We start from the raw sequence: 144179 nt of genomic DNA, 5'->3' as shown, positions 1-144179 counted from the left end.
CCACTAAATTCTTGTTCTTAATCCCCATCCTATCTAATTTTTCATAGTCAAACAAGAAAGTATTTTTGTATACTTGTTATGACAGAAATTTTCAAACACACAAAAGTAGTGAGAATGCCTTGTACCCAGCACTCAGCTTAAACAAGTATCAACATTCCTCTGTTCTAAACAAAGAAGTTTTTAATTTGCATTTTCCTTAAATTGCAATAAAAAAATATTTTGGTGTTCTTTTTGATCTTGTTTAAGTCATTGGCTAAATTTAGGTAATTTCCTTTGGTTCTCTTGCATAATCATAAAAACAAGACAGCAGGTCCTTACTTTTGTACAGTGCTTTTACTGTGATACTTTGTATGTTACTTTAACTTCATTATTTCATTGACTTTTTCAGGAACCTTTTGAGATAGGCAGTAAGATTGCTGTGATCCCCATTTCACAAAATGGTCAAATGAAGCCCGGGGAGCTTAAAGAACTCGCCCAAGTAAGTTCCTAGTAAGTGAAGGAGTCTATCAAAAAACACTTTGATTTTTAAAGTTTTCAGTGGATTTATCCTCTGTACAGCAATACAGAGCAGAAAAAATAGTGGGCTCTGGAACTCAATAGACTTCAGGACAAATTGTCATTCTTGTCACTTATAGAAGTTACTCTCTGCACCTTCAACGCCTCATCATTAAAATAGACAAATAATACCTAACACCACAAGTTTATGACAATGGTTACATTTTAAATAATTATAATATATTATGTAAAATATTAAGTATAAATACTCATTTATATAATGTGTGTAATCTAATATGTATGCATGTAATAATATACATGCCTGTATAAGTATGTGTGCATGTATGTGAGTTGTCAATACTATGACATTTGCATCGCAGGTGGTCATTGAACATCACTTCCCTTTTGCCCCTTCTAGATGATATCAATCTGAAGCAAATCTTCCCAAACCTTTTCAGCATTAAGATATTGACCAATGTCCCTGGATGCTGTTATTCTTCCCCAAATTGTTCACTTCTCTCAGGGCTCAGGTGCCCCATCACACTAAGGACATCCCAGTTTTATCATTTACATTCTTTGTCTCTTTGGAATATCTGACCAAAATCTCCATGATTTCATTTGAACTCTGTTTCCTCTTGAAGACCACATGAGAGATTATATCTACTTTTATGAAAAGAATCATTTGTCTATGATCACTAAAAAAGAGAACACACCGCAAAATTTGCCCCCCACCCCGCCCCGTAGGCCTTTTCTAAGTATACTAAACACACTCATGGCTTCATATTCTCCTTCCATGTTTATCAACAGAGTTTATTAAGAACATCATAGATTATTCATTTTTAGTCCAAGTCATTAGACTGTAACAGCAAAGGAATATTTTGCCTGTGGTGACTGGAAATGTCATCTCCTCCATGTTTCCGTCTTCATGTTCACATTTAAACTCTCCTGAATCTGTAAAACCATCAAGTGACTTTTAAAGAAGGAATTCAAGAAAAGCAGTTCTTTTTACTTGTTTCATTCCATAACAAAACTTCCCTACTTTGGACTGGGTGGCACAGCGCCCAGTGCAGGTTGGCACTCAATGCGTTGTTGTTGAAGCTCTAGATGAATGAATGACATCATCTGAGCGCGTAATGAAGTCTATGAATTATTACTCTTTCAAGAAAATTGTTGCGGTTCTTTTCCATACATATATGAAGTAATGTCAATTAGAGCTCATAGTTGTTTTCAAGTAGTAATCACTTGGAAACTTGTTTTAATGAACAGGGAGTAATAATATTTAATGAACATATTAATCATCTTATACAAATAGGGATTTTTAAGGACAAGAAAAACATACTATTTTAGTTTAAGTCTCTGTGCCTCTCTCATACGCTTTCTCTCTCTTTATACATAAAGACTATGAAGGTAAACATAAGCCTTTCTCCATATACATGCTTACATCTTCTGGGTTAAGGAATTAAATGAAGCTGTCTTGTGTCTAATTTACATGTTACGTTGAAGTTGGAACCCATTTCCATACTGAGACCAGAAGACCCAATGGCCACCAGCCTCCTCCACAGGTAGCACCAGCCCCTGGGCAGGGAGCGTCGCCTTGCAGCATGAGTACACGAACCCAAACGAAAAATGAAAATAAATGAAAATGAAAACAAAAAAAAAATGAATGAAGCGCTTCAGCTGCTTCTTTCCTAGCACAAGTACTGCTCCTAACACCTCTTCTTGGGAGTCTGTGGTCAGCCTCCTGTAGTTCACAGTGCCCCGTAGATCACCCCTCCAGCATTCTCCTGTCTGTCCTTTTTCCCCAAAGGAGGGCTGCAACCTGACGAAGCTCCCACTCGGGGCCCCTCCTCCGCTGACAGACTATCTTCGGGGAAGAAAGGAGTACGGCAAGACTTCAGTCAAGACAACCGTGGCCTCCGGGCACAAGAGTGAACTGTGGGGGCAGAGGACAAGAGGACCCCCTGGGGTGGTCTCCATAGCTGGAATGGTGAATTTGTAATCAAGAAACCAAAATTCTAGGTCCAGTTCTATCATTACCTGAAGTCTTCCTTCTCTGTATTTAAAAAAAAAAAAAAAAAAGATTTTTCAAACTCAAGGTTTTAAATGACCTCGAATATCATCCAGTCTGACTCAGAGGGAATCACTACTTCCTAGTGTAATTTGGGTTCCTCAGGAGAAAGGCTTTTGTTTTAATAGTCTGATGCAGACGGTTAAAGATGAAGTAAAGCAGGCCTGCCCTCGCTATTACTTCACTGTTGGCAGCTCCGAGCACCGCATCAGAGGGGCACGTCCTGACTTGACTTCTCTCCGAGAGACTGAGATTCCAGATGGGAAGGTTTCTCGCATGTCTGCACAGTCTCTATGTTAGAGCTCACTAATTAAATTCTGCTGCGTATAGCATATAAATAGGTACAGTTGATGGCTTTTAAAGCATAGCCCATGACACAGAAGTAGCACATGTTTATTTTAGAAAAATTAGGAAGTTCAAACAATGTTGGGTACAAGGAAATTTGTATAAGGAAGATATAAGTAACTCATAATCCAGGAAATTCTATGTATCTCCTTTGCCAGTAGATAATACTTACACAACATGAAATTATATTGCATTTATTATTCTGTGACCTTTTCTCAATAAAATATGATGAGCATCTTTCTACTTATCATCCTTTCAAACTAAAGGAAAGGAAATTTTGATCCAGGAATGTTAGTTAATATTTATTAAATACGCAATTTTTGTTTTTCTATGTCCTTTAGCTCAGTTAGTTTATCTAACTTTCACAACCCCATGAGGCAGGAACAACTATAACTCCTATTTTGTATATGAAGAAACCAAGGCACAAAAAGGTAGTGCAACTTACCCAGAGTCGTTCAGATGGAAAGTGTCACTGCCATGCGGTCTGGCAACAGAGCCACACTGGTAACCACTACACTCTAGGCTCAAAATGCACCCTGTTCCCTGAGTCCCAGTCTTTCCTCTCATGCAGTTTTAGAGAAAGGGGAAGAGAAACAAGGTGAGCCAGGGAAAGAGAGAGAGCAGGAGGGAGAGAGAGCAGAGATTCATGATGGAAAACAGAGAAAGGGTGTAAAGAGGCAAAGTAGAAAAAAATAAACATTGTGAAGAAGTGAAATACTAGATTGAGCTCCATGAAATTTCCATTTTTGTGAATCAAAAGAAGCTGAACATTGGCAAACTCATGGGGCCCAATTTATAAATTTCACCAACAGAGCCGTTCCTCACTGCTCAGTCAGTAATCATTCGGGAACAATATATATTCAAATCTAATCAACCTTGGGAACTGGGTTGAATTATTAAGCAGAAAATCAAAATAATGAGAGTTAAAATCCTCTCAGGGGCAAATCTATAGTCTTTATTTGATGACCAGGTGGATCAAATGTTGAATTGCATTTACATAAGGAGTGGGTATCAGGTACTTGGTATAGAATGTTCCTCTAATTTAGTCTAAGGTGGTGGTTCTTAAAGTGTAGTAGCATTAACATCACCTAAGAACCTCTTTGAAAAGCAGACTCTCAGATTCATCCCAGAATCAGAGTGCAGTGGGCTCAAGATCTCTATGTAACACGCCCTCCTGGAGATCGAGTGCATCCCAGTTTCAGAACCGCAACCAAAGTAAGACAAAAGATTGTACAGCTGTGAGAAATGAGCATTATAAATTAACCAAATGTCTCTCCTGGTTCTCCACAGTACTCAGGCATTTTATGTTCCTCTCCACCACCCGTATCTGTGTGTGGGCTGACAAGCGACCAAATAAATAGCATCCTGGGCTCTGGAGAAATGGGTGGGTTCATCCATGTGCAGGATATTTCCAACTAGAGCATACCCTGGAGCTCAGGTGAATTTATCTGGGGAAAAAAGGAAGTCATAGGAGCTGAGTGTCTTGGTAGGACTATCATAGAAATAGAATATATAACTCCTGAAAGTGCAGAGAGAGGGGATAGGTACATTAAAGAAAATTTACTTCACTAAAGGAAGTTAGGAATAAGGGAGGGAGGCAAAGAAAAAAGTATAATAAATAGAAAAACAATATGTCAGACATTAGTCTCAATAACTCTTAATCATAATAAAGATACATAGCTTATGCTAGAAAAATACTGATCAAAATAAAGATGTTATAATCATATAAATGTCAAATAAAATAGACTATAAAGGAAAAAAAATATTATGTAGGCACAAAAAAGGTTATCATATAACAAACCAAAAAGTGTAACAAACTAGAGACAACAAATATCAGCAACAGAGCCTCAAAAATATTAGGTTAGGCTATATGAAATTGTCAATACTTGATTAACCTACAAAAGCAGTAATGTCATGTAGGGCAAAAGTGAATAGAATTACGAAAACTTAAACTTCTTAAAGTGTTATTTTAACATTCATCTGTTACAAACTGATTGATCAAGTGATCAAATAATTAATAATTATGTTAGCTATTTGAATGTCATGAGTAAGACACTTTATAAAATCCACATATTTAGAATTTTTATCTCAACTCTTAGGTCATCTACATTCCTTTCAGGAAACATTTCAAAAATTGAACACATGCTAGGCCATGAAGGACATCTCAATAAATATCAAAGACTCAGTAAAACATAGACTACATTCTTTGACCACAATACAAGAAAATGAAAATGCAATTTAAATTCCCCCCAAAAGTAGCCCAAAATATTTTTGTATATTTGGAAACTAAAAATGGTTCTAAATTATTCATAAGTCAAAGAGAAAGTCATGATAGAAATTAGAAATAATGTCAAGCTGGTTTATCATAATCTGATTTTTCCCATACTATTCAGTCAGTGTGATTTAACACCTGGTAATGCCAATAAAACTGATATTGTGGACGTCAGGAACAAAAAAACAAAAACAAAAAAAAAGCGTGGTTTTTAGTAGTAAAAAGCTATAAAGTCTTAATTACTCATTTCATCTATTTGTCCATAGATTTTTATGTCTGGATTTTATTCAGTATTTTCTCCATTTTATTCCCCAGGGCTCATCTAAGAAATGCCCCTTTCTTCACCATTGAAAACCCACAGGCACGTCACCACCAGGGTTGAGTAACTTCTCACGTGGCCCCAAGGCTGTCATCATCTACCTGTACACTCTGGGCTGCTGAGGGAATGCCCCTGAGAACGTTTGGAGAGATGGCCGAATGTCATCTCAAAATATCAGCTGCTTTCATTTCCCACGGTAGTTCCCCCAATCTACAATAATACATCTAAGTTGACCCTGGTAGGCAGTCTTGTTGAACTAGGCATCTCCCTACTCATGGAGGGGGCAGGTCTGATCGTGTCTCTTTAGAGTTCCAAGGTAATGGAACAAGCAACTGTTTAGAACAGCATCTGTTTTCAAATGAGAGCAGCACACATTTGAGCAGGGGAGGGTGTTTTGCTTCACTGCTCACTTCCCAGTCCAAGTACAACACATCTTTAAAATGCCACGTGCATTAGACACACAGGGAAAAAACATGCAGAAGTAAGCAAAGTTAAAATCCCTTCTTCAAGACTTCAGTTAGAAAGACCTAGGAATTCCGTCTGCAACATTCTTCCAGGAGCATCGTCATGTCAACATCCCAAATGAGTCTGGGGCCTCAGATTAGAGTCTAGGATCCCAGACCAGGGATGAAGAGACAGGTCCGTGAATCTGGGGGTTTTGTGTAAGGGCAAAGGCCAAGTAGTGGGATTTCACAAAGAGTGGAATCCTGTCGACACTGTTGAATCTGAATGCCATCCAAGAATGTCCCATTTCGCTAATTGGAGGGTCTCCCAAGTAAGCAAAACCCTGATGCCGTGGGACGATGCCAGGCAATCAGCTCCTCTCTCCTTTCCTGTGTGTGAGCTGGGACAAGGTCTGAGTGTCAGCAGCATGGTGTTTCTTAGGCAGAGGGTTGGACCAATCTGTCAGCCAGTATTTTAATAACACAGATAGGAAACCATTAAAAAAAAAAGACACATCCTAGCCATAGGGTAGAGGGGATATGGATATTTTTTTCTTTCTGTATTTCTTTTCATGTTATTGTATTACAACTAATTTAATGCATAAAAGTAATAATTGTATTAGATGAAATTCATTCACCTAAGAACCTCTTTGAAAAGCTGATTGTCAGGTACATCCCAGAATCAGAGTGTGGTGGGCTCAAGATCCCTATGTAACACGCCCTCCTGGAGATCGAGTGCATCCCAGTTTGAGAACTAATTTGGCTAGTGGCTCAAAGGTAACTGCCAGTGGAAAGAGTCTGCCGTGTGGGGAAGCCAAGGAGAAAGCATCCAAATCTACACAGAACACTCAGAGGTGTGGAAAAAACAAAGCTTGTTTCTCACTGCTGTCTTATTCTGGAGCTTCCATTCCTCTGCTGGCAGAGAAGAATAAAAATTGCCAGTCAACGGTAATTTACTCTACTCCTGTTTGAAACAGTTCACTTTGAAATTAATTCAGCCTCATTTGGGTAAATAGCCACTCAACTCAAAGGCTGTTTCTTCCCTCTCCCAGGGAGTCACTTGTCCCCTCCTCCTTCCCAACATGCTATCTGGCTGCCTAGGGAGCTGGCATATCCTTGTGGTGGGGTCCTCGGAGTCCTTAGCAGCGGCAAACCGGTCTTGTCCTTAAATATCCTGGGCTGTGTTTACTTAGGTGTGGCTGACCTCATTGTCCTTTGTGAGAATCGTCATGCTGGCAATCTGCTGCTGGAACCTAAGGCCCCTGTGGTCCCTCAAATCATCAGGTCTCTATGCCTTTATGGCCTCCTGCTTTCTTCCTGACCACAGGCCTACGCCAGGACACTGCTGCTCTCCACACCTCGGCGTACCCTCACCAGGGCAGACGGGAACTCTGGGCCATGAGAGACCGTCTGCCCTGGCTGTTCCCCTACCTCCAAGCCATGGTCCATAGTGTGGAAGCGGAGGGTGAGCCAGGATGTGCTGACTCTCCCCAGACCTGCTGGGCTTTCTGTGGGGGTTTCTAATGCCTCAGCACCCAACTGCAATTTTGCTTAAACCTGGAGGGGTGGCAGAAGAGGAAGTCAGAGGGAAGAGGAGGTCACTTCTCAGCGACTGATCTGAGACACTCATGCTGGCTCCACCCCCGCAGAGGTACCATCTCATCTCCCATGGCAATGCTTTCTACTTCCTCGTCCTGTCTGGTAGAGATCTCCCATAAGTCCTTTCCTCTGCCTCCTCTATGGTTATTTTTAAAAATATTTTTAATTTATTGATTTTAGAGAGAGAGGAAGGGAAACAGAGACAGAGACAGAAAAAGAGACATCAATTTGTTGTTCCACTTATTCATGCATTCATTGGTTGATCTTTGCATGTGCCCTGACCAGGGATGGAACCCACAGCCTCAGCGTAACAGGACAACGCTCTAACCAACTGAGTCACCTGGCCAGGGCCACTGTACTATAGCTGTGATCCTTTGAGTCTGTTTCTTTATATGTTAAAGGAAACCTCTGGGAATTTAGAGAACTCTTCCTCTCTTCAAAAAGCCTGATTTGCATCTTGCTGTGGATTCAAAATGTCATCTTGAGACTGGGCCCTGGGACTAAGTCACAGCTGATAGAGGCTGTCTGGCATGGAAGGTACCCTGTGCTACAAGAGATACTGCATAGGGAAGGTCCCTCTTTCTTAATTTAATTGTTCAATTTAAAAAAAGGGTAAGTTACACACCAGGAGCTTCCAGTTTGCAACCTTTGCTAGACTATAACAGGGAAACCACACCCAACACACCTCCACCCATGAATGGGTGCTTCCTGTCAAACTAACAACCATTATATGTGCATGTTTAAAAATAATAATATGATGGGCTACTGTGGATACCAGCATGAATTAAGTATCATGCTAAAAACTTCATGTGTCATATCATTTAATCTCCACAACAACCCTGCAATTTACATATGTATCATCACCCACACTTTCAGATGAAATCACTGGGTTCAAAGACGTTAGTCCCAAGCCTGAAGTCACAAACAGAAAACAGCAGAGCTCAGGGCTCAACCCAGACCTCTCTCACCGCAAAACTTAAGCTTTTTCTATCAAAAGTAGGCAACTCTTCTTTGTACAACGCTGAGACTCTAGGCACATAAACAAGAAACCCACGGGACAATCTATCCTTCCAAGTCAGTTCCCAGTGATAACCTCAACATAATGCATTTTGCATTGCAGGCTGTTCACCAAGCTCCCAAATATTATGCTTCCTAAAAGCACCCTGGACACCTTCAGAACATCAAACAGAAAAAGAGATAAGCAAAGTGGAGAGTGGGACAGTGTGTGCTCGGAGAGGCAGGATGGTGGAAAAACCAACAGAGTCTGCTGAAAATTAATAGGGAGGGAGAGACTCAGCTGAGGAAATGCTTAGAGGTGTCTTGGTTCATTTTTTTCATATCTGATTTACAGAGAAATGTCATTTTAAGAGTGGCTTTTAAAAAATGGGTTCCACTTGCTAAAACTCAAAAGGAAAATATTAAATAAACAGATTGTATCATCCCCTGAGTATGCCTTGCAAGTCCCAAGTACTTCATTCTCTCTTTGCATCGTAATTCTTGTCCTCCTTTCCAGAAGTTTCTGCCATCCCTCTCAGCACAAGCAGTTCTCAGACTCTCTGCATCCATATCTCATGGAGCAATTTTATTCCAATGCAGAAATAAAGTCTGGTCAGAGGAGACATTGCAAAGGAGAAAATCCATGGTTACGTATTTCCATATGCTATGACATTCACCAGATTTATTGCCAACCCTTGAATCATTTCTTATTCCCAACTCGTCTCAACCTCCATCTCATGTTCTTCCAAATGTTTCTATCATGACTGCTAAAGTTAAAACGACGCATTGAAATGAGCCTTTCAAGAGGTGTATTGCCAAGAGACTTCTTGGTTTCTATATAGGGCTTAGTAGCAGGTGTCCCCAGTAAACAAGTCCAAAATGAACTCTCATACCCCATCCTCCCACACAATAGCTGTTCCTTCCCCAAGAGCCCCTGTCTCTGCAAGTAGCACTGTGATCCACCCTCTGGCTCATGTCAAAACACCAGCAGGTCTCTTGGGCCGCCTTTTCCCTTATCCCCTCTAGCCAATGCATCAGCAAGCCTTGTTGAGCCCACCGCCAGCTCCAGCGCCCCTCGTCCCCATCTTCCTCTCCGTCCCCAGTGATGTCATCCCAGGGCGAGCCGCCATCGCCTCTCACCTGGATGGATGCAGCCGCCCCCACCTGGCCTCCCTGCTGCCCCCTCCCCACTCTCTTACCTTTTCTCCATAGATTAGCCTGCCTAACCCTCATAAAATGCAAATCTATCTACGGCGTTTTCTCCTGGCTTTCCAGTGCTTCGAGAATAAAATCTAAAATCCTAAACATTTCTTATGAGGTCCTGCCTGACCTGACTCTGGCCTCTCTCCAGCCTCATCCCATGTCTCTCTTCTCTCTCTCTCTCTTCCTCCTCTCCCCCCACCCCTCCCCCTCACTACACTGGCTTTTTCTCTCTTTCCTCAAATACTACAAGCTCTTGACTGTCTCAAAGCCTTTACAATTGCTGTTTCTTCTGCTTGGAATACTCATCTCCCAGTTTCTATCGGAATGGCTTGTTCTAATCCTTCAGGTCTTAGCTCTTGATTCTTTTGCCCAAATAGCCTTTTCTGATCACCCAGTCCAAAAGGGGGCCTTCACAGTACTCGTTCTGTCTCCCTTGCTTATTCCCCTTCAAAAACTACAATTACTTCTCTCGTATATTTACTGACTGACTCTCTTGTGCCCACTCTGCCCCTCACCCCTGGCATAGAGTCTGAGACATGATGCAGCAGGTCGTGAGTGTTGAATGAGGAGAGCTCATACACACCGTGCTGGAGCTCCAATGAAGCCCACCTCAGAGTCAAAGTGAGGGGAGGAATGTCACCGCCTTGCTGTGAAAACAGACAGCCCATTAAACCCACAAAAATACGATTTCGGTTAAAATCGCAGGAGATATTTTCTAACTGATTATGCTGAGCTGGGGAGCAAAGATAATAAACACATTTAATTTGAAACAGGTGGAAATCTGGTCCGTTCCCCACTGGTTGGTGGACTGGGGCCCTTTAAAAAGCATTCTCGTCTCTTCAACATTATCTGAGTATAATTTTTATATACCAGAATGTGCTCTGGTGACGGTCATCCCCAGCCCCCCAGCAGTCACGTGATGGCCCTATTTATCTTGGCTGGGTAAGGCTCACAGGAGACCCGTGGGCCCGCACTCATCTGCATACCTGACTGGGTCTGGTAGACTGTAATGCTTAGCTACAAGTTTATAAACAAGCATCTCAAAGTAAGCAAAGCACTTTAAGATCCTTGAATAGGGCACTAGAGACATGTATCATAACATTTATTGAGTGTAGATTTCTTTAATGTGCCAAAATATGCCTCAGGGGTGTCAGTTCGAATGCGACAACTTGCTAGATAAGTTGGAGGTATCCGTGATCACACGCTGAGCAGATGTTCTAAGCTGAAGAGTTTTGTTTTTCTAAAAAAACAGCTTGGCGCACAAACTGCTTAAGATGGATCTTTTGAGAAGAGTAAGACAAACATGGAGGTGAACAGAGCCTTCAGAAACCCAGTTTAAACTCATAAGAGAAAAATGCACTATTTTTTTATTTGTATGCATGGAGAAAATCTCAGGTTTCTGTCCAACTTATCAGCGAGGATAGTTTCATCATTGTGCGATGCTGTTATTTCTAAATCCTTAACCGTTCCTTCCTAATTATCATCTCTAGGATGCTGGTTTCCAGAATAAGTTTCTTTGGTGCTCGGGGAAAAAAAATTAAACTAAATGGGTTTAATTTTACCACTTAGTGCTTCTGCAGATGGGCTGACTGCAAAAGGCCAAAGCAAAACCCTGCCCTGCCCTCTGAGTCTTTGCCGTAGGAGAAGAGACTCGACAAACCCCAGATGCAACCCTCATGGGCACAGAAGCACCCCCTTGACTATCCACTCCTGAGTCTGGTCATCACTGTGGATCTGGGGCTAATTAAACATGCCCCCCAACTCCAACTCTCCCTTCTACATGGTTAATGTTTTGAATGTACTGTCTCTTGTTCCCCACTACCTTCACCAAATACTTTGTCATCTGTCCTTCCATCCGTCCGCACACCCACCCATCTACCCATCCGCACATCTGTCCAGCCAGCCAGCCATCCAATATGGATTTAACCAGATATAGCCCTACCTGCTAGGCATATACCAGTAAACAAGACCGAGTCTGTGACCTCAGAGAACATAAAATCTAATAGTGGATACAGGCATGAAAATGGCCCCTTTTTTGGCACAATTGGTCATTACTGAAATGGAGATATTTTAAAGGTGATGGGGACCAGAGGGAGGGCAGTTCTACATCTAAGGGTGATATTTGGGGAATATCATGGACAAGCACCATAAAGTAACACACAGGAGATCGCTAGAAGGAGAGGGGGGCAGAGAAGGGAAAGTGCTATAGTCCAGGCAGAGGGGCAACCACAGCCAAGTCACGGAAGCCTGAGAGCCCGCAGCGTGTCCTGGGCACAGGGTGGTTCTGCTGGCGAAACAGCGCTGGGGAGGCATCGGGGAGAGGGCGGAGGAGTGAGCAGGGTCCAATTGGAAAGGACCTTGTGACTTGGATGTTTGAGAGTCATTGAAGAACTGTGTTTATACTCTCCCAAAATGTAAACAAATAATTGATATGAGGGGAAATGAGAAAAAAGAAACAGAAAATACAATTTAACATGCAGTATAGTAATCCTATTCCATAAAGATGAAATTCTAGCTTTTAGATGTTTCCCGACCTCTTGCCTTTCATCCCTGTAAGAATTGTTTCCTTTCTGTCTGCGCTCCAATGAGTGTGTGAGTGCAGGCACACACGTGCGTTTAATCTTTGGTGTCACCACTGGGCATATTTTGTGTGGAGCACCTGTTCTCCAATTGTCCTGTGCCTTGGGATATATTCCCATCCTTCTGTCAGTATGACTGTATAAAGACACGCAAAAATAAGTGGAAAGCATCCATTTATTTTCCTTCCAGACTAAACACATGCTCATGAAGCTGGGGTCCCACTTCAGTTCCTTCCTCTTCTGACCACTTGCTGGGTCACTTCTCCGGGGCTGTTGAGTCACTCAAAACATCACGCCTGACAGTGCATTTTTTAATTTTAATTTTATTGTTTTATGTCTAGAGCTCCCCATGAGAGGAAGGAGAACATGAAGCCTGAGAAGCTGCTGGAGGGCCAGGCCTGGCCTCGCAGTCAGGTGCTGTGGAATGGGGAAGGTGCCCAGATCATGGAGGACAAAACAAAGGAGACAGGAGGTGACAAGTCTACTGAAGAAGGCTCCCCTCTCAGCAAAACAGAACCGCAAAAAGATGCGACAGGTAGGGCCAGCCAGGCTTACGGACCCAGTCCCGTGCATCTAGGGGACCCTTCGGTTTTATGAGACGGGGCCCCAGAGCTGGAGCCTCCTGGGCCAAGGACAGATCTTGCATGACAGGAAACAGTGAAGGTTGTAAATGGCAGTTCTGCAGAGCTACTGCTGCTTATGACAACTTCTGGCTCAAAAACCCGAATTTCCATGCCTAGTCTTATCTGGGCCAAAGAGAACTAACTGCTTCCAGGGAAACCAAAGGCCGTGCATGTCAATGAACTCAATAGCCACATTCTGTGTCCTGGGTCCCAGAGGGCCAGCCTTGCCTTTTCCGCGAGAGAAACTGACTCTGGAAGGAACAGTGGAGAGCACCATCTCCAGGGGAAGGCTTGGTTCTGGGCAGGAGCCCACAACCCTTGGCCCCACTCATTGCCTCTACTTCTGCAGAGTTGGGCACGTCTACTTTGGGCTCAGTCTCTAAGCCCAGCAAAGCACACACCTGAGCCCCATGCATATCCCATTAAGGCAGGGAACAGCCACTAGCCAATGAGGTATCTCAAGTATGAGGAACAAATCATACCCTTGCCGGTGGCTCATAAAGCTCTAAATTACCTACCTTGAATTAAATGTATGGAGAAGCTTGTACTTTCTGTGCCCAGAAAGCTGAGGAAGGCATAGAGGCAAGACACCTTTGCATTTCCATCTGTTTCTCTAGCTAACGAAAGCAAACCTTTTGCAAATATATCTACATGATATTTCTGCTAAGTGTGTGTCATTGATAGAAGAGGTAAAAGCAAGAGGGTATTTCTTAGGTGAAAAGTTCTCTTTAAGCCTCATTTACAAACTGGCAGATGCAACCCTTTCTGGCCATTAACATAGAGCTATCACTTCAAGAGTGAAACAGAGTGACAAATTGCATTTGCAAAGGGGACACATCAACTCTCCTAATTACCTCTAGAGTCCTATTCACAGAATCAGAAAAGGTGTCTAATTACGTAGACTGTGCTCACTTTTTGATAATCAACCATTTCAATTTCCTAAAAGTCTTCTTGGTTTTAGTCACATTCAGACCAATGAAAGCTGTGACAATGTAAACCGGATAAGACAGAACTTGGAAAATGGGTCATTTGTAAAGCCTGGTCTTACTCCCCAGGACTAAAACTAGTAAGTTAAGGAGAATTGTAGGGTAAGAAAAGATGCAGCAAAGGTAGAAGAGAGAAGGGAGACCCCTTTATCTTAGAGAAACCAGTGCAAAGTCTTCATTTCAGGTGGAGCTCAGAACGAGCTATACGCTTCAAAGGCCCGTGGGAGAAACTTCTGGCCGCTCCAGCCTCCCAGCTCAGACACTTCTAAGGGTCTGCATGTGACCGACCAACTTTCGCAGACACCTCCACACAGCTATATTGATTCTTCCAGACTCTTCCAGCCTTCCCGATTTATATTCCCCTCAGTTCTGTTTGAGTCAAAGCCTCCTTGGCTTTGTTACCTTAGTTTCCTACAGTAACCATTTATACAAAGTCAGCTAAGTGACAAGAACTTCAGGAGTGCACAGGATACAAAAAAATGGAATCACTTGTTCACTCAATGAATTTGTTGCGCACTCACTCTGTGTCAGGCACTGTTCCAGATGCTGAAAATACCTCGGTCGATCAAATCGGTGAAGATGATCAAAGACACACAGTGAATGCATTTTAGGGGCCAGTTCCATTCTCCAACTTATCTCCAGTCTTAGAGAGCAATGTCGGGGAGTGTAAACTGGAACACCACTTCCAGCCACTTACGGTCCAGTCTTCTCAGTAAATCATCTCAGGATGTCAACACTGGCTTTCTGAGAAGGTAGGGTTTTGGATGTTTTGGGAACATTTATCCTGGGAGCCTGCAGTTCAGAATCTATAGTCTGCACCCATGTGAGCTCATCTGTTTCTTATTTTCCTCCCACTTGAAAGTGATTAGAATTTTCTTCCATTTGGGGGTTTCTATCCACTTCTGACCCTGAAAGGCTCAGGAAATTACAAAGCAAGTTTTCCAACAGCGTCAGACAGTCCTACACAGCTGCCAATTTGCTCTCGCTGCATCTTGTAAGTCTGGCGCATTACAAAGTCAAAGGCGGCCTGAGCTGGAGGGGCCCTGCTTACTTGCGGAATGCCCAGCTGTACAAGCACAGTTGGCCCTCATTGCCCAATGAGACAACCCCAAACCCACAGAGGCTGTGTCAAGCAAGAGATCCTGGCAGGAAAGATCCACGCACATAAGATATAGAGACTGGCATTGGAGTGTGTGTGTACGTGTGTGTGTGTGTGTGTGTGTGTGTGTGTGTGTGTGTGTGTGTATGAGGCGGAGAGAAGGAGGGGGGTAGGGGGATTAAAAAATGTTTGAAGAAAAATGGGCTTGCTTGGAAATGTGCGGTTTCCACAGCAATTTTGGGAATCTCAGCACAGGGAGTAGCAGGGGTGACTATATCTCCAGAACCCGCGGCCACTCCCCAATCAGAAAGCCATATGTTGCAGGAAATGTGAACCACAGCCTTTGCCTATAACTTGCTTCTGCTCGGGGTATCTGGGGAGACTTGGACAGTTGCACATCAAAGGGAGGGCCCACTCCAGTTGGTCAGGGGCAGGTGAGCGGCATGACTTCTCATGATCACCGCAACTAGATGGTTGAGCAGAGCATGGTTTGTTTGTTTGTTTGCGTGCTTGTTTTGAAAAGAACAAATGATTGAAAAAGGAAGGAGAGTAAATAGAGCAAAGGCTCAGGAAAGATGAAGTGTCCGCCCCTTAAAAAAGCTGTGTGGCTCTCTGTATCTCGTCCCAGGTCTTAGCCTTGTTTTTTCCCCTTTTGCAAAATGGAGCTCCTCCTACTCAGAGCATCAAAGAATCACAAAGTTGGGAGACCTCTTAGAAGCCTAAGAGCCTGACACTTAGCAGGTGCTAAATCCCTCTTTAATTCATCCATGAAGTCATTGAGAGAAGGAACCAACATGTGAATGTTTGCTAGGATCACCCTGCAAATGGAAGTTCAAAGGGAAGTGCAAATGGATACTTAAATATCACCCACAACTGGACGATCGACTGAGCTAGGCCACTCTGTATTTGATAGCTGTGGCTGTTAGCATTGTGCACAAACCCAAATACAAACCTGGCTCCCACCCAGAAGCTTCCATCATGAGTTCCAGCTCTTCCCTCTTCTACAGAGCAGCCAGGAAATAACTGCCACATCCCCCACAGGGATCGTTCTTCTTCCGTCTAATTATCCTCACCTCCTTTAGTCATGCTCCAAATAACAGACTTTTAGGGTTTTCAGTTTCTGAAACTGAACATTCTTATCATTTTTCTCTTTCTCTGAACAAGCTGCAGTTTGTCCAAGTGCCCTTGAGCTGAGTTCAGGGATTCAGCTCTGACTGGACTAGAAAAAAAAAGTAGGTCTGATGCCTTCTTGTGCCGCATCCTGTGTCTCCTGATGCAGAAGACGGCCTCTCTGGCATATACGCAGGCTCGTCTTACCCCAAACCTGTATGTATTTTTTTAGATCACAAACACACACTCAGGTAAGAGGTGCTCAAAGACAGAAAGCAACACCTTTTCAGGTCTTCTCTGCCTCAGACAAAATTAGACATATCAGGCCCAAAGGGTGATTTGCTCCTCTGGTTAAATTCGGTTTTGGCCACCTTACATCAAAGCCTATACCACCCTCCATACTTCCCACGAGTCAGTCCTGAAGGGAGGTATCCCTGTTCTTTCCCTCATACTGATTACAACTCTAGAAAGGGATTCTTAGATTATAGCAAAGATGTTGAGTTCTTCCTTGCACATGTTAACACTGGACAGTACCAAGTATTTTCAAATAGCTTATGATGTAGATTTTTACATTGGACAGAATTGCAGTGGACCTGAAGGGATAAAAAGAAAAAAATTCCACCAACAGAAAGAAAAGTATATTTCTCCCATATGACAAGATGTCCAGGGGAAGGCAGTGCAGAGCTGGTATTTGGTTCCATGATGGCATCAGAGACCCAAGCTGGTCATGTAGCTTTTTACTTCTCCTAATCCTCATGTTCACAAAATGGTTGCTCACCTCTGTGCATCACATCCACATCCCAGCTGCACCAGAAAGCAATCACTTTCCAAGACCCTCTTACCTACCAATGAACTTTCACACATACACATAATGGAAAAACTGAATTAAAAGGTATCTTACTACTAGAAGTAAAAGTTAGCTTTTCTATAAGGGAGGGCAACTCTAATAATCATAATGGTCTAAATTCTGAATCTGGTCAGAAAATAAGCCAATATCCTCTTAGTGGGAGCAAGGGAGATGGGTGTCACCATGTGACAAAAGCCATGTCTCTTTCTTTCTCAAGGTGGCTTTGATGTTCAGAAAATAGTCCTGCGTGGTCCAAGTTCTGATTAAAAAAGAGCCTCTTCAGCCCTTCTGGGCACAACTTACATACGTGTCAACTTGAGGGGACAGCTAGGAGTGTGGATCTAAAAACATACCCTTTCCACACCTCTGGCTCTGATCATCACTGCCAGATCTACATACATGGTGTGTAGAAACCATTTGTGAGGTATGCTGATACCTCCTGCCTCTAATCTACTTCATGGCACAAAGCAGGAGGCTTTGGAGCCAACCTTGGCTTTGTCCCAGCACTCAGCTCGCAGAGAACCCATGAGTGGGTGCAGATGAGCCTCCTTTTACGAACTGTGAGCAGCATCATGGTTAAACAGCATGGGATCAGAAATGTCAGCATTTGACCCACAGCTCCACCAGTTCCTAATATGGGTCCCTGGCCAAGTCCTTCAGCTTCTCTGCACTATGATTCCTCCACTAGTGTATTAGTTTGCTATTGCCATGTAACCAATTATCACAGATGTAGCAGCTTAAAATAACACCTGTGTGGAGGTTAGGTGTCTGGGCACAATTTAGCTGGCTCCTCTGCTCAGCATCTTATCTGAGGCTCAGGATTGTTGACTGAATCCTTTACTTGAAGTGTTAGAACTGACAGTGGCTTGCTTTTCAAAGGCCAGCAAGACTTGAGTGTAATCGCTCAACCTGCTTTTAAAGGGCTCATTTAATGAGGTCAGACCCATCTGAGATAAGCTTCCTTTTCATTGATTTAAAGCCAACTGATTAGAGACTGTAATTACATCTGCAAAATTCCTTTAACTTTGCCACTAAGTAACATAATCATGAGTGATATCCCATCATATTCATAGGCCCTGCCCACACTCAAGGGGAGGAGGTTATATAGGCAACACTTAATTAGGGCAGAATCTTGGGGCCATCTCAGAATTCTGGACCTACCTCAGATGGTTGTTTTGAAGACTAATTGAGATGGTAACAGTACGTATCCAGCAAGCAGCAGCTGCTGTAATTATTTTAGCATTTTTGAGCATCTGTTACATGGCAGGCCCCATAGTAGGAGCTGGGGATTTGATAGATAATAACACCAACATTGCTCTGAGAGAAATCCTGGCATTCCTCGAACACTAATAGTCCCCCACCCCCGCCCCATGCAAAACTGGCCAATAGCCATAAAGCTTTAATCCAACTAAATGGCTTTTGGATACAAAGACTCGGAGTTTTCTTGGCTTATGAAAAAGCAGCTGTCGAAAAGAAAAAGTGCTGACTTCCATCAAATACTGTAATCCACAGGATTATCATTGCAACCCTTATGAGCTGCCCGCTTTGATTGCTGAGTTGCAGTCAGAGAGGCAGCTATTGCTTCAGCACCAGTGCCCTCAGACTCCCTCTCGCCCAGGGCTTTGAGCCGTGCCTGCCCACATTTGAATCGCCCGGAGGGCCTGGGCGGGTCCCATTGGCCAAAACTTGGATACCTTTGGCCTGGGATGTGCCCTTGCCTTGGAATTTTTTAAAGCCCTTCACTTCAGGAGTCTTCCACACACCACCAGGGATGAGGGTCGCTGCTGGGGCCAAAGCGTGAGTGATCGGAAAGCTAAATTCCCCTTAAGCAGAAACTGCTGAAGACTTGACAAGCCAAAGAGACGTGAGCGGCGATAAAGCACGTTTCCACCGACTTTCAGCAAAGAAATTGAAATTCAACACAAGTCATACTTTTTCAAGGCACACTGCCGTTTTAGCAGACAGCTCACCTACTAGCTGGGATAGTGTTGAAAAAAGATTAAAATGCCCCCATAGCCCGGAACATTGCTGGTGCTCAGCGTTTAATGTTTACTCTGTCATCTGCATGTATTAAGCACCCACTAGATGCCAAGTTTCCTGACTGCTGCTGGGGTTTCAAAGATCAGTAGGACCTATACTGTGTCTTTGAGAGCTCGGCATGTAATTCCAAGATGCAAAGACGCCTTTTTTTTTTTTCTGTACCAAAGTAGTGCTTTCAGGAGAGAGGGCATGGAGCTTATTTTTAGGTTATAAATAATCATTTTTACAGCTTTCTCAGGCTTCGATGACTATAGGGATTCTCTCCAGGGTTTAATCACTTCCAGAGAACAGCCTCTTTTCAAGAAGGAAGAAGCCACTTCCTTCTCCCCCCACCATCATCCCCCTCAAAGAAAAACTATTCCTAAGGATAAGAGAGGAACGATTACCCAAATGTCATAATTATTTCACAAGGGAAAAGAGCAACAGGAAGCAGCAGCCTCATCTTCCTCGACCCTTTCTAACCCCCAGGTCCTTCTTCCCTACTGAGGGTACGCAGGCTCCGTGACGCAGGGGGACCACATCCTGAGCTGGGTGCGGGCTGGCCCCTCCACCTGCTGGCTGGTCCCTGCTGGAGGGTTGATTGCAAACGTAGCATTAGGCAGACGCTATTGACTGAGGAGGATTTGGCAAAGCCCAAGGAAGCGGGATGCCTCTTTGAAGATAACACGGCGCCAGTGGCAGCTGTTTGAGACAGACAGCCACGTGTGGTCTGGTGTTGGAACACGAAGGCTGGACTCAGCTCGCCTTGGGCCTGAAGGGGAGCTTCTCCCCCAGAATATCACAAGCTCCTCCATAGCCCTGAGATGCAACCCGCAGAATGGTTCAGCTAGAAGGAAACCCAAGTTTCCTGTCCAGACAAAATCCTCTCCAAAACCCTCGCCCCTTTTCACCTGCTTTATATGCATTTATTGAGAGCCCGCTGCGTTCAAGACATTGTGCGAGGCTGTGCTAATTCACCACCAACCCACTCCCACCAAGGAAAGTTTTAAAATATCAGAATTCCACTATGATCTCCAAATTTAAGTGTTTAGGCTGACCCCACAAAAAGTCATTCTGAGGGGTTTTTTAAAATATATATATACCTTCTCTGACATCTTAGGGAAACTGCTATATGAAGCTTACTTCATTCTTTGTTTTTAAATTTTATTAGAAGAGCAATGCTTCGCCTTGGGCTGCTAGGAGATTTTGGGGACCACATCAGCAAACACCACCCAGGTTCCCCACCCTGGCTCTCCACATCTGCTCCTCAAATCTGGGGAAAAGGAAATGATCTCCACCCAAGACCATGGCTGGAAGAGGAAGATGTTAAAGGAAACCTAGAGATGCAGTCTTGCCATTATTTACCCCCTTCAGTGCATATATGTGGGAGATAAAGAACTCTGACAATATTAGGGAGTTAGATAACACTGAATTGAGGCAGAATTGCATCACACCCCAGAAACTCAGTCAGCCTTAAAAGTGAATGATTAAGGGACAATGATGACTTCGTTTACTCTAGGAACTGGGTTTTTTCCCTTACCCTTCCTTCCTTCCTTCCTTCCTTCCTTCCTTCCTTCCTTCCTTCCTTCCTTCCTTCCTTCCCTTTTTCCCTTCTTCCTTCCTTCCCTTCTTTTCTTCTCTTTCTTGTTTAATAGAAAGGAGGCTTGCATCCCTAAGTTGGTTTTAAATGTGGTCACACATCCAGTCTAGAATATGAACTGGATGACTTCAATGTCTCTTGGAACCCTAGACTTTATAGTTGACTTAGGCCGGCCGGCCTGGGCTTGGTTTGTTTAAGGTTTGATCATGGTCCAGGTGTCCTGCTTGCACACGGATGTTGACATTGCTGAGAAAACTTCAGAACTCTCACTTCCATTTGGGAAACGAGTACATGTCTCCTTGCAACAAAAGGCATATTGGGGCATCACTCAGGCAGGATGTCAGCAAACTACAGCTCATGGGCCAAGTGTGTCCCGCAACCTGTTCTTGGATGGCTTGCAAACTAGGAATGGTTTTTTTCCATTTTTAAATAGCTGAAAAGGAAATCAAAAGAATAATATTTTGTGACACATGAAAATTATATGAAATTTTATGGTGACCATAAATAACTTTTTATTGGAATATAGCCACACCTACTCATTTACATGTTGTCTATGGCTACTTTTGTGATGCAGTTTTGTGTTATATAGTTATGACAGAGCCTGCATGGCCCATGAAACTTAAATATTTACTACCTGACTCTTTACAGAGAGAGTTTGCTGACCTCTGTACAAAAGTAAAAGAATAATTTTGCACAAACACAGGAAAATAAGATGGTCACATAATTCATTCTTTAGTTAATTTAATTAAATCACCATTTGGAGCCCCTAATGATCTTCTCTACTCAGTTAACCCCCTAGAGTAAAAATGAACTCAACTCATGTGCCCTTAACAAAACAACTTACTCATACTGCACCTGGCAAAGAGAATGGCTTACCATGTATATCACATTCCCAGCTTCCAGAAAGAGCAAATCAGAATATCCTATGGGTTCCATTCATGTCCTAACAAGAGCTTTCATGTTTGGCCCTGGGTTGAGGGTCTGCTTCTTTCTGCACAAGCCTCTTCCTTGTTATGCTGCGAGGTCAAACCTGGAGAAATCCACCCTGGCCTGGCCGGGAAGAAGCGAGCCCTGTGCGTGGGATTCTGCAATGTGACCTTTCTCTGCTGTCTCCTTGGAACAGATTGGAAGCTGCCGATCTCCCTGGGACCTGTTTATCCACCATCAGTCTCGAGTCTGAGCACCAAAGCTGTGGGACAAAGCTGGGAATTGTCTCTTCCCACCGCAAAGAGTTTCCGAGTACATGACGTAAGTCTTCCAAGGGTCCCTTTTTTCCCTTATCCTTTGTGACTGAGAAGTGAGACTGTGTCCCATTCAGGGGTCAGCTGAGCAAACAAGGTGCTGTGGCTGACAAAACTCAAGGAGCAGAAGTAAATGCTTTCTCTTTACCCTTGACCTCCTCCCGCCCTCATAGCCCCCTGCTTCCCGGTGAGACCGGTGCAGAGAGAGGGATTGTCCCAAACACAGGTCATACATGTGAGTGGTGACTCTCATCAGCCCTCCCCAAAAGAAAAAAATCCTCAAAATCGGACAGTTTTCTGATGTTCTGAATGGTCCTTTCCACCCCAGGTACCTCTGTTCCTCTTCAGTGGCTGTTTCATCTCCACTACGTGAGATGTGCATCTTCACCTGTACCTCACCCTCTGGTTAACAGGTTCATGCTATTTTGTGTGAAAGAGACATTTTTGGAATGTGTGTGGTAATTTAATCCTTTCTCCCTACTCTCTTAAAATCCAGAAGTGGTCTTCAAAACAATTGCTTGCTTGCGTGACAATCCTCTGTTGAGCACTTTGTACATAACATGACATCCGTCTAAGATGGGTAAAACACAGGCCTGTTTTCAAGGACCCTAGGGTGTAGTTGGGACATAATCGTGTAGAGAGACACTTGTAGTAAGTCAAGTGGGGGACACAGACCCTTGGAGTAAATGGTTTGGAAACCCAGAGGAGGAGGAGGAGCTAACTCTGGGGACCAGACAGGCCTCGGTCAGAGGTGACACTTGCTTGGAAGCCAAAATCAGAGTGCTGAAAGACAAGTAGGAAAGGCAGGAGGGGAGTAGAGGAGGGAGAGGGTCCAGGCAGAGAAGGGGGTGCGTGCAAACTTGGCTCCTCTAATAAAAATGTGATGGTGGTAGTGAAGCTTGTGATGATGACCTTCAAGACAGGTGGCATGACAAGCCAGGGAAAAATGTGACTAACGGCTCTTGAAGAGCCCAGGGATGGCAGACTCTCTCACCTTTCACTGCAGACCTAGCTCTGCTCCCAGTCAGCCCTGGCCCGATCCCGCATGATCAGGCTCTTCTCGCCCCAATGAAGCCCACTGGCAGCCCTCTCTCTGTCTTCAACGTGGACTCTGGGAGCCGCCTTCCCTGGAACAGAGTCTCTGCCCTGAAGCTACATATGTAAATTTAAACTAGATGCAAGAGAAGGTGACAGAGACCTCAAGAAAGTCCTCTCACCTTGCTGAGTCTCTCAGTTTTTCTATTTGGGATAGGGGGTGTTGACCTGTAAAATCCCTAGTGATCTCTGCTTTTGGTCAGCTCCTCTGTTCTCACCTGCCTCCAAAGCTGCTATCGCAGTGCCCTGTCTGGTATCCTTATGGTCAACACTGGAAGAAATAACACACATTCATTTCCTGCTGTGTGGGAGGCAGGAAATGGCTCAACTCCCTAACTGGGATGAGGTTCCTGCGGGGTGTCCAGCCGCCCACTCCTCAGCGCATTCCCACTTCCCAGGTGTCTCGGCCAGAAAGGCGGGCACGCTCGGCCATCAGCAGCTGGAATCCATCCACCACCACCACCTCGCCAAACACACCCCTGCCTCAGGGTGGGGGTGGGAGGGCATGTAAAAGAATCAATACTGAGAGAGAGGCAGCATTTGCTGAGCCTCGTCTGCATGCAAGGGGGAATCAAGCATGCCTGAGATGGGCCCTGTGGGCAAGAATCTAGGCCCGCCAACACTCTCCCTCTGGCCACGCCCGGGCCTCCCTCTGGGCGGAGCAAGAACAGGGAGCAGCTCTGGAGGACAAACTGAAGTACGGGCAGATGGCAGGGCTCTGTTGTCAGTGCCGAGAGGAGGCCAGAAGAGAGGAGGCAGGGGAGGGTGAGAAGCCCAGGAACTGGGAAAACCAGCTGAGAGCAAGCGTCTAAGCAGCTGCGGGTGCCCAGCAGGAGGTGCCTTCCACAGCGAGCAAGGAGAGGCCATGCAAGGGGGTTCTTGGCCTTGGGGAGCCCCCTAGACACCCCACGTCAGTGTCTCTCTGTAGTGAAACGCCAGCAGGGCTGATTTGCTCCTCAGTCTCTAACAGACTGAGATTAGAATCATAAGAGAGGTCCCTCTACCGCACAGTCACACGTCAGTCAGATCCTGCCTCCTGCCTTCTGGAAGGATGGCCTTCGACTGCCACCGTCTCGATGACATGCCAGTTTCTGGTAAATCGTGCCATTCCAAGGCTGGAAAGGCCCTTCATCGCTAACCCACTTAGAGGTGGTTGGTGTGACAAGGTCCTAGAGGGAGTGGTACAGTCTCGGCTAGAACTCAGTGCCCTAACCCTCAATCTCCAGTGCAGCCCCAGCAGCTCGTGGGGGGCATGGCCCTTTGCTCCGCCTCCCAGGGCCACAGGAAATGCAGAAAGCTACATGCAGTCCCATAATGAACGAGAGGCAGGGAGGTGAGCTGCCTGTTTTAAACAGTCCACCCTGTCTTGTGTGAGCCGGTGGGACCCCACAGGCACACATGGCCCATCTGCCCCAGCAGAGCCCTTTCTGGCACTTCCTGGACATGAAGGCGGAGAAGAGACTGGCCTGCCGGAAGGAACGTCGTAGTCGCTTTGGAAACATCAACATGCACAAATGCTATCAGCTCCGCCAGGTCTTCACGCCTTTCCAGGCCCTGGCCACCACGGTGAGCAAGCGTTTCTTCTGAAAAGGATTACAAAGGTCCTTGACTGAGATCCACGACAAGTCAGTTCTGGCCCCACAAATGCTGCCCAACCAACCACCTCAAAAGTCAGTGGTTTACAATCACCAGCATCCATGTTTCTCACTTGCTAGTCTGCAGGGAAATAGCCCCATTCCACTTTTGTTTACTGTAAGCTCCTAGGGGAGGAGGGAGAGGAGAATTGAGAACAATAATCTCATCAACCACAAGAGATTGCCTCTAGCCTGCCTGCAGGCTGGGGCCTGAGGGTTAGGGGAGGTCCACAGGCAGAGAGTCACGTCGTTGGTGGTCAGGAACGCCTGCTCCTGCTCCCACGGGGTGGAAAAGGTCTGGGGAAAGGAGGAGATTTTTGTCATAGATGGTTCTGGTTCTCATCCCTTCATTTCACCTGTTACCTTCTGGGCCCAAGTCAATTCAAGTGGAACTATTTCCAAATGTACTTCCTCAAAACTATTACTGTTACGTCTTTGTGATGTGTTCTAGCTATACAGTTTCATGATTCTAGAGTTTGGGTGAGCGTAGGAACCTCTAGGGAATCCTGATTCCAATGTAGAGTCCCAGTTCAGAGGGTCTTGGATGAGGCCTTGGAATTTTCTTTTTTAACCTCTTCCCTCTCCACCACCTTTATGCGTCATGGCTCAGCCTGTGCCTCCCCACCCTTGTTCACGTCATCAGCACCCATAAATCTGAAGGGGTCTAGTTGTTTGGGCCACGTGTAACCCATGCACAGTTCCAGGGTACGCAAGAGCCCAGGCCAGGACCTTTCGCTCACCTGTAGTTCTCCTCCTTTCCTGAACTTCAGAACCTCCGGGCTCATTGGCCATGGGAATGCCCAGGCTTTGCCCTCACGCCCAAGACACCAGAGGCTTTGGGGGCGGGTCCCAGGTGTCAGCAGGTTTTAAAACTCTCTTGATAAGATGATCAACCCACTGAGTTTTCCCAGGACTGACTTTCACACTTTCGCCCAAATTCTCCATCTTTCAGCACTAAAAGTCCTGAGTCCCAGGAAACTCCTCAGTTATGGTTTTAAAACTGAAAGCCTCGAGTCTTTGGAATTTGTGGAAACCAGATGGTTGGTCATTCTATGCACACATTATTGAATGCATAGCCAAGTTTAGAACGACTGTTCTCTGAACTTTCTGGAAACTAGCCCCAATCTATCCGTTCACTGGCCAACATATGCACAGCCCAGAACTGAGAACTCTAGAGGAATGGAAATCTCAGGAATGGAATGGAATCTCAATCCTAACCCCCAAGGAGCTTCTAGTCTTCTAGGGGAAACCAAGCCATGAGCCAAAAATCATGCTGCAAACACAAATGTAATGAAACATTAATAATAACAGCTCCATCAATTGATAGACCCAGAAGGAGCTGAGGGCTATCCAAATCTGAGCTGCTTTCTGCTAAATCCAACTCCCCAAGGTCTTGCGGGAGAACAAAGTCTGCAGATAGGAACACGCTCTGAACTGACAGAGCCACTTGGGAAGAGCAGATCTGCCATGTACTGGCAGCAATCGTACCATGTATTGAGTTCTTACTATGTGCCAAGCATAGTGGTAAAGTCTTCCCAATCCTGATCCTTACGACCTCCACCTGATTAACATCATTTTATCAGCAAGGAAGCAAAGGATGAGACATGTTAATTAACTTGCCCAAGATTTACCATTAGTCAGCAGTAGAGCCAGGGTGGGCCTGTTGTGCTGGAACAGGTGCTTCCGCCCCCCATGTGTCATTTCATTGCCTGTTTCTCTGCCTCATAGGAGATGCAAAGGCTGGTGTTTCCCCAGCTCCTGCCCATGAGTCTGCACATGAGCAAAACGGGTATTTTGTGGACCGACAAAAGCAATCTCCAAGATTCATCTTTATCTTCCACAGACCTGGGCTTGGGACAGGGCGACAACAATTGTGAGAAAGAGAAACCAGGAAGCCTTATTAAAACACCTTTGTTCCCTCCAATAGATAAAGCAAATAAATGTATTAACATGAAATAATAAAAATTATGAAACTATATTCTGATCCTTTGCTACAAGACTTTGCATTAAAACACTTAAATCCCATGAACTCAGGAATGCTGAAACGTTCTCAAACCTGACTTAACATTTGAATAAGTTGAAGAATTCCTCAATAAGTATGCTTTTCTCAAAAGTCTGAAAAATGGCAGGGCTGGTTGCAGTAGAGTAAATCAAGGACTCCACTTTTTTCCACTTTTCTGGTCCACCATCCCCAGAGTATTGGATGATAACCTTGGGATTAGCTCCTCATGGTCACAAAATGGTTGCCACTGCACCAAACACCACATCCTTAGGTGGGCACATAAAGCACTAGAAGGCTGAAGTTTCTACTCATGCAACACACATCCAGAAGGAGAATCTCTCCCAAGAACCACTCAGCAGATGTCCCAGCAATTCTCCGTGGCCAGGATGGTGTGCTTTAACCATGACATAACTCCAAGGGAAGCTGAGAAGGTAAGTATTGGGTATTTACTGGGAGGCAAGTTCTACCATCAGGAAAAGAAAGTAGGACAATGGCTGATGGAAAGTAATTAATATCTACCAGCAAAGGAATTCAAGAACTCATTCAGTTCCCTTCCTAGAAGGGCCTGTGGTAGCCGGCTGCCCGATACCGTCCCCGTCACTACCCTACCTGCCCGCAGGCTGATTTGCCTTCTGGATTAAGATGCCATCCTGCACATCTTGAGCATCACCTGGCAGTTTGTGTATGAGCTCCTGTCTCTCTTTCCTTTTATTCTAACCATGAGCCACTCCTTCCCACCTGCATCTACTCTCGGGTAGGCAGTTCACACAGAAGGGCAGGCTGCATAAGGGTGCCACCCCACCTGGACATGTTTTCTTTTAAACAAGGTGTAGCCTTCCACCCAGACCCAAACGGAGATAAAACTCCAGACAGTTACAGTGCAAGGCGGTGAAAGCTGGAGACACACAGAGATTTCTCACACTCAGGCCACATGCCCAGGCATCGCAAAAGAACTTAAGATGTAACTCACAATTGACAATAAATCTGATTTACATGTATTTTTGCAGAAATCAATACATTCACAAAGCAAGATCTGCACAGAGCTTTTCTTCTACCGTAGGACTTGAGCCAGGAAAGACTCACAGGTGAGAAATAATAGCAATTGCACCAGCCTGTATAGCCTGAGTAACTATTTTGTTCCAGGCACTGTGTTAAAAACTTTTGTGGATTCGCCTCATTTAATCTACACCATTGTTCCACTGCACTAATCCAGTGTGATTACAGATGAGGAAACTTGCATTTCAAGAGGTGACACCAGTGCTGTCCTGAACCTCCTGCAGGCATTTGACCGGATGCCCTCCGCAGCCCAGACAGGCTTTCCCAGGCTTGCCCTGCGCCCAGCAGCCTGACAGGCAGTATTTATGAGCATATTCCACCCTGTTCAGAATCATCACACACGTTCTTTTTTATTTTATTGCTGTTCAAGCACAGTTGTCTCCATTTTCCCACCACCACTTACCCCTGCCCCACCCACCCCTCCCTCCCTCCCTCAATCCTACCTGCCTTCGGCTTTGTCCACGGGTCCTTTATACGTGTTCCTTGACAACCCTTCCCCTTCTTTCCACCACGCACATTCTTACCCCATTCTGCCCCACAGTTTACTCATCCTTTGCCGTCTCCTCAGCTCTCTTGATAAAATCGCCCATCCGTGTATGACCAATGCTAATGGATTCATTTGTCACTGCTTGTACATGACATCTTTCCATTTTGGCTGCTGCCTTCTAGAGCAAATTTGTCAAAGTAAGAACATCGACCTCCTGGCGGCCAAGCGGGGCAGGTAGGTTCAATGGCAAGACCCCTGCAAGGGAGAGGCTGGAGCTTGGGGGGTGGGGGTGGGGGAGAGGTGGGCAAGGTCCCTGGGGGACGGGTTAGAAGCAATGCAGGGAGTGAGGGGGAGGCTCCTGGTACAATGAGAAGCTCGGAGCTGGTTCAAGTTCTGCCACTTATGACTGGGATCTCGGGGAAGGTGCTGGAGGATGTTGAGGCGTCTTCCTCCTGGTGAAAAGCTTCTGTGTGATTTTTCAGGCCTGACTCCATGCAATTCCAAGGCCCTGTCTGGCAAGCCTCATGGAAAAGCTGCCCTCCCCACATGGTGCCTGGTGACAACCACACTCTGCAGACTCTATGGGGAGTTCGGGTCATGGACTCTGGCCCCCTGGCCAGCCGTGATCATCACATATTTGTGTTCCCAGCTCAGGCACCTTCCTTTCTAGGTGTCCTGGTCTGAGGCCTTGGTAGATGGAGTTTATTAGGTGTTCCTGCCCACACCTCCTTGTAGGGTGGGAATGAGAGAGAACCATAAAGATGTTTATCCCCACCCTGACTCGGTACCTTACGTTTTCACTCCCAGCCTCTCTCCCTCTCACCTCCCCTTCAACTTCAAGGTCCATAGAACTGCCAGAGCTTTTGGCCAGGGGCTCCCCTCAACAGTGAGACCACATCTACGCTGATCCTCCTGACCCTCAGGGTTCCGCGGAGGAAAATGGAACTGCGGAGTCCTCATTCTCTCCAGGTTTAGGCTCATGCTTATACCACGGTAGTAAGAGGGTAAAGCCTGAATGCTTCCAGTTTGGGCTCATTGCTGGAATCGGCCACTCGGACACCTGACAGCTGCTCCCTCTCTCCAGCCCGCGGAGGTCCTGCCCCACGTGACCTTCGGTCCTTCCCGTGTGAGGAAGTGTCGTGGCGAGCCTCTCTCACAACCAGGTCGTGTCTGCAACATAATGAGTACACATGGTAGCTGTCGCTGTTTTTTCCTTACCTTTTCCCAAGACTTCAACAATGCTTTCAAGAAACTAAAAGGAGGGTCCAGGTGGCTGGAGTGGGAGACAGCGAAGGGGGAAGAGAGGTGCCAGAGGAGGGTAAAAGGCACCAGCCCCTGGCCCGGGGGTGGGGATGTCTCAGAAGCCATTGTAAAGACTTCAGATGTCACCCCAAGAGTATTGGGAACCCACTGAAGGATTTCAAGCCTGAGAGAGCCATGCCACTTTGTCTAGCAAAAGGATGACCCCAGTTGCCACATGGAAAGAGCAGCAGAGTGTCAGACAGGAGACCCTAGTCTGGGGACTAATGCTCTGGTCCAGGCAAGGGCTCTGATGCCCTGGCCCAAGGTGGGAGCAGAAGAGAGGGGACGGTGACAATGGGTCAGAGACACAGTTTGGGGTACACTGGCAACACTTATGTTTGAGGGGACATCACAGCTTTGGGAACAGAAGGTTTCCAATATAGTTTCTAGGTTCTGGCTTGAGCAACTGGGCAGAGATGGTGGTGTCGTTTGCTACGATACGATGATTTGACTGGTCTAGACTGGAGACGTGTATACTACCATCTCTATGCAAAACTGAGCCCCAATTTCCAAGGCACAGACCTAGCAACGAACTACTGGGACTGGGCTCATATAAAAACTGCAAGTAGCCTGTACTTTGATCATTTCGTTAATATCAGGTGTTTTCAAACAAGGCTTGTTCTTTATACAAGCACACCTGTGTCTCAGGTTACCCGTATTCTTAAGAAGCAAAACAAAACAAACAAACAAAACCTTCCATTTTTGTTTTGTTTCATTCCCATTTCCTGCTGACTAGAACTAAACGCTGCCACATGCTCAGAAAATGTCCAACGTTTGCATGTTTTGTTTTGTTTTTTAATGTAGTTTTATCTGGTCGAGGCACAGAGCCTTCAGCTAAGTAACCCTATAATCTGCACTTTGTGAATAACCATGTAATTGAGCAATTGCCGTAATCGCTGAGGGTTGCTGTGTGGACAGTGAGCTTTGGGGTTTTTTTCCAAATCTCTTTTCTGGAATGCCAGGAAGGGGAACACCCGAGCTGGGTCTCAGGCCCCAGCCTCCTTCCCCCAAGAGTAATGAAGGTGAGGACAAGGGCCTCCGTCAGCTGAGTGAATCCCGCACCTGGCTGGGAAGCATTTCCCAGAATGATCTTCTGTTTGCAGGGGGCGGGGGCAGGTGGTTTAGTTGAAAATCTTAGAACTAGCTCATTCTGCACAGAGCCAACTTGAGCCCTGAGCATGGTCTTGTTAGAACGGGGTGCCGTGCCAGCTGCTGTTCACAGAGCGTCTCTGCGCCTTGGCCCCCCTGCCAACAGCCCAACAGACTGATGCGTCAACACCACAGATGGGTATTACTGTCCGGCATCTTTCCGATGTGCAAGCAGGCTATTGGTTAACCTGTGGAAGGTCAGGCTGCTAGCGAATTGTGGTGGTAGAACCTGAAACCCTAGCCCATCGAATGCTCAAGAAGGCAAAGCTCCCCGTTTTACCCTAAAGTTGGTGATCTCAGAGTCAAGTGCAGAGATGTTCTATAGCCCTGAAACAACACCATTTGTAACTGCACCCCTCTCCCCCTGAGCTCTAGACTCGCCTGGGGGAGTCTCTTAGATCAACGTGTTCCAACCTACAACATCACATTTCCTCTGATGTCTTTACTCCCCCACCATACACATTCCCCATCTCATTTATTAAAGCTGCCATTTCCAAGCTGTTGGAACTGGAAATCTTGGGATCAATCTTCCTATCTCCCTCGCCCCTCCCTCCTGTGTGTGTGAGTGTGCATGTTTGTGTGTGTCTGTGTGGCCCACCTGTTGCTCCTACCCTCTAAGCATCTTTCATATTAATTACATCTCTCCTCTCCATCCCTCCTCCACTATCTTAGCTTCAGCCTTCACCATCTCTTTCCTGCATTTACAATAGCCCCATAACCGTTCTTCTTGTCAGAAAGGTCTTTCTGAAGCACAAACATGACTATGTCTCTCCACGCTTTGAATGGCTCCCTGTTGCCCTTATAAAACAAGAGCCTGAATCCTTAGCTTGCTTCATCTCTAACAGCCTCATCTCCTGATTCCCCCAGGCACCGTCTTCAAATTCCACACCTTCATACCCATGGCCTTGCACTCACACCAACTTTTCTTCACCATTGACTGTCCTGGATTCTTACACTCTTACCTTTGCCCATAATATTCCCTCTGCCATGACTGTCCTTCCTCTCCTTATCTCCTGGGAATCCCTGAATACCCCTGGAAATCAACTGGAAAGGCACCTTCTCTGTGAAACCACCCCCCAACTCACAGGCAGAATTAGTACCTTCTATTTTGCTCCACTGTTATGTTTATCACAATGAATTGTGGTTGTCTGTTGTCTGTCCTGAGGGCTCTGCTTTCCTAAAGAGCAGTAATTATATATTATTCACCACTGTATTCCCCCAAGCCCAGTTCAATGTCTGGTACTTAATGGCTACTCATTAAATGTCTGGCAAAGAAGTGGATGAACTGAAAAAAAGGAAAACATGGCGGCCAACCTTTAGAAAATCAAGGATGGTTTTGCACTAATGTGACAGTTGTTACTAAAGATGCTAAAGAAAGTACAAGGTGACTCCGAGGTGAGTGTGCCTGTGACCGAAGACAAGCAGGATGTTTGAAAGCTCCAAGCAAGAACTGAAAAGGGGTGCCGACAGACTCCCCTGCAGTTGGCAGGCACTTTCCTTGGGCAGCACGGTGCGTTCTGTGTAATTGAGGCAGTCCTGCCCATATTGAAAGTCACAGCCTGAAAGCGCCACGTTACAGCAGGCTTGGGGGACACGGAGGAGGGCTTTGCCTGGGGGCCTTCCCCTGCCGGGTGGGGCCAATCGTTTCCCAGGTCTCATTCTATTTTAACAGGAATGCACTGCACACTTACTGTGTGCCCGGCTTTTTGCTCTATGCTCTCATGCCATTTTAAGTATTAGATGTTCTCTCTCTGCTCAGGAGGCTGCAGTCTCACTGGAAAAGCTAATATGGAATTATTAGAAGTCACAGGACCACCTAAGATCAATGTTAGATTGCATGAAATTAGCTTGGAGTAAAGAGGCACCTAGAGGATGGATGGATGGATGGATGGATGAACTGGTATGGATGGATATGGATGAACAGAGAGACAACTAAATATTCTCTGAACTTGTAATAGCTTTAAACTAATGAGATACATGAAAAAATTATAATGTTTCAAGGTGCCAATCTTTAAATACCTCAAGTAGCACAATGATTTAACCCAACTTAAAAACACTCAATATTAGTTGAAGGAATGATATTGGTGAGTGAGAGGTGAGAATTTCTGGAAGGTTGCAGGTACTGGTATTGTTGGTCCCCAAATGACACCTTCTTTGCCTGCATAACTGCTACTCCTGACAGGAAGAACCAGCAACTCCTCACCACCTAGGAATGAAAATGAGAGGCAAACAGGAAACCACATTTATTTTTTACCACAAGTCAGCCAAACTCCCACACCTATGCTGTGCATTTCCTCTGTTGGGGGTTATAAAGTACAGCAGTAAAATGATGCTTCCCTCCCCTCTTTCCCTCAAGGAGCCATCTCATTGTCACCCTGTTGGGTACAGAGTGTATGAAAGGTGGCAAGAGCACAGCTAAGGGACAGGTGCAGGAGAAAATGCTCCATCCTCCACCCAGGATTCCTCAAGAGGGTTGTTTTGAAACTCTCCGTAGCAGGAAGCCATGTAGCTATTTAGCGATGACCTGCCGGTAGGGATGAGGTTGCATTGGATGAAAAGCCCTAACCGAACATGACTGAGTCACAGGGCAGACCACACCGCTGCTGAAAACTGTTCTGTAATGAAATGACTTGGAAGGAAACAATAGAGCCCTTGACACCGTGGGATGTTCAGATATTTCCAAACCTTGCTCACCAGGCTCGTAACATGCGCCTTCCAAAGATTGTTTTGCCCATGGATCCTTTAGTGAGTTTTCTTCCCCCCTCGGGGTCTCCTCGAGAGAAGTGGAAAGGGGAGTACCCGTTCTAATTCAGGCTGTTTTTTAAACATCATTTAAATTACTATTATCATGCCCAGGCTTCCCTGACGATGCACACTGGTAGGCCACAAAGCCTCTGAGGTGCAGACCCTTAATAAGGATCTTGGTGCAAGAGATGTAATTTGACCAGCCTGGCATTCACCGACTCAGCGGGGCCTTGTCCCCACTTGCTCTGCTCTTCTCTCGCCCCCTTAGGAAGCGCTCTGCTGGGTTCTTTTCAGTTTTCTCATGGCCTGACTGCTTGAATCTGCCTGTCTGTTCTTCACAGAACAATACCATCATCATCAAACACTAACAGGCAGATTGGAGAAATATCCTTATTCATATTCACCCGGGTAAATTATTGTCATAAGGTTGTCCAATTGAGAACAAAGTTTCTTTAAAATGTAGTTGCTCTCCATCTCACACCCATTAGGAGGGCTACTATTTGGAAAACATAAAAATAAAAGCAGAAAACAACAAATGTTGGCAAGAATGCAGAGAAACTACAACCTTTGTGAGAATGTAAGATGGTGCAGCCACTGTAGGAAATGGTATGGCAGTTCCTCAAAAAAATAAAAATAGAATTACTGTATGATTGAGCAATTCCACTTGTGGGTATGTATCCAAAAGAATGGAAAGCAGTGTCTGAAAGAGATACTTAGATGTGCTCGTAGCAGCATTATTAGCAATAATGAAAATGGAGAAGCAACCTAAGTTCATAACAGCAGTGACCTACCAATTAGTAAGATGAATAAACTGGTAGATGAATAAACGAGAAAAGGTAGTGTACAAACACCATGAAATATTATTCAGACTTAGAAAGGAAGGAGTTCTAACATATGCTTTAACCTGGATGAACCTTGAGGAAATTACGCTAAGCAAAATAAGCTAATTATAAAAGAACAAATACGATACAATTCCACTTATATGAGGTCCCTAGAACAGTAAAACTCAGAAAGACAAAAAGTAAATGGAGGTTGCCAGGGGCCGGGTGGAGGGAATGGGGAGTTAGTGTTTAATGGACACAGAGTTTCAGCTTTACAAGGCGAAGAGAGTTCTTGAGGCAGATGCTGGTGATGGTAACACAACAACGTAAATGTATGTAATGCTACCAAACTGCATGCTTAAAAATGGTTCCTATGGTAAATTTTATGTTATGTGTATTTTACCACAATAAAAAAATTTTAATGTGGTTGTCCTGAGTTTGTGCACATAACTAAGAAACTGGACTATTCTGGCCTTTTCCTGAGTACAAAGGAGCTGAAAACTCTTCTAGAAGTTTCAGAAAAGCAAATTGCCATTGTTTGCAGTGTAAGAAGGATCTTGACTTGAAATTATGCTGTGCTTCCCTGAGTATACAGGTATGAGCGGGGCCTTCTGGGCAGATTTATTTAATCACCTCAGGTTGATCATATAAAAAAGCCTCAATTATTGGGAGGCAACAGGCTATTTTTGTCATCGCATGGGGATCTGCCACTCAGAAAGAGTCCCAGAATGAAAGGGGCTTTAAGTAAAATGATGGAAATACTAGGAGACTGGGGGAGCCAAGATGGCTTTGGCCTGGAACCAAGGTGTGTCCCCTTAGGCAAGTCACTTCCCCCCTCCAGGGCCTCAATTTATTTTATTTATTATTTATTTATTTATTTATTTATTACCAAGTGAGAAGGCTGCTTGCAATGAATCTCCTTTGGGGTCCCCTCTGGGTCTGGAATTCATTAAAGGGTAGCCTGGGATCTCCAGACTCTGGAAGTACCTGCGTGGCTTGGAAGGTGCTTGGACTCCCAGAGCCAGTGCGCCTCGTGTGAAGACGTCGACCGGCCATGGCCGCTGGAACAGGGGAGGGCCAACCGTGCCTCGTGCATCGCATAGTCAGTCCATCAGCCACCTGCTTTGTCTCCAGCCTGGGTCCGCTCTCGAGTCTCCCTTCTCTGGGCTTTTTGCTAAGGTGGAGACTTTAGCCTCTGGAAAGTGATCAGTCACGCCCTTCAGGAAGGTTTGCCAGCTGGTGTTTGTTTGTTTGTTTTATTTTGTTCTGTTTCAGTTTATCAAACTTATTTACACCACCCCATCTCCTTCTGTTCTGGGCTGGCCAGTCTCTCTTTATTTCTCACCACCCCTCCCTGCCAACGTTGCCAACACTTTTACTCAGAAGTGTGTCACAGATCAATATGTTGAAAAGGTTGAATTACAAATAGTGCAGTTTGGCCCTGGTCAGTGTGGCTTATTTGGTTGGGAGTCGTCCTGCAAAGCAAAAGGTCACAGGTTTGATTTCCAGTCCGGGCACATGCCTGGGTTGTGAGTTCGGTCTCTGGTGGGGGCACGTACGAGAGGCATCCAATCGATGTTTCTCACTCACATCAATGTTTCCCTCCTTCTCTTTCTCCCTCCCTTCCCCTCTCTCTAAAAATAAATAAATATTTTTTTTAAAAAAAAGAAAAAAGAAATAGAGCAGTTTGCCTTGGAGTGAAGGGAAGTCGATGTGAAATTGGTTTAGTAACATTTAAAATTGAAAGTGGGGAAGGATGAGGGGAGGGTGTGTCCTCCCTTCAGTTGTCCACCTCCCACTCTTACCACGACTCCCTCCAGAGGCGAACATACAGAGATGAGTATTTGGTTAGTCAAGACAATGTTCACCCCCAAACAAAATCTCCCCTCATGGGTGCTTTGCTGGCTGCCTTTCGGTCCCCTGGGTGCTGACCTTGTGTCTCAAACTAAAGGAAATGCTGAAGGACAGACAATGACAGGCAGGACTTGAACCTTAACTACTGTTTCCTTAGGCCGGATGGATCTGTCCTTAATTCCACTGTCTTACTAATTGGTAGGTCACTGCTGTTATGAACTCGCTGGCCTTTGGGCCTGGTCTGGTCTTGATTTTAGAGAAGGAAATAAGGCACAAATCCTTATGGGCAAAGATAATTGCAATGAGACATGTTTTTCCTAACCAAAGTCTTTCCCTCCTGGCCACTGGATTCAAGGGGACTGCCCTGGCCTATCTCTGCGTGGTTGTCTCCCCAGAGTGGGCATCTGGGTCCTTGCCCTCTTGGAACCTAATGTTTGAATTTCTCTTCTTCTGCTTTCTCTTAGGCATTTCCTGAGGCTTAAAAGAAGTTTTCCTTCAGAATAACAAATTGAAGTTATCCAGATAAAGGACTTTGTACTTGTGCATCTGAAGTCTAATTTTTCAATGTATAAACTGATGAGTGAACTGGTCTATTATTTCTACATGTACTTATATTGTGAGCTGGCCTAAGGGTCATGCACACCTTGTGAGTTTTTTTTTGTAGATAATGGTAGCTGCTAAAAAAAGTTTAGAAGGGGGAAGTTTTAGCCATTCTCTCCTAACCTTTCTGGCTGATTATAAGGAAAGAAAATCTCAAACCAAATTCTTCCTCTTACATGAACATTTGTTCAACAAACATTTATTGAGAAGCAGACACCAAAAGTTTATGCAATTGGTTCTGTAGGTTCAAAGGAAGTCCCAGTTCTCTGTCTTTTGGGAGCTATGAACACCACCTTTATTGGAAAGGCTTAGTCAATACAAACACAGCAACATTCCAGAAGCAGGATTCGGTTACTCTCAGTTTGATTCTGGCAACCAGATATGTCAGAGGCTGAACACAAGATTATTCACTCTAAGAGTACGGGCTACACCCTGTGAGCTTTTCATAACCTGGTCATAAAGGTAAGAGGTGTCTCCAAAACACGTTAGCCAAACACAAAACCTAAATACCTTCCTTTCTCCAATGAGAGCTCATGTCTAATAGTCATCATGCTAGACAGAAAGCTGTTACCTTCACTAATAAAAGTAATTTTAATATCCCTGTTATCTCACCATTTCTGTTGTTTTCAGCCACCCAGCCTATAGGAATTCATTGCGGAGGCCCTGGCAAACTAATACAACGTGGAAGAAGAGACATTCAGTTGTTTGCTCCATGGATCTTGTGCTCCAAAGACTGATCTGGACCAATGCAGGGACTGCAAGTTAACAACAGATAGATGGAAACCAAGGGGCTAGGAAGAGGCTGCCTAGGAAAGAGTTGCAGAGTGAGAAAAGAGCACAGGACAGAGCGATAGGGAAGACCAGTCTTCCTGGTCAGAGGAAGAGTGGCCTGCACAGGACAAGGAGCTTGGCAAGTAAAGAAAGAGGAACAAATGTTCTTACACTCATTAGACTAACTCCAGGAGGGAATCTCCTGTGGGAAATTTGCCAGGGGGTAGTGAGAAATTTGATGAGGATGAATATAGAAACCTGATGAAATCACAGTAGGATTGAGATGGGAAAGCTCAAGAAAATGGAGGGAAAGTGTAAGATCAGGGCTTGGGTGTGATGTGGGGAGAACCACAGAAATAACTGAGGATTCAGGATGCACAGGTGTGTGGCAGCAGGTACAGTGGACGTGACACACTGAGAAGTGGAGCACAGGGTTGACAATCAGACATCATGATGTCATTCTCTGAGGATGTATGGAATCCTACCAAGCGTAGAACCACAGTATATGGTCATGAAGAGCAAATCAGAGCAAGTCCAGGGCATCCAGAATAGTCATTTTTTTCCCAATGCAGAATTTAAACTTTAGGGGGTGAATGATGCCCCATAATTATAACTATTTAGGGGTTTGCCTGGAGAGGCCCCTAACTCAGGCCCTCTCTTGTTTTCAAAATGAAATTCCTTGAAATTGATGGAATTTAATTCACGGGAGTTATTTGTAGTAACAAACCCACACAGATCTGGGAGTTTTGCTTTATTCCATTACAGCCTATAAAATGCTAATAAACACAGATCATACAGCCTCCTAGCTACTTGAGAAAGAGATAGAAAAATTCTGCTGCAAACAATCCTTACTGAATTTTGATGATGAACCTAAAACTTTCCCTCTGGTACCCAAAAGTAATTATGCTCCATTGGGGCAAAGAATGCTTTGTTTTCTAATTATAGAACAGATGTTTTACAGAAGCAATTACCCCAATGCCACACATAAAAAATAATTTTAAAAAATATTCTTTGATCTAGGAAACAGCTGTATGACTCTGCCAGCAGCAAACCCTTATTAGAAGAAAAAAAATGAGTCACCATTATATGGACCAAATGTATTCTGGAGACACTTTCCCTGATTTCCCAGAATTCTGAGATCCCAGGACTCAAGAACAAACACCTGCCATTCTTGTTCTCTGGAAGCAGGTAAGGGGGTGGGGGGAGGGTAGCACACTTTACCTTGACAGCAGGGTAATTTCATGAGCACACCTCTGCTGCATCTCAGGACCTGGACACATCTCCCGTAACATCTGCCCTGTAGAGGTATTGGTGACTTCCAACAGGATGGTCGATCAATCATCTACTTAATACTCAGCTTTAATGAGCACCTACAATCTCAGGTGTAGCATCACTGCATTGCTCAAAAACCTTTCAGGCATTCTCTTATTGCCTCCTAAACTAAGCATCGGTGCTTTGCCTGGGAATTTGAGACCCTCCACGGATGCTAAAATCCTGCCCAGCCTCAGTCTCCTCTCCACTGTGCTAGACCACTCACCGTTGCACCTGCCCACTCAGTCTTCCTGCCCCTCGTTCTCCCCAGCTCAGGTGGACCTTCCCAGCCAGAGGTGGTCCCATGTTATGCAAGGAATGTGTTTCTTCAATACCTACATCTTAACACCAATTAACCTGTGGCAACATGTAGAAAGTTTGGCAGATATGTTCTCCAAACACAGAAAGCTACAAGCAATTTTGTTCTTACAGATGTGTAGCCATCAGTTTTCTTTATTTTCCCCATTATTGAGTCCAGTTACAGAGTTGTTTGTGAACTGAAGCTGTACCACTGCAAAGTGCTGTGCTCTGTTGTGTTTTTTTTCCTCAACATGAGCTCTCCTGTTTTGCAGAGAGCTGTCTTCTAGGTTATGTTTCCTGCATATTACAATGTGTAGAATATTTTACCACAACTGACTTCATTCCAGTGATTGATTTTTTAAGGCACAGTTTTTTCTTTGCACTGGGCTTAGCACCAGCAAAAAATAAACATTTAGATAGCATTGTTATATAACATATAAACATTCAAAATTATCAATAATTGTAAAAGTTAAAATAATAGCATAATAATGAACATAATCAGTCATAGAATTTTCAACATCCACAACCAACAGATTGGTTTTTGGAATAATAACAACATGGAATAGTGAGTATTTTGCTTTACAGCAATGACATTTACTAATAATTTAAATGCTGTTTACTATCCACTCAGCCCATCAGCTTACAAATTAATTATACAAGGAACTGCATTTTAAATTTGGGAAATAAGAATAATTCCAAATTTGGGGCAGTTAATGAGACTTTATTAATATCTCTATATGTCCTGTTTTCCAATTTTAGATAGGATTCCATGCTTTCGAGGAAATAAATGGGGTTTTGTGACAAAGAGAAACCAGTAGGTGGGAGAGGGTTGTATGAGCCAGTCACCCAGAGAAACTGGACCAATAACAGATATACATTAGGAGGTTCATCGCAAGGAATCAGCTGACATGCTTGTGGGGCCTGGCTAGCCAAGTCCCAGATTCAAAGGGCAGCCAGAGAGCAAGGGCTTGGTTGGGGCATGGACCAAGGCTGCTATCCACAAATCAGATTTCTTTTCAGTCCTCACCACCCGAGGGTATATTTACCGATTGGAGAGAGAGAGAAACATTCATCAGTTCCTTCTCATATGTGCCATGACTGAGGACCAACCCACAGCCTAGGTATGTGCCCTGACCAGGATCGAGCCCACAACGTTTCAGAGTTCCGGACAATGCTGGGCCACCTGGCCAGGGCCAGGATTTCTTTTCATGGAAGCCTCAGTTCTGCTCTTAAACCCATTCAATGGTTGAATCGGGCATTATTTATTGTATTATTTAGGATACACTCCCTGTCTTTAAATTGACTGAGTGTTAATCATATTTACAAAATTCGTCCACAGCAACCACCCAAGTTAGTGTTTGGTTGTAGTAGAGACTGAAGCCTTGCTAATGGGACATGTCACATTCTGGATGGGGTAGTCTAAAGAGTTTGAACAAAAACGAGGCAGAGATGCCAAGGAGAAAGAAAAACAAGTACATAGTCCCTACTATTGGAAAGGTCGTGGCCTGCTTAAATTACTACAGGGAGGCCAGTGGGCCTGGACTAAGCTAGGAGGAAAAAAAAGGCAAAATTCAACGGGCGATACCTAACTATGTGGGCCTTTTGAGTCATAGAAAAATATGGGGATTGTATTCTATCTCAAATAGGTAGTCATTAAAGTTTTAAGCAGCAGAACAACATAAAGCTACATACTTTTGGAAGAGATCATCATTTTCTGAGCAGGGAGACCCATTTGAAGGGGATCCAGGTGAAAGTGGATTGTGCTATGACAGATGCGGGGGCTGGAGACGTAGGAAAATGCGGAGCTCTGGGAAACATTCTGGAGGTGCGCCAAGACAGGCATCGCTACCTAACTGCAGGCAGACCTCGGAGATACTGCAGGTTGGGTTCCAGACCACCACACTAAAGTGAGTACCTCCGTGAAGCAAATACTGCCATAAAGCAAGTCACGCAAATGTTTTGGTTTTCAGGGCATATGCTTCCTCTCTACTGTAGTCTATAAAGTGTGCAACTGCACTATGTCTAAAAGAATAATGTACACACCTTAATTAAAAAATACTTCATTACTGAAATATACTAACCATCATCTGAGCCTTCAGGGAGTCGTCATCTTTTTGGCGCCGACAGACTTGCTCGATGCAGGGTTGCCACAAACCTTCAACTTATTTTTAAAAATGCAGTATTTGCAAAGAGCAACAATGCAAGGTGTGATAAAAATGAGGCATGCCCGTGTGAGTATTCCTTCTTTCCTTTCACTTACCAACAGAGTCTTAGTTTTGCGGGAGGTAGGCATATGCCCATTGCAACGCTCATTGCCCCAGCTGCCCTGCTGCTGGAGCTGACCACTGATGTGGAGGGGGAAGTTGCTGGGCAGGGGTTCCAGGAGAGCTCTTTTTAAGGACAGGCTCACTGTCTTGACTTTCTACCTTTTTGTCCTTCCACTGTTTTCCCGCCTAAACTAGGAATACAGTTTTAGGTATAGCAGCTGTCTCTCAACCAGGAAGATGACAGCCACACACTTATGTGTGTGCATTTGTGTGTCTGTCCTTACTGACCCAGGATGCTTTTATGTGTAAACATTGGCATTGGGAAATAGAATGCTTTATACATAAATTAATTGTTCAGTCTGGACTTTAGCTTTAAGAAGTAAAAGTTCTCGAAATCCCTTCTCTTGACAAACAGAGCACCCATTTGTCTCTTTCTTTTTTCTTTTTCTTTTTTCTTTTTTTTTGTAAGACCCATTAGGCATTGATGTAGAAATGGCAGGCTCATATATTATGATTCCAACCATCATGTTCATAACTCCTTTATGCATCTGCATCTCTAAGGAACCAGATCGGAATAAACAAACTCCTGGCATTCTCCCAAATTTTGGTCTCTGGCATGTAGCTCTCAATAATTTCCAGAAGAGATGGTGGAAAGGAGCAATGGTTCATTCTGGGTCAGCTTCCACGGCAACTGGCTGATGTTAGCACTGAAATCTTTCTCCTGATAATGTCTTTAGAAGAGAGAGAAATTGGGGTGGGGGTGTAATGAGCAAACCCCATTTATTCTGAAAGAACACAAGACCCTCAGCAGAGATGTTTACAATCTAGTGCTTTTGGATCTTCCTTCCTTTCTTTCTTCCTTTATTTTATTTTATTTTGTTTTGTTTTGTTTTACTTTATTTTATTTGGCTTTGCTGGTTAGTTTAGGAAGATACAAGCTTGTTTCATTTAAGTTAATGTCAAAGTGCCCTTTGGAGTAAGAGGACTCAAGAGTTCATTTGCAGCATCTCTTACTGTGAAACTAGACATCACAGCCCTAGGGAATCATTACCTGCCCAGATGTTTCGTTCTCACAGCTCTGGTTGCTCAACTGTCATCTTATGTACAAGCCAGAGGCCAACTTGCAAGAAGAGCAAAGGCCTAGTTTTTTGTAAGTGCTGATTTTAAGGTTAAACCTCAAACCCATAAATCAGGAAGTTTAGGGGTGGGACCTGGGACCCTGGGTGTGATTCTGATGATCTGTGACTTCTTCCCACTCCTACGAGTCCAGGAGGTGGTGATGTATCCTGGAAACAAACAAGAACAAGCCCTAAAGAACAATCCAAAGGCAACGTCTACTGAAATTGGCCTAGTTCAGTGTTCCACATACAACCTAATAGTGTTGGGGAATATGCAAGACAAAAGCTACTAGACTTGCCACCATTTGTTGGGGAAATCCAATCTATTCACATAGTAAAATGTTTCAGGGGTAACACAGAATACTGTGCAATGGAAAAAAGAAAATCAGCCTTAAATGTGGAAGGTCTGTAGGGTCAAAGAATAATCAGAGTTTGGAGGAACTGTTTCTTGCAAGAAAATTAGTTTGATTTTGATATTGGGAAACTGCACATCTAGATAAGTAATACTGATTTGGTGACAGTTATAGATTAGAATTAATTATTTTCAGGCCAAAGTATGCTGAAGAGGCATGCATATGTGGGCATATAGTCTATTATGTCGCATTTTCAAAGTGGAGGGAAAAAGAAGTAATATTTAATCATTGCGCTGAGGCTTCCTATTTTGAAAAAGGAGTTAGGTCCCTCCTTCATGCCATATACAAAACCAATTCCAGATGGGTTAAGTATCGAGAGGTAAACCACAAAACAACAAAAGTGTTAGAAAAATGTAGACGAATACTTTCATAGTTTTAAGGCTAAGAAACCTTCCTAAAAGGAGGGCAAAAAACTGAGAGGGGATAAATGAAAAGACCTGACAGTTGTGACAACACAAAGGTGAAAAGTCTGGGCTACAAAAGACACTGCCAACAGAGTTTTAAAAAAAAACAACAACGCACCGTAACAGCCTGAAAGAAAATATTTTCAGCAAATATAATAGATTAAAAAATAATGTCCGAAATGTAGAATTACTGTAAATCAATAAGAAATGGGCAAACACCTCAACAGAAAACAAACAAACAAACAAAAAACAGATAAAGGGTAAGAACAGACTGTGGGGGGAAAACACAAATCATGAGCAAACATGGAAATATGCTAAGCCATGTGTAAACTCTACAAAGATAAAAATTATTATGGCAAATATTTAACAAATATGAATACTATCCACTGTTAGCAAGAACACAAAATCAGACACTCTTGCACACTGTTGATATGATTGCAACCCCATAAACATTAATCAGTCAATTAATGTCCACACATCTGGAATCAGAAATTCCACTTCTAAGATTCTATCTTCAGAAAATGCCAGTATCAGTACTGCAAAGATGTGTGTATGAATAAAAAAAAAGAAAAGAAAAGAAAAGAAAAAATCTTGACTTCAGAATTGTTTGTAATGGCAAAAAAAAAATCAGAAACATCCTAAAGTAGAATTCTTGGTCAAGGACAGAAAACTTTGTAAGTTCCTTTTCTTTCTGGCCTATTTCAAAATGCTCTGTACATTTTCTACACAGGACTTAGGATAAAAGTAATTAAACAAGTTTATAATTTCTCATTCAACAATATTATAGCTGTGCTGCTGCTCTGAGCTCTCTGGGGGCAGAGCCTATGCCCAGCCTGTGCCTGACAGTGATTATGAAATGAACCAACCTTTCCAAGCCTTGATCAAACACCAAGTTCTGCTGAAGTAAATAGTGTCAGCTATGCAGGAGAGGGTGAGATTCCTAAGACGACCCGGTCTTGTCTAATGAACATGACATTAAGCTAGGAATTAGATGACTTAAGTTAAACTGCACCCATCATTCACGTCACCTTGAACAAGTCATTTAACCTCCCTGATCTCCAATTAACACGTTTGCAAAATGAGACTAATAATGCCTGCCCTTCTAAAGGACTACCATGAGTATTAATGGAATAACCTAAGAGGTCGCGCTTTAGCTTATGTGCACCTGGAGTATTTCAAGGCTGAGCATTTCGTGCAATAAAATGAAAATTGCAAGATGCTCATGACAGCTAATTGCTTCCTTCAGGAAACAGTTCCTTCAGGTTCTTAGAAACACTTATCTTACCCTATCCCTGGCAGAGATGTATCAGCAGAGCCACGAGTAACAGGAATGGAGAACTCGCTCTGAGCTGTCAGGAAACAGGGTTCTGTTTCAGAAAAGAAAACAAATGCTTGTTTTCTTTCAGTCTCAGACATGGTGCTGGGTTTTTAACACAAATCTAATCTTCACATCACCTCCTGAGGATGTGTGGTGGACGCTGGTCAGAGCGTAGGTTCAGCATCCCATAACCCTGCCCTTGTGCCCCTTAGCCAGGGTTGTGGACCTCCGGAAGCCATCTGTATGCTCTGACGCCACTCCCTGGTCACAGGTCATTGGTCTACAAAGGGCAGCTTGCCTAAGCTGATCTAATCAGAGTGTCTCTTCTAGGAACCTGGAAAAGGTCAGCTGCTCTATTGACTGATGCTGTAAATTTTAACTCTGAAATGGTATAACAATCTTCCGCTTTATAGTCATTAAGAGTGGGGTTTTGTCTTCTATTGACTCCTGTCCCAACTCACAGGATAGAATTTGTCAGTAGAGGTGAAACTCAAATCAGAACTCGACCTATTTCTGTCTTTGGTCTCTCTCTTCCCACTGTGTCCAGTCAATCTCTTTATAATCATGCAATAAACAAAGAGAAAGATACATTCGCAAAACATCAGTCTGCGTCATGAACAATTTTTCCCCACTGTTGTGCAAGCTTAGGAGAAAAAAAAAACAATAGTAGGCTTTCTTATCCACACCCCCTACTCTCCACCATCTGTTGAAATTTTATAAGCCAATAAAACAAGCCTGTGGCTGGGAAAACAGCATGCAGAAGAAGTGGACAAAACAGCACGCAGAAGACGAGACAAATCACTTCTCAGGCCCATGGTGCCCTTGGATGCAATAGAGAACATGGTATGGTTTTTTTCTGTGCACTGGAGGCTGGCTTTTTATAGCCACCAACACACCCAGCAGAAGCTGTGTGACCTGCGGTCCTTCCATCAATATGAGAACCAATTTTGAAAAATAAAAAAAAAAAAGTCCTCTGTCATCAATATGTAAAGTCCCCAAACAAGTATCTTCATATGACTTTCACAGCCAAGTTTATGGGTTAGCCTCCCTATCCTACGCAGCCTCCCCAGTTGAGTAGCTGAAGCCACAGCCTAGAGGGTGGGGTTGGGAGAAGAATGAAGAAATTGGCAAGAGCAAAGTAGAAAAGAAAGAAGAATCATTGTTCCTGGGTTTCTGACGGCTTTCCTGCTCCTGGTGCCTTTTCTTCTTAAGTTACAGGAGACGCTCCAACAGCCTTAAAAAAAATAAATTCCCTGGTGTTTTGCTGAAGCTGGCTTGAGTGAGGTTCCAGTATTTGTAACAAAACAAGTCTAAATAGTACGGACAGATGATTCTTCTCCCCCACCCCATTTTCCAATGAGGAAAATAAGGCTCAATGCACAAATCAAATGGTCCTCCTCCTTGGAATATTTAACTCTGAAACCCGTGTTCTTTCCGCTGAACTGATGGGGACAGGAGGCGTCAGAGCTGAGGGCAGCCTCAATTATCAGGTCAAACCGTTCTGTTGATTTCCTTCTCAGTTCTCGGCAGGAAGCTATCCAATGAGAGAACCTCATTCACCCCCATGCTCCTAGGCTCCTTTGTGGCTTAGTGCTCCTCCCATTTTTCTGGTCAGAACTGGAACCTTATTCCCAGCCACAGTCCTGAAATCTCTAGGTCGTGACAAGTCAATAAGACAGGACTTGGGGAACCGCAGCTCTGGGTACCTCTCCCCTCAGGCTCGAGGCTGGAGGGGCAACTACTCTTTACCCCCTGTTATTTGATTGTGCACTTCGAGGTTAACAGCGAGTGCTGGACTTCAGTCCTCCCAGCCTGCCGCAGTCCGCACAGCCTTCCCTCCCGCCTTGCCTCACACACACACATTTCTCAAATGGAGGAAGTCAAGTGGGTCCTGCCATTGAACAGAAATGACCTATTGGCATTGTCTTTATTTTTGTAAAAAAAAAAAAATAAAGGAACAGAAATATATATATCACCCCAAATCCTATGACCCTAGCACTACCGGTGTTAGGAATTTGGTACATTTTCCCCATCCTTTTCCTTATGCATCTGTTTCAGATAAAGTTGCTAGGAAGATGTCTATCTGATTTTGTAACATGTTTTATTTTTTTCCTTAACATGATATCATAAGCATTTTTCCTGTTGCTGCATGTTATTTAAATCATAAACATAAGGATAGGCAACTTTCAAAGGTGCAGAATAATTAGAGTGGACATTTGGGGGGGTTAGGGGTGGCGGCCTTCACTACCCTGCCTCCAAGCCTTCTTCTCACCAAAGGTCAAGAGTGTGTTATTAGGAACTGAGCCAAATATTCCCTCTTCTCACTTCTTGGAAGCCAAGATATGGAAAGAAATGTAAAGAATTAATGAGGATCTATTATTTGCCTGTTCTGACAGAATTATAATCTCAGGGAGAGGCACAGACAACTAAAGCAAGTGGTATAACATAGTCTTTCCCTTCTGCACAAGGGTTTATCCATGGCTCAACCATCTGGAAAGTTATGAGCGCCTCTCTTTGACTATTTATATCACTCTAAGTTTTGCTCAACTTTAACAATAACAGTGAGAATTTGGAAACAACCTTGTTTTCCATTAAAATTTACTCAGAATTCTGCTAGGAAGCAAGTTTCTTGTGAGCAGTGTTTTATTTTTTAAATGATTCCTACTGTTATATTTCTATAGCTTCTTTCTCCTATTATTTGTTTAGGAGTATATTTCTTCATATTTTTGTTATTGATTTTTTCTTTTTAAATCGATTTTATTTAGTTATAATTATATATCACAAAGTATACATATTTTAATATAGTTTAGTGAGTTTTGAAAAACACCACAATTAAGATATAGTATATTTTCTTCACTCCAAAAAGCTGTCCATCTCTACCCTAGCCGCAGGCAACCACTAGACTGCTTTCTAGAACCACAGAGTGGCTTTGCCTGCTATAGAATTTCATACAGATACAACCATATAGTATTTACTCTACATACTCTACCTTCAAACGGTTGTGTATCATAACCTTTTGAGATACAGCTATGTTATTGTAAGTACCAGTAGTTTGTGTTTTTATTGCTGAAGAAAGAGTCCGTTGAATCCGGAGTCCGATATATTGCAACATGTCCATTCACTGTGATGAACATCTGGGTTGTTTCCAGCTTTTTGTTATCATAAAAATATAACTTTAAAGAAAAAGGTGGAAAAGAGAATGAGAGAAACATGTAAGAGGTGAAGGAGAGTCTGCAGGTGGGAGGAGAAGCTACATGGGGACGCCCCCCAGGGGTTCGCTGGGTGAAGCAACAGGCAACCAATCTTGAGTTGAAACTCAGAGGCTCGTAGGTGTTGGCCATTCTTAAGCTTAGGTTCCTGGATAAAAGAATCCTAAGCAACTGGAGCAGAGGCCCAGAAATCATGCTAGTAACAGCTGGCTGAGTTGCCTCTATATTCATGAGTTCTCCAATGATAAGGCTCAGGTTAGAGGCCTGCAAGTGCCATCAGTCTCTGCTCATGGGCTTGTGAAAACCTGCCTAGAGCTCTGCAAACTGTGAATATCCAGCCTCAGTTGAGGTACATGAGTGCCGTGTTCAGAGTGAAAATACCCTTTCCTTTGCCATGTGTCTTGCTTTTTGGATATGAGTCCAGTTGTTATTGGACACGTACAGCTGAACTAGTCGTCCCAAAACAAGCATTTGGAAATATCTGATGGGTGGCCATGCCTCAAGTCTTATATATTAAAACCAGGGTCTTAGGTTTGCTAAATCAACGTGCTCAAAATAAAGTATGCTAGAGCTGTAATTTCCCTGGGGAGAGGGATGGTGGCAAATCCACATAGGAGGATTCACCTGCTTTCAGGCCTTAAGCATAGTTAAATGAAAGTCTTTGTCCCTCTTGGGTTTTCCCATCTCCATACACAAGGACCAACAAAAGAACCTCCTGGAAGATAACTAAAAGGGGGACATTTTCAGAAAACCAGCCCTATTTGTATGATTATTATTATTATAAATTAGCATTTACTCTGTGCTTCTCAAAGGCCAGGCATTCATTATAGTATTAGCATGCACTATAGTATCTCATTCAAACATTTAACAATCCTACCGGATACTCCTGTTAGGTCATTGGAAAAATTGGTGAGGCTCAGTAGCTTGCCCAAGGTCATAGGAACAGGAAGAGCCAGAGTTAGGAATCTGAAGTAAGTTTTCTCACTCCAACGCCGATGTCTTCACCACCACCCGAGAGGACGCAGTCAAATGAACTGGCTGGCAGTATTATCTCAGTAACTGAATTACTTACCCTTGGTTTATCTCACCTCGCTATAAGCTCACACTGGGTGGCCACCAGTACAAGCCACATTTTCAAAACCATGACCCAGCGAAGTTCTCAGGTGTGCTCTGCTACGCTCCTTCTCTCTCCAGCTGTGAATCTCCCACTTCTCCCAACTCCACACTTCTTTGGCAGAGAATGGGTGAAGCTGAATAGAGAACAAATATGAGGACTAGCTTCTAAGGGAACAGCAGTATCATTAAAACCTGTACCGGGTGAGAAAATGTCTGAACACACACAGATGTACACAAATCACTCCTGGGAATTCATCTGGGCATCAGATTTTGCAGCAAGGTAATATATTTCAAATATTTATGTATGTCCTCTCTTTTTTGGCCCTTCTTCTATTTTTAACATCAAAGGTATTTTATGATTATTGATTCAGGGAATGATGTAAAGAAGGGAGCAAAGGGAAAAAAAATATTTTCCTGGCTTTAAAGTTTTAAAAGCCTAGGATGTTAGGGGCCTGGAAAGAACTCTCAACTTAGATAAATATTTTTTGGAAAACATCTTGAATAAGAAGAAAGCCACGTAGGAACCATACAAACAGGAACAAGGAAGTCTCTATGGTGACAGGCTTGGACCAATGAGAGAGGACCAAATTGGGTGGCACATGGCCCATCCAATGCCCTTATAACCAGGTTACATTAAAGAGTAAATAAGCTCAGGGGACATCTTGTTCCTCCACAATTTAAATACAGTCCTAGAGCAGGAAGCAACCTCAAAATAAGTAAAATTAAATTTTCACCACCCTGGTGAAGTGGGGCTTGAAGTAGAAGCTTTACTGAATTTCAAAAGTCTAAAAGTTATTTTTCTTATACCCTCCAGCTCCTGGGCTGTGGTTCACGCCTGTGACAACGTATACAGTTGAATACAAACCAGGAGAACACTGGTTACAGGCCCAAGTTTTGGAGATTTCTGGATAGCAAAAGGGACAGGCCACGCTTCGCTGCCAGGTCAGCTCATATAAAAGGACAATTTTTCTCTTTATAGACATCCCAGAGAGGGGACATCAAACAATTTCAAAACATTTCTTAGGGAAGAGGCCAAAGTATTACATAAAGTGTAACAACAGTTTGCAGCCCAAGGCCCAAGACTAATACTGAACCCTCTCCAAGTGTGTTAGGAACCCTGTTTCTCTGAAAGGGTGAGCTGTGCCATTGTGCTCTGTGGCCTTGAGGCCACTGTTTGCTTTTCTCCCTGAGGGGAGTTGGAGATGCTCCTTTTTTAGTCCACAAATGAGGGACCGGAGAAACTCACAGACACACGTGCACTGAATCGGCTTCCCTTGCATTGCCAAATATCCTGTTTCACTGCTATGAGTTTGTATCCAAGTTCACGCACACTCTGAACTCAGCCGGATGTCTTAGAGACAGCGCAAGTGGCCAAGGGCAAGAGAGGTGCCTCCTGCAATAACAGAAGTTTCTTGGTTTTTCTTTTCAAAGTGCAGCCCAAGGGTCACAGGAACAGTAACATCACCTGGGTGCTTATTAGAAGTACTGGACCTTGGGCCCAGAGGATTTTTTAGGGCAGTGAAAATACTCTGTATGATATCATAATGATAGGTGTATGTCACTTGTCCAAACCCATAGAATGTACACCACCTATTGCAAACCCTAAGATAAACTATGGATTTGAGTGACTATGATGTGTCAATGTAAGTTCATCAACTGTTAACGAATCTACTAGTTTAGTGAATGATGTTGATAATGAGGGAGGCTGTGCATTTGTGGGGGCCAGGGGTATATGGAGAAACTTCTGTATTTTCTCCTCAATGTTGTTTTAAACCTAAAATTTCTGTAAAAAAAACCAAAAAATATCTGAGCATGGAATAAAACACAGGCCTTGGAGTTAGACCCCCTGAGCTCCAGTTCAGCCTTCGTTACTTACTAGTCTTAAGCAACATGTTCTCTGAGCTTCGATTTCGTAACCTGTAGGATAGGACAATGATGATAGTAATGCATTCGGTTTCCAAGGTTGTTATAAGGATTTGATGAAATGATACAAATAAAACTTTAGCATAGTGCCTGGTAAACTGAGCCCACCACAAATACTGGCTTTTAGTGTTTTTAAGAGGAAGTATTTTGTGTTTTGAAGATCTAACAGAGGTGCTGAAACTGTCCTGGAGATGCCTTCCATGTTCTTCCTTTTTGGCACAGTGAATGATTTTAACTGCTTCTGATGGGACCATGCTAAGTGTGGGCAGTGTAGTCAATTCTAGAAGGGAATGGCATAAATCAAACTTTATCCACTCCAGAAACATCTTCACTCTTCTTTTTTAAAACCATTTCCATATAGAATCCACATGTATTATTTTTACACAAACCAATTTACAATGAATTTGGGGTATTTTTTAAAGCCACTTCCTAAGCAATCGATGATATCTATGAAATCAGTAGTTTGATGAACTAGTTGTTTTTTCTAATCCTTGTTAAAGTGAAACCATAACTATGAAAATAAAAACACACCTAAAACATTCCTTAGAACTCCAGGAAGTCCCTTCATGCTTACATTAACATCTTATTCACTCTCAAGTGCAGCTGAGTGTTCTGACATTAAATCTCTCCCCTCAAGTGATTTGAGCAATACCTTTTGGCTTCCTTCTCCCCCAGTTCATCTGCGGGAACAGAGTCACCCAGCGATTTGCCCGAGATGACACAGTGCAGGGCAGAAAGGCTGGCCCACAGCCTTTCCCACACGCAGAAGGTGGCGCGGCCTTCCCCTCCCGGGCCGCACTGAGACAGCTGCGAGCCTGCCTCCCAGCTCCGTGACTTTTGTTCCAGTTTAGAACTCCCTTCCTTTCACATCAACACGAGTGCTGGGTTCATGCTACAGAGCAAGACGTACTGGTAATCACTTCTAAATGCCACGGCTTTCATTTCGCAATTTGCCAACGTCAGAGGGGCCCAGTTTCTTTGAGGGATATCAAGGTTTTTCTCACATAACCAAAGCAACAGTTGACATTCCTGCCCTCTTACTTGCCCCAAAGCACATTTCAAAGGATGAATCTCACAGGCCAGATTCCATTCCTCTTAAACCTGGGAGGCTGCTGCAAAAGGAACACATGAGTGAGCTGCCATGCGGAACAGCTGCCAGCCCACTTCTTTCCCATGGTTTTTTCCCTCCCTCTATGAATTATGTAGCAATATTCCAGCAATGCTTGACAACATTAGTTAATGTATGTGGAAGGAGGACAGATTAGCAGTTCTCCCTGCTCTGCTTTATGGCAAGAATGGTAATGGGCTTGGACATTGCGTTATCAACATTCAGGTCAATTCAGTAAATACTTTCTGAGGGTTCCAGGCAAGCCACAAGTGTCAAGTGCTGCAAGGGTTACAGTCTTAGATCAGGCATTTCACAGCCCTCACATAAGACGGATGTCTTTGCAACAGGGTTGGCCAATGAAAAAGTTTTCAACTTGTATATATCTAAAGCATGCATTCTCAGTGGGGACAATATTGGCCAACCCAAGGCAGGGTAAGGGGGAATGGTTCTTGGAGGTGAAAATATCTTAGATACTACAATGCTCAATTCTACACAACAAAATCTTATTCTTTAGGGAAAATTTTAATTTAATTTAATTAATTTAAGTAATTAAGTTTAATTTAACTTTTTTCTTAGTATGGGATGATAATGGGAAAAAATGGCAGAGAAAGTCTGATATAAATGAATCTATATTTCAAATGTGCTTCTCTTTTGGCCTAGAAATTCTGTTTTTATTATCTCCCCTTGAGAAAGAGTCCCCAAAAGAGGCATGTATACAAAGTTGCTGGCAGCATCATTTTTTTAAAATAGTAGAACAACCTAAATGTCTACCAATTGGAAATGGTTAAATAAACTGTGGTGCATCTGTAGTATGAGAGACCATCTGTCAGTTAAAAGGAATGAGGTAAAGGTAGAAATAGAGAAATTGATGTGGAGAGACCTCCATGTCATATTATAGGGTGGAAAAAGCAAGCTGCAGAGTACTTATGCATAATCACATTTATAGTAAAACAAATACCCAACAGATCTATGTGTTTCCACATGACAATGTTATACATGTAAAATGCAAAAGAAAATGAAAGGAAGGATACACACTTTTTTTCCTAGTGATAAACCCAGCTTCCCTCTGGGGAGAGGAATGGATTTGTTGGTATAGAGGTGGCTGGAGAGGTGCACGGGCTTTTTATTTATCTCTTTCTATGTGCTTTGGTTTTGCATTTCTCACAAGAATGAGTCATGAATAACTTGAGTAAATAAGAAAAATAAATTTAAATAAATTCATTTAAAAAAAAAAAACCCTACCTCAGGTACATTCCTACTGACATGAAGAAAAGAGTCGGCACACTATTTCTCATAAAACTGGAAATCAAAAAGCCTATTGGCTCCAGTTGGATTAAAGTTTTATCTTTTTAATCAAATTATTGAAAAATGACATATAGAAATGCCAAGTCTTTGAAAAAACTACAAACATTTGCAGTAACAGAAAAAATTAAAAATAAAGAGAGATTGATTTTACTACATAGAAATGAAACAATGGTTGGCAACATATCTACAGGGTGAGTTGGCAATAAGTATCAAAATGTAAATGAGCATACCTTTTAACCAGCAGCGACCATCCTAGGAATTACACGAGTTTGTGTTCATTGCTGCATGCTTTACAATAGAGAAAAATTAGAAAGCACTTAAAAGCTCTTGAATAGAGGGAGGATTAGATAAGCAAAATATGACACATACATGCAAAGGAACACTTTGCATTCACTTCCAATGATGGTTTATACAAGTAGTATCATGAGTGAATTTTACATTAATTTGCCCCACAAATAACTCCTGAGCACATACAGTATGTCAGCAATTTTTATCCAGTGCACCACAAGAATTTTTTAAACATGCAATACCTGATTATTTAGTCAGGAGCACTGACCTCTTTTCCCTTCGATTGTCAAATTTTAAAAAATGACAACAGCCAACAACAATAGCCATCCTTTGTGAATGCCCTGTCTTGAACCCGAAGTATACAGGTCATATAATAGAGTTCTATCTTATTGGTCACATTGCATAATAAGGTTGCATCTTATTGGTCAATTCTTGGTACAAGAAATCCTTATATATAAGTACAGACACCTGGTTTTTATAAATGTTACTTTGGAGCAAAAAGGGTATACTATTATTATTTTTTTGTAAACCAATCAAAATTATGCCTATATTTTTTTTGTCAGATTGGCAAAAAATACATTTTTGGTGTGCTGCAGAATTTTAGTAATTCATTTATCTGTGCCATGAGATGAGAAGAGGCTGAAAATCACTGCAGTATGCTATGTGTTGTGCCAAGTGCAACGGATGCAGTAAAGAATACGAGAAAGATGAACCCTGTTTTCAAGGAAATTATGATCTGGATGGAACACCAGTGAAAGTGAGAACTGTGAAGACCACATAGAAAGATGGTGATAGAATGCTCACATTTATATCCTACCATTCCCTAAATTGTACTAAAAAGATAATGAGATTGTGATGATAACTAACATTTATTGAATGTTCACTATGTGTCAGACATCAATCCGAGCACTTGACATGTATTATAACATTTAAATATTATAACAACCTGTTATATAGATGGGAAGCAGGGAGGAAAGGGGAAGAGAAAGGAAGGAAGGAAGGAAGGAAGGAAGGAAGGAAGGAAGGAAGGAAGGAAGGAAGGAAGGAAGGAAGGAAGGAAGGAAGGAAGGAAGGAAGGAAGGAAGGAAGGGATAGGAAGGAAGAAAGTAAGGAAGGAAGGAAGAAAGGAAGGGAAAGGAAGGAAGAAAGGAAGGAAGGAAGGAAGAAAATGAGGGAGGAAGGGAAGGAAGAGAATGCAGGATTTTTTTTTAAGATACAGGCTTTTTAAAATATTTTATTTATTTATCTTCAGAGAGGATGGAAGGGAGGAAGAAAGAGAGGGAGAGAAACATTGATGTGTGAAACATCTACTGGCTGCCTCTCCTATACCCCCACCCAGGGACCTGGCTTCCAACCCAGGCATGTGCTCTGACCAGGAATCAAACTAATGACCTTTTGGTTCCTGGGACAAAGCCCAACCCACTGAGCAACACCAGCCAGGGCAGAATGCAGGATATTTTTAAATGTTAAATAACATCCTTGAAGAGATATGAGAAGATAATGTATTCATGAAGCAAGAACTTATTAATTGGAGCAATGATGAGTTCCAAAAAAAAAAATAAAGATAGAGCACCAAAGATAAAAATGTCCATGGATGAACTTGAAGATTCAGTTCATCCTAGTTTCTTTCTCAGAAAGAAGACAAATAGAGATAAGGAGATGAAAAATATTGGGTGGAGAGCAGAGAGACAGGAGAGAAACGGTCAGTCCAGAAGGCCTAACAGCCACATACTAGGGACAGAGGTTCTAGTTCCAAGCAGAACACAAAGGGTAGAAAATACATATGTGCAGGAATGAATGGAGCCTCTGGTTTGAAAGAGCAAAGAGACCTGCATCAAGGCACATCATCGCAGAATTTTACAAATCAGGGATAAAGAGCCGACCACCCAATTTCTCTGTTTCTGCTCCCAGACTGTCAAATATTTTGGGAGGAAATTCTAAAACTGTGCCAAGTGGTTCTGCTGCATTCAGGATTCAGCTGGGCACCCGCCGTGGCTCCTGCCCAGTGAAGAACTTTTCCCATCCTCTGACAGCAGCGGGAAAACAATTGTCGATGTGTGTACCTTCATAGATAGATAGATAGGCAGACAGACAGACAGATAATAGAGTATATGTTGTTTATAATATGCGTATGTGTGTGTATTATATAAAGAATCAGAAAGTAATAAGTGCTTTAAAATGCAAATAAGTTTTCAAACTTGCCACATTCCCCCATGAATAAGACTTTCTCGCAAGATATTGCCTGTTTCCAAGGTTGTGACAGGCACCCCTTTGCCTGGACCATTACTTCTCACTGCAAATGTCTTGGTTCAAACCTCCTTTTGCCCCAGGGGACTTCTGTGACCCCCAGCACAAACACCCGTGATCAATGTGTTCAGGTCCAAGGCACTTCAGTGAACTCACAGGGAGCACTCTGGGACATTCTAAATTTCAAGGGACACACACCGGCAGCTGACATCTGCTGGACACTGAGAATTCCTAACTCAAAGTATTTCACCGTTTCAATGTCAGAGCACTACATTCCTTTTAATGACATCAAATTTGAGCAAAGTTGGAAGTCAAGTATTTGATGTGATTTAAAAAAATAAAAAGGCAAACACCGCCACATGAAAACCAATGTGGAAAAGGATATGAGGGGATGGCACCCCATCTGGGCCTCAGGTTTGAGGAGTCGCGCGGTGCTCAGCAGGCAGGCGCATGTGCGTGTGCATGGGCTGTCCACAAAGTATCCAGCCATGCGCTGTGAAAAATAGATAATTTATTGAGGAAGATACAAGATACAAGAAACATTGTACATAGGACAATGATGCCTCACTCCCCTTCAAAGTAGGCACCTTATGACTTCACACGGCCCTCCCAACATCTCTTCCACTCTTCCCAACTCTCTGCAAAATCCTTGGTTGGAAACGCCATCACCTGCCCCATCGTGTTTTCCTGAATCTCATCAACAATCTGAAATCTCTTCCTTTTCAAAGATGATTTTAGTTTTGGGAAAAGCCAGAAGCAGCTGGTACACATTCAACATTCTCAGATATTCTGCTTGTTGCAGGCCTTCTAGAATATGGATCACTTTCAACAGATTTTCAACCATCTTTGAAGCATTTGTGCCACACTTTTATGTGTGCTGCATTCATTGCATCGTCCCTGAGAGCATCCTGAATCACCCAAATAGTTTCCACAGAAGGATGTTCAAGCTTAATGCAAAATTTGATACAGATTTGCTGCTCTACTCACTCAGTCATTCTGAATGCAACGGCCGCATGGGACACATGCTCACTCAATAGTGTCTACCACCCCCACTGACTAGTACATTGAAGTCGTCACATTTGACACATGAGCACACTAGTCCACTCTCCAAGGCTGCCAGGTTACATCAATGTCACACAAACTGTTCTTGTTATATTAACAATGGCTGGACTTTTTCCAGACAGACCTTGCATTAGAAAGTAATCATTTTTTAAGAACAAAACTAAAATGTTTTCTACTTATGTGTATGCTTTTTTTTTTAATGGCTACTACATTGTTAGGACATGAGTAGTTATGTGTTTTGGACCTGACCACTTCATAAGCAGAGCTCATAGACCTTTCTATTAGCTTAGGGTGCTGAAACTCTGAGGACTCTGGAACCCCTGCCTCCATTCTTCTAACCACTATATCCACCTTTGTAGTGCTTTGTTCCTTCCTTCACACATTCATTAGATTTTGTTGCAATGACTTGAGTAGGAAACTGTTTTGAGGGGCCCGTGGCTAGGATAAACAACACACATACCATTTGTCACCTTTCATATGCATGGGAGCTTCCTCCATTTGTAGCAGGCATCACGAAACCTAGTCTCTTGTCCCATGTGGATGATATGTCCCCTACGTGATGTGTCCCCCGTGTGTGTCTTAATTTAACTGGTCTGAATCCTGTCCTAGAGACTTATTTTCTTTCTCATCCTGAGTAAGATTGAGCAAACAAAGACTGACTTTATAAATAGTATAACAGTGATGTGGCATCTTTTGACTGAGGAAATTGAAACATTCAGGGGTTGAGAAACACCATTTGTTATTTCACAAACAGCAGGAGGTTGGGAAAAGCCAAAAATGGACTTTCCATATTAAATTTCTTTTCATCTGTAAATTCTTCCCTTCTCCGGGAAATTTGTAGGTTTCTGGCTTCCTTTCCCTTTGGTCCTCAAAGTTAATTTCCCAGGAGAACTGTTTTTAAGTTTCTAGTCAAAACTTGTAAAAATTTTCCCAATTCTTGATGTTTGGATCTTTTTCTCTCTCTTTGATCCATCACTTAAAACTGATTCCTTCCCTCCACCTATACCCTCTATTCTTATTCCTCGGTGTATTCTGTAGATAACTTCCTGCCTCTTGAAAGTTTGTTTTGAGCTTTTGTATTTCTTTTGTTATCATCTCCAAATATCCACCAACTTTTTTTCATCTTTCCCTCCAGCCTTTGATTCTTGGCCCCTCTTCCTCTAAAAAGTGAACTTCTCATTCTACCATCCATAGCAGATGGGAGCCCCACTTTTCTCCAAACATTTTACATCCTTTCTGTTTTTTTTTATTCCACTGACTCCTTCCCACCTGTCTTTAATATTACCCAAATCTCCCTGTTTTGAAAAACCTCTTTGTTTCCACTCATTTTGTTGTCTACCTCTAGCTGCCTTCCCTGCTCACCTGCTATCCACTCACTATCAAAAATCTTAAAACATCAAGACGCATTCCTCTATGTATTTCCACATCATGGATTGCTCCATAGTGCCATGACGTTCTGCCTCCAACCCAGCCATTCAACTGAAAGAATTGATCTTCAGATTCAACAATTTCTTTGTAGTCACATTCTTCAGTCTTTATTCCGTCTTCATGTTTCTTGTCTTCTTTGCTGTAATTGACACTGTTGACCGCTTTCTTACCCTTGTTTTTATCTTAAGGGTACTATCTGACAAACACCACCAGCTTACTGATCTGTCTTTTTCCTGTATTCACCTCAGACTCTTTCCTTCAAAACTGTGATTCAGTCCTAGTTCTTGATGAACTACATGGCAAGCACTTAGGGTTGCCATTCTCGCTCTCTATCTTGTTAACAGAACAAGGTGGTCAACCTAACATGGCAAACTAGTTCCATTTGTCAGTGATTGGGGTAGAGATGGGCATGTGGCCCATTTCTGACCAGGGTAATGGAAAGATCTCCAAGAAGTTCAGGGAAATATTTTACTTCTTATAAAAGAGGCACATAAGGAGAAAACTCTTTCTTCCTGCCCATCTCTTCTTCCTTGGAACATTATTACATAAGATTATGAAGCGTGGAGCTGTGTCATCTTACCACCATGAGGGAAGGTCAAGAAAAGAGCCTAGAAGCCAAGACCATTCCCTGACATCCAGGAACTGCCAAGCCAATGCTTCAGCTACCCACAATCTTGAGTAACAACAGGTCTAGAAGTAAGTGAGGAGCTATTGTCTATATTGATATTGCATGCAGCCAAATTCATTGATGCATTCTTCCAAAACTTTCTATCTCATCTATTCCCAATGAGTATATACTGTGATGTCTATGCTGACCTCATCAAAATCATTATCTCCAAATGTTTCCCCCAGACTCTCCAAGCACTCTATGTTTCCACTCAGATTTCATATCATCAGCTTGATGCAACATATTCAAATCCAAACTCATCATTTTCCCCTTAAAATCAGCCAACCTTTTGTCATCTTCATAAAGATTAAGATCCTCTTCAAGTTTTATTAAAAGACCCTGAATACTAACCTAGCTAGAGCTCCCAGGTGGGGAACACTGTGCAGACAGGTTAAGACAGAATTTAATATTTATGACTTAAGGAAGTTTATTTCTGTCTGGGTATGCTAGGTATTTCACAATGGCATGTAGGTATAAAACAACAGGGATGAGACACAGCAGGAAGTGGTCAAAGACAAAGCAAAGTAGGAGCAGTCATCAAACCAGGAGAGATGCCTCCCTAAAGAGTTCCACCTTTATGGTATGGATAGTGTGGAATAACATGATCATATTTACATTTTGCAAAAAATAACTTCAGCAACAGCATGAAGAATCGATCAAAAGGTGAATAAAACAGTATAAAAATCCCCTAACTGAAAAATAATGACATCCTGAACCAAAATTCTGGCAGCAGCAATGGGGAAGGACATAGTTGAAAAATAATTAGGAAATAATTTACAAGATTATGAGACAGGCTGAATATGGAAAAGTGAGGGAAAGAGTAGGAAATGAGAGATTTTAGTTGACCAAGTAGGTGATGGAATAATTATATCAAAGGAAGATATGATAATCATTGAGGAGTAATATAAAGGGGTTCAGTTTAGTGCATGTTCAAATTGAGTTGCCTTTGGGACAACCCAGGGGAAATGTTTAGTGGACAGGAGAAGCTGTTTCCAAAACTCAGGAGAAAGACATGACCTGGAAGTGTAGATTTGGAAGTGTGACTGATACTGTGAATGCTTAGCATCCATTCCAATCTTCTTACTTGCTTTTCTTTCCTGCAAAGGCTGGAAAGTTTTTTTAATCTTCATTTTCCAGCTTCCATTGTAGCTAGATGTGGCCATGTGACTATGTTGTGAACAAAGATGCAAATAAAAATGTCATGTGGGACTTCAAGGAAAACTACTTTATCTTGGATGACTCAAATGGGAACAGGCTCTCTCTGCTCTTCCACTTTCACAGTTTGTTCTGCTAAGGCCAATGATGTGATAGCTGGAGCTGCAACAGCCCTTTTGGCCATGATGTGACCTTGAATATCAAAGCCGTATGCTAGGATTTTAGAGTAGAGTGATAAAAAAAAAAAATCCTGGGTTTCAGATTAACTTGGAGCCATCATCCAGCTGTGGGCTGAGGCCATTCAGATTTGTTTTACAGTAAAACAATTGTTATTTGGGTTGTATAGTTTATTTCCCCAACTGTAATCTTAACTGACACATCAAATTACTATCAGCTTATAGGTAAACCCTGGAATAGAAGATAATAAGAGGCCACATGAGAACTATAGAAGTGGAGGAAATCTTCTAAAAAGAGTCTATAGAATGGGGGAGAAGAATAAAAAGAGATTTCTGGGGAACCTCAACATGAAGGACAGGGAAAGGCAAGTCAGCTAATGAGACTTGAAAGGAAGAGTCAGAAAATTGAAAGAATGTGTCAAACCCAGCTTGGTGCCACTCAGATCCCCCTTCAAGAAAGGATGCACAGCCTCCCTGCGGAGGGGTGGGACTGACAGCCTCCAGCTGTTATTTCCCTGGCCTTCCTTCTCAGCTTGTAAAGCTAACGGAGTAAGGCCAAGGTAACTCAGATCACTTCTTGTTAGGAAAGCCCTGACGATAACTGAGCAAGGTTTGGTACAAATGTCCGCCAACACAAGACTCCTCCGACAGGCACTCTGCTTCAGAGTGCTCCACTGGGCTGGTAAAGACCGTCAGATTTGCACGGCGGTCAGATAGATAGCAGCCCACCCGCCCAGTGAATCTTTTGCACAGCTAACTCCATTTCAGCATCTGCTTCCCAGACAACCCAACTTGTTGCAGAGAATATCAAGAGGTTATACGAGTTAACACATATTACTTGAGTTGGTTAAATAAGCATTTACTAAGCACTACAGTGAAGAGATAGGAGGTTAATGTTTCCTCAGTGAAAACTAATACAAACAAAAACTACCAAGTGCAGGTATTCACACTCAAAGCAATTCATTTCCCAACTAATGTGCTCAGTCCTTCCTGCTTTTTTATTTCTGTTAACCCAGACTATAACCATATTTTATTAACACCTCCAAAATACTCTCCATTTCTATTGCCTTACTTTCCTGTTAAATTTTATTTTATCATCAAATATTATGTAAGAAAAGTAAGCAAGCCCTTTTGTGTATGTCATTACTGATTATTTTCCAGATTCAGCTAGATTACAACATAAACCACAGTCATTCAACACATAACTCCATATGGAAAACGCTCTGTATAATAAGATGAATTTATAAAGCAAGTGCTAAACCTGTTCCCAGAACATAATGGCCAATAGAATTAATTGAAAAGATTCTTGCCAAATAGAATTAAATGAAAAGATTCTTGTTTCTTAGAACCTAACCATTTCTTTCACAAAGGCAGGTTCATTTTCTCTTACTTCCTTTTACATCAATCATTTAGCCCAAATTAATCTTCCAAGAAAAACACACGTATGTGCAAATGTGTTGCCATTTCCTTCTTACAAGAAAAACAACAAAGCAGATAAAAATCTGCTTTCCCCAATGCCAGAGAGCCCGCATCATTAGAACACTACTGCACCTTTCTGATGGTGTTTTCAAGGGTCAGCAAACTACCACCCATGGACTTAAACTTGGCCAACCGCCTGTTTTTATAAATAAAGTTTTATTGGAACACAGCCATTGTCTGTGGCTGCTTTCCTGCTACAGCAGCAGAGTTGAGTCATTGTGACAGGGACCGCCTGACGTAGAAAGTCTAACATCCTAGCAGAAAAATATTGCCAACTTCTTAGTTTAAAAAGTACGCTATGTTTTTTACATTTCTATTTATCCATTCGTTATTATTCACTCACATTTTGACTGACATCTTAACATGTTTTGCTAGTAAGTGTCAATCTGGAACCAGCAATGACTTTTAAAGATACTAATTGATGCTCTCCTTTTTCTTAGATTAATAGCTGGTTACCAGTTTTTAATAAATCTAATATTTCAAAAACATTATCCCCGCCCCATGTTTCAGGCTAGTTTTGAACTTCAAGCTTTAGAACAACAACCACACACACACACACACACACGCACGCACGCACGCACGCAATTTAGTCCTCAAAAGAACTGGAAACTGGAAATAAAAAAATAAAACATCTACAGCTCTAAAAATAAATAAATAAAAAAGGTAATTATGCCCTGATCCCATGAATCCCGTCTTTCTGGAAAAATTACCTCTCTAAATAAAAAGACATTATAGCCTTTTAAAATGGTTTTCATCCTTGGATCTTTTGACATCACAGACCTTCCTATGTTAGTGGAGCAGCAGCTTCCTAGGAATTCATCAGTGAATTATGGCGTGTGAATGGGGAGACAGAGAGGGAGGAGGCCTGCACTGAAAGAAAATGCAGGGAGATTCCAGACCTGGCCTGCCGCCCCAGAAAGTGGGGCTACCCAGGCCACGAGCTCACTCAACACGGATGCCCAGAAGGCTAAGCCTACATTTCTGGTTACCAACCTCCCTGTGTCCAGCTTTTGTCTGGGAACCCTTCAGGTTTGCCCTAGAGCATAGGTCTCATGTAATGAACTGGCCCTTCCTCCTGAGCTTCTTTATTTTCTCTACTGTTTCCTTCTCTAAGTAGATATAGCCATTTTGGGTTTTGTGAGCTATGGTCTCAGTCATATCTTCAAGACAATGAAATCAGCACTTCTCAATGTAGTCCCTCATTTTTCAAGTACTTTTTTCTTTTCTTTTTTTCAAAAAGAATATAAAGGTATTTACATAAAATCACACAAATGCAGGCAAGCAAATAAACAATAAATGAAAAAAAGAAAAAATAAATTTCATATTATCCATAAATCCTACCACACAAGGAAGCCATTGTAAAATGTTGCTATGTATTTACTTATACAGGTAGTGGGTCGAATGGGGCTCACCCACCCCCTCAAAAGATATATCCCATGTAATTACGTTAAGGCTCTTCTTTGTCAATGTAATTACATTAAGGATCTCAAAATGAGATCATCCTAGATTATCTAGTAGGCCCTAAATCCAATGATGAGAGTTCTTATAAGGAGAAGAAACCCCACAGACAGAGGGAAAGGCCATGCCAAGAAGGAGGCAGAGTTTGGAGTGGTGGGGCTACAAGCCAAGGGAACCCTGGAGCCTTCAGAATCTGGAAGAGGCAAGAAAGGATTCTCCACCAGAGTCTCCAGCAAGAGCATGGCCCTTGAGTTCAGACTTCAGGTGTTTAGAATTGTGACACAGTAAATTTCTGTTATTTTTAGTTAGCAAGTGTGTGGCACTTTGCTACAAGAGCCCTGGGAAGCTGAAGCAATACCCTTGATTCAGTAAATATTTCTAGAATAACTATAAGCCATATATTATGCCAACGAGTTGATGAATAAGACACTAAATCTTTGAAAGGTTTTTTTCTATGCATACATAGAAATATACATATAAATATATTTTAATGTCATCATATAAAAGTTATTAACACACATTTTCACTAATAATATAATAATAAATAAATCTGGCTTCATCTTGTAGATGACCCCATTTTGCTCAAGCAGTTCTTAATTTTTGTACATTGAGCTTGTTTCCATCTTTTCTATACTGCAGGAACCATTCTTTACCTAAATCTTGTGCACACTTTTAATTATTTCCCTAAATTTTTTAAAGTGGAATTTTAAAAATTTAAAAGTGGAATAGAAGTCAAAGTCTATGCCAGTTATCAAATTATTGTCTCTCAGCTCCAAATTGACCCTTCTTTCCCAGCTTTGTAAACCAGGAGCTGGGCCCTGCAAGTATTTCTCCTCTCCCTGTTGGCACAATGACAGGCTTTGTCAATAGGGGGCAGTGGAGGAACAGTGCAACTCAATAGGGGCAGGAAGCAGCATCCCTCCTGGGTTCTAGTCATCCATCTTACGAGACATGGGAGCCCAGCAGCCCTCACAGACCAGCTCCAAACACACTCTCAGGCTGCACACCCCACACTGTGTAGCTGTTTCCACAGTAGTTCTGGCCACGGCCTCTGGCATCTGTCTCCCCTTCCCATGGGCATGTCTGGCTGCTATACGGAATGTTTCTTCACCACCTGTGGCTGGGTTTTCCAGGAGTGGACACATGGTCTTCAGAGGAGTCTAAATCTCAACCTTGGGTTGAAGGATGCTAGAAAAATCTGAGTCCTTAATTCCTCATTGTCCACTTTTCTCAGCCTAGAAGTATAGCTTCTTTTTTGCACATGCTACTTCTGGATCCTTTAGACGTATCTTTCACTTTCACTAGTTAACAGTTCTTTTGATTAAATTTTTCTTGTTCAAATAACTGGTGTGTTTTCAGTCTCCTGACTGACCCTGACTGACATGAAATCTAAATGCATTTACATTACCAAATTAACTTTCAGAACCATGGCTCCAATTTAAAATTCCTTCCCAAGCCCTAGCCAATTCTGGATATTTTTATTCGCTTGCTGCAATGAAAATATGATAAAGAGAAATTATTCCTTTCAATTATTTTCATTTGCTTTTCTTTAGTTACTAGTACAGTAGAGGAGAAACTATTCAAGTAGACAATATATTGAAAGGAGTTGGGGGCGGCTCGGTGAACGTGATGGGGGGGAAATCGGGACAACTGTAATAGCAGAAACAATAAAATATAATTTTTAAAAAATAAAAAAAGAAAGGATTTGTATCCAACCAACAGTGTTTATCTCTGGGGAAGGAAATGAGAGGGAAGGAGAAGAAAGGGAGGGGCTTCCACTTCCTCCCCTCAATCTTGCACATTGCCCAAATATTATACAATATCTGTGTATTTTTTATGTAATTAAATATATGCATCATGAAAGTAGGGTGCAGCTGAGCCCTCTCTGATGACACACAAGATCTGCAAGTCAGAGTTGCTGCCCTCTTCGGCCGAGCTGAGCAGTCAATTTTGGAAATGGCTTATCTAGACCTACCACCCCAGGCTCCAGTCCCGGCATTGACTCATTCTCTGAGGCTGCCTCTAGAACACCAAAAGGAAATGAGGCCTTGGCGTGTGTGCTTGGTCACGGCAGCTATAGTTCCTCTATTTTTGGAGATAGGAGAATCATGATTTTCTTCCATGCCCTTCCTCATTGTAAGGGCATGTGTAAAACCATGAGTTGGATCCTAAGTTCAGATTTTTAGTTCATAAAATATGGCCGCCATACATCTTGGGAAGAACTGAGGGAGGTTGTCCTCTTGCCTTTTCCTAACTATCTGGTAAATACAGTTGACACTTGTGAAATGCAGGGCTTAGCCTCACCCAGAGAGAAGAAGGTGTGACCAGTACAACACAGAAGTGGTTTGTAGTCATCTATTTGTTTCAGAATGAAGAATCATCTTTTACACCTTTCATTCTTGCTTCCAAATTAAAAAACGAAAGCAGCATGAAGAGACGAGATAATATAATTGAACTTATCACAACTGATTTATTTATTTTTTTTGTCTGACGGGGCTAAAATATTATAATAGTGTATCACAAATATTTGAAACTTTCCTTTTAGGAAGGAAAGATTTTTTAATTACCAACCCCACTAGTCCACCTCTGCTGGGCTGAACTATGTAAGAAATGAACAGAATGAGAATGGCAGCCAGCAGGAGCGGAACAGGTTGCCCTACATATGAAAGGACTGGGGAGGGAGGTGGGGAGGAAGGAAGGGAGCAGGTGAGGCCGTACAGCAAAGACTCTGTGGAGAGAGAGATGTATTAAGGATGTTTAGAGAGGTAGAGGGTCATCACACACCTCACTAACAGAACTCTCACTTCTCCACCCCCTCCAAAGAATTGAGTCAAGACCTATGTTAATTTTGAAAGTTTTTTCGAGTCATTTCTATTTATTTTAGCTGTATTGATGTTCTGAGACTGACCTTTGAGCCAGGCCAAGATATTTATTTGTGTAACATTTGTTTAATGTTTGTCTCACCCACTAGCTATGAATTCACATGCTGGATTATGAGTTGCTAGACAACAGTTAAAATACTTTAAGACATGACTTTCGAAAAACCTCCAAAATCCCAACTTCCCACCTTCTGAAAATAGATGTGCTGTCAAAGTAGTAAAAACTGAAGCAAAGAAAATACATCAGTTGTTAGTATGGTGTATAAAGCTCACACAACACGTGCAGGGTGCTGGTAAGAAGAATTACATGATTTGAAAGCAGCTACATGTGAGTGTAAGGATTTCTTCAGATTCAAAATATAGATACAGCTTATTTAAGCCAAGGTTATTCTTGTACATATTCTTTGCTATCTCTTATGTATCCCCTTTCAAAAAAAGGGGCGGGGGTGAAAATTTCTTGACTGCTGACCTTTATTAACCTGTTTAACCTTAATATCAAAGTTCAACCCTTTAGTTCAACCATCTCTTTAAGAAGAGAGAATAACCCAAGATATGAGGCCACAAGGTAAATCGAGTCATTTTTAATGGAATATTGTAAGTATAGAGAATGGTGCAACTCCATATATTTACCACCCAACTTTGTCAAATTTTAACATTTTGTAATACATTCTTCAGATCATTTTTCTACAGAATAATTCATTACAGATACTATTAGAACCCCATGTCTAAACATCAGCCCATTTCTCTCACTCCAGTCTCATATCCAACCACCATGTTGACTTTGGTGTTCACTATTCTCATGCATGTTTTTATCATTTTACTACATATATAGTTATCTATAAATAATATCAACAGCCCTGGCTGGTGTGGCTCAGTGGATTGAGAGCTGGCCTGCAAACCGAAAGGTCACTAGTTTGATTCCTGGTCGGGGCACATGCCTGGGTTGTGGGTCAGGTCCCCAGTCAGGGGCCTGTGAGAGGTAACCAATCAATATATCTCTTGCACATCAATGTTTCTGTCCCTCTTTCTCCCTCTCTTCCCCTCTTTAAAAATAAAATCTTAAAAAATATATCAACAATTCTTTTGCCAGTTTTGAAATTATCGATATAGTATCATACTGCTATACATAGACATACATGCACACACACATATATCAAAGTATTCATATCCTTCACTGTTGACAATGAATCCCTTAGTTTTCATTTATATTGCATCATTATTACTGAAGGATATTTATTCTGGAAGAGAACTTTGAAATTATTTAACTTAATCATTTGACATGTGAGGACAATGAAGGCAGAGACATTAAATGTCACTGATCTAGTTCACGACTGAGCCAGGACCAAAATCTAAGCTTCCTGACTCCCAATCAGTGCTCCTACTCGTCTTAGACAATCTCAATTATGTGGGTTACGCTGGAAATAAAGTTGTGCGAAAACAGCTTGGTTATTATGTGCTAGTATAATAAAAAATTGCAAAATGATTATTTTTAAAAAACTGAAACCTTCAAGATCAGTCATGTCTGGGATTCATGTTTCAGACGAGGAAACGGAGGCCCAAGGAAGGTACTAATAAGTGGAGCCATGACTTTTTATAGCCAGATTGCACTACAGACTCACAGTTTGCAAAGAACAGACAGTGGAATTGTCTGTTGGTTGTTGATTGATGAGTTGTTTGGTTTTCCCAGTAACAGCGAGGATTGTGCTGGGCCACACACACATTTTCTCTCTGGCCCTGTGACGACCTTATGAGACAAGTCAGACCTAGACAATGGATCCCAGCTAAACAATTTATAATCAAATATTTATTCTCTTTAGCACTATCCTCTCAACCAGTGATTCCCTAACTTCTGTGTGTATCATAATTGGACTTTAGGCTGTACAGAATCTTTTAAGCTTATAAGACTCTGCATATTGAAACTGCATATTCCTGGCTCCACTTCCAAAGCTTCTGATTCACTAAATCTAGGGTGTGAGCCTGACATTTGCATTTTTACAAATGCCGCCAGGTAATTCAGATCCATAGGCTGTGCTTTGAGGCACCTCTGGCCTATGTCCAGATGTCATGTTTTGCTCATGACTAGACAATTCTGGACTTTCTAGCTTAAAATAAGAGAAGAGACTGAGTACAACACTAAATCCATACTGAGCTGTTAATCACACTCCATTCAGGATCTGTCACGTATAGTACTTGAACTGTCTCTCCCCTCCCTCACTTATGACTGAGACAGCCGGCGGGGAAAAGGTAACATCGCCCTCACAGGCATCCACACAGTGAAACACCTCAGAGGAACAGAGCTGTCTGCAGTTAGCAGTTATTTCACTTTATGTTTCTTACCTATCGCTCTTTCCATAGGCTCCAATGATTACTAAGGTTTAGACAGTCTAAATATAATAGCTAAAGTTTATCTGGGGCTAGATTTTTATTTTAAACACTCCTTTTAAACCCCTCTTCCCATACATGAGCACACATAGACCCACCTACATAAACACCATTTATTCTACAGCAATTTCTTCATTCTCAGCGGTACGCCTTGCTGGGTACGAGGTCCTAGGAAAGCAGGAAAAGGAAGGAGAAAGGCTGCTGGCCTTGTACTTGAGGAATTACAGTCTGGTGTAGAAAACCAAGCACGCAAACGAGAAACAGTCTTTTTTAAGCAACATAGGAACATATGCAAGGTAAAAACAGAGTATAACCTTCACAGATTGAGAAATTCTTGTGTTGAAATGTTGACACTGTTGTTTTCGTGTTGAATTCCTGGAGGTAGAAAGCATGATATTTAGTGAGTGCCCTTGGCACTTGTCCCATGAAAGCATGTGGTGCCCCAGATCCCTAATCAGCTCAGGGGACTATCTGTACTTTTTCTTAGATGTCTCATAGGTACAGACAGGTTTTGTTTCTCTAACAATGATAAAAAATGCTGGAAGGCAGGAGGCATGTTGTATATTTCTTCTGTGTCTCCCCAGGGTCCAAAACTATGTTATTTTATTGTAACCAAAAGTTAAGCCACGACTGTGTACAAGGCCCTGTGGAAGATGCTATGGTTTCAGAGGTGGCCTTAGACAGACCCTTCCATTCACTCAGCTAAAATTTCTTGAGCATTCCCCAGGTGAGTGGCCCTGTCCTCAGACCTTAAGTCCTCGGACCCATGAGTAACACTTGCCTTCCGCAGGGAAGGGGTCATTCTCTAGTGAGGAAGAGAGACATGTGTATTGTATTAGATTGCAAAGTCTGCTGTAACAAAGTACCGCAAAGTGGGTGGCGGAAACAACAGAAATGTACTGTGTCACAGTTCTGGAGGCCTGAAGTCTAGGATCAAGATGTTGGCAGGGTTGGTCTCTTCTGAGTTAGATCATGAGGGAGAGTCTGTTGCTAACCCCTTGACTAGCTTCCGGCGGTTTGCCGCCAAGACTCTCCTTGGCTTGCAGAAGCGGCACCTAGTCTCCGCCTTCATCTTCACGTGACCTTCTCCCTGTATGCATATGTCAGAGTCCAAATTTTCCCCTTTTTATAAGGACACCAGTGCTATTTGATTTAGGGCTCACTCTACTGCAATATGACCTCATCTTTACTAATTACATCTGTTACAATCCTATTTTCAAATAAAATCACATTCTGAGGTTCTAAGAGTTAGGATTTCAACATATAAATTTTGGGAGGACATAAATCAACCCGTAAGCCCTACAAACAACTAGACACAACATGGTCGATGCTTTAACAAGAGTGTGTGCAAACAGCTACGAGGGTTCATGACAGGACATCACACTGAGCATCAGAGAAAACGGAACAAGTGGCCAAAGCTTGGGTAGACCATAGACATTCTCCAGGCGGCGAAATGGGAAAGAGCTTTTGGTTAAAGACACATCTGAGAGAGCATAAAGCACTTGGGGAAGTACAGAAAGTATTATGGGGTGGACTTTATATGTGCTGGAGGGTCATATAAAGGTCGACTGTGTGGGGGATGAGGCTGGAAAAGCACACAAAAGCCAAACCATGGGAAGTCACATCAAGAGTGACTAATCCAGAGGCATGCAGGCTTTTCAGCCCTGAGACCATCATGGTCGTATCTGCGGGCTGCAAAGGTCCCTCTGGCAAGAGTCCTGATTCTATCACAACACAGGGTGGGCACTGAAACGGGCCATCTTGAAAACAGAGAGACCAGTTAGGAGCCCCCTTGCAAGAGTCTGAGAAAGAAATGAGACCCTGGGAACATTCAAGAGCAGGAGAAATGGAAAGGGGGGATGAATTTGCAATGGGAGGCTTGAAATGGAAAGATGGGTCCTAGTAAATGAAAGCTGGAAATAACCAGGGTGTGAACTGAGGGGAAGCGCAGGAGGTCGGCGGGGAAGCCGGGAGCCGAGGTGTGAAGCATCAGAGCAGCGGCAGAAGGGAACGGCGCGTTCCTGGGAGGGAAAAGGAGGGATCTAGACAAACCTTGAGGAGCGTGGCCTCTGACTGGCCCATCCTGCCCCGCGTATTTCCACTCTTCTGCCCCAAACCCATTCATACTTCATGTCTGAGTTCCACATCCAGTTTTGCCCTTGACCTTTAAGAGGGCAGGGAAAATGTGATGAATATTGTTCCCTGAATTGAGCCCAGACAAAAAAGTCCACTCAGGGAGCATGACCCCAGGGACAGGGTGAATGGAAGTCACAAGATTAGTGATCACTTCACACCCAAGTCCTTTTCCATCCCAGGAAAATCAGTTTACCACATAGTTCAATGCCTGTCTTCCTCATCCACCGGCCTTGACATGTCCGAAGCTGAAAAGTTTCTCTGATACTGGAGACAAGTTAAAATTTAATTCCAGATAAAAAGAAGGTGGTTCAAGAAACCCCAAAGATGCCCGTCACTGCACCCAGCTGAGTGAAGCAGCCGGCAAATCCTATCATCTTGGGCTTTTGTGCTTGGACTTGGCAGTCAAGCCATGACGCGCTCCTGAAAATGATCCCTCTCTGGTATCTCCCTTTTCCATACTTTGCTGTTTTTGTTCCACTCAGGAACAGTCTCTATCTTACCACAGTGCACTACAGAAACCAAGAAGTAAGCATATTTCTAGCAAACACATTTCACGCTGTTCTGGGGCTGGCTGTTCTAAGCAAGTTACATACTCAACTCATTTAAGCCACACAAAAACCCTACAGAGAAAGTTCTGTTACTGTCTTCCTTTACAGGTGAGGGGCTGGCAAAGGCCACAGGAATCCCTCGCTGACCCCCAGGTGGGACGAACTGTAGTCTGAATGCACCAGTCCAAGTGTGTCCGAGGCTCTTCCCTCCAGCCAGGGAAGGAGGGAAAGAGTGGGATTAACATGCATGGGAAGCTCTGCCACCTGGACAAGCAGCTCAAGACAAAGGTGTATTTCCCTGAACCTTCAGCAGGGCGGGGTGCCTCCTCAGTCGAACTTAAGCCTTCATTCTCCTACCAAGTCCTTAAATATAAGAGCCAGGAGCTCTGGGCTGGGCTCCCACCTCCCCTGTCCCCCTCTCTCAAAAGAAAAATGGGGTGGGGAGTATGAATTGCCTCCCAGGAGACCAAGGGAGCCTGCAATGCGTCCTCCAGTGATTCATTTGGGTGGACTAGTTTCCCACCGGGCTCCATTCAAAAGTTCAGAGTGGGGTCATCAGGGGGCCCCTCCCTCCTTGGGTGGAAGAAAAATTTCTTCATTGTGAAGCGCGGGCCCAGTTGGAATCACACTCCATCCAAACAGGAAATCGCCAACGTTCTAGGTAAAACTGGCGTCTGATTTGTAAAGGACAAACTTTTTCATTCACTCAGTGGGTGTTTCCTCACCGCCTATTTCGTGCCCCGCACATGACACTTGGTTGTTAGGGATCTAGTGTGTGTCCCGTGGAAATAAACAGAGAGAGAAAAGACAATACACACACACACACCTGACCAATCTTACAGGAGAAAAGCTTTCGGAGAACGTGTTTATTCTTTAAAAAAAGAAGAAGAGAGGAAGGGAGAAAGAAGGGAGGGAGGGAAGAAAGAAAATATCAAAGGTTTTACATACACACCCCTTGAGTCCCCCAAACCGTCAGGGAAAGCGGTGGCCTGGGGCGAGGGGGATGGGCGCGAGAAGAGGGTAGGGTGACAAGGTGGAAGGGCAGAGCCGGCCAAGGGATCGGAGTTGGCTGGCGAGCTGCGCCAGAGGCAGGTGCCAGCTGGGAGTGGGCGGAGGTGCGGGCGCCCGGCCAGGCGGGGGAGCCGGCACTACCTCTGCCTCTAGGAGTCGGGCGCGCAGACGAGCTCGCCGGGAGGAGCCGGGGGCACGGGCGTCCCCACCGCCCTCAGAAGGAGCTGCGGGAACAGTCGCAGCAGCTGCCGGGCGACAGCATCCTCTGGAGAGACGCCTTAGGCTCCGCAGCTGTCTCGCTCCTCCCAGAGGCGAGCGCCGCCGCCCGCACCCCGAGCTCCTGCCCGCTGGGGACCCGCCGCCTGTCCGCCCACGGGGACAGCCACACCGGCGCCCCCAGCCTTTCACCTGCCGCAGGCTCCCGGGGTACAGAAGGTGCGAGACAGAGGGGCCCAGGAGACACCATCCCCTGGTCTTCGCTCCACGCAGAGAAGGGACGCCTGCCAACACCACAAGCCCCCGGGCTCCCTGCACCCGGTCCCCAAGTTCAAGGGCGGCACCCTTCGAAAGCGGACCTATCCTGCGCGGTGAGCATTCTGGCCGCATTGACCGCAGTGACCCCGGCCAGCCCACGGGAGTGCAGGCGGCCCTGTGCGCTCAGCGTCCCCTCGGGTCCCCGGAGTCGCCCGCGCGCCCGGCGGGGCCATGCCCGGGCTGCGCCGGGACCGCCTGCTGACCCTGCTGCTGCTGGGCACGCTGCTCTCCGCCGACCTCTACTTCCACCTCTGGCCCCAGGTGCAGCGTCAGCTGCGGCCCCGAGAGCGCCCGCGGGGCTGCCCGTGCGCCCGCCGCGCCTCCTCTCTGGCCCCAGACTCCGCCGCAGCCGCCTCGGACCCCCACACGGCGGCGCACAACTTTTCCCGAGCCTGGCCGGGGACTGAGCAGGACGGCGGCGGCCGCAGTGACCCCGGCTCCAAGCTGCAGGCCCTCTTCGCCCACCCGCTGTACAACGTCCCGGAGGAGCCGCCTGTCCTTGGGCCGGAAGACGTGCTCCTCGCTGGCCCGGAGGCGCTGCGGTATTACCGGAGGAAGGTGGCCCGTTGGAACAGGTAAGGACCCCGCCCGCCAAGCGCGAGAGCGCGCGCGCCGGCCCGGCTTCTCTGCACCCCCTCGCCCGCCGCCCGGGCCCTCGCGGTGCTGCCCAACTCACAAGCCCTGCCCTGGTCTCCGAGGGTGTTCCCCACCCAGACCCCACCAGCTGTTAAGGACCTCGGAATTCAGCCCCGAGTAGACAGATCTCAGTGCAAGAAAAAGTTTCTATGGAGCAGCACAGCCAAGAAATCTTCCCAGCCCCTCCCCACTGAGCTTCTTGTTCGCCGCTTAGCCCAACTTCTGTCCTCTGGGCCATTTCTGCCCTCTTTCTTCTCGTCCTGATGCGGAAAGCCGCTGTTGGACTTCGGTTTTCCAGAATGAGGTTTCCAAACAGAGCAACTCCAGGGCTGGTTCGAATTCAGCACTCTGCTCTTTCGGCGGACCTGGGCGCCTTCCAGAAAGCAAGGCTACTCGCTGAAAACCCCGCTATTTCGCTTTCCTTACTCCTCTGCCCCTGTGAGAGGTCAGCCCGGGGCAGAATGGCCACCTTCCGTTCCCTGATAAGGTCTCCACTGTTCCAGGTAAAACCTGATTTGTCCTTTTCCGGTGAGTGTTCTGCTCTGAAGGCAGCTGCAGTGTCCTGGTGGTTTGGGTTGGCTTGGACCTGAGGCTCGAGGCTTTCACAGAAGAAATAAAAATCTACCTGGGAGTTTTTGAAACCCAAAGCACAATGTAGAGGAAAGAGATATAAAACATATTTACGATACAATTAAGAAGGACGTTTTTTGTACAAGCGGGGAAAGGGCGTTGCTGGAGATGAAGTGGTCAATGCTAAGATCCCCAGCTAAGGACAGAAAGCTGTCCTGTGAGTTAGGGCTCTGTTTTGAAGTACAGCCTTGTCTAAATATCACTCACATCCACAGTTCACTTTTGCACCACACCCATCAATTTTCTTAATACAAGAGATTTCAGAATGAGATGTCATCGGGTAAACAGTCCCTCCGGAGCGGGGGAGACCATAAATCTTAGTGCTCGCCCAGTGTCACTGTTTGCTCATTATTCTGGGGTGCTGAGACTGCCTGGGGGAGACAGACCTCCAGAAAGGAAAAAGAGAGTTACTGGCTGAAATCACTGTGGTGAATTTCAATTGCAACTCTGTGGCTGATGATTTTCTATTAGGAAAAAAAAAAAAAAAAGTGGTTCTCAATTCTATCATCAATTGTGTGGGGGGGAAAAAGGCAACTTGTAATTGCTTCTCAGACGTTGGCATTTTCAACATTACCTTTATTGCATCAGGGAACTAGGAAATTTTGCCCTTAGAAAATTATCTACATGTCGCAGATTTAAGAATGAGGGACTGTGGGTAGAGCCACTTGCTTTTGTAAGTGTAGATCAGCTTTCACTTGGTCACATTGCTGTGGCCTTAAACTTCCTCATGTTACTTTGGTCCTGAAAGAAACCCAAAGGAATATTTTGGCAGAAAAGCAAAACGCTTTCTCACCCATCTGTCCTACAATCGATATTGAGCTTTGTTTCTTCACTGTGATATGTCATAAAAACATTTCCTGATCAGAAATTGTCTTGGTCATTCAGCCGAAGATCAGTTGGGTGGGCGGGGCCGGGGGCGGGGGGGTGAGTCCAGGTGACCTTGCAGTATTAAGAGGGAACAGAACAGTTTTGTAGCGGTTGATTGAACGTGACAGTTGTGATATTTAGTCATACTTCCTTCTAATACTTGAGATCCAAGTGAGATTTGCGGGCTGTAGCAGTGAGACGAGGCTCAAAGGCAGGGACCCTGCACCTGTGCCCAAACTGGATGTAAACATCAATGGGATGATATTAGTAGACACGTGTTGTTACCTGTATCCACATTACAAATGGAACATGGAAGTCTCATCAGCCAGCGTGGGTTGTAGTAGCGCTCGGAGCTCTATCGTGAGAGACAGTCGCTCATCACCTTAAGTGCTGACGACACCCACATGCCTGCTGTCAGGCACAGGGCGAGCAAAGCCTCCAGCTCTCCATGTAGACAAATAATTAGAATGGACAGCAAAGGAAGAAACAGTGAATGGTCTTGCTAATTGTTTATCTGTTGCACAAACCATCCTTGTTTGTAGCCACAACCCAGCCAATATATAAACACCAGGGATTGGTAGACATATGTGGATGCTACCATGCCAATAATTACCTAACATTAACTGCTATCCAAAATAATCCTATCAGCAAACCGTCTGCCAAACCAAGAGAGGCGCAGGTAGTAAAATAAGCCAAATCAGCATTCTTCACCACTTGCAGGAGAGACCATTAGTCTGAGTGAGTGAAATTTTTTTGATTTTTTATTTATTTATTTTTTTACTATCACTCTAATTAGTAATGGTATGAAGCTGAAACTGGAAATTATCTTTCTATAACTTCAGTTCATTACCAGCAGGAGGTAGGTAATGGCCTGTCTTTTTCCCCTGGTTATTCCTTTTTGGATTTCACACCGTGGAAGATGAAGCTTATACATTGTTTTGAATGTTTTAAGTACTCAATCAACATTTGCTCATTGGATGTCAATAATTAGCAAAGTTAAAGTATGAAAGACACGACGTGTGTGGGGTGGGCCATCCACGCTGTCCCACCCTCGGGCTTTCTGCAGACCTCCTCAACCCGCTGTCCTTCCCTCCTTTCCTCTGTTTGTTCCTCAAAATGTAGCTAAATGCATCACAATCCAGGTTAAATTGTAATCAGGGGAAGTGTTTCTGTCAAGTCATCAGCCACTGATCACAGCAAGCGGCCAGTGCCAGGCTCTGTCAGGCACGATGACACCTGTCTTGAATAGTGAAGGGACAGGAGAGAGCATAGTGAGCAAGGGAAACGTAGTCTTCACTGGTTCAGGCCGTAAACCAACCAGCCCGATAAAGCCTGTTCCTTTCAGAGTAATGGTGGGAGGCAGGGTCTACCTTGAACACACATAGCTGTCCCGCTTGTTACTATCCTTGTGTCTTAGAGGCTGACCTTTGGATTTCTTCCCTGCCTGTGCCAGAAAACATCTGTCCTTTGACACGTCGAAACTGGTCAGGTTGGCCAGTTTTGCTCACATATTTTTGGTTGGCTCCTCTGGATCCCTCTGGTCTTGACAGGCAAGGTCAAACCGGGTCACGCCTCACTGGTGTAGAAGCTCCAGCAGCTACAGCAGAAACATGAGTTTCCTACTCTCTGCTTTGCTTTGTTGACATCTTCCTGGGGTATCGTGTTTTTCTGCAGTTACAGATCCAGCGTCTGTCAGGAGCGTGTGTGTCATGTGTCTGTGTTTTTGGGTTTTGTTTTTTTTTTTACCATCAGAAGCCCCCTCCTTTCCCTCTCCTGCTGTCTCTGTGCTGTCACTGAGAGAAAGTCTAACCACTGAGTCAGTCTTTGAAAATCACAGCGAAGAGACTGGGCGGCTTTTCAAAAATGACAGTTGTTCAAGGGGAGTAAACTGGCCCAAGTTTTTCTCGGGGGGAGCTTTGAGAAGATCCGGAAGCGGAGGCAGATATAGGAGGGGGGAGAAAGAGCCAGGAGGGCGGGAAAAGCACCCAGCTGGAAATGAGAATTGTCTAGTGTAGGCATTTTTGAAAGAAAAGCTTCTTTGGAATGAAAAATACGATCTTTTTATTCTCACCCCCTCATTCTCCTCTCAGCCCTGCCTTTTTTTTTTTTTTTTTTTTTTTTTAATCTTTTTCCTGCTTATCTCATTCTGGCCCCAGACCATTTGGAACATAGATTTATTGGGAGCAGGCAGTTCAACCCACAGAGTGGATAAAAGCCCAGGTGTTAACTCCTGGGCCAGCCTTTCCCCAGGGTCAGCGGGGTCCTGGGCCATTGTCTGATCCTTCTGCCAGTGATGCCAGCTGAGGAAGGAAATGGCCTTCTTCAGTTTGAGGAGGACGGCAACCACGACCAGTGAGTGGTTAGCAGAGGGAGTGGGAATCCTGAGTTCTATTTCCCACTTCCCCCAGTTAGATCTTTGCTTGGCTGATTTGGGAAAAGCTGTTATTTTAGTGGTTTCTGAGTGCCCAGACTTGTAGCTGGAGGAAACATCTTCACTCTTCCGAAAATCGGATTCTCTGAGCAGATGGTTCCCGAAAGCCGATCCAGAAGCCCCTTGTCTGTCATCCCAAAGCCCCTCCTCACTGCCATTACCACAGCAAAATCAGGGAGTGTATCGTGCTGTTCACCCGAGGTTGACAGGCACTTCCTGTTTCCAAGTATATCGAAATGAAGCCCCTCAGCCAGGCCCCCCGGCCAGGCCCCTCAGCTGTCCCATTGTATCCAACTGCTTACACTCCCTTTTCGCCCAACCAAATTCTCATCAGTCCTGGGAACTCGACTGCTCATTCTTTGCATACAGATCTGTACTCAAAACATACCAGATGCGTGCTGAGTACTTGACCTACTACACTTGCTAACTTAGGCCTCACAGCTTCCCTAGAAGCAGGTGCGTGTGGTAGACGGGATTCTAAGCTGGTCCCCGGATTCCCAGCACTGGTGTACACACACCTTCCCCTGAGTATTCGATCACATGCTGATCCAGGTATTGCCATAAAGAGCGGCTGACCTAGAGGTAGGGGGATTATCCAGGGGTGCTTGGCCTAATCACATGAGCTCTTTAAAAGCAGAGTTTCCTTCAGATGATGGAAGAAGAGGAAGTTAAAGATTCAAGGTATGATAAGGATTTGCTGACTTGAAGACAGAAGGGGCCACATGGCAAGGGTGGTGAGCAAGGAAACGGGGACCCCAATCCGACAATGACAAGGAAATGAATTCTACCAATAAGAGAAATGAGCAGAACCACAGCCGCCTGCGGAGAACTCAACTTGGCTGACAGCTTCCACTCAGCCTTCAGCCCCGCACAGAGAGTGTAGCCACACGAGAACTTCTGACCCACAGCTCTGTGAGCTAATACGTGGGTGTTGTTTTAAGCCACTAGGTTTGTGGTGGCTTAAGTTGTTACACAGCAATAGAAAACAAATACAGTACTGCTGTTTACTTCATTTTATAGAGGAAGCTGGGGACAAGGAGGTTATATAATTTGCCTTCTAATGTCAGGCAGCAAGCAAACCACAGCAGCTTTGTACCCAGAGGGTCTGGCTCCAGAATCCACGCTCTAACCAGCGGCTCCACCACCCAGCATCCTCTGATGTCCACAGGTCCTCACTTTCCTCTTCTGGAAAGGCGTTTCCAACTCCCTCCACCCACCCTTGCCCCTCCCTGACGGACGCACCCTCTCCATAAAATACCATATTGCTTTTTATGACCGTGCACTGTCCAGCTTCATAGCAGCTGTCTGGAGCCTCAGGTGACAATAAAGAGCAACTTCTCCCAGCATGAAAAGCTCCCAGCTTGCATGTGGACACACTGACACATGTTTCGTGCTTTCCCATAGGGGAGAGCCAGAACACATATCTGTGGAACAAATAATTGGGAACAGATGGCATCAGGATTTGGGGGGACTGTCAGCCAATGGCCTGTTATCTCCTAGGACAACAAAACAACTCCAACTATAAAGTCATCGCACCTATAACCTGTCTTCTCCGCCCTATGAACGTCTAAGGCAAAACCACCCTCCTGACACATTCTAAAATTTGGATCTGGGGTTCTCTCCCCAGTGCAGTAGTGTAAATAAAATCAATTTCAAAAAAAAGAAAAAGAAACAAAAAGGAACATCCCAAAGGAAAGTGGAGAAGGTGCCGTTTGCCCACAAGAGGACACTTCCTCAGCCGCTTGTGTTCTGGGAGGAAGAGCAGCCATGGCAGCTGGCGGTGAAGAAAAGGGGGAAACACAGAGACCCTGAGTTCGCCCAGCAATCCCTGCCCTGCCCGTGGGCAGGTGCCGGCCTGTGTTTTCCTTGCAATTGTTCATTAAGCTGGAGGCTTCTGCTGAAGCCGGCTTGGGGACGGCTGGAAGCCTGGTGGGGAGAGCATCGTAAAGAGCCACGGTGGTGGTGGAGCAGGAATGACCAGGCAGAGAGCATCTGTGTACCTGTTATTATAGGCAGGCACACACATGAGAACCTAATGAAAACCATAGTATGGGGCGGGGGGCCGGGGGGGGGGAAGGCTCAGTCCTTCTTGTGGCCTGTCACTTGGCAGGATGTCCTGTGGTGGAGATGTGAAATCAGGACAGAACTGAGTTGGAGTGCCTTGCAGATGCTGGCAGCCGTCCCTGGAGCCTGACCCCGGGGCCAAGGCCTGGAGACAGCCAACATAACTTGGCGTGAGCAAGAGGCAAAGTGAAGAAGCAGCAAATGGCCTATTTTATTGGGTTCACTAGTAATAAACCACATAAATTTGGGGAGCCACAGGAAATAGAAAATAGTAGAGGGGTATGGTTCCCAAAACCCAGGAACCTGTAATAAAGTTCAGCAAAATATGGAAAGTAAAAGAGAAACTTTAAGGAGTGTTGGCACAGGGGCACATGGACGGAGATGCCGGACCATAAAATACAAGGTGGCCTGGAAAGGGGTGGGATTTTCAAAAACTTGGGCAAGGTTGATGGGTTAGAAAAGAGCTCTCCTGGCAGGAGAAAATCAGAGCTGTTCAGCTTGGGAAGTCAAGCACAACTCTCCCACAGAAAGCTTGCCTTCAGCGGTCAGCGCCTGGGTCAAGCTCAGTAGGTCGCGAGTAAATGTTGCTGATGATGCTAACTCGAAACAGAGTCCATAGGGAGGGACAAAGGGTCTCTCCTGGCCAGTTCAAGTGTCCCACAGGGTCCCAGTGTCACTCAAATGGGATGTTTATATCTCTACTCATTTTCTTCCGTGGCTCCATAGTTACAAATTCTGTAGGGAAGGTGTATTTTTCTGCGCACCCAACTCAGCTCATGTTTTTTCACTCTGAATTGAGAATTATGGACAACCAGCAGCTGCTAATTTATACATTCTGTGCTCCTTCAAGCATTCAGAGATACTAGAGAAAGTCAGATGGACCAACCACTATTTCATAGGCAGCTCAAGCGCCACTGTTTCATTGTAAGGCTTTTTTTAAATGGGGTCATTGGACCCCACTTAGTTCAAGTGATGAGGTCTGTATTTTCCTTAAATTTGGCAGTCTGTGCATATATTAATTTTCCTAGACATATTTCATTATTTTTGCAAAGTATCGCTTATGTTCATCAGGATACTTTGGTTTCAGGTGACAGAAACCCAACTCAAACCAATACAAGCAGGAAGGAAATGTAGAGACTCAAGAAACTAAAACTCAGTGAGGGCAGTTGTCTCTTCTCTCCTCCTTAGCTCACCTGCTCGTCCTAATCCCTCCTGCGGTTTCAAATCCCAACAGCCCTGGGGCCACAGCAATCAAGGGGCTCCTCGAATTTACAAGAAGAAAGACCCTTTACAAAGGCACTGATTGGCCAGGTCTGGGAACACAGCCGTCAACTAATCACTGACACCAGGGAAGCAGAGGCACTGGAAACTCACCTTTCAGTTCTCCACTCAGCCACATAGATCAGTGTGGGGAACAGCAGTTCCCCCACAACCAGTGTGGGTGCCCAGAACTGCTGTGACCTGCTGGAAAGTTTTTCAGCTTATGCCTGCCACAGTGCCTGACTCCTGTAGCGACTTCTGGAGTTTTAATAAGACTTTTTAGAAACAAATTCATTCATAACAAATTCCTAACATGCAGATCTTTTAAAACTAACCATTAAGATTCTTATCCTCTTGGGCTTTCTCTTAAATCAACCTTACTCCCTTCATGGGAGCCTAAAGAAGAAATGGATGTAAACCCAGCTCATTCATGGGCTTGTGTCTCTTTCTCCTGAAACGAGATTCCTCCTGGAGCCAAGGTACCTGCTCGAATCCCAAGAGAAGCACTTTCCTTCTTCAGGACCACCTTTCTCCCTCTGAAATTAAGAGGGTGAGTGTGTGGTCCCCACAGCCTTCTGAAGCTCTCTTTCCCAAGCTTCGCACATCTTCAACCGGAATTTCTTTTCAGAGGCTGTCGGAGTTAAAATACGGGACAATTTCTAGGTATGCTTCGTGGACTCATGCAGTCTTGGGAGGCACATTATGGGTTGTGCAAATGGTTGATTAAATTGTCATCCTGAAAAGGTGTACCTTTAGGTAATTTTGATGAGAAAACTCACACTGGGTTGTGCTATGCACATGGTAGCACACTGACCCTGCCACATGTCATGTGTGGGGACAGATGGCTTCTCCTCCTGCTTCTGTTTAGTTGAGGAGTATCCTGCAATGTCAAGGTGAGCTGTTAAAAACCATTTCCAGCCCCAGCTATGGATGTGTACTGTGTATACTCTGTCACCAAAATAACATGCAGAAATTAATTGGGTACAGAAACAAGATTCTTTCTGCCTTCCCTGACCCCTGCTTTTGAATGTTTGAGTTCATAATCCTATTATCCTTCTTGTTCTTACTGATTGGCTTTTGAAAATAATTTTAATTTTTGACCATCTAAATTAGACTTACAGCAATAAATTACAAATTTTATCTACTTTATACATTGGCGATTCTGCGTAAGATTTCTTTTGAAAAGAAGGTTCCACTTCTAGAAGAAAAACACTGATTTGGAATATAGAGAAAGAGAGTAAACTTCAAGTGCCTACAACCAAAGCCGCCCTCTTCTGTTGTCCCCCACCCCCAGCTGCTACCTCCAAAGAGAGAGTGGTACATGCTCTCTGACAAGCACCGGCTCCCCACTCCGATGGCTTTATCAAGGTTCTGGCTCCTTTAGCCCAAGAGATCATCTTTTAAGCCCTGAGTACTGCTTACATTTGCTGCTTAACAAATCACTTAAAACTCTGTGACTTAAAACAAGAACTATTTACTTAGCTCATGATTCTGCAGGCCAGCAATTTGGACTGGGCTCAGCTGAGGGGTTCCTCTGGTCTCTGATGGGCTCGCTGAAGCCTCTGGGGTCAGCTGCTGCCTGAGCTCTGCTGACCTAGGATGTACTGCCTCCTGTGGGGTCCCATGTCCAAGACCTTGACTAGGGCAATGACCGCTGGTCCACATGGCCTCTCATCCCCCAGTTGGCTACTCAGTCGTGTTTGCATGGCGGCAGCAGGTTACCGAGAGAGAGCGAAGGTGTGTGCAGCCCCTTGAGGTCCTAGCCAGAACCTACTAAATGTCACTTCTGCCACACAATTGGCCAGAATAGATCAAAGGCCATCCGGGGAGGTGCAGGTATTGTGGCCATTGAAGAGGAGGTGGTCTGCACAACTTAGTGCTATTCTACCAATGAAGGCCCAGGGAAGCTCCTTCGCTAGCGAGCTGTTGGGCAGTAGGCACACAGCTGTGAGGGGAAGGAGCCCTTCCTATATGTCAGTGAGAAGGACTCTAATATAACTCTTCGCAGATCTAACAAAGCCGTGATGGACCGAATTGTGTTCCCACAAAATCCATACATTGACATTCTAACCCACAGTATACCTCAGACTGTGACTATATTTGGACATAGGATTTTTAGAGAGGTAATTAAGATTAAATGAGGTCATAAGGGTTGTTTCTTTATAAGAAGAAGGAGAGACACCAGGGACATGTATGCCATCTGAGGACGTGGTGAGAAGGCAGCCATCTGCTCGCCAAGGAGAGAGGCTTCAAACCTACCAACACCTTGATCCCGGACTGCCAGCCTCCAGAACTGTGAGAAACAGCTGTCTGTTGTTGAAGCCACTCAGCCAGTGGTCTTTTGTTACGGCAGCCCGAGCAGACTCATATGGAGACAAAACCACCTCTGAAACGGTCTCCCTCCTCCCGGTGTGGTCCCCCAGCTCACAGAGGCCTCTGGCCCACCTGGTCTAGCCTCCTCACTTCCATAACTCCCAGACAAGGCAGCCTCAGTCCCCTTCTAGGCCCAAATACTTAGCTCTTCATTTATTCTCTTTTTAATCTGTTTTTGGATAGACTTTAAGCTCCCCCTTCTTCTGGAGATGATTTTTGAGGTCAAAAGGTAAAAACTGGCTCTTTGTCTCTCTTCGCATTCCTCGTATAAGAGTCCCAATCTGGACCCACATGTCACTCTCTGGATAGGTCTTACTCCGCTGCTAAGCCAGAGCAGTGACTCTTATGAGGTCAGGATGGGGACGGGACTCAGCCCAGAGTGAGCACAAGTGGTCTCTTGCAACATAGCATGAAAGCAGTTCCGAGAGGAGGAAGTGATTGTATTTCAACCAGAAGGGAAATGAGTTTGTGTTGGGAAATCAGCCCATTTGGCAAAATCTCACTGACATCTCGGTATTGTCATCATACCACCACCCTGGTCTTTAAGGAGGTTCCGTCAGTAGTCTAAATAAATCTTTGACAAAGCATCGCTTTCTCGGCAGCCTCTGTGGAAAAGCAGAGAAGACCCAGCTCTGAAACTCCGGCTGTTAGTTCCTCCTTTTCACTTATTATGTTGTCACCTCCACCATGCGGACCTTCATTTCCTCCCCCATGGATCCGAGGGGTGATCTATTTATTCACAGGGCTTGAGGGGACTCCAGTAAGATAATACACGGAAAGAATCCCCCAAATACATCTGTAATGAGCTGTACACAAATGCAATTTATTAATCGCATTTAATAAAAAGACACACCTTACATTCAATAAGTACCACGAGGCTGTGGCAGAGGCACCAAATTCCAGGTGTCCCCGCTGTGGGTCCCAGCCTGCTGCTGCTGGGTGGGCCATGCAAAGAGCTCTGGTCAATGGTATGTACTGAAGTGACCTACATCACTTCCTGGCCAAAGCATTTAAGAGCCAGCACTTAACCAGCGCCTGGCTTGTCTTGCCCTGATGACAGTGAAGGCCACGCACTGGGTTGCTGGCGTGTCCATCGAGCCGAGTCCCTGAGTCACTGAGCAGAACCCCCACTGACCTTCATTTGACAGGTAGCGTGAATGAGAGGGAAGGATCTTTGGTTGTGTTAAGCCACGGAGATCTCAGGATTAAACTGTTACTCCAGCAGGGCCTGACTTCACTCCACAAACTCAAGTGTGAAAGAAATACACATTGATTTTTTTTTTCTAAAATTAAACCAAATGGCACTTAAGCCCCTTTTCTGTGAGGCAGGATGGAAATTCAATCTCAGTCATTGCTGGTGCTCCCTCCCCCAAACTCCCTAGTGCTGGGGGGACGTCCTTAGGGTGTGAGGTAGAAGAACACCCGAGAGGACCCTCTCTCCACATTCCGCCACCTGGTCCCATGCAGGGGGGTGGCACTGTTGTTCCCATGCCAACCTCAGGCTCAGGGCTCAGGTTATGCGCATAGCACACAGTGTTACCCACCACCCTGCTCACCTCCAGGACAACACATGACCCCAAACCAACTCTCCTCTCCTAACTGTAGAGTATCTGCATGCTTCCCCCAAGTCTGCTTCTATAGGCATGTCCTACTGTCTGTCAAACCCCCGTCTAGTATATTGGTTTTCCAGGAATTTAAAAAAAAAAAAAAAGTCAGAGAAGGAGCAGGGTAACCTGTCTAAATGTCTGCTCAGTCCAGGGTCGTCAACTCCCTCTGGGGCAGCAAGACACAAACGCCTGCCATCTTCTTAGAACAGGGGTGTGTGAAATTCCACAAGAACAAAAAACCCATTAATATCTCAATAAATCATCCTGCCCCATGGCTGACTGCTCAGGCCGAGGAGCAAAACGGGCCAAGATCTGCAATCATTCAGTTTGTAAATCAGAGGGAAAAATCTTACCATGCAAATTAGCACTAGCTCACAGGCCAAGGACTTGAAAGAATTTAATCTGTGGGTGGGCCACCAGGAACTGGGCCTGCAAGCCATGAAAGTATGTGTCCCCAGCCTAACCCCCTATTGCAACCCCGTGTACTCCGATCCCTGTACACTCAGATGTCCTTCAAATGCCCATGCCTGCATGACAGGCAATAAGGTAAAGTTCAACCACTTTTCAAAATACATATATTCTAGTAAACCCTTGATTATTAGAGGACCCAGAGCATGACTCTGAAAGCTCTTCCTTTTTCTTGATCCACTCTGAATACTGCAGTTTTCTGCACTCAGGAAAATGGTACATGAGAAAAAGGACACACATTTGTCAATGTCATTTGCTCACAGAGTGCGTGCATGTATGTGTGGTGTGTGCGCATGTGTGATGTGTGTGTATGTGGTGTGGGGGGGGTGTGCACGTGTGAAACATATTTATTTCAGGACTCCGTTGGAGGATTGAAAGGAACCAACATTATGACATTTAAGTGGATCAATATCACATCATTTGCAGTTCACACGTGTGCTTGTATTTTATCAATATGCTCGTTAGGTTGGTCTGACAACGAATGAGTGTGACTCACATTTGGTTTTTTTGACAGTTAAACAGCAGTTACAGTTTTTGCTGTGCTGAAGATACAGAAAGAGCTTAGGAGGCCCTAAGGAAGGCTCTCGTGCTATCTATGGAAACCATTAAATTGCAGAGTCCAGAATCCATCAGAGCCATTTCCAGGTCATCCTCAGAGCATTAAGTGCTTTATTTGTCCATGAGTCTGTGGCTCCAGCCCAGGTTTCTCAACCTCAGCACTACTGACACTTGGGGCCAGGTAATCTTCTGTTGCGCTGGGCTCTCCTGCGCATTGGAGGGTGTTTAGCAGCATCTCTGAGCACTCCCCCCCACTGACTGTGACACAAAAATGTCTCTAGATACTGTGACCCTTGAGGGGTGAAGCCGCCCCGAGTTGAGAACCTCTGGTCTACACTGGGGAAGCAGAAATAGTCTGCAGCCGCCGGACCATTGCTGTATGGATCATCACCCCAGGGTTAGATGAGGGGGCTTCTCCGTCCAGTGTTAGTGTTTAGTGTTCCCCAAAAGTATTGTGTGCAACACAGAATCTAGGGTGTGTCAACTGATGCTGTGAAAAGCAGGGGTTGACAAATGTTCTCGGAACAGGAGGCCTGACTGTGGCACCTCTCAGAGCCTTTACTGCCATTATGTAACTGACTCTCCAAGAGGGTGTCTACTCTTTGCAGCTTGTCTCAAATTTGTGGCATACAACCAGCAATGTTTGTTAGTTGTTTTGGCGCTTAGCTCTATGCTCAGGAATAGAATCTGGGAACATGGCCCAGCTAGCAGGTATCTGCTAGTCCCCTGCCTTGACACTGGGGATCCCTTAGACCAGGGCTCATTCTCGCCTCCTTGTCCAGGGTGTCCAGACCCCTCACAGCTTCTGCAATTGATCTGGAAGTTGTTTCAAAGACAAAGAAGCAGGTGTCTCACCGAAGTCCTAGTCCCAGCTCTTGGGATGTCCCTCCCAGCTTGCAATAGGCACCCACTGCGTTGTGTTAGGTCATCCAGAATCAACTAGTCTGCAAAGGACAAGTCCAGCCACTTTGCTAAGACCTTGAAAAGAAGGATCACATTGTGGGTCACTTTATCCCCAAGTCCCCAAACTCACGTAACTGTGTTCTGTGATACCCTCCAGTTGTCTGACCGCTGTCTACAGTGATGCTCTCCCTGCCAGGATTGAGCCTGCTGGTTGCATTTGTGGGCTAACAGGTCCCCCTCCCTGGAGTAAGGACAGGGAAATGGAGCCTGGGAAGTCAGAGGGGAACCTAGGCCCAGAGCTCAGTGGGAGGAGGAGCCAGAGGCTGACTTTATTTCCATCTGGGGGAGCAAAATGATGAGCAGCGAGGGAACTCGCTGTGGGGTCTGCCAGATGGCTTCGGCTCTGGCTCCCTAACATTACCTCACAGCTGCGGTCGACTGCCCCGGCCTCCAGGGCACAGATGTAAAAATGGTTGAGGAGGCGGATGAGGATGCAGATGAACAGAAAGGGACGCCATCAGAGACATGCCCTTTGAGCCCACGGGACAGAGTGGCGGGGAGACATCGTCCGCATTCTGTGGCCTGTTCATGATCAGTCAACCAGTGTGCATTTGCGGGGAGAGTTGGTCCTTCCACCTAAGTCTGTAGTGGGCATATGCAACCAGCATGAGCTCAATGCTTGATCTCAGAAATCAAGTCCATCCAGAGTGGTGAACAGAAAAAGCATTTCCAAAAAAGCCCACGTCCTCGTTAGCCTCAGTCACACCTGCTCGGTGCTGTTACTCTGAAGTCCTCATACTCAGGCACTGGCCAGGAGAATCAAGAGGTTCCACCAGATAAAGCCCTTGACTTCCCCAAAATAATGGGCCTGGCAAGTGACAACCGGGGGACTCAGCAGGTATTTCTGGGTTGTGATTTGCATGATTCAGAGGCATATTTTCCATGAAACTGATAAAGCTTCAGCCCCGGGTCCCTCCCTGCCCTGTGGGTGCAGAGAGCTGTAGGGTGGGGAGGGAGGCTACTGGGGAGAGGAGGCAGGGTATTTCCACACAAGTATGAAATCTCAGAAGAGAGTGACCTAAACCTTCAAGGCACTGGTAACTTGTTGACATCTTTTTTCATTCGAAACAGTCATTCTCATGCCTAATTTTGTATTCATAGTTTTGTACTTCGTTTCTTTAAAATGGTCCCCCAAATTGCCTAAGCGCCAGGCCCAAATAAACCTTCTCAGTCACAAGAGAAATAAGACATTACAGAGGAGAAACTTTCCAAACTCATCACCACCGTGATGAAAACAACTCTGAGAAATATTCCTCCTGAAACGAATGTCAAGAGAAGGAACATTGAAACAGACAGATGCATCCAACAGACGCACAGATTTCATTCAAAAGCTAATTCCCATAGAAGTTCACTATAATGCTTTCTAAATTTTCTTTATAACAGAGTGCTTTCAGACCAACGTTATGAGTTCCAGTGACCAGGAGCACGGCGCTCTGGTCCTCCTGGAGCCCTCTCAGTCACAGCTGCCCCTCTCTCCTTGCCACGCTTACCTGTAGCACCTGGCTGACTAACTGCACCCCAGTGGCTCTGCCCTCGGGATCCCAGAAGGGACTGGGGCACAGGTTGTCCCCCTCCACATGCTCTCAGCTCCCCACATCCCAGGAAGAAGATCTAGACCCCCTCTTAGCCCAGCAGAGGCAGCTGAAGTGCCCAGCTCCAGGCTTCCCACACCTCCCTGTGCCAGCGCAAGTCCCCAAGGTCAGACCTGCCTGAACATTCAAAGGATGGCTCCTGCTTAGTTTGTGCATGGAGAGACCGCAGACAAGCCACAGCAGGATTCTAGGCCCCATTCCTGGTTGATCCTGGACCTTGCAGACATGCCAAGGCATGACAGGGGTAGTGTCTAATGCGAAAGCATGACATCAGTGTTGTGCCCTTGCTTCTAGGATGTTCCAAGGGGATTTGCTCTGGCTTGAAAAGTTGGTTGTTTCTGGTTACCCACTGAAAACCTATCCTCCACATGGCCTCTGGTCTTCATAAACACTAATAACAAAGAGAACAGCCATTATTGGACGTCCACTCTGCGGTTGGATGTTACTACACTTAATTCTTATGACACAATAAGGCAGCTGTCAGTATTCCCATTTTCCACTATAGGTAAACTGAGGTTCAGAGGGGTGAGAGCACCTCCTTGAAGGCCACGACCTGTGCTTGGTGTTCTCTTCTGCAAGTTGGGCATAAGAACATGTATCTGGTGCAGTGGCTGGAAGCTCACATGAGATCGTGTGTGTGTGTGGCAATGGCACCTGGCCCGAGCCTCAAGGTCATTCTGGGAAGAGGCAGGGCCAGGCCTTTGTGACACAAAAGTCTCTGTCCTTTTCTACTGCTGCACTTCCGATTAGTTCTTGCTCAACCTCACAGTGCTTATTCACATCTGCGTCCCGCTCACCTCATTTCAGCACAGGTAGAACTTGGCCATGGCCATCGCCGTCACCGGAAACGGGCCTCGTGTTTTGCTTTTGTGCTGTTTATTCTTTATTTGGGAGAGTCAGATACATGCTCCTGCTGGAGATGGGCATTTGAGATGGCCCTTGAAGGAGTTCTCTAGGTGAACACTGCTATATGAAGGCGTGGACTGAAGTCTTAGAAACAGCCTAAGGAAAACAGTGGGGTTATCTAGAAGATGAACAAACCTAGAACTCTAATTTAGTCTGGAAATGAAACAGAGGGTTAAGTAGGCCCTGAGTGATAATGGCCATTATTGAAAAAAGCATCGATCAGGTTGACTCGCAAGGGATCAGGAAGTGGTTTTGTTTGTTTGTGAAAAAAAGTTTCTAATAACTGTGACATGGGGAACAAATTTCAGGGTCCTAATTGGAACCCAAGTGGCAGATGGGATGGCCGGGCACCATCGCCCCCATGGCGTGTGGGCCGCGTGGTGCAGTGGGAGGTGACAGCACCTCTCCAAACCAGTGCCGTGTGAGACAGAGCGGAACTGGGAAGGACTTCGTGACGCCCTTCCTTCGTCCTCCCACCCTCTCCCCGGGCTGTGACCAGCTTTGGGGAGGGCAGAATAGCAAACCAGAGAGCCACTGTCCTCACCTGACAGTAAATGTGGAACGCTTACAGAGCACTTCGTTCTTATCCAGAAGTGACACTGAATTTGCCACATTTGTTTTTTTATTTGGATGCTGTAACCCCGGCTGCTGTTGTAGCTGGAATCTGTGGGCTATCAGCTCCTGTTAAGGAAACTCCACCCCTCTCCGCCCTCCTTCCGCAGAATAATTGTTTCCCTTTCTCCTGATTTTCTGTGCTGTTCTGGTTCAGGGTGACTGACTTGGCTCTGGACTTCCCAATCTTTCCATCAGACTCCCCAGAGAGTTCAGCAATCACAGAGCTTCAGCCTCGAAGTAGCCTTGGGAACTAGAGCCTGGCCAGACTGTTTTTTCAAATAAAAATGCATGTTAATACCATTTTGCTTTTTTTTTTTTTTTTTTTTAAATCTGGCAGGAGGCCTACTGACCTAGTCAACCATTTGCCCTTTCCCTGGATTTTCATAAAGCCCTAGGTCTGAAGCAGCTTAAAATGTGTCACTTTAAATCATTATATCAATTATTCAAACCTCCCTCCACCCCAAGTGGAAAGGCCGCTGAGGCCTTGCTATCTTGGAAAACAAATCTCAGCTTTTAAAAGGCAGAGGGGGAAAAAAGGCATTGGCTCAAAAAGGAAAAGAAATCTCCAACATCAAAATGAATCAATATGTAATTAAATGTTTACAAAACAATGCATCATTGTTGACTCACTTATATTACGAGATACCATATTCGGAACAGAATTCAAAATGATGAAAGGAAACTCACAAAAAGTATAGCAAAAATATTGTTTGTGGGGTGTATTTTAATATGTTTGATACAATGGGAGATGAAAGTCCCCAGAAGTAGAAATGCCCAGCGGCTACCAGGGCCCTGGAGCAGGTACTGAGAAGGCAGCCAGGACCCGAAAGCTGCCAGATACTCATACCCCCACATCAGTCTATAAAACCATGCCTCTTCCTCACAACAACTGCCTTTCACCCAGGACGGGATACCCCCAAAAAAGGCAGCCATCCTCTGTTACTTTATTCACACAGGCTGAGAAGGGGATGGGAGGGGTGGGAAGGTGCTTGACAGCTCAGCGGCCCTCGGGCCTGAATTGCAAGATCCAAGTCGATATTCAGCACTTCCAAGCTCCTCCACTAGGGGCAGTGCAGAGTAGAAACGCCCTCTACCCCGAGGGTCTGAATCCTTGGAGGAAGAGCATGAGGTGACCAAGTGAAATTTTCTTTGAGAATTACGGTTTTATCTTAAAAATATTTGTGTATTTTGCTTTCTTCCCCCTAACGCCTATATTTACTTTACTATAAAGGTAATTTAAAAAACTTGACCAGTAAGAAAACTGAACCCTCCAAGTCTATCAGCTGTGCTGATTTTGTTTTTCACTCCATCGCAGACCTCCGGGGATGGTATCACAGTTTGAGAAATGAGGGTGTACAGGAACACCAACCCTGGGCCTGTCATCAGCTTTACCTAGCCAGAGGGCATCCGGCCAATCTGCCTTCTCTCCAGTCAAAAGGCTTCCGTCTTTCACTCAACCATTCATTTATTCAGCCTTGCTCTCTAATCCTCATGTATACCTGCCCCTCACCTGCCTCTCCTAGTGTTCAGACTGTCCCTGACCCAAGGGCACCCTCCACATCTCCTCTTCCATCCAGACACCAGCCACGGAATCCAGCTCAAGGCCACCTTCTTCCACTGCAGTCTCCCTCTGACTGCTTCATCATATAATCATCTTTCCTTTCTCAAACATGTTAAGGTGTTTTCGTCCAAACCACGGGTATAGCAGTCGGTTTACAACTGCCTTATATGTTGCTCTGATCATGTCGTAGACATACAACTTGTCCCCCAAACTAGACTACGCCACTCGACAGCAGTGACATTGCTTTGCATTCTTTTCTTTTTACCCTGGTAGAAACAGCTCCTGAGCAGGACAAACGGTAAGTGGATAATTAACTCTTCTCTTCCTATACAATGTATTAATTAATCTAATTCGGCTTCCAGCTCTACTTAAGGATCCACACCTTCTATTCTTTTTATTTTCACCAGTTACCTTTGCTCCCCTCTCTCCTGACTCCTTGGGTCAGAAAATATTGGGAAGTATAAGATACAGACATTGTCAACCTGGTCAAGATGGCGGGGTAGGCAGACATGGCTCACCCCTTCAAACACCTACATTAAAATTACAACTAAAATATAGAACCACCATCATTCACATCCATCAAAAACTGAATTGAATGGAAGTCTGACAATCACAGAATTAAAGAAACCACATCCATCCAGACTGGTAGGAGTAGCATAGATGCAGAACAGGCTGGTCCCTCACCCATGTGTGGTGGATAAAAATTCGGAAGGGACATCTCAGGAGAGAGGGGTCTCAGCCTAACACCAGGCCCCCCAGCTCAGGGTTCCAATGCCAGGAAGATAAGTGCCCACAGCTGCTGGCTGCAAAAACCAGCTGAGACTGAGTCAGTGGAAGAAACTTTTGGAGCCCCAAGCAGTTCCTCTTTAAGAACCCACACACAGACTCACCTACTCAGACTCACTCCCTCTGAGCTCCAGCCCTGGAGCTTGAAAGGCAGCAGTGGTAAACAGAGGGAAACTGAAGTGTCTGGCATCAAGAGGGGCAGAGGCCATTGTCCCTTTTCAAAACCCTCGCCACATAGAGCTGGAAAACTGGTGCCATATCTGAGACTCCATCAACCCAGCTAACTAACGTGGTTTGACCCACCTTGGAGATCCCTAGAGACTCCACCACACCCAACTTATAAGCTCACCCAAGCTGCTTTTCCATATGAATGGCTGATCTTGGCTTATGCTTCACAACTTCCTAAATCCTCTCAAACAAGCAACAGCTGGCTTCAGTGAGTCCTAGGCCTAGCACTAACAGCAGCCAGCCTAGATTCACAGCTTGGTTTCACCTGGGAATCTCCAAGTCCAGCACAAGTAGCAGCCATCTCAGATTGCTTTATAGCTCAGTCAGGGTGGCCCTGGGCAAAACACAGGTGAGGGCTTGCCTTGGCCTGCACCACCTGGGAAACACAAGGCCAGTGCACCCAATGGACAGCTACAGACCCTGTTGGAGCTCCACCACCCTGCCCTGGCACAGCTGATCCTCAATGGAGGGCAGAGGTTGGTGGTAGGTGGTCACAGCCAGTCCTTATAGCTGACTAGGCTGGGTAAATCCCTCCCATTGACCTGCCAACAACAACAACCAAGGCTCAACTACAAGAGGAGGGTATACTCAGCCCACACAAAGGGTGCACCTCGAGTACCCAGCCTGGGTGATAGGGGAGGCTGTGCCACTGGACCCTACAGAACACCACATTAGGGCACACTACCAAGAAATGGAGTAAAAGCAGCTCTACCTAATAAACAGGAACAAACACAGGGAGGCTGCCAAAACAAGGACACAAAGAAACATGGCTCAAATGAAAGAACAGATCAAAATTCCAGAAAAAGAGCTAAGCAAAATGGAGATAAATGATCTATCAGATGCAGAGTTCAAAACACTGGTTATAAGGATGCTCAAGGAACATACGACCTCACCAACATAGAAAAAATCCAGTCAGAAATGAAAGAAAACATTAATTGAAATGAAAAACAGTTTACAGGGAAACAACAGTGGGGTGGATGAAGCTGAGAATCAAATCAATGATATGGAACATAAGGAAGCAAATAACAACCAATCAGAACAAGAAGAAAAGAATCCAAAAAAATGAGGATAGTATAAGCAGCCTCTGGGACAACTTCAAGCATTCCAACATTTGCATCATAGGGGGGCTAGAAGGAGAAGAGAAAGAGCAAGAAATTGGAAATCTATTTGAAAAAGTAATGAAAAAAAACTTTCCTAATTTGGTGAAGGAAATAGACATGCAAGCCCGGAAAGCGCAGGGAGTCCCAAACAAGATGGATGCAAGGAGGCCCGGTCCAAGACACACCATAATTAAAATGTCAAAGGTTAAAGATAAAGAGACTCTCAAAAGCAGCAAGAGAAAAGCAGTTAGTTACCTATAGGGGAGTTCCAATAAGGCCCTCAGCTGATTTCTCAAAAGAAACTTTGCAGACTAGAAGGAATTGGCAAGAAATATTCAAAGTCATGAGAAGAAGGGACCTACAGCCAAGATTGTTCTACCCAGTAAAGACATCATTTAGAATCAAAAGGCAGATAAAGCTTCCCAGACAAGAAAAAAATAAAGGAGTTCATCATTACCAAACCATTATATGAAATGCTAAAGGGACTTATTTAAGAAAAAGATCAACACTTTGAACAATAAAATGGCAAAAATTACAAATCTATCAATAGTTGAATCTAAAAAACAAACTAAGCAAACAAGAATTGAGACATAATCACAGACAGAGAGAGCATTTGATGGTTGCCAGACTGGGGGCTGGGGGGAATGGGTAAAGAGGTGAAGGGATTAAGAATTACAAATAGGTAGTTACAGAATAGCCATGGGGATGTAAAGTACAGTATAGGAATGGAGAAGCCAAGGAACTTATACACATGACCTGTGGATATGAACAATGGTGGGGAGATTGCCTGAGGGAGTGGGGGTGCTGGGTGGAGGGGGGCAAAGCGGGGAAATCAGGACAGCTGTAATGGCATAATTAATAAAATATAATTTTTTAAAAAAAGATACAGACTTTTTAATGGAAATGTGCAAAAGACACTCAGGATCACTTCCTGAGGTCCCGGATCATATGAGGTCCCTAATTTCACTTTTAATCATCTGCCCTTATCCTTCACAAGATTTGCCACCGTTTGTATTAAGTATTTTGTATTGTGTATGGTATTGTGTCGATTGTTAGCCTGTTTCGCTCCCTAGATCATAAGCTCTCTGAGGGCAAGGAAGGACCATGTGGCTGTTTTGCCGCACACCCCTCACCCCCGTTGTAGGTGCTTAATGCTCTTCTTGAACGAACGGAGAGTCCAGACAAGGTATTTCAGCAGGTCTTTAAATTCTTGTTCCTCCAATTAAAAAAACTAAGAAACCTCTCTTGCTCTTTCAGACGACACAAGATATACAGAGAGCAGCTGAACCTCACGTCCCTGGACCCCCCGCTGCAGCTCCGACCCGAGGCCAGCTGGGTCCAGTTCCACCTGGGAATCAACCGTCACGGGCTGTACCCCCGGTCCAGCCCTGTCGTCAGCAAACTGCTCCAGGACATGAGCCACTTTCCCACCATCAGTGCAGGTGAGGTCCCCAGGATCACACAGGATGGACTGCGTGTCCCGAGAGGCTGGGTAAACCACCTGGGCTCTGGGTGAAATAGTAAAGGGTTGACTCTGATTCCCGATAGACAGAGGGAGGACGGGAGGGAGGGAGAGGGGAGGGTGGGGGGCGAAGGAGAGAAAGAACCATAGACGTTGACTGCTTCCCTTTGAAAGAGCTCTCACAACCACAATCCTATCACAGCCCCTAAGGCGGTGTTGTGTCTGTGTAAGGTAAGGTGATCGCCAGCATCTAGCGAGTGCTTTTTTCAACTGGACGACCTTCTCTTACATAGTGAGCTTATGGCGTACACATTATTGTTGCCACTTTCCTGATGGGCAATGGAGACTCAGAGGTTAAACAACTTGGCCAAGGGCCAGTAGTGGAGCTGGGATTCAAACACAGGCCTGCTGTCTCCCGGTCTGTGCTGTCAAGCACCGCGACAGCCTAAGTGACAGAGCTGCTTATTAGCAGAGACAAAACCAGCATCAGCTCCCCAACCAGGTGCTGCTGGAGTGTCCCTTGAAGGGCTGGCGAGCCTGGGGCCTGCGATGGCACAGGGTGAGACTGCAGCCAGCTGGGGCTCCAGGAGACCCCCCATTGAATGGGCGCGGAAGGGCCCAGGCTGCCTCACAGCGTCCCCTCTAGGGTCTGGGCCAGAGTCCAGGGCCCCACATTGTTCACTCTGCTAGACACAGCTGAACGTTCTTCCTGCCCGTCTCCTCCACAGACTACAGCCAGGACGAGAAAGCCTTGCTTGGGGCCTGCGACTGCACCCAGAGTAAGTGACGTGGCCCTGCCTCCCCCCAGAGCTCCACTGTCACAGCTGTGCGAGCACAACGCAAAGGGCCCGCCGGCCCCTCCATGGGGGTCCTGGTTGGGAGTTGCAGGGGTGTGACTCTCTCTGCCTCATCTCCGAGAAGTCAACATTTCTCCCCCCGCCCCTCCCCTGCCCCCACACAACAGAAAGTCCCTGCTGGTCAGTGTGTGGTCCGGGCACCAGTCTCCTCGCATCATTGAGAAGTTTGTTAGAAATGCAGACTCTCAGCCCTGCTCTGATTTTCTGAATCAGAACTTGGGAGTGAACAAAATCCTCAAGGGATTAGAGTGCATTTTCAGATTTAAGGAGCAGTTGTACTGGACAGTAGTTCTCAATCCTGGCCACGTATCAGAGCCTCCCAGGGAGCTCTACAAAATGCGAGGCCTGCCTTCACCTCAGGATTCGGTTCAGTTGCAAGGGAGGAGGCCTGGGCATCCACCTTTTAAACCATTCCTAGTGATTCTGATGCAGCCAAGGTTGAGACCCCCTCACCTGCGGTCAATGATTAATAGAATCAAAAAGGCAGGCGTGAGATGCAGCACAGTCCCCTCCCAGGGTGTCATGAATTGGGTACAGTTGTGCCTGGGCACCACAGCCCTCAGAGTGGCCAGGCCAGGCCAGGCCTGGACCTCGCAGCCCCCAGACCAGTCACCACCGGCCATGAGTAGCCTCATCCATTTACCTCAGTGGACCAAACACACATCAGACATTTCTCTGTGTGTCATGACGTGTTAAAGGTTTGAAAGACAGAGGTTTGTAGGCCCTGGAAAGTCCCTTTTCTTTGTCACCTGCCACTTGCCATTTTATAGAACACAGAGGTGAGTGAGACATTGTCACGACCCCTCACAGGGCTCACAGTGGGGCCAAGACAGGGAGGGTGAGTGAGGTGCCCAGGACTCAACAGGTCAGGAGGCAGCTCTCACTGGTCCGGGTCATGCGAATACATCTTAGGTGCCTTGTGCCCCCAGCCTTGTCCTGGCACAGGGGTACAGTCTTAACCAAGAAGATCAATAGATAAACTGGTCTAATGATGCAAGACAGCAGACTGCGTGTTCAGAATCTATAAGGTGCCAATGAAACGCAAAGAGAAAGAAGTTCTTAGGGAAACGTTCTTTGGGGTTTTCTGTCAATGCCTGTCTGGGCAAAACCTACACTGATGGCCCTTTTCCCACAACAGCAGGGAAGGCACTGTCTCGGCCTCCTGGGCCTCCTGGGCCTCCTGGGAACACTCGCAGTGGCCTGATGCTAAGGAATTTGCCCTGCAGGCTTTGAAAAGCACATTCTAGTCTTCAGGGAAAGAGAGAAGGAATCGGTTGGGTTTATTGAGTGAACAAAGGGTCAGGGCCCTGAACTTCTTCCCGGATGCGTGGTTAACTCACCCTTATCACCCTGACAGTTGTGAAGCCCAGTGGGGTCCACCTCAAGCTGGTTCTGAGGTTCTCGGACTTTGGGAAGGCCATGTTCAAACCCATGAGGTAAGTGACTGCTTTCCTTGCCTTAACCCCGCCTGGGCGGCCCTGGGGGAGTTTTGGCCCAAAATCAGTTTTTAAATTTTTAAAACATGGTCGAACATCTTCAAGCCAATCATCTGTGACTCTTTTTTTGAGCAATCTGCCCATGCATTTAGCTGTTTTTGGTGAGAATACTTAAAAATAGGAAGAGCAAGTCCTTATCAGGTCTTTGCTCATATCCATGCTACATACTTTACATGATTGTGTCTTTGGATCATCAGTAACCTTATGGGCCAGGTATAGTTCAAGGGTCTGCTTTACAGGTGACAGCACTGGGGCTTGGAGAAGCCAGCTCCCCCCAACCCCCCAGCCACAGACAGGGCAGCCAGGAGTCAACCTCAGGCAGCCGGGCGCTAGGTTCACACTCTCCCACTATCATCGATGCCTGCTTGTTTCTGGGTCTAGGGACCCTCAACGCATTTACATAACAATACTGGTTTTGAATGAAAAACGAGGCAATGGAAAAGGCCATAGTGAAGTCAATAATACTTTTAAATTAATTTCTCTTTTATAAGAACAGCAAATACCTGCCTTTAACATTTTGTAGTACGTGGGTGACATAGTATGTATCTAGTCTACAGAATCTGGTGTGCATATGGATTCTTGGCCCCAAAAGGGTGGAATGTCCGATTATATTTAATGTATTGAATTTTTAAAATCTCATTATATGAAACAATATATAGATTCATAGATGTTGTTTCCTGCCCAGTCTCACATTTCACTTGTCAAAACTTTTGACATGGGGCATCGTCACTGGAGCCAAGGTTAGGGTCGATGTGAAATGAGTGTTGAATTCTCCCCCATCACCGCCGCCCGTCTGCTTTAACCAGTTCTGTCAGGTCATAAAACCAGGGCAGAGTGAAGTCCACTCAGGTTAATGAATTTGTCCCAAACAAAATAAAGAAATTGAGAGGGGACCCTGACATTTGAGAGGCTATGCAAGGACTCGAACACAGAAGGACTCCTTTTCTAAGGGACAGTTTTGGGAGGGGATCCCATCTTATGTTCAGGCATACAAAGTCCTAAAAAAGCAAACAAACAAAGAGTGTGCCTTTTCAGAGAGAGCTGCAGCAGAAGCCCCGAGGGCCGAGGACCCACAGGCAGGCCCGCGACTCTCTGGCATGCCGCTCGGCGGCACACAAGGGCCACGTCGCGTTCAGGCCGTCACAGAGTTTTCCCTTATGGTTCTTCGTGCACATGTTTACTCCAGAAGCATCGGTTAAAGAGAGGAAGCGTAAGGACAGGGACCTAGAAGCGTGAGACGTTAACCACCATGTTGTACACCTGAAACTAAGACACTATTGTATGTCAACTGGAACTGAAAAAAATATTATAAAAAACATGAAATGTTAAAGAGAAACATAAAAATAATAACAAATCTTCAAATTCACACATCATCAAATCCATCAGTTGTGTTTTCTAAGCTCTAATTTTTAAAAACCAGGGGCTTCCATCAAGTAATAAACTGCACTTTCACTTGGAAGAGGGAAAAAACTACTCACATCCTCTGTGTCTTTGCAGGAAAGCAAGTGCCAGCCTCAACATCTCTGCTTTGCCTTGTCAGATAAAAACAAAATACAGGGATTGTGCAAATTAACCGGTTTCCTTCCTGGATATAAGGCAAAAGTTTCCCACATTAGGTTGTAAATGCATTTTCTCTATTCTTATGCCATAACACAAAGTTTAATCTGCAACTTTAGAAAATTTAGACCAAGGCAAAACCCAGTATTGTTTTAAAATGTATTTCTTGAAAAGATATGCATTTTTTTTCTATAACTTAAAGAGCATCTGTCAATTATTAAAAAGGGAGAGTAGACATTTGTCTTTGAATAATATAAATCATGAGCATATTAAAGGTCACATTTTTAAGGTAATAGATACAACATGCATACCATGAGAAAGTGCTTTGAGAAGCACTAATGTCAAATTAAAATGATTTTGAAATTTAAAATCGCTTCTATCATGTGCCATACAAAAATAAGGAAATGATGTTTTAGAAAATTCTAAAAGGTGTCAGAGAGATCGCATATTCTGTGGACGGAATTTGGGAATTAAAACAAGATTAAGACACAAGGCTAGTCCTTGCTGGCGGACATGTTTGGTGACGCTGACGAGGAGAGGCCGGTCCAGCCCAGGCTGGACTTTGCAAGTGACTACACCTTTCAAAAACATGAATTCAAAGTAGAAGCCCGACTTGGGGCAGCCCCTCACTGTGGTTACCAAGACTCAAACATGCACATCACCGTTTCCATGGCTGGTGCTGTTTATTTTCAGCTTTCCGCAACATTATGTTTATTTACATTTAAGTTGCATTTGCAGCCATGGTGTAATCCCAAACTATGGATTGTAAAATTATTCAATTATCATTCCTCTATGTTTATTAATGCTGATGCCCTTCATGACTGAAAGGACTTTCCTGGTCAGACACACCCATCAGCCCACCACGCTCAGGCAGGCTGAAGCTTTTCAGGAATCTACTCGAGTTAAAAACGTATATAAATCCACATCCTTTACACCAGCCTCCTCCCTCAGCCCTCTGGCTGGTCCTCTCATGACCCAGCAAGGTGTCTTGGAGGAGACGAGACAGTTCCCTTACTCCTCCCTATCACCCTAAGTCCCGGAACTCGTCTGTCCTTCAAACCTCAGTCATGGAAGTTGCATCTCTAGGGCACGTTTGCTTTTATAAAGTCCTGTCTTGCACCTCGCCTCTCTTAATCCTTGGCATCTTGGTCTCTACTGCTCCGCTTTTGTGAGCCAGATCCCTCTCCTCTGCTTGTATCTACAGAAAGCAGCTCTGTATTTCTTCCCTCTCAACTACTGGATGTTTTAAACAATCAGCCGCTGTCACCAAAGCTTCTGAAGGAGACTTGGTGTTGGGGTGCCAACACGGCCGTGTCTCGCAGGAAGCTGGGGCCCTATTGCTGTGCACGCCTCCTGGCCCAGGGAGCCACAGGCCACGCTTGATTTGTCATCCTGGCAACTCTGCGTGTATTAGCATACATTAAAAGCATAAAAGTGCGGTTTCCTTTCCCTCCGGTCATGCTCATCAGCCGTCTTCTCAGGCTCCCAGCTGAAGTCTGCGTCCAGGGCATGATTCCCTCCTTCTTTTCAGACAGCAGCGAGATGAAGAGACGCCCGCGGATTTCTTCTATTTCATTGACTTTCAGAGACACAATGCTGAGATTGCCGCTTTCCACCTGGACAGGTAGGGTCCGGCGCCATGGAGATGGCACTGACCGCAAGGGCCGATCTCAAGAGGGGCCGCTGGGCACACACACAGGTGGGCCCTCCCTGGAATGTCTTCCTTTTGGCTCTTTATTTCCTTCATGTACCTCAGTGATGCCTCGAACGCAACACATCCAACCCAACCCCATGGATTGGCTCAAGCTGCCATCTTGAGCGTGATGTTGCCTATTGCTCTAGTTTCCGGGTCTGAAAATGGGGAGAATGCACCCACTCCCATTTAGCCAAGGAGACTCAAGGTTGTGATATTAAAGCACTTCCTAAACTCCCTGGCTCCTCCCATTTGCGCAGTCATTGTGACGCAAGGTGTGGTCTGTGCGTGGCAGGCCAGACACCACCTGGGCGCTTTTTAGCCTTACCCTGCACCCACTGAATCAGAGCCTGCATCTGAACAAGATCCCATGTGACTCATATGCACATGGAAATATGAGAAGCTGTAGCCTAGAACACAGCTTGGATGGTAGAAGTTTTGCCCAAAAGGCTTGATGGAATCGGGATTCCTCTTCTGCCCCTCCTTCTACCTGTTCCGATGTGGGTTTGCCCTGGGCACCGTCCACTCAGCTCTGCAGAGACCCCCGCAGCTGAGCATGGTCAGAAATGCCAGTCCATTTTTAATGTGTGACTATCGAACTCCCTGGCTATCTCTCAGATCTGAACAGAGCTCCCTCTCTTTCAGGATTCTGGACTTCCGACGGGTGCCACCAACAGCAGGGAGGCTAGTCAATGTCACCAAGGAAATCCTAGAGATCACCAAGAATGAAATCCTGCAGAGTGTTTTCTTTGTCTCTCCAGGTAGAGTGCTGGCCAAAGCAATCTTCTGGGTCTAAGGACACAGTAGGCCAACGTGGCCGCCGTTACGGTCAGCAGTGGTCTGTCCTGCCAGTAGCAACATCCATTGCTGGGATGGGTGTATGTTGCCATCCAACACTCCCCCCACCAAGTCCCCCTGAGCTTCACACAAGAGGGACTGAGGATGGGAATAGGTCATACCTGAGATCCTAACTAGCCTGGGCAGGCACCCCCAATGACAATGCCGACCTCCCCGGAATGAGATGTTACCTGGACAAAGGACACTCCAATCATATGGATGGGAGGCAGTGGGGCTGGGTCTCACACTTTCTCTGCTCTGAGACATTTGAAAATTGGCACTCTGGATGCTTGGTTTAAGAGCATTCACCATCTAGAAAAGTTCAGGGGTCCCCTTCCCTCCGAGTGCGTTTCTTGGGGCAGGAAGACGATCTGCCTCCAAGGCCCTTCTCTTATACCTCCTCTCCCCTGTCCCATCCTCCAGCCAGCAACGTGTGCTTCTTCGCCAAGTGTCCCTACATGTGCAAGACCGAGTACGCTGTCTGCGGCAACCCCCACCTGCTGGAGGGCTCCCTCTCCGCGTTCCTGCCGTCCCTCAACCTGGCCCCCAGGTTGTCTGTGCCCAATCCCTGGATCCGCTCCTACACGCTGGCAGGAAAAGAGGAGTGAGTTGGCCTGCGGCCACTGGCCATGCACATTAGTCCCTGAGAGTGACCACAGTTCTATACCAAGGACTGTGGCTAGCCTGGTTTTTGGACCCTAAAAGCTACCTCAGTCTTCCTTTGCCTCATCTCATACCGATCCTGGGACCACCTGGCCTGTGTTTATTCTCCCCTTAGTTCATTTATTCGGTTATAAAGAGCCTACTATGTACCCAACACTAGGTGCTGGAGGATACAGAAATGAAAGACACAGGCTCTCCCCTCAAGAAGCTCCATGGTCTAGCTGGATGGTCAGAGAAATAGCCAGATTCTGCAAACACAGTGCAAGACCTGCTGTGACACAGAGAAGCATCGAGGAGCCCACAGGGGACACCTGGTTCCCCTGAGTAACCCTGTGAGGCCAAGGAACCCTTTGTTGTATCCCCAGGGCTTAGCATACCCCTGGCACATAGTAGGTGACCAATTCATATTACTTGACTCAATGGATAGGTTCCCAATGCTATTCGTTAGGATTAGTAACCCAGAGAGGTCAAGTTCTGGAGGACAGGACAGATCCTGAGGGATCTGAGAAGGCTGAGCGCCCACCGATAAGGAGGGACATGGCTGGGGGCGGGGATACAGGGAGAGGAGCGTGTGTGAGAGACAGAACGCGTTGTAGGGGGACGGGAGACATCTCAGGAGAGCTGCCGGGCCCGAGGCGCGGTGAGAGGAGCTGCAGAGGAAGCAGGTCAGGGCCACGCAGCCAGGCTGCCCCTGCTGCCTCGTCATCGCCCCCCGGCATGTGGTATCCCAGCTATCCGTGGGATGTCCAGCACAGTGGACACTCAGGACACGTGTCCTCAAAGGACCCAGAAAATTCTCACCACATGGACTCCGCGGCCCCCCACATCTTCGCCCAGGGTCCACCCCAATGTAACCAGTTACCGCCTGCATGCCCAGGGCAGGGTTAGCGAGGCAGGGATTTGGGGGGCGGGAGAGGTGTGAGGAGGGCCCCCAACACCTTGCCATCTTGGCTCTTCCAGCCCCAGGACTGGTTCTCCCCCTCAGGTGGGAGGTCAATCCTCTTTACTGTGACACAGTGAAGCAGATCTACCCGTACAACAGCAGCAACCGGCTGCTCAACATCATCGACATGGCCATCTTCGACTTCCTCATCGGTAGGTCCCATGCCCGGGGCTCTCGGCAGAGTGGGCTCTGCTGCTGGTCTGGGATCCTCCCCGACCTTGGGCACGTTGCAGCCCAGACCATGAGGGCAGAATAACCCCACATTGCCCATGGCACAGAAGTGGCAGAGGTCCCGGGGGAGAGAAGTTAGCATGTTCCCCTCCTGAAAGGGGACGTCACTCTGAAGGCAGAGATACAAGCCAGCCAGGCCCAAGTGGGCCTCAGGTTCAGGCCTCGAGTTCAAGTCACTGATTCCCTTGACCAAGTGAGGGGAAACCAAGAAGGAAAAGAGTAGGGTGCCCAATGAATGGGGAGCTATGGGAAGGCCTCGGGAAGGGGCTGGTCATCCACCTTGCATGTCCCTCAGGGGCCCCGGAAGGCTGGGGGACAGAGTTCTGAAGGCAGCCGGCGCACACATGTGCAGATCTGAAGTCCCACAGCACCCACCCCAGCTCACTCTCACACCCTATGGGGAGTTCACCCTTGTCTGCTTACTACAAGAAGCCTCAGTTGAGGAGCCCCGGTGAGGAAAGGCAACATCAATGCAGAGTGTTCGAGTCCCAGTCCGGGGGCAGGGGGAAACAGTGAAAGCCTGAGATTCGCAAAGTCCACACTGGGGTTTGTTGGTTTGTTTAGCTTCCTTCTCCCTCAACAACATCCCTAATCACCACGGGGAAATGACAGCTTGTGTCCCTGGGTTTGACTCTTTGTCTCAACTGCTCAAAGGCCTCCATGCACTAGAAAGAAAACAGAAGGTCCGAAGCACCTGCCCCCTGGCCTAGGGGCCTTATCTCCCGAGTCTTCCTCCTTTACAGGAAATATGGACCGTCACCATTATGAGATGTTCACCAAATTTGGGGACGATGGGTTCCTTATCCACCTTGACAACGCCAGAGGGTAAGTGTCCCACCGCTCCCCCTGGCAAGCCTCACCCCTTGCAGCTGCTCAGGGGAACCAGCGGCCCGAGAACAAGGGGCTCTACGGTCGCGTTCCGTCTCCTTACCCTACTTGTTTCATTTCTTTTTTCGCTTGATCTGTGTGAAGTACCACTTGGCCCAAGAGCACTAGTGAAATAATTGGAGTTTTCCATATTTTTTTACTGGAGGGTTCACTCCTGGGGCAGCACGTGGCTAATCCTGTCCGGGGGGGGCCCCCCCCTGCAATTGGTAAATGAATGAATGGATGAATGGCTGCTTGGTTTGAATATCTTTGGGGAGAACTGTGTGACCTGACTGAGGACAGGGGCTGGAGGGGCAGCTTCCAGGATCCCTGGCATTTTACCCCAAGCTGTGCTTCAAAAAAAAAAAAAGGCTGAGGGAGAGAAGAGGGAATAAGCATTGCGGAGGGAGATGCTGCCTGCCACCCATGAAAACCTGTCTTCTCCTAGGTTTGGACGACACTCCCATGACGAAATCTCCATCCTCTCGCCACTCTCCCAGTGCTGCAGGTGAGCTTCCGTTTAAGGGCAGGCCACAATTGTGACACTTCATCCTACTTGCAACCAAGTTCTGAAGCTCTTAATCGGTTTCCATTGGTTTGGGACACAGGTGGGGAGAATGTCAGGAATTACCACGGACAGAATTTTCCCCGACGACAGCTGAGATTCTTTCATCTTTCAGCTTGGGATGAATTAGGATCTTCAAAAAAAAAAAAAAACCCTTCAATCACTGACTTTAATCTTTAGCCCCCTCAGATAATCATCACCCACTCTAGCAGAGCTTGTCTTTGATATGACTAACCAGACCTCTGCTTCGCCCAGCGCGCGTAGCAGCTCATGAATATTACTACTTGATCACCCTCGAAGTAAAATTCTGACTGCAGTCCCACAAGCCCATGTCAGATTGAAAGAAGTACTGACACCTTTGGTCACCATTTCTCTAGAGGATCTCTGACCTACTTCTCTCTCTGGTCTCACCAGGCTTGTGAAATTGTCCAGCTGCTCAGCCACAGTTAGAGCTAATTCGAAATATGTGACTCACACTTAGAAAATCATCTCATTCACTTTCACCTGGAACTCAGGATGAAGCCTGAAATTTTCTTTATTCCCTTCTTGGGTTCATGGAAACCCACCTTCCTTCCCACCTCCCTTCCTCTCGTCCTGAGGAGGGCAAGCCGTTTAGGACAAAAGTCAGACAATGAGGCTGCTTACACATCTGAGTCCAGGTCACATTTCCATGAAAAGCAATCAAAATCCTGAGGTCGGGGCCAGTCCCACCCCATCTTCATCCCTCTGACTTGGGAATCAGACACCGAGAAGTATTATAAAGTTGCCAAGAAACTGGGAGGCCGGCAGTACCCAGGGCTTTTGAGATGGCAAACGTCATCGATTCACTACTGGAAACCTCTCGTAGCCTTAAGTTTCCCTGGAAAGTCTTTATCGCTTCGGATTCCCTTAGCAATGTCAGGTGCATACGGTCCAGAATTCCTGGGGGGCATTATGACGAGTAGAACATAAACGACTGCGCAGCCCTATGACCAAGTGTCAACTGGAAAAGGGCTGCAAAATCCTGGGTCATCTTTTAGTCATTCCTTTTTACCTGGTTTTCATTGAAATGTGCTTGATAAGACAATTCAGGGAGAGGCTCTCAGAACATCAGCTACAAAGACTTCTTGTGGAAGAAGTGAGCTCAGGTAAGTTATTTTCTTTACATTTACTTATGTGGTGCCTGACTTTGTCCTCCCAGGATAAAAAAGAAAACACTTCTGCACCTGCAGCTGCTGGCCCAACCTGAGTACAGACTCAGTGACGTGATGCGGGAGTCACTGCTGGAGGACCAGCTCACCCCCGTCCTCACAGAGCCCCACCTCCTTGCCCTGGACCGGAGACTCCAGACCATCCTAAGGACAGTGGAGGGCTGCATCAAGGCCCATGGAGAGCACAACGTCATAGCCAATGCCCCAGCAGGACAGTCAGCCCCAGACTCTGGCCAGGCTCACTTGACAAGCTAGGGGCTGGATGAGTCCAACTGCAGAAACTACCCCTGGAGCCAGCATTGGACTCAAGTGTGGACCACTGCATCCACACGTGCCCCTGCGATGCTGGAGGTCCTGGGGCATGAGCTCGGGAAGCAGGCAGGGCATTGGGATGATTCGGAAGCAGCCAAAGAAGTGGGCTCCACCGGCCTTTCCTCCTTGGTGTGCCACTTCTCCAATGGACGGCCTTGGCTCCCTCTTGCCCCGGAAGCACGGCTTCACCAAGTCCATAGATCAGCTCCTGGGCCAGCTGGGAAATCGGGATAAATCTGGGTGCATGGAAGGCATGAAAAGTTTGGAAGCCTTGTTCCCACAAGAGTATTAACTGTTATAAATAAAAGGACATCCCATGGACATCTAACTAACCTCCGGATTCTTTGTACCTACAAGGGTAATTCCCAATCCAGGTAAAAGCATCGGGCATATTGTAACCAACAAAGAAATCTAAAACTACCACCTCTCAAATTGGTTCAACATAGACCTCACACTTTCTACTTACACTCCAGTCACTGTGGCCCAGTCTGAGGACAGCGATCATTATTGACCGATCCTCTAATTTCTAAGAAACGTTATTACAAGAGGTAAAAATAACAGAGATCTGCTCAGAGTATGAGAAAAGGGATGTTTTGATCTGAAGACTATGTAAATTACCAATTGAAATAATATCAAGCGTGTCAAAATGAGCACCCAAAAACAGGGAAAATTTTAATGAAACGAGGGTGGTCTTGAAGGTGGGGCAGCACAGAAATGTGCCTGGCAGGTGTATGAGCCCGGACTGAGGCAGGAGAAAGCGCGGGCCCACCCCAGCTCAGGCACCACAATCTTCCCTGAGATCCAGGAATGGTCCCTCTCTTCCCCCCAAGAGCAGCAGGGGCCACCTGGAGAGGTCTGGCGCGCTAGGCTCCCTTGTCAGCAGTTTCCTCGAAAAGGATCAAACCAAGCTTACTTTGCAAACCTCCCACAGAAGGGGTGTATCGGGGATTCCCGTCTCCCCCACATTCTCCCTACTGACTTGCTGACACCTGAAACTCCTTTAATAGGGAGCTATTTCTTATTCCGTAATTCATGACTAAAAAGACAAATGCCAGGAAAGTATTCTTACTATAGTCAACAAGTCAGTCAACAAATAAAAACTTCTGATTATGTTTCAACTTACAGAAAAAGGCCAGCAGCTCAAATATAGTACAAGTGTGAGAGAGGTAGAAAAAAAGCTGTCACTGAAGAGGATACAAGGTCATGAACTAGAGAAGTCATCCAAAACTTCTGCAATGTGTCCAAAGGCGGCCCCGACTGGACAACAACAAGGGAATCTCTGCCGCACCCTGACACCTCACAGCACATTGTCCCTGACCCTCCTGTCTCTACCGCCACCATTCACTGAGCTCTAACTACAGGTGAGAATGGACACACGGTTCCCAATCCCCCCTCACCCAGATAGAATCCCCTACTTCCAATGCACACAGAAGAAAAATTATGCTGAGATTAATGAAAAGCACACAACTCAGTGACTTAAACCTATTCCACAATGTTCTTTCCACCGTAATACAGAAACCCGACAGAATCTTGCCCAATTTATGAAGTTGTATTTCTTTCAAAAAAATTTTTTTGATAGACTTTAGAGGATGAGAGAGAAAAAACACCCCATCATTTTGTTGTCCCACTTATTTATGCACTCATCGGATGGTCTTGCGTGTGCCCTGACCAGACAGCAGACCAGCAACCTTGGCATATCAGGACAATGCTCTAAGCAACTGAGCTACCTGGCCAGGGCTGGAGTTATATAAGGAAAAAAAAAAAGTCAGCTCATTAATAGAGGACCCTTAATTGCACACACTTCCCTTACAGAGGAAACTACTACAGCCCAGGGCTCCCCATTTCATGAACTGTTTGCCTGCTTCAGGCCAGTAATTCCCTGTGGAGGGACCAGGTAATTTCACACACAAGGGAGAGAGATGTCCAGGCAGAGACATTCAAAGAAGAGCACGGTGGCCTGGGACTTCCAAATTGCAAAGCCTCCAAAAGGCAAGCTGTAGCTCCATCAGAGAGCCTTTCTTAGGACAATACACTGGTTTTCCAACAGCCTAAAATACAACTTTTGGTGTACTTTACAAACTGAGAGAGAACTGAGTTTGACCACAATGTGCAGACTACCCAGATACCTAATTATTCACTTATCTTAAACATTCCATTAAGTTTTCACTAATAACAAAATCAAGACTCCATCATTTGTCAAAAACAGCAGAAAACAAGACTCTCTTCTTAGAACTATTATCAAGTTCTTCTCTCATGTTCGTTTTGGACCATTGTTCAACTTGCCATGACATAAAAATCCTCCTGTCTCTATGTAGAAGTTGTTCTTGTTACTACTGACAGTGAACTAAAAAGTGAAAGGGACTTCTACAGCATAACCTGGCGGAGAAAAGGCATTTGGAGGAATTCACTGTATCCTTCCAGAAAGTCAGGAGGACACTTGAGTTTGAAGACTGTAAAAAATACAGCTGATTCTCTTATTTGTGCTAGTTTTACGGTCTATAAGGTCAACAGACACTAAATTAATCGATACTGCACCATTTGCTCCTAGAGGAAATATAAGGGTTTAGGTTCCTATGAACCTCTGGTTACACTTTTATCAGCCAATCAATATATAATCTTGTTTTATGTGTTAAGGTGTGTTAAAGAAACCTTAACATATAGTGTTGATTCATTAGCATTAAACTTGTGGTCCACAGCTCTGTATGTAACTCATGCCTGAAAGAAGCTTATTTAATACACTTATTTTCCCCATAAGGCACACCACATCCTTCTTGCCTGAGAAATGCTGGCCAGCACTTCAGCACTATACTTGGTGGTCATTTTAAACAATGAAATCACCGAGAGAAAGCACAAAAATGCAAAAAACAAAAAAAAAAAAAAAAAGGAAAGCGTTAAATAAACCATGAAAAGGACATCTGATTATAGTCTGAGAGCCCAAACAACAGGTAGGGCATCACCTCGCTCAACCTGATTGGGTCACATGCATTCCAGGAGACTCAGGCATTTCAGGAGACTCAGTCTTTTACCACTCATGTCTGGAAATGACTGTGAAGGGCTGTGAGTACTCATTTTGGGGTTACAAATAAATGTTTTAGCCAAGTGGGCAAATACACAAAATTTGTAAATTCAGTATCTGAACAAGAATCAACTGTATCTCATTTTGAGATTAACATAAATGACAAAAAAGCTCTCCATCTAGTGGTGACTTTTAAAATCAAAAAGCTACTTGAGCTCAACTGGCAGAACTATCACAAAATGAAAATAATTACCCATTAGTGGTTTTGGTAGTCACAGCAGAATAGAGTTGAGTCACACCTCTGAACTTATGCCAGTAAGCAACTTCTAACTTTATGGGTACACATCAATACTAGTGTCTATGTAAAAGTTCCATAGTTTAAGAAGCAAGATCTATGATTCCCCCTTTTAAATTCTTCTATTTATAGCATTTACTAATCACGATAATGATAGCTACTTTGGGAGATGTATTAAATGGTGACCTAACAATTGCTTCTCAAGGTTGTTTTACCAAAAGGGTTCAGCTATTAATTTGTGGTTGGAGATACAGCAGTATTAAGAAAACTAACATCATGCTGCTTCAATTTTTAAATGTTAATTATTTAAGTCATTAAAAAGCAAAAAACAATTCCATGTGAGCCAATGTTTTAGAGTGGGGATTAAACTATAACCAGTCAGTTAACCTAGGAAAATTTTTAGTTGTATTCTAACTCTGTTTTTCCCACTCCGGTGAGTCAAGGGAAGGGATTACTGAATCTGGACAAGCTGTTACAAAGCAGTGCAAATTAAAGGTTGTTCTAGATACAACATATCTCCAACTCACTGGATATAAAGAAATTAATACTGATATACTAATAAGTACAACTTAATTACCTCAACTCCCCAAAATCTGGGGAATAGATGTCAGATATAAGACTTTATATATGCAAAATATATAAACATACCTAAATATCTAAGTGACTATTAAATTTAAACTAAAAGAGTATGCTGATCCAGGAATAATGTTTCCCCGTTAAGTCTGGGAAAGTTCCAAAACCAGAGAACCAGTCTTCGATAAAAAGGAAATCTTTAGCTTTTGAATTAATTTTTTCCTTCTACTACTCTGTGAACATACCTGCTATATCTCAATTACCTTTTAAGCAAGGTTTTCAGATTCATTCTTTGACAAACTGACTTGAAAACCATTGTAAACAAACACATGACTCTTTTAAAACATTATCCCATAATTCACTTTTGATTTTCATTCTTGCCCACCAGACTGGGAGATCCCAGGGGGAGAGGTGGAGGAAGAATAGAAGGAGAAAGGGAAGAAAAACTGATTCATTTAAGAATTTAAATTATTTAACCTTTTTTATTACTTGACCTACCGTTAAGACAATCTATAACAAAAAGAATAGAGTATATTAGCACACACAGTACAATCAGACTAGTAACCAGGAAACAATACAAAATGGTCCTTTGGCCATCTATACTTTCTAGAGCAACAAATCTGAGAAATTCACTTAGCAAGCTCAGAAATGATGACTTCTAAAGTCCTTATTATCAACTAAGACAAATTATGCCAATCGTGATATCTCACATATACTCAGATTGCACAAAGATAAAGCTTTAAATGTGATAATTTTTAAATTTAGCCTTAAAATTTCTTAGATTAAAAACTACAAAAGGGAGTAAACAGCAAGCCCAAATGACCTAAGAGCAAAACTCATTTAGGAAGCATTCTATGTATCTAAATATACATGAACATGATTATGTACATATATGAAACCGCAATTTATGGCATTCTAAATAACTCACTTAAGTACAGTTTTGGCATTTAAACAAAGATCAAATCAAGCTTTATGCTAATAGGAACATAATTTTTATTTTTAGTTTTTTAAATATAAAAAGGTACCTAAACACAAAGTATAGATCAGAAAATCGTCATTTAATATAGATTATTTTGAAACATAAAAAAATTTGTAATAAGGTGGCTTTCTCTCCCACACTGAATTGTAAATAAAACCTCTTTCCCAGATTTATACTCCAAACATAGTAGTAACACCCTAAAAAACTGTTCCAATCTATGAAAAAAATCTACCATGGCCAATTTAAATAACCTGGGAAAGGGTAGGAGAGGGGGTTAGTAATCAGAGCAGTAGCATACAAATGGAAAAATGCTTGCAAGTCACTCCCAACTAGAACCCTACATTACATATAAATCACAATGAAAATAAAAGTGCCTACATTACGGAACTGTGATATTTTGTTTAAAAAAATAACATAATAAAAATAAACTGTTGGGTATCATTGGTGCACATGGAATAATGTAACACATAAGGTTGATAAGGCTGGAAAATACTGAAATACAGTTAAGACTCAAAACAGAAGCTTATTTTAAAAAAACAAAAAGCCTGCCAGAGAAATAAATGCTAGATAGGAAAGCAGAACTTTTCAGCAGAGTAGCCTTTTAGACCAATTTGAAACAATACAGACACACCCTACCCTACCCCCCACTCACCATAATTTCTAGCTGATGCAGAAAAGGGGGGGGAAATGTCAAACCAAAATAAAAAACTCCTCCCCAAATCTCTTGCCCCAATGAATTTAGTGGGGCAAAGTTCCCAACAATGAACTCTGTCTACCTGGCATTTCTCCCTTTAGCAACCTCCATTTTTTCAGACATTTGTTCCATATATTCTATCCCCAGCAAATCCAATCTCCTGGAATCAGTGCTTAATGAGTATAGGAGATTATCCTGGAGTCAACGGAAAGATGTACACTAACCAAAAGCTCCAAGTTAACAACCAAGAGTGTAGACCTCAAATTCTTATTCTCAATTCCGCATCTGATGATCAATATTTGGCACTAGCTGGATAAATAAAGGTCTAATCAAAATTTGTGAGCTGAGGAAGATGTAGTTAAATCATAATCAATATTTGCAGGTTATGATTCAGTTTCAAACTCAAAAGGCAGGTATAAGATAGCCACCCCTAAATGTATTTCAGAACTGGGGAGGAAACAAGATATAACCAATGCCAGGCAAATTAGCTTGACAAACAAAAATTTTGGTTAAAAAGAAAATAAAAGTAACATCATATCCATCTGATAATAAGCAAAAATGGGCACTTTTCCACCCTTAATCTAGTTTATATACAGGCAGATATCCTTCTAAGATTCTTCTATATCCATTTTTCCTAATCCTTAGAGCTTAATGAGAAATCTTTTATTCTATAAAGAAATACGGCATATATGGCCACAGTGTAAAATATATTTATGATAACTGGAAAATTACATCACTTAAAAAAAAGTCTTGCACTGTTACATCTTTACTCCATGGTTAATTCATTTGGTGCAGGGATCTGCCCTCACCAAATGGCACTGCACGCACTGCCCAGGCTGAATACTAACACTGCACAGAGAGAAGCAGTAACAGTAAAGTCTCCGTAGAACTCTCTATTTATTTAACTGTGTCTGAGCATTCAGTTAATGCTCCAAATTAAAAACGGTGCAAGAAAAGCAACTTTTAATATAAACAGACAAGAAGCTGCGATGCCAGTGGCCACATGGCGCTGCGAATAGGGAAAATAAAGCAAGTCTGCGAGAGTAAAGCACGGACGAGGGAGAGGAGAAAAGGGAGGCACAGGTGGCAGATTTCAGACAGACAGTGACACGAAACTGTTGTACTGCTGGATGTTTCGTTTGAGGATGTCTGAGCACGGGCCAAGAACACGTTCAAATCTAGGTCGGTCCAGCTTAACACATTTCAAAGGGCCACGAGCCACGACTGTGGCTGCACGGGGACGATTCATCAGCAGCGCTATTTCACCTGGGGAAGGAGAACGACAGGCGTCAGAGGGGGCTGACTTCTATGGGGGACACTTTCTGAGAGGCACACTTCTGAGAAAGAGAAAACAAATACGTGTTTCTCTTAATAATTTAGTATAAGCCACATCATATCTGCACTTAAAAAAACCAACTGATAGATGACAATCAACAACTTTAATTATTAACTGAGTAAAGGTCAAAATCTCACACTAGTTCTCTAAAAGGCAAAAAAGATTGCAATCAAAAAATGAAATTCAAGAGAAGACAAATTATGGGACTACAATATCACACTGAAAGGTGACTTAAAGAAACTATGTATGTATTCTGAGGAAATCTACATACCAAAATAATCAGAAGGCCCCAATCTTCCCACTTCAACAAACTCTTCATTTTCTGACCTACGTTGCAGCACAGCCGCTGACCCCTATAATAAAATCACCAAAAAGCAAAACATATCCTTTCAAATCCAGGGTGGCATTTTAATATAGTATGCAATTTGGCTACTTTGCGGGGGAGGGGGGGGATGGATTCCACAGTTATTTCACATCTCCTATGCTCATATGATAAAAGCTGACTGATGAGAGTAACTGCATGAACTTAATTCCTATTCACCCAGCAGCCCCTGCCAGGGGGGCGCCATGTCAAGCTAAGGTATTTGGGTGCCTGTACTTGAAGGGTCCAGACTTGAACACTAGAGGAGGCGGGGGTTCAAGCTTGCTACCTGTTTTTATGGGTAAATTTCATAGTGATAACTCACCAATCCACTTAAGAGTCTGCAGTGGCTTTGGCACTATGACAACAGAGTGGAGTCTTAACGACAGAAACTCTAAGGCTCAGAGGCCTCAACTGCTTACCAGCTGGCCCTTTACAGAAAGAGTCCTTTGTTTCCCCCCACCCTACCCCCAGGTTAAATAAAATCAATTAGCATCTACTCAGCCACATTCACAGAAAATGCACTTTCTGGATCTACTTGTCAGTCCAGAGTATCTGCTATACATTTCCATGGATTGTGAAGATATAAAACATAGTAAGTTTTAAAATTTAAATCCTTGCCTTTGAGCTTTTATTGCCAAATAGCCCAAACACATGTTTTTAACAAAGATGGGACATAATCATTATAGTTTGTTATGCTACAACTTGCTTAGCTTGCATGGGGAAGATTAATTTCAGTAGGTCAGATTCTGGCTATTGCTCTGTGAATAGCCCCTTCCAGAATTCTGACTCAAACTCATTTAAAATGTGTTGGTCTGACACATTTTAAACCAAACAGCAGCATTTCAAAGTGAAAGATAATTTTTAAATAAAACTGTCAGACATTCTTTAGAAATCTAAGGGTGTCCATCAGAATTAACCCCCCTTTTCTCTCTCACTGCGCACAACTTCTTAAAGTATCAAATGCAGAATTCTTTTACCTCTAAAATAATGAAGAACTCATCCCCTGGCTCTCCCTGCACCACAATCTTTTGCCCATCTTCAAACTGGACTGGTTCCAATGCATCAGCTACTGTGAGACGTTCCCACTTGTCCAGAGACTCTGAAAAGCAAGAATCCAAAAAATCTCTCCACATTATTTGGTATTGGTAAAAATGGCAAAACAGAAAATATAGACAATCAACCATATACCATATGCATTCATTACTCTAGTAGTGTCTCAGATGAAATATGGCCCCTGTCTTCAATTACCTCTAGTCTCAGCAAGATCGTCCTATTACTTACAGATAACCCTAGACCCTGACTTCAGCAGCCGCAGTGGCCAGGTTAATTTATACTAACTGCACCCAATGGTAAAGGAATACAAAAATGTAATCACTAAATATTCCCAGACTGCCTTCAATGCAAATTCAACTTGCAATTACAGAACCCAAAAGTAATAGTATCACCATCAATATTATTTCAGAGGTCCACAGAAATAATTTATCTAGTTAAATCTTCAGTTGAATTAATTTGTCAAACCAACAAGAACTAAAAAATAGTTTGGCCTTTGGGAAGAAAAGTTAACACCCCAGACACTATGCAAATGTAACCATTTCAGAGAAAGTACAAGTAAGGTGGGGGGATCAATTCACTGTTCACAAAACAGTGGCAGAAGACATTCTACCTCATAAAAATAACCACTTCTCCCCTCAATGAAAAACCGGTTCTAACAATCCATAGACTATCTCCAAAATTTCAACAGAACTTACAGCATTTTTTTCAGAGAAAGCCAGCAAACACCACCTAATCTTTCTACACAGGGGAAATGCATTCTTGGAAATACTTTCCTTAACCAATAAACTCAAAAATGGAGCAAGAGAGACAGAAGCCACAGGAGAAACCTTTAGGACGACACCTTTAGCTTTTCTGTCTCTCCAGGAGGAATGAGTAGCATAAAAGTCCAGAAAGCTTTTCCCAAGTCCAATCATTTCTAATCGAGAGGTTTGTCATATACTAGCATATTAAAAACACTTTAAAATTACTTCTAACTTAATCAAACTTTTAACCCTATATTCCATGTTTTACATTACTATTAGTGAAAAGAGAATTTACATCTAGTGAAGTTTTTATGGAGTACAATATAATCTGCTTAAGTACTGCTAATACTTCAACTCAATAATTCTCCATGCAATCTTCCAAAACTCACCTAAAATAGACACTTTACTAAGAAATTCCTCATACATCTTCCGCTTTCTCAGAGTGCTTCCCTATTAAAAAAAAAAGTTACAAACATCATGAGTCAAAAAAATGTGTAATTATCAAATAATTCTGTGGAATAATAAGTTTCAAATAAATTAAAAGAGAAATTATAGCTTGTTGCTGCTGCTTCTTGAAACATTATTCTTCTTCTTCATGGTGAAGATGGTAAGCCTCTCTGTTAGCTCAATAAAAAGCTCTCAGCAACTTACTCCTAAAAGGGACACCAAGTACATGGCCAAAGATAGTTCCTCATACCACCAATTAATGAAGTACCAAAAAAAAAAAAAAAAAAAAAAAATCAGTTCTCAAAAAGAAAAGAAAAGAATATATGTGACTATAGCTGAATATATTTCCAGTTCAGGGCCCTTCCCTGTAACCCCAATCCTTCACAAAGTTAAAAAAAAAAAAATCGCTACAACATATAAGCACCCCCTCAAAAGTCCCACAACCCCAAACTTAACTAAGTTGTCTCATCTGCAAATCATGTTAAGTGTATCTGGCAGAAAAAAGGGAACACAGAGTCCCCTATTAATATAAAATCCTTACACAATAAATTACCATGGCAATTCATATACTTATAAATACTGATACACATATATATCCATCCCCCAAATACAGAAAATTTTCAAAATACATCTAACTGCATATTGTCAAATATCCAGAGAGCCACCATACAAATTTAAAAAACCATTCAAGATGACTAATGCCAGCAGCTGGGACTTAAATATCCACAGCTACTCTATAAATTTGTTGCAAGGTCTCAAAAAGTCTTGACTGTATCAGCAGAATATTCCAATGGTTTTATTATTTTCTTTATTCCTTTAGGAAAAGGAAAGGTAGCATTTGCATTACACTGATAACCCACTTTCAGTTTAGGGATGCTGATTACTTCTGAAAGGCCTTAAATAACTTCATGCCCTTAGAAGCAGCACTTATCAGACTGTGATCAGCAAATGGAGAGTTCCAGACGTGAGCTGACCATTATGTATATGTATACACCACATTTGTCTTCCACACTATTCCTGGCCCAAATTTTGTTCTAAAAGATCACTGTCTCAAATGATACAATGAATAATGCTAAATTGAGCTTACGTAAAGCATTCAATCGATAAAATATTCTCATTTTACTTTGGTGATATTACTCAATTTAAATATTAATGGCAGAGACAGGTAGTCTAAATCACACTCCAAAAACCATGGTCTTACCATAAGGATTCTTCTATAGCTGTCTCGGTCAATACCCCACAATTTCACATTTGTCTTAGCTTTGACAGTGGCTGCTCTCGGTGTTCCATAAATCAAAGCAAGTTCTCCAAAGCTCCCTCCTTCCCCAACACTGGTTGCCCATTCATTGTTGACGTAGACCTAAAATGCAAATGATGAACTGTTTTTTTCTTACATGCATAACACCTAAGTATTAAAAACCCACAGATCTTTTTCAGGGGTCAGAACCTTGAACTTTGTTTGAGAATAGAATATACTACGTTTTCAGTACGAAGCAGAGCAAAAATACTTCTGACAAGTTAAATAAGTTCAGAGGGTCTGTGATTTACCTGATTTAATCATCTAATAAGAAAAAGTTATTCTGTACTGACGGATCAGGACAAGAAGGTGAACCAAGCACTATAAAAACCATATACATTTACAGAGCACTGTGCTGGGCATTGTGTTAATTAATAAGCATATTACTAGCATAAGGTACTGAATTTTCTAATAATCCTATGAGAACAAGGCCATTAGCATCCCCATTTCATTTGTAAACAAAACTTAAGAAAATGAAAAAAATTGTACCAAGAGCCCTTCAGAAACTCTTAGAAGCAATAAATACCAATACACTGATTTTTAAGATTACCAACATATTTTTGCTACTATTAAATCTTACATCCATCTCTCCTTGATCAATCACATAGAAGTTATCCCCTTCATCACCTAAAGGAGGGGAGAGTAAAAAAGTTAGAAGCATTTTACAAACTGAAGAAACACAAAAGAAAAAAAAACCACAAAAGAAACTATCAAATTAATATAAAATAAATAATTTCTTTTATAGTGGTGCTATGAGAGAAAGAATATGTCATACATTAACACAATCTTTCAGGAAAAAAACTCCAGCAATTTATTTTTAAAATCATAAAACTGATCAAAGTTTCAGTCACCTCATGATGAAAAAACACCTCTAAAAAATAACTTAAAAGCAGCCATATATGTGTACAAAAATATTAACTGCTTATCATCTGTAACAACAAGAACCAACCCAACTAATTAAGTAACAAAATATCAGATTGTCACAAATGGGACAATAATATGGATTATAAAGACCCATGAAAATATCAAGAGTATATAACAAAGGCAAAAAGGGGGGCGGAGGGAGATGCAAAATATTAGATCCACATTAGCATATGTAGGCAAAAAGGTTAAGAATCACTAGAGGGTACAAAACCTCATAAATAGAAGAGCTACATGATGAAGGAAATAGAGTTTTGCTTATTTCTGATTTTATTTTACTTTATAAGTGGTTAATAATGATATAAAGAATATATAAGATATGATTCTAAAATTCCATTCAACATTCAAATAAAAATGCAGGAATTTCCTTTAACAGTTACTATAAACAAAAATTGTATCTGGCAGGGAAGTATTAGTCCCTTAGGGAAAGTATGTGTTTTAGCTCAGACGATTTTAATTTTAAATACAGAAAAATTCCATAGTGTAACACAAGGAAACTGGTAGACTGAGAGAGGAAAACAAGCTTCCATTTAAAAATCCTACTGTCCTGTCTCCTCTCCCAGAATAACACTGCAAGCCATAAACGCAGCAGCCTTACCTTGCTGAATAACAGTCTCTCCAGCAATAAAGGAAACTGGAAACATGGCATCAAAAATATCACTGCAAGGGAGAGAAGGCCTCCTGTTACATTTCATGTACCTCTTCTACTGACTTCAAACATTACCCTTAAAATTTAAGCCCCTAGATTTTCAGCTGGGATTGTCATCAGGTGAGTTATGAGCCTTAAAATGTGCAACAATAATGAAACCTGTGTGGGACCACAGCTATACAGGAAAACAGTGTAACAAAGAGCCTGTACCTACCTTCTCTCATTATCATCAAGGTGTGAAAACAGCACGTTCTTTTCAATGGCCTTGGCTAAAGCAGCCATTGTCTTATAATCTTTTGGTATAACCTAGGAAAGAAGGTCAAATGACAACTGCATAAACTAAAAACATTTCATGCTTGCAACCTGCATGTCAATATAAGGAAAAGCTACATTATGATATTTAAATGACTGCTTTGAGTTAAGTATTTTCAACGTAACACACATGTACTATTTTTGATCCAACAAAGTACTCAACAAATACTGACTAATTAATCCCCTTGCCTACAGCCAGACCTGTAGGCTGGTATTTAAAGGATGGTATTTGGCTCCCAGTCTACAACTAAAGAAACAAACCAAAAACACCCTGACCAAGGTCATTATTCTAAGACAAAACTGAACATTTATGATAGCCATTTTTTAAACTGTGATGAGGTCCTATTAGTTCTATAAGCCTCTTGCCAGGACAATTCTCTTCCCCCTTCAAGCTAATAGCATGACTCAAAATGGCAGGCAGGTTCTAAAGAAGAACCAATTAGGATGAAGCTTATAGGATAAAAGGTTGAAAAGCCACAACATGAATTACAGGATATAAAAAAATTGAAACCATGATTCAAGAGAAAAAGGAGAACTGACTCCTTCTACTGCAAAACAGTATCATGGAAAAGAAAAAAAAAAAATCCCAAAATGCAATTATTCACTGTTTTACAATTATTCTTAGTTATTTTCCCTGGTGGCATGTTATTACAGAAACCTGTTCCTCAGTACCCAAGAACCACACAGGCCAGCATACAATCTATCCTGTTTATGTTTTACTATTCAAAACCATGTATGCATTCATCAAAAGAAACTAGAGGACTGCCATGTGGATCCCAAAAACACCGCCCCAAATGTTTAGACACCAAAATTACCTTTCTAACATATGACGCAGCATCCTCCTCTGTATAGACTTCAGCGCTGATAGCACCTCGTCGCCTCCGGCCTTTCACCACTGGATTGGGTGGAGGAGGGGAGATCTCATCCTCCCTTGAGTCCCCACGAGTACTCGCTTTCTGCAAGTTCTGAATCTGTTTGGCCTCCTCCTGAAAAAATTACGGATTTACAAAATGACATCTTTCAGGATGTGAAATTGGTATTCTCATATTTCAATGGTAAGTCACTTCAAATCTCTTCTTCTTACCAATGTGCAGTTAAGGGGAAAAGTCAATTCCAAATGGGAAAAAATGGAATAGAGTTTGCAAAGAAGTATTCTGAAAGGACTGTTTCTCAGATGGTAATAGGTGCTACACTTATTAATGAACAAAAGACTTTAGTACAAGGATACATAACATGCAAGTAAAAAATTAGATACTCATTACAACATTGACAACAAGGATCTGTAATACACACAACAGTAATAAACTGCAGAACAAAATCCTAGGGAATTAGTTTTTTTGTATGCTGCTTCAGACAGCATGAGACCCTACTCCCCCGCCACTGCCCCCCACCCCCAGCAAAATGTACTCCAGCATAGCAAAGTGATCAACAGTACCTAGATTACCGGGTTACTTCATTCATTTGATAAGCATTCTCTAGATATACCAAATCTACGTTAGGCAAGGGAAATATAAAAACCAATAGGGGAGAATACTGAGGCCATGGAATTCATTTGTAGTTGGAGTCTCAGAAAAAAACAAATAATGAAATGATGTGGCAGTAACCAAGAATTTAAATTAGATCAGGTATAACAATACTTCTCCCAACAGGGTTACAAAAATTCTATATTATTATCAATGTTTATACGTGGAGTTAAATTTTTAAAAATGTCTGCTTGCTTTTAAAAACTTCTTGTTCAACTAATTCATATGAAAACTGAGATGAACTATTTAACATTCTTATTTATCATATCTGGAGCCTTAAAAAGGAATTCCTCAGGTCTGCAGCAAAGAATGAGTTTATTATGCCTAATGATGAAAAAACAAGAACGTGTTATCCTCTACTTTCTCATTTGACTCATTTGCCAGTATTTTTCCAAGCCATCTTTCAAATTCAAAGAGAACTTCCTAGCATTTACTGATTATTTCAGAAAACTTTTTTGATAAAAATGAAATTAAGGTGATGCCTGTTTTTTTCTCTTGCATAGTACTCAGCCCTGACTTTGGCATCAAGATGAAAAAAAAGAAAAAAAAAAAAAGATGAATAAAAGAACTACATATACACAGCAAAAGAAAGTCCAGAACAATAACCAACAAGGTATTAATAGTGTTAATTTCTATTAGCAGAATCATGACTGATTATTTTTTTCTTTTTTAGAAGGATGGCACTTGCTTTATTTTTTTCATTTCTCTGGATTTTCTCATTTTTAAGAAAACGCATAATAGGAAACACATACAGCAAAAATAGATTTAAAATATCTGTATATTTGATTATAAATGCATTTACTTCTTGACCAAATAATCCAATCATTCTACTTCTAGAAATTTATTCTAAGATATCCACATATGTGAAATGACATATATACAAAGTTACTCACTATATCATTGTTTTTAGTAATACAATAAAACACTGGAAACAACCAAAATGTTCATTAATGGAATGATTTGAAACAAATTATAGTGTATCTATGCAATGCTTTTCCAAATATGAATGTCTGTAAACACCCATACGCCTATGGACCAGTAGCTGCATTCAAGGAAAACAACACACAGACAAATTTTTATTGTTACACCCTTTTGTACCTGCAGAATTTTGAACCATGTGCGAATATGTAACCCATTTCTTAAAAATTCATCTTAGAAAACTCACTTGATTTTCATTCTTGTAATTGCAATAACCAGTAAGGTTTTCCTATTTCATATTAACACGGAACTGCAAATTCAAGTCTCCCCAGAGTTTCATTTATAAGAATATAAATGAAAACACCAATTCTACCCCCTAAATTTGTCATTGGAATTTCACAAAAATTTAACTAATTTCACAAATAGCATTCCATTAGAAACTGTATTCTATCTGATTGAATTTTTAAGATAATTCTGAAGTACCAAAAGCGTTTTGATTTTAACAGTGTTTCATGGATTCTCATCTTTAACAGCAATCAGATATAACATAATCGTGATGACTCAGAGCCATTATCAAGATCGATTTCTAATTATGTATTATGACACATTTTTATATCCTCCTTTTTGCTGCTGTCATTCTGTCAGTCTCTTCCCTCTTCATTGTTTCATACATTAAAACGACACTCCCAAACCTCCCTCCCCATTATGCTCTACTGTTTTATGTTCAGATTCTGTCCCAACCACTTACTGCTTTCACAATTATTTGTTCCCTCCCTGCCCTTACCAGTCCATTCTTCTCTGTAGGTAAAGTTGCCACCCCACAGACTTGGGGCTTGACTTTAAGACTTGCTCTAACCATGCAATGTTAAGTGGGCATGCCATACCATGTCCACGTGTATGGTCTGGCTGCGCCCCCCTCTGCCCTGAGAACAGCATGCCCTAACAGCGGCTGCTCCTTCAACTCTGCCCCAGAACAGGACATGTGGAGTCAAGGCAAGATGTGCTGAGCCCAGAAGAGCTGCATATGACTGAGACGTAAGGAAGGTCTTTTGTAGTAAGCCACTGAAATCCTAGGGTTCCGTGCTGCTGCAACAAAAACTTCACACTGTATGATCATAGCCAAGTTACCTCATCATTCTTAGTTTTATCTGCTACCTCTGTAAAATGGGAATAATCACCTACCTCACACATTTGGGAGTATGAATATGTATGTATGTTAAGTGCTTCACATACTGCCTGGCACACAGGAAACACTCACTGGTTATAGCTATTAAAATTCCTCTCATCACTCAGATAGGCATGGTTCTAATAAATATATGCATAAAAGGGAACTCAAATTCCAGGTTATGGTCTGAGGTAAAACACAAAAGCTTTCAGTGTACCATCTGTGAGAGTTTTTGGTACAGAGTAGTTGACACCAGAAACATGACCCTGGTTAACACAGGGAAGGAGAATATGACACAAGAATATGACTGTATTTTCAGACATATAAACCTAACACCTAGTGTACAGAACTGACTTGTTGAAAAACTGAAAATCTAGTTACCTAAAGTCCTAGCTAAAGAAATATATGCAAGTGTGCAAAGACCCTTGCATTACAGGAAATGTCTGTTAAGCTGTGTCCTTTATTAAGAGATAAAGAAGCCAACACACATTTAAATCTGAAACTCCCATCTGCAGAGAAACTAATAATTTCTTGCCTTCCCCCCTTGATAGTGCTTAATCAGTGTTATGATAAGTACAGGCTTTGAAACCACCATCACACATTCAACACTCCCTATAAAAAGACACATAATGTCTCACCAACTTCATCCCCTCATTTGATGGTGTCTACTGATGTCCAAAGAGAAGAGGGATCACCTTACAGTGACCCATTTCAGAACCAGATCTCCAGGAACGCACTTTATCTCAAAACAAAAAAGCCCACAGCAGCCTGGCTTTGAAGTGTTAACACTATTTAGACATTGCTTAAAAAAATAGAAAGCTATACTTTCCACTACAATTCCAAGACAGTAAGGCTACATTCATAGGAACGGGTTGTTTGTTGTTATAGTTATTCTTCATTATTCTGATGATGGTAGTAAACACTAATTTTAACAAACAACTTTTCAAGGAAACAGGAGAAAATGCCTGACCACCCAAACATTTAAAAAATTTTAGTATAAACAGATTCTTCTACTAGTAAATTAAGCCAATTAACTGTCCAAGTCAATGGGAGACATTATAAATATTTCCAATACACAATTAGATAATGATCATATACCTAAGCAATGACCCTTATGAACCTATCAAAATTTCAACATGCATAAGAAAACCTGTAAATTTATCTCACAAATTTACAGAAGCAAATCAAACAAACTACTTAAATCATGTAGCTATCCAGACTTTATCATTCATCATTTCTTGAGGGAACTAATTAAAGTACTGTCCTTCATGAAAAATTATCACTTTCCTTAGAAAAACATATATATATACTTTGGTCACACTTATATACACATAGAGAGGATGAAAAACAAAGAATAAAAACTGGTTCAACTTTTTTTAAAGAGGAAACCAGCCCTGACCAAAACTGTAAATAAAGTACAATTTTGACAACCATCAACCTTAATCTCTGCTCTACATACAGTCAATTCATCCGAGAGATATTCTACAAAAAAATGGACTTTACTAACTCAGAAGTTCTGCTACATCAGTCACAAGCTGGACTCAAATGTTTCATTACCTTGGCTTTTAAAAGTGGGATAAGGCTTATTAAGTTTACTTATGAGAAGAAAAATACATTAACTGCTTTCAAGTACTTTAGAATTTCTCATTCCATAAAACTGCTGTACTATTTCTCATTAACTGTATCTAGTCCATTATTTTATTCAGCCAGTTTTATATAGTAATTAAAACGCAAGTTTGGAAACCCTGTTTGCCAATTAAACTTAGCATACAGATCTGTTTTCTGATAAAAATTACAAATGCCTTAGCTGAATTTCTTTTTTGAAATTCCATTTTAGACTTCTTATTTGGCCAGAATTCCTTTCCTTCCAAAAGACACAAGTTATTGACATTCTATAGCATTACATTTAACAATGGTCAGGGTCATCCCATTATCTCTCCACATTTATTTTTACCTTCTCCAGCCTCTCGAAGTATTCCCTGAGGAATGCCATGGGTCTCTCCGGCCGAGCAGTGCACAACTGCACAATGGAATCCTTCAGCAGGGCCTGAATGTTGTGCTTCTGCACGTAGAGCTCGCATTCCCGAAGGCTGCGCTCCTCCTCAGTGGCTGCAGAGCTGCCAGAAGCCATGGTTCTCGTTCTCTACAAGGAAAAAGATATACATGTGCTTGTGTAAACTATTTATAAAGAGCAAATGCCAATCTGGCCTTTAACTTAACAAATTCACTAGGACTGATTCACAAGGTTTGTTTTTTTTTTTTCTCCCTAAGATTTTTTTTTTAAGGGAGGTGGGGGCTAGGGAATAAGAAGATATGTAGAGAAACAGCATTCTTCTAAAGAAGTGTTTCATTCAGTTCCTGCTGCAGGATCTAGGCTCTGCAGACAGCAACAGTAAAAGGCAATAACCTCAGCTCCAGGGAGGAAGTATGAGCCACTATCCCCTGCAGAGGCGGGCTGCTGAGGAGTCGGGCCCTTAAGAGAATTTCATTCAGTTCTCCCCCTGCCAAAAAAAAAAAAAATTATAATGACGTGGGAAGTGTGTAAACGGTAAACAGGACAGAGAATTACAAGGGCACACAAGCGGGCTCTAAGTGAAAGCAAGTAAAGCACAATAAAGAACATCTGACATTCCCTATACGAAACTCCCATCCCAAGGGACTGTCCTAATATCACCCAGCAAACCACTGGGGCAAAGGATATGATCAACCAACTACTAGCGTAATCAAAAAATTTAAAGCATAAAAGGAACCCCAGATGAGTTTTCAAAGCAATCTTTTATTTCAGAATCTTTTACCAGATCCCAGCCCTAAATGATAACACACTTAATCCACTGGTAAGAGGAAAAATCCTTAATAGAAAAATATATTTATCTTATGAAGTAAACTATAAAAGATTTGGACAGGAAAATGTCAAAATGTTTTCTTAATCTGGACAGGAAAATATTAAAATACATTAAGTTTTAAACTCACACAGAGTCAGTAGATACACTGCACTTCATGAATTTTAGAGGATTCAAACTACCTTAATGTGAAGTAAAATAGTTATAATAATGGGTGGCTAGCCTTACCTTGTAATTAAAAGCTTAGAAATTTAACAACAGAATCATAAACTATTTTCCTTCTAACTCCTAATTACTAAACAAGTAGCATTAGAAGATAAAAGCGAGGTCCACAACTAAAATCAATACTAAGCAGGTTTTTCCAAATATAATGCACACAAAACTACTGAAATGAAACTGTACATGTAAAAGCATGAAGAAATAACAGAAAAAAGGGCTAAGGGGCTACACTTGTACTCACGTTGTTCTGGCAACTTTCACAGGGTCAATAAAGAGCAGGTTAATTAACAGACGGTGAAAAAGTATGCAGCTCACTGACAACACATTCAAGGCTACAGGGGAAGAACCATTATGCTACTTCAGAAATAAACACTTTAAAAAAAAGATCATTTACCTGAGGATGGACTTACACAATACCAGACAGGTTTTCAGGTCAATCATATGAACTGAGACTATCCTTCAGTAGCATTTTATGCATTTCTAATAACACTGAAGGCCAACAAGAGCAATGATATATATCAGATCTTTTATGCTTCAAAACACTGAGACATTTTTCAGGATATATCAATACATGTATTCAACTGGCCAGAGAAATAATTCAAAGATTAACGACAATGGGGTCTAAGGGATGAAACTGCTTTTTGTTTGAAATAAAGTATTGTATTAAAAAGACCAAAAAGCAGACACTACAGTCACCATGTGAACCCCTGAATTCCGAATTTCGTGACCTTAATAATTATCGAATATACTTAGACTGACCCTGTATTTGTACTTAGTCTGAAAAGCTCAACCATTTAGCTTCTCCCTCCAAAAATTATTTAATACTTTAAAATCTCCACTTGTCTCTACACCTAAGAAAACAATTATTTTGTTTGGAAATTCAGCTGTGATAAACTACAGTTTCAAAAGGTTTACATGCTAGGAAATATTTAAAACACTTAGACCCTTGCTGATTCAGGCTGCACCCCCTCGGACCAGCCAGGATCACTTCCCTGGAGTCGCCTGGATAAAGTGTTAGCTTTCTTTCCTCTGCTGAAAAGACCAACCCTTTGGGACTCTCTCAAGTAGTTAAGCCGTTTGGCATCACACCTGCACTGAGCTGCAGGGGTTAACAGGTACCGCGCATTTTCGAGAGGAAGGACGGGAGAGTGCCCTTCAGTTCACTTAGGCCACAGTCATGGCCACAAAATGAAGAAGAGAGACAGAACCTTCATCCTACCCTAGTTGTAATGCCACCGTGGTGGCGAGGAGGCCTTGGGGGGGGGGGGGGGGGATCGGGAAAGGGAGGGAGATAAAAGCGAGGGGAGAAATTTAGGAGCCAGGCTAAAATCGTTGGGGGGTGGGGGGGGCGTGGGAAGGGAGGTAGGGGAAGCCCGGAAAGGAGGAAAAGCGATTTCTAGAGAAGACAAGGAGACAGTAGAGAGGAAAACAAGAACTGCCGGGTCTCAAGATCAGCCAGAAACGCCAAAGGAAGCCATGGCCAAAGCCGGTAAAATTCGAGCTGTTGTCCTTCAGGAAATGAGGGAAGGCGAATGAAGAGCCCAGGCGCGCAGGGCGGAGGCGGCGGGGGCGCGTTGGCAGCGGAGGGCCGGTGAAGGCCGCGAAGGGCCGGGGGCCTGAGCAACGCAAAGTGGGGGGAGCGCGCGGACGGGGAGTAGGAGGTGGGGGGGCGGGGCGGCCGGGAAGCCCGGCACCATAGCGGCCGTTCTAGCTGCCTGGGGACCTCGGAGGTGCACAATCAGGGTCGGAGGCGCGGCCCCGGACGTGAGGCCTGCGGGTGGCGCTGGCCGAGGAGGGGCAAGGGGGTGCGGCCGTCCCCCTGCAGGTCGCTCCCCGTGACGCCATCTTGGATCTGTCCAGCGCCCCCAAACGGGCGGCGGGGCGGCGAAGCTCGCCGCACCGAGGCCCCTAGTCGACAGCACTTACCTGGGGATGGGAGGCGGCGGGCACGGGACTGCGGGTGCGAACCTGCGGCTTACTGAGCTCTCTCAGCGTTTCCCTCCCAGCCCGGATCTACTCTGCGATAGCGGCTCCGCGGCGGCTCCACCGGAAACGACCCGGCAACAGCCAATCACCGCTCGGCTGCTGACGTCAATGCGCCTCGCTCTGGCCAGAGCCGTCGCCTTGACAACCTTAAAGGCGTAGCGGCCCCAGTTTCTCCCCCGCCCCTCCTGGAAGGACCCCCGCCCCATCTCACCCTCGAATCCTGCTCTTTCTGCTCCTCTCCATCTTACCTTCTCCCTTCTCTGCAGCCCTTTACTCACTCCCGTCTCTTCTCCTTTCCCCACTCTTTCTAGCTTGGCTCTTCCCTCCTGTTCACCTGTCCCTCCTTACCTGCTCCTCTCTGGATGCCTGAGGTCCTCTTCAGTCTTCCTTCTTCTCTTCACTCCCTCTCCGCGCGGATTTCAGGAGCTCCCTTCTCTCCTCCTCTCCTTTCTTCTCTCACTCTCCTGACTCCCTCAACGCCTCTGCCTTTTCTCCCTCCCACCCCCACCTTCTCCCCGCCCCTGCCCACGTGGGGCGTCTCGGATGACAGGTGGGCAACTCCGCCCCGTGGCCCCCAGTGGGGGAGGACGCGGGGCCCGGGCGGGGAGATTCGTGCCATTTCCAGGCCCCGAGGAGGCGGCGGCCCCCGCGGATCTGCGGCAGCTGCGCCGCGGGCCGAGCGCGGGCGGATGCCCGGGATGTGCACGCCCTACCGCGCATCCTGTGTCCCGCTAGGATCGCGCGGGCCTCCGGACTCCGGCCGGCCATCCGGTCCAGGAAACCTGAGCCCTGCCAGGTGTCTGCTTGGCAGAGCGGGCTGCTCTCCCCTCCGGGGGTGCTGTCGTCAGTGGAGGCCACACCGCCCCCACGGGCACAAGACACTGGAAAGGATTTTGTGAGGGTCCAAGATTGGCCTGAGTCCTTCTAGAATCTGAAATGCCACCCATCATCGCGCCCAACCCCGCATGGTGCGAAGTATAAAGAGTGCAGATTGGCACAAAACACTCTGTAACCACACGAAAAATCTCTACCGCCCTCAAAAACTGCACTAATCGAGGATGATTGCGGGGAGGGGGGTAGCGACTTTGCTTCGGCCATTTTTTTTCCCATCAGAATATCGGCCCGTGGAGGAAGAAAGGGGGAGCAGGGAACAGGTACAGATATATATATAGATAGATGATAGATAGATAGATAGGGATAGACAGTTGCTAAATGTATACAGAAGACCCTTCGAGTAACCATGTGTCTGACTGGTACCTGGTGTACTCGCACGGTATGTGGCTCAAGGGCTGTATGTGTAAATGCAATGGATTTAAAACAATCTCACTAATAATTTTATATTGATTCCAGGTTGAAATAGTAATATTTTGGCTATATTAGGTTAAATATGATTAAGTTAATTTCACCTTTTTTGATTTTTAATGTAGCTATTAGAAAAATTTTAATTATCTTTATGGCTCATGTAATATTTCTGTTGGACAGCACTGATCTAGGAGGCCAACTGCATCCCTAAATCCACCAGGCTATATATAATAAGAGTCCTGCTCATTAGAATAGTTTATTTACCTATGTTATCCCCAGCTTTCTGATAGAGAAGGCATGGGCAACATCAGAAAAACCCATATGCCTACAGAGGAGAAGTTCCTCCTCCTACAACCCCTTACCTCGCTGTGTTGACCATTGGCCTTTTGCCAGGGATGGGTGGACTGGGGGGATTAAAGACAGAGCCTCAGTTGTATAGGATTTCACCCTCGTCAGTACAAAGAAGAGCTAATAAACTGAACCCTGAGCTGGCAAGCAGGAGAGGGAATTCGATAGCATTGAGCAGGACCAGTCCTGTTCTGAGAAGAAAGCAGTTCAGTCAGACAAATCTGAGTTTGGATTCAGGCTCTGCCATCTCCGGTAATTGACTTAATCTCCATGAGCCTCAGTTTCCTCAATCACAAAAGGATAAGCAGAGCTCTGTTAAAATTAACAAGAAAATAGTGGCTAACACATACATAGCACTTACTATGTTCCTGGCACTAAGTGCTTTACACATAATAATTAATCTAATCCTCATAACCACTGTGTGGTATACGTATTATTACTACTGTTACTGTTACAGAAGGAAAATGAAGCATCGGGGAGTTAAGTGACATGCTCAGGCCTGCACAGGCAGTGGTCTTAACCAGTCTCCTTTGAAGCATATATATACATATACATATAGTGCCCAGCACAGCATGGGGTACACAAATAAATGTTAGTTTGCTTCCCACGTTTTCGCCCCCTTCCTAAAGAACTACCCAAACTACAAGGTCAAGACAGAGTTATACTGTGTCCTACCATTAGTGTTACCTCCCGAAGACCATCAGGACACTTAGAATAAGAAAGAATAAGGAAACACACAGCTGGTGACATTGAACTGAGTGTTCTGAGTGACAGATGCTTCCCGGCTCAGGCCGCGCATGTGTGTGTCCCCCTTCAGCTGCGTTCCGGCGCCAGTCCAGCCACAGACCATTTCCTGTGTTCATCATGCTCAACCTTGTTCTAGCTGCCAAATCCTCAAGCTAGGGCTTTAAAAGACAGAAAGGGGTTTAGGCAGCCAATAGTTGAGCCTGGGGACGAAGAGTTCATGGAGACAGCTGTTCTGAAAAACCGAGCAGCCTCAGTGGTGGTTTCCACATGATGTGAATGCTCCTTCAGGGCCACTGTGCCACTGTCAGAATAACAACTTATAAATCATATGTCAGAAATGATCGTCGTTCCACTGTAGTTTCTGTGGTTTTCCCCTCTCCAGGGGCCTTCTGCCCTTGACTCTGAGGTCTGTCAGCCTTTCCTTTGGCCTGTGTCCTTGGAAAGCTCAACCAAGTAAATTTCCAGGGGAGTGGGGCTGTAAGTAAATGTTTCTCTTTAAACCAAAATTCCTTCATTGCTGTTACAATATCTGGGAAACAACAGCAAACAATTTGAAAAACAAACACCGGTGGTGCCTTTAGTAAGTAGGAATAGAACTGAGACCCAAACCTAAAAAGAGGGAATACTTTGGTGGCCCATTTCTTAGCGTTTCATATGCTTAACACTTCTATTGGCTAAGAACAGGTCCACATATTTGGGATTTCCGAGGGGAACTTTTCAGACTATCAACACCTATTTGTGGTATGCAGTGGAGCTGAGGATTTATGCTTCCTGTGGAACCCACGGGTGTGGTTTCAGACCTAACTCTTTTCCAGCCAGCATGCAAATGCCAAAAGTCTTCCTTCTTTCTCACTGGCAAATGCTTATCTAAACAGAGAATGGGTGTTTATCTTTAGCATAATTGAAAATATCAACCACAAAACTAGAAGAGCGTCAATCTTGGGTCTAATAGTAAAGAGATTTCCAAGTAAAAATATGTTCATCCACTCTCGCTGGTGGCTCCCTTGGTTGGAGTGCCATCCCATACACCTAAAGGTGGAGGGTTTGAGTCCTGGTCTGGTCACATACCCAGGTTGCATGTTCAACCCCCTTGGGGCACATACAAGAGGCAACTGATCAGTGTTTCTCTCTCACATCTCCCTCTCTCTCTCTCCGTCTCTCCCTCAGGAATCAATAAAAATATCCTTGGGTGAGGATTAAAAAAAAAGCCAGGAGTAGCAGAACCTAGGGACTGATGTAGAGGATATAGAGCAGAGGGGACTCGAGGATGATACCAAGGTGTCTGACTTCAACAATGAATTAACGCTGCTGCCATTCTCTGATCCAGAGGATACAGGAGGGGCAGGGAGGCTGGATGGGACGGTGCCAGGCTTAGCTTGAAATATTTTGAGTTTGAGGGGCCGTGGGGCATCCACGAGGGGCTGTCCCGTTCCTTGCCGGTTGGGTGTTCAGGAGAGAGCTAAGGGCTTTGAAATCATCAGCGTGTTAATTACAAAGCCATGGTGTGAATGAAATCCCTCCTGGCAAAGGGCATTGAGAGAGAAGAAAAAGGAAGAAGGAAGGGGGCATGAGAGGATAAAGGGAAGAGAGGTCCCGGACGGAACCTTTAGAAAGCAGGCAACAAGGATGGAGAGAATGGGGGCCACGAAAGCCAAGGGAAGCCAGTGTCTGGAGGAGGAGACAGATGCTGCAAAGAGATGGAGAAATGCAGAGTCACGGCAACTCACAGCACAGGGGGTACCAGAAACCAAGTGACACTTCTGATCTGCCATCAGGGCGACATTTATGCTCCTGCCTTTTTCTCAACATTTGCATGGATCAGACTGGAGAGTAAATAATCACGAAGCTGTCACGCTGCTGAGTGTTCATTTGGAACTTATGTCAGAAAGTGCCAGGAAAACATACAGAATGTCAAGGCTGCGTTGTTTTCACTAATTGCTTTTCTACTCACATCCCGCGGAGTTAATCCTGAATACGGTCCTTACCCAACCACCACCACAGTGTGATTTTGAGTGTTGTCCGCAGCTGGCACATTTCCCAAGCCTGCTTCTCATGCTTTCCCAGAAGTTCTGTGAGTTACCCAATATACGTTCAATAAATTCCTTTTCTACTTAGGTCATCTGGGGTTTGTTTCTTTTCTTATCTACAGGAACTTTGACTGATAGAAGCCCTTTATGCTGTCCTAGAGTACAAAAGTCACCCCTGGCCAGGCGGCTCAGTTAGTTGGATCATCATCCCATACACCAAAAGGCTGTAGGTTCGATCCCAGGTCAAGACACATGCCTAAGTTGCAGATTCAATCCCTGAATGGAGTGCATACAGGAGGCAACCAATTGATGTTTCTCTCTCGCATCTATGGTTTCCCCCCCTCTCTTCTTCCCTCTCTAAAATCAATAAAACATATCCTTGGGTGAGGATTTTTTTAAAAAGTAAAAGTCTCTAGGCTCCTTTTGGATAGTTAGGAAATGACCTACTAGTTAACTTGCAGTGTCCATGTCCTCCAAGAAGGGAAGACTGTGAGAATGACCCCAGTCCCCCAGTCAACAGTCACAGCTGCATGCAGAGTCCAGTCTGGCTGGCCACACTTTGGCCACCTCTGACCCATGCACACCTGAAGGTGGCAGCGCGGAGCAGGCAGCACTGATCAGCGGCCACCACTCACGACTCCTCCCTCCACAGCTCAGTGGTCATCTTGTTTAGTGTGGAGTACCAGCACAAAAAAATTCTCCTCTGTAACTTGAAGAAAAGCATAGAAAAATTTCCAGCACCTACACTGACAAACCCTAATGTCCTTTCCACTTTGAAATAAACATCCTATGTGTAATCATCTTTATGGTGGTTATTGGTAAGCCTCAATAAGCAGCTGTGGCTGGCCCTTCTGCACTAGATCCTGGCCTGTGCCCCAGCCCTGCCCGCTGCCCAGGCTCCGCCTGCTGCCCTAGCCCCGCCCGCTGCCTCGGCCCTTCCTGCTCCTAGATTTGGCTGCCAGGATGGAATTCGGTGCCCCATGTCTGAATGTTTTCTCATCCGTGGTCGCTGAGTTGGTCTTATCTACTTCTTTGCCTCTCCTTTCTCCCTCTCCCGCCTCCTTGGCACCTCTGCCCCCTGAATGGAGTTCGGCATTCTGGATTTCCAGCTGGCCTCCTGGCCATGACCCTGGTTCCCACAGACCGTTCTGATCCTTGAATCTGCTTGGTACGTCCGATTTCCTGCCCCAGCATTCCCCTGCTCTTCCCCATTGTTTTTACCACCCATCGATTCTTCAGTCCTACTGAGGTATATAAGGTGTTAGCATGTTAGGCAAAGCACAAATTCCTGAAACACTCCCCTAATTTGAGACTGACCTTGAGATGGCCTGGTGGGTATTGTTGGTTACCAGCTAAAGTAGTGCCACCAAGTGGAAAATACTAGAAACAGCTTAAGAGTCACTCCAGCTTTGAAATTAGGCAGTTGCAACTTTATTACACCATCTTATTTCAGATGTGCATCATTCTAATGCCTACATTTTTCGTCTACAATGTGCCTTGAGTTGACCAGGACAGTCATCCAATCATTTTAATGAGTACCTAGTCTACCAGAAACTTTAAGAGTTCCTACAAAAGTAAGCCACACACAGCCCCTGGTCTCTAGGGAACACAGAAATATACACATGGGGAGGGAAAGAGTGGGGAGTAGTCAGGGAAGGCTTCCCAGAGGAGGTGTCATCTCAGCTGCGATAAGAATGAGGAAGACCCTGGAGCTGGGGGTGGGGAGGGGGGATGGACACTTTTCAGAGAGAGGAAATGAATGCAAAACACCCAGAGGTAAGAGGGAACAGGGTGCAGGCAGGGCATTTGGGAAACTGCAAGTAATTCAGGACACGTGATACCAGACACCGTGTGAAGGAAACTGGCAAAAGGCAGGTCTGAAGAGTTCACCACAGTAAGGCTAACACACATGCAGAGTGCTTGCTTTGTGCCAGGGACTGTCCTCATGTTTTACATATGTTAACTTATCAGAGTCTCCTGAGGTGGGCACTCCTATTATTCCCAATGTACAGATGAGTCTCATAGAGAAGTTAAACCACTTGCCCAAGGCATGTAGCTGGGAGGAGGTGGACCTGGGGCGTAAACCAGGACCTTGATTGAGCCAAGCGAATGAACGTGGGCCTTCATCTGAGAACAAGTGAAACTCTTCAAGGAGGGGAGCGACCTGATCGGGGTGCGCTTTAGAAAGATTCCCGGATGCCAGCATGTTCTCTGATGCCAACAAAATTGTAACCAAGGATGTTTGGGAGCTAATAGTCGGAGATGACGCCAACAGACAACAGAGCCAGTCCAGGAAGCGAGGGGCAGCAGCGGGGGATGGAATCAGGGTCACTGCCAGGTTTCCAAGAACTGCATGGGGAGCCGCTAGGATCCCGGCCGAGGCTGCAAGAGGAAAGGGCAGAGGGAGAGCACCCGGCTGCCTCCCTGGAGGAAGCAGCCACCAGCCTGCCTGAGCCTCCTGCTCAGCGCCTGACACCGACTCATCTTCTCAGACTCATCTTCTTGCACTCGCCCTACATCCCCACCCAGCGTGAACCTTTTTACACCCAGGCACATTCACAGAAGGACTGAAGGAACACTACAGTAAATATGCCTACAATAAAACTGTATTAAAACTTGAATAAGAATAAACATTCAGACCAGAAAAGAAAACATAAATAAGAACAGAAATCAGGCTTGGATGGCAGGCGAGAGGGGAGAGGATATTGAAACACAAATGTTCAAGCTGTAACATTCTCCTACTGTTGGAAGGCAGAGAGGAAGAGAATTAAGAATCTCCTTATAATCAAGAGCTGGAGCCTCCTGACACTATAGCAAATTTCATCTTGATGATTTTCATAACACAATCCCCTGGAAAGCCACTACGCTTCCAAGACTCCATGATGATGCAGGCACTTAAAAAAAAACCTCATGGGGTCCTCTCTGCCTGCTCCAGCCATCAGTCTGACTAATGTGAAATTGACTGCAAAGTTGGCTAGTTCCTGAGAGAATCCTTTCTTTCCTTTTGATCAATCAACAGCTCACTGAAACACTAAACGTGGTAGGGACCATAGGACTTGATCACTGAGCCCTTTTAAAGTATGTTTCTTTAGAAGGAATAGAATGAATACAGTTTTTTCTAATGAAGAAAATGTAGCTCTCAGCTTCAGCAAGAATATTTAGAAAGTTTCCTCCTTTGTTCGCCACAACCCCTTGGCTCCAGAAGCTGTGGCTGCAAAATGAAGTCTCTACCTCTGTGCTTCAGGCAGCAGCATCATTATGTAAACATGGAGAGAGAGGTAGGAGAGTTCAGAAGGTCCTATTTCAGAGTAAAAGATCAAAGCGTTGAAATAACAAGTGGTCACTGAAAGAGAAATATTTTTAGAAGGTTTAACTCACTAGAAATAACAGATGCCTTCTCCTTTTTACCTTTCCCTCTCTCTTTTGGGAGCAAACCTCCTGCTGTATCATTATAATACAATCCAAGGACATGGAGTCTCTCCAAGGTCTAAGGTAATTCCTTAGATGGCAAGAGCTCGTTCAGAGGTCACTGGGCTTTCCACTGTTCGTGGAAGTGACGTCTGAATGATGGTCTCCCAGTCTCCATCTCTGTTGAGCTTAATTTAACTCTAGACACACGGGCCTGTGTGCACACAAACCACTGCTCTTTTCAGGATTTTTCCAACATGATTTGGTGGGTGGAATCATCTATTGTAATTAGCAGAAAGGTGCCCCACAGTCTGCGCTTGAATTCAGCAAATTGTAGACGCTCAGGTTGTTCTTTGAGTCCTTGGTAAAACATTCATCTGTGATGTCTTTATATATTCTTAGGTATTCCACTAGACTGCTAGTTTGTTAGGGTTTTGCTCTTCTTGCAGAAAATAAATTTATTCTAAAGTGAATGGAACAAATACAATTGTGATTTGAGTGATGAAATTTAACACTGTCCAGTGAATCACCACATTCATTTTCATAACAAAGCCAGGGACATTGTCTTAGTTTGGACGGTCCCAGGGATCTGAGACTTCACCCGGGCTCTGCTCGTTTCCTGCATCATGAAGGGCACTGTTCTGCTTTATCACCCCTTTCTGGCTAAGTTGATGAGCTTTCAAATCTGACCTCAGTCTGATAAAGGGCTTCTATGAAAAACCTATAGCCAGCCCATAGTGAAAGCTCACTAAACATCAACCATGATTATTTTCACACAGAAGTTCTAAATTACATACAGTCAAAACTGTCAGCCTCTTTCCTTACTGCTCCATCTTGCTGAATGCCACTCATCTTTTTTTTAAATATTTTATTAATTTATTTCCAGACAGAGGGGAGAAGAGTAGAGAGGGAGAGAAACATCAATATGCGGATGCTTCTTGCGTGCCCCCGACTGGGGACCTTAACCCAGTAAGCCAGGCCTGTGCCCTGACAGGGTATGGAACCGGCGACCCTTTGGTTTGCAGGCCAGTGCTCAATCCACGGAGCCACACCAGCCAGGGCTCACCCTTCAACATTAGGCTCAGACTGTCCTCCTTGAAAACATCTCTCTGCTCCCTGGGCAGCCCGCGCCTCGGCCGCTGGAGCACACGGCCTTGCCACCCTGCCATGAACCACTTCTCAGTCTGTCTCTGCTCTCCGCACTCACTTATAAACTCTAAAGGTAGTGTTTTCCTTCCACTTTGTACCTCGACATGCGGAGTGGTGCCTAACACTTACTTAGCCTCAATATACCTCAGTGTCTTTTCCCTTAATCTTCATAGCTCAGCTCATGTTCTACCACATCCAAGAAGTTTTTCTTGTCCATTCAGCTTCCCACTGTTTCTCCCCACCCCAGCTTTCTTGAGATAGTATTGACAAATAAAAACTGCATATATTTAAAATACACAATGTGGCATCTTGATATAAGTACATCTTATGTAATGATTATCACAGTCAAGCTAATTAACATATCTATCACTTCACCTAGCTACCATTTTTGTGCGTGTGTGCATTGTGTGGTGCCATTGGTTTTGTACGTTCCAGTCGTCTTTGTATCAGCAGAACCTAGAATGTATTTGGTGCTTAAGTAATAGCACATGAATAAATGAATGAATGCCTTGCTGGATGGGTAACTATCAAGATGGAAGACTATGGTAAAGAGGAAAATTATGCATGCTGGAGTTCTGGTCAAAACTGCCACTAAATTATGGAGCAATTAACCTGGCAAACCACCTGAATACTAGCTGAACGGAAGTCCTATAACTCAGGCTAGAAAGAAGAAGCCACGTTGAGACCGAATCATACCTTTAAAAGAGAAAAAATTCTGTCTATCATCACCTGGAAGTTTTGGATTAAATATAATGATGTTTTTAGTGCATATCTAAGCTTTCAAGGAGGATAGGGAAGCATCAGGAATCAAAAACATGGCACAGATGCCCTGGCCAGTGCGGCTCAGTGTGCGAGAGGCAACCAATGTTTCACTCCCTTTCTTTTTCTGTCCCTTCCCCTTTCCCTAAAAATAAAAATTAAAAAAAAAAAACATGGCATAGGCAAATGTGGCAGATAAAAAGCACAAATGAAAAGAGTGTGGAAGCCCAGCCTTGCAAGTGGGTGAGCTGATGCCCTGACAGGTTAAGGAGCAACGTGGCCGTTCGACCTGGTGAATGGCGGCTTAGGGTTCCCAGCCGACAGAGACGCCAGAGGTGAGGCCTTGAGCCTGCGTGAGGCAGGGAGTTGAAACCAAGACCCCACGTGAAACTGTCGTCTTTGAAACTACACCACCACAGTAAAAGGGTAGGGAACCATTCAGTAACTCAGGAAGACAAAGAAGCTTTTCTTCATCTTTGGAGTCCTGGGTAAAATAGAAACTCTCCCCATGGAAACTGAAACCTCCAGCCTGTGCTGCAAGCGGGTTTAAGCTTCAAATGTATAGCAGTTGGGTTGTCTGGGAACCCTTGAACCAATAAATTAACTTCTTTTTTAAAAAAGCCCAGGATAATGATATCTCTGGGGAATAAACTGGTGGAGGAAAAGGGTATGGAGGTTCCTCAAAAGATTAAAAATAGAACTGCCATGTGACTCAGCAATTCCACTTCTGAGTATTTATCGAAAGAAAACAAAATCACAACTCAAAAAAAGATATCCACATTTTTGTGTTCATTGCAACACTATTTACAATAGCCAGGACATGAAAGGAACCTGAGCATGCATTCATGGGTGAGTAGATAAAGAAAATGTCACACACACACACACACACACACACACCCCACGGAGTATTATTCAGCCATACAAAAGGAAAGCCTGGCATTTGCAACAATACCGGTGGATCTTGAGGGCATTACGCCAAGTGAAATAAGTCAGACGGCAAAAGACAAATACCATAAAAACTTACATGTGGAATCTCACTTAGACGTGGAATCTTAAAAAAATAGAAAGAAAAACCCCAGTGAACTCATAAACACAGAACACAGATGGGTGGTTGCCAGGGGCAGAGGGTGGAGGTCAGGGAAAAGGGGCACAAGGGGTCAGCAGGTACAAACTTCCCGTTATAAAATAATGAGCCCTGGGGTGTAATATATACAGCGTGGTGGCTGCGGTTAACAACGCCGTACCGCCTGTATGAGAGCTGCTGGGAGATTAGATCTGAAAAATCCTCGTCACACACCTGTGCAGTGTTGGCTGTTAGCTGGACTGATTGTGGGGGTCATTTTGCAATATATACAAATAACAAATCATCATGTTGTTGCACACCTAAAATTAAAATATTATCTGTCAATTATACCTCAAAAAATTAAAAAAGAGGTATACTCAAAATGACACTGAACAGCTGAAAGCAGAAAATAGGCGAAGGTGAATTAGGTAAATACCAACCAAAAGGAAGCGGCCGCTGGGCAGCGCCGGCCGCGGTCCCCCATCCTGCCCTCGCTTCGGCGGCGCCCGGACGCAGCAGACCCAGGGACGCCCGTGTCCAGCCTCCCGCCACCCTCGCGCCTCTTCCCAGTCCCACCTGCAGAACCGCCTCAGCCGCCCTCAGCCTCCCAGGCCCGCCAGCGCTGCTCCGTGACCTTAACGCCTCTTTGCCGAGCACCCAGGGGCTCCCCAGCTCCTCGGAGTCGCTCCTCCCAGGCGGAGGCTGCTGCCCACCGCGCGGCCGCCCTGCCTCCGCGGGCCTCCCGCAGCGGCCTCTCCCGGGACCTCTGTGTCCCCTGCGACAATGTGGCTCCGGAGGGCGTGGGCCACCGCTTCCACCGGCTGGCCCAGAAGACGCGCGAGGGCACCGAGCATCCCTGGCAGATGCGGAACCGCGAGGCGGCCGCGTGCTCTCCCGGCGGGCCGGGGCCGGGGGCGGGGGGGGGGGACGCCGAAGCCGCCCGCGGCGAGTGGGGTGACACGCAGGACCGTGGGGAAGAGCCTGACCCAGGCCCGTTTGGAGCTGCGTGCCCGGCGCTCTCCCGGCGGGCCGGGGGCGGGGGGACGCCGAAGCCGCCCGCGGCGAGTGGGGTGACACGCAGGACCGTGGGGAAGAGCCTGACCCAGGCCCGTTTGGAGCTGCGTGCCCGGCGCTCTCCCGGCGGGCCGGGGGCGGGGGGGGGGCGCCGAAGCCGCCCGCGGCGAGTGGGGTGACACGCAGGACCGTGGGGAAGAGCCTGACCCAGGCCCGTTTGGAGCTGCGTGCCCGGCGCTCTCCCGGCCGCTCGCTGGCCCCCGGGCTGGGCGGGGCGAGCGTCGCGTCCCAGGCTCACCCTCAATCACGACTCGGGGAGCCGCTGGAGCCCAGAGGCCTTTGAGGGGTCCCTCAGGGTCCCCCTGGTGTCCTGCTTCTGCCTGAGGCTCTCCCCGCAGCCTTTTAACCACCCTAGAGCCTTTGCCCATGCACGGGACCAAATGAAAATAAAGCTTTGGCAGCAAAAAAAGAGAGAGCGCTATGCTCTATTACTACTGGAAATCAAATAGAACTTAACACAAAAGAGTATCAGGAATAAAGAGAGATAATGTGTAACGCTATAAGAGCAATCCCTGGGAAGGTGGACAGACTCTACACTTACACATACCTACACCACAGGGCCTGAAAACAGACGAGGCAGCGCGGCCAAGACCCGCCTACACCGACCTAACAAGAAAAACGCCAGGTGCACGCGGGGACACCGGGAGCACCCCTGAAGGACCCAGGAGAAGACGGGAACGAACGGAGAGGCACCTCGCCGCCCAGGGTCAGCGCAACAGCGCTGCTGTCCGCTCAAGAAACCTACACATTGAGCTTGAAAAAGAGACAAAGTTTTATGTTTTTGTTTTACGCTTTGTCCGAGTCTGTTCTTGCCCCTTCTCTGGAGTGAGCATGCTATCGGCTGGAAGTTTGGAGCCGATACTTCCAATTCGGTTCAGCAAGTTCCTTTCTATTTCCCGCGGGCGGAGGGTTATTACCATGAATGAATTTGAAATTCATCAGCCCATGAACGTGTTAAAATTGCCTTCAATGTCTTAATTTCCAAATGTTACACCGCCCTTTCATTATGAAAACAAATCCAATTTAGATTTCATTATTTCTAAAAGACGTTTCAATGTTTTATTTCCTTATTTAAGCAACAGGCAAACCCGGCTGTCTGACGTCCAATGTTGGTGCTCTGCGGCCTGTCTCTGACGAGCTGGTTGAGAAACCCTGACGGGGGCCTTCCGAGCGGCCACCTGACTTCCTGCCGCGCTGACCGCTCGTCCCAGGAGTCCCAGGACCGGAGGCGGCCCTGCCCGCCACCAGCCTTCTCACTATGTGTGACATCAGGCAGCCGGAGATGAGGCCGGCGCCCGGGACACTGCTGTCCCAGTGACCCAGGCCTGAGTCCTCCCTGCTCTCGCCCGGGGTGTCCGGCACCCTCGTCACTCCTTTGGGAACACGTTGCGTCTTTTAGAAAACAGCCACGGAAATGACAGCTGACACCCTGCCTTTCCAAAAGCTGAGCCCAGGGAAAAGCAGAGTCTATCTGACTTCATGCTCTAAGTGTGGAAATCCTCCAGGCTTAACATTTTTCGGCTGAGTCAAAGATGCTAAACTATAGAGAACTATGTCTAATATAAAATAAATATAAACATGTGTTTAATGGCTTTAGAAAGATGAGCAAGAATCAAAACGGATCAATGAACAATGGAGTACTGAGGTTATAAGGCAACATGCATTTCTTTCTCAAAGTGTTCCTTTTCCTGGTAACAATTTTTTAAATTGAACAAGCAATATGTGCCCATGTTTAAAACACCAGACTGTGGCAAATTATACAAATGAAGGATAAGCTTCCTGTTATAGCAGGTAGGTTGGCAGCTAGGTCAATAGTTCTGTCTCCTCATACTAATCAGTTCTGAGTAAGTCTGAATTTAAGTTTAAATGTAAATTTCTATAGTGGTATCCTCAAAATAATTGTTCTCAAAATTAAAAATGATTTATAGTCTGGCATTTGCCGAGAGCAGCTGACACCTTCCATTACATCGATTAAAAGTAAAGTTACTAAGAGTGTAAGATTGAATGACCTCATAAATAAATTTGCAGAAAGGTGAACCAGAAAAGCCCAATGAGCAGTCAAGATGTCACATGAGCAAATTACTGTGTTATATAAATTATGGCCCAAAAATGTTTTGGGGTTTTGATTTTTTTTTTTTGAAATGTATAAGCTTATGTTGGTACTTGTGTATCTCTCTTATCCCTATTAGGTTTTATAGTAATGAAATATTTTTTAATAAAATGGCTTTTAAAAAGACCTCATAGACACAGACAACAGTACAATGATCACCCCAGGAAAGGGTAGGGGGAGGGAGAAGAGGGTCAAGGGGGGATAAATGGTGATGAAAGGGGACCTGATTTGGGGTGGCGAACACACAATACGGTACACAGTGTATTACAGAATTGTACGCCTGAAACCTACATAATTTTATTAACTAATGTCACCCCAATAAATTCAACTTAAAAAAAATAGGCACAAAAGGAAAAAGAATAGCTTTACATTTTAGTGCCTTGAACAGCACTTTTTCCTGCTTTTTGAACAAAGGCCCTTGCATTTCCATTTTGCACTGGACCCTGCTTTTCCATGGTTACCTGCCAATTCTGGCACTGGCCACGGGTGGAAGCTTGGCTTGGCTGTGAAGACTCGGAGGCTCCCCGCAGCGTGCCCAGGCAGAGACAGCAGGAAAGTTCTTGGGAGTTTCGCTGTGTCCCCTAGAATGTGGGCAAGGAAGACGTGAACTTAGAGCCTAGGGCCTGCTTCCTACCAGCAGGTGGCAGTGGGCGAGTCTCGACTCCAGCCCCAGCAAGGCGAGGTGCTTTAGCTCCCGGAGCGACCCAGGCATCCTCCCATGAGGCTGGAGCCATCTGGAAGGAGCCACCGCCACCTCCAGTGCCGCAGGAGAAAGAGGCTGTGGGCGGGCACTGGTGGAGAAGCTGTGAAGGAGCCCCAAGAGGTCACCCACGCCAGGAACTAGGCCGTGCGGAGGGTCCCACAAACGCGACCCATGAGAGAGCCAGGCTTTTGGAGACTTCTGGAGAGCTGCCCTAATGGGGAAGTGTGAGGCAAGAAGGAGCTACAAGGGTGTAGGGATGAAGACCTCTCCCTTCCCCTGCTAATCCCATCTCCGGGCTCCCACTCAGGAGGAGACGGAGGGGAGAGAGGGAGGTGGGGGAAGAGGAAAAGAAGAGCTCAGAGGGGTTGAATTGGCTTTGAGAGGGACATTTTCTGCTCTCCAGAAGGACTTGAAAACTGAGGGGCTCTGCCCATACCATAATTTCTGTAATTATGATTACAGAAAGAAAAAAAAAAGCAGTCTCCTGTTAGTCTCTCCACTGAGTTCATATAAGAAACCAGTTACGTGTGCACGTTCATACACACATTTTCTAATAGAGAAAGACCTTATGCTGCCTTTTTTCTACATATAACATTATCTCAGTGACAGTTCCGTGCCAGTACCGATGGAACAGTCTTGTTCTTCAGTGGCTGCACAGAATTGCACCTATAGATGTACTGCAATTAATGCAACCTGTCTTCTGTTGATCGTAGTTTGTTTTTCTTCAATCTTTTGCTGTACGTGTGTGACTTTTCAAATCAGAAAAAAAATGCATTGACTTTTTTTTTAAGTACACATCACTGACAGAAAACAAAAAGGAACATTTCTTGATACCTTGATTTATTTGTAAAAAATAACAAGGTTAATTTGTACAGCAGACTCTTCATTGGCTCTAGTGCCCCTCCCGCCCCCCACCGCCGTGGTAATCTACCATTTGAAGGTAAAAGACACATGTCTTTGGAGTTACAGAGACTTGAGTCTGGTTGTCATCACTCCATCACTGATTAGCTTGGTGACCTTGGATACATTGTTTAACTTTTCTAAGCTTCCATTTCTTTATCTATGAAATAAGGTTAATAATTCTTACCTGAGTATGTTATAAAGAATAGAGGTAATCTTTGGAAAATATGGAGCATATATTACATACTCAGTATATGCTTTTATTATTGATGTTTCTTTTTGTATTCAGACACATCTGAGTGCAACAAATTATTAACATTTACGTTGCTTCTCCATCGCTCAACACTCAGTATGCGTCAACACTCAGTATGCGTCTTGACTACCTTTGGAAATGATACAGTCATGAGGAATCCAAATGCATTTTAATAATGAGCTAAGCAAAGAATGTGGAAGAGGAAGATACAGTGTTTAAAGGCAATGTAGTTCAAAGACAAGAGAAGTATTCTTCTCTATTAATAGCTATCATTTGTTCTCAAACTATGCCTCAAGGATGCCTGGGGCTATCCAAGAATCTCTTGGGGCATCTCTGAAGACAAAGCTATTTTCAAAATAATACCAAGATGCTATTTGCCTTTTTTACTCCCATTCACAAATGCACAGTGGGGTGTTCTGAAGCCTGCACGGTGTGTGATATCAACACAGACTGAATGCAGAACCCGTTATGGGAATCCAGCTGTTTTCTATTAAGCCAGACATTGAAGAGATTTGAAAAAATGTCTCTCCTCAGGAGCCATTAATACTGTATAGTCCATGGGTATTTGGTGATAATACTAATTAAATTTGGCCAACATTTTTCAAGAGACACAAAAAGAATAATACTTATTAGGAGTTCATGGAAAGGTCATTTGTGTGTGATTTTTTTTAAGTGATTCTTTCTGTGAGTCAATGAGTTGGCAGATATTTCATGAGCCCCTATGTTGTGGTAAAGCATCGCTCTAGACACTGAGAGAAGACACACGAGACCCTGTCCTCCTGGCGCTTACCCTCTGGGTGGAGGAAATAGACAGTAAGCACATAAACAAGTAAATCAACAAGATAGTTTCAGGTTGGGGTAACTGCCCTGAAGGAAATATATAGGCTAGCTCAGGAGGACCTAAGCATCTATACTATGTTCATGGATTCAAATGAAAAAAGAATGGAAAAATAACAACCTGCCACTCAACTAATGAATGTGTAAAATGGTGCAAAACAAAGGACTCCTGTCCTTGGTGTGGGATACATTTTTTTTAAAAAGCAACCCTCCTACCATTCCCTGGGAGTCACTGAAGCAGGATTCTTT

General features: G+C 44.4%; 3 protein-coding genes across 6 annotated transcripts; 2 read left to right on the top strand and 1 right to left on the bottom strand.

The window, feature by feature from the left end:
• Positions 1-12668: 12668 nt before the first annotated feature.
• Positions 12669-26532, top strand: LOC129070123 (uncharacterized). Its single transcript, XM_054572920.1, has 4 exons — positions 12669-12854; positions 21727-21851; positions 24359-24505; positions 26302-26532. Exons 1-4 carry the CDS (start codon positions 12686-12688, stop codon positions 26530-26532), a joined length of 672 nt encoding a protein of 223 aa, XP_054428895.1. The 5' UTR covers positions 12669-12685.
• A 45689-nt stretch (positions 26533-72221) lies between these two features.
• On the top strand, positions 72222-107504 carry FAM20A (FAM20A golgi associated secretory pathway pseudokinase). 3 transcript variants are annotated; one of them, XR_008529101.1, is made up of 12 exons: positions 72222-73177; positions 94505-94689; positions 95438-95488; positions 96924-97002; positions 100151-100243; positions 100958-101073; positions 101573-101753; positions 102798-102907; positions 103730-103811; positions 104302-104361; positions 105599-106294; positions 107046-107504. XR_008529101.1 is itself a non-coding variant. In XM_054573086.1 (11 exons), exons 1-11 carry the CDS (start codon positions 72774-72776, stop codon positions 105861-105863), a joined length of 1626 nt encoding a protein of 541 aa, XP_054429061.1. In that variant the 5' UTR covers positions 72222-72773; the 3' UTR covers positions 105864-106738. The 3 variants fall into 3 exon arrangements, 1 of the variants encoding a protein (XP_054429061.1); XR_008529102.1 differs by having other exon boundaries at positions 105599-106468; XM_054573086.1 differs by lacking the exon at positions 107046-107504 and having other exon boundaries at positions 105599-106738.
• Positions 107505-110773: 3269 nt separating this feature from the next.
• Positions 110774-127744, bottom strand: PRKAR1A (protein kinase cAMP-dependent type I regulatory subunit alpha). 2 transcript variants are annotated; one of them, XM_054573084.1, is made up of 11 exons: positions 127599-127744; positions 124160-124348; positions 119415-119585; positions 118502-118593; positions 118237-118298; positions 117298-117344; positions 116622-116780; positions 115363-115423; positions 114155-114276; positions 113085-113166; positions 110774-112743 (listed from the first exon to the last, which is right to left on the bottom strand). In XM_054573084.1, exons 2-11 carry the CDS (start codon positions 124334-124336, stop codon positions 112571-112573), a joined length of 1146 nt encoding a protein of 381 aa, XP_054429059.1. In that variant the 5' UTR covers positions 124337-124348; positions 127599-127744; the 3' UTR covers positions 110774-112570. The 2 variants fall into 2 exon arrangements, with proteins under 2 accessions (XP_054429059.1, XP_054429060.1); XM_054573085.1 differs by lacking the exon at positions 127599-127744 and adding an exon at positions 127191-127338.
• Positions 127745-144179: the final 16435 nt, after the last annotated feature.

Source organism: Pteronotus mesoamericanus, unplaced genomic scaffold, assembly GCF_021234165.1.
Source record: "Pteronotus mesoamericanus isolate MK-2021 breed Mesoamerican mustached bat unplaced genomic scaffold, CSHL_Meso_final contig_246, whole genome shotgun sequence".
NCBI classification, from domain to species: domain Eukaryota; kingdom Metazoa; phylum Chordata; class Mammalia; order Chiroptera; family Mormoopidae; genus Pteronotus; species Pteronotus mesoamericanus.
Note: the sequence above shows the minus strand (reverse complement) of the source record. Positions and strands in the feature narration are given on the sequence as shown.

Bases quoted from the DNA above. Each gene is read 5' to 3' on its own strand.
- FAM20A (XM_054573086.1), top strand. From the start codon at position 72,774: ATGCCCGGGCTGCGCCGGGACCGCCTGCTGACCCTGCTGCTGCTGGGC. The intron at 101,074-101,572 runs GTAGAGTGCTGG...CCCATCCTCCAG, and splicing joins TGTTTTCTTTGTCTCTCCAG to CCAGCAACGTGTGCTTCTTC. The intron at 101,754-102,797 runs GTGAGTTGGCCT...TCTCCCCCTCAG, and splicing joins ACGCTGGCAGGAAAAGAGGA to GTGGGAGGTCAATCCTCTTT.
- PRKAR1A (XM_054573084.1), bottom strand. From the start codon at position 124,336: ATGGCTTCTGGCAGCTCTGCAGCCACTGAGGAGGAGCGCAGCCTTCGG. The intron at 115,424-116,621 runs GTAAGACCATGG...TTTTTTTAATAG, and splicing joins GCTATAGAAGAATCCTTATG to GGAAGCACTCTGAGAAAGCG. The intron at 112,744-113,084 runs GTATGTAGATTT...CTCCTTCCCCAG, and splicing joins GGGGCCTTCTGATTATTTTG to GTGAAATAGCGCTGCTGATG.
- LOC129070123 (XM_054572920.1), top strand. From the start codon at position 12,686: ATGAAGCCTGAGAAGCTGCTGGAGGGCCAGGCCTGGCCTCGCAGTCAG. The intron at 12,855-21,726 runs GTAGGGCCAGCC...TCCTTGGAACAG, and splicing joins ACCGCAAAAAGATGCGACAG to ATTGGAAGCTGCCGATCTCC. The intron at 21,852-24,358 runs GTAAGTCTTCCA...CTGCCCCAGCAG, and splicing joins AGAGTTTCCGAGTACATGAC to AGCCCTTTCTGGCACTTCCT.